This window comes from Ranitomeya imitator, chromosome 5 (assembly GCF_032444005.1).
Source record: "Ranitomeya imitator isolate aRanImi1 chromosome 5, aRanImi1.pri, whole genome shotgun sequence".
Taxonomy (NCBI): domain Eukaryota; kingdom Metazoa; phylum Chordata; class Amphibia; order Anura; family Dendrobatidae; genus Ranitomeya; species Ranitomeya imitator.
Window position 1 is genome coordinate 655,644,174 of NC_091286.1, and position 144,179 is coordinate 655,788,352.

At 45.6% G+C, this 144,179-nt stretch overlaps 2 protein-coding genes across 2 annotated transcripts; both read left to right on the forward strand.

Moving 5' to 3' along the window:
- Window positions 1-14,233: 14,233 nt before the first annotated feature.
- Window positions 14,234-67,301, forward strand: LOC138637921 (serine/threonine-protein kinase SBK1-like). The gene is made up of 9 exons (XM_069726842.1): window positions 14,234-14,330; window positions 18,223-18,425; window positions 21,286-21,774; window positions 21,844-21,958; window positions 22,964-23,068; window positions 28,179-28,336; window positions 64,680-64,829; window positions 65,219-65,345; window positions 67,279-67,301. The coding sequence occupies exons 1-9, from the start codon at window positions 14,234-14,236 to the stop codon at window positions 67,299-67,301; spliced, it is 1,467 nt and encodes a 488-aa protein (XP_069582943.1).
- A 77-nt stretch (window positions 67,302-67,378) lies between these two features.
- On the forward strand, window positions 67,379-81,457 carry LOC138637923 (serine/threonine-protein kinase SBK1-like). The gene is made up of 5 exons (XM_069726843.1): window positions 67,379-67,475; window positions 71,381-71,583; window positions 74,447-75,119; window positions 76,125-76,229; window positions 81,414-81,457. Exons 1-5 carry the CDS (start codon window positions 67,379-67,381, stop codon window positions 81,455-81,457), a joined length of 1,122 nt encoding a protein of 373 aa, XP_069582944.1.
- Window positions 81,458-144,179: the final 62,722 nt, after the last annotated feature.

Genomic DNA, 144,179 nt, shown 5'->3' on the forward strand with positions numbered 1-144,179 from the left:
CATAACGAGACGACAACCAAACCAAATCCCCAACACGAAGTCGGGGACCCACACAGCGCCGGCGGTTAGCGAAACGTTGAGCCTTCTCCTGGGACAATGTCAAATTGTCCACCACATGAGTCCAAATCTGCTGCAACCTATCCACCACAGTATCTACACCAGGACAGTCTGAAGACTCAACCTGCCACCAAATGTCTGGTACCAAAGATTCCAGGATGCCCAGCCAACACTGAACAATGAATCTCAGAGATAACTCTACTAGTCCATCTATCAGGGACAAACAGTTTCTCCGCTGGGCAACGGTCAGGTCTATCAGCCTGAAATTTTTGCAGCACCCGCCGCAAATCAGGGGAGATGGCAGACAAAATTACCCCCTCTTTGAGAATACCCGCCGGCTCAGGTACACCCGGAGAGTCAGGCACAAAACTCCTTGACAGGGCACCAGCCTTCACATTCTTAGAGCCCGGAAGGTACGAAACCACAAAATCAAAACGGGAGAAAAATAACGACCATCGAGCCTGTCTCGGATTCAACCGTTTGGCAGACTCAAGATAAGTCAAATTCTTGTGATCTGTCAAGACCACCACGCAATGCTTGGCTCCTTCCAGCCAATGACGCCACTCCTCGAATGCCCACTTCATGGCCAACAATTCACGATTACCAACATCATAGTTACGCTCAGCAGGCGAAAACTTTCTAGAAAAGAAAGCACATGGCTTCATCACCGAGCCATCAGAACTTTTTTGCGACAAAACAGCCCCTGCTCCAATCTCAGAAGCATCAACCTCAACCTGAAACGGAAGCGAAACATCTGGCTGGCACAACACAGGGGCAGAAGAAAAACGACGCTTCAACTCCTGGAAAGCCTCTACAGCCGCAGAAGACCAATTGACCACATCAGCACCCTTCTTGGTCAAATCAGTCAATGGTTTAGCAACAGTAGAAAAATTAGCGATGAAGCGCCGATAAAAATTAGCAAAGCCCAGGAACTTTTGCAGGCTCTTCACAGATGTCGGCTGAGTCCAATCGTAAATGGCCTGGACTTTAACAGGGTCCATCTCGATAGTAGAAGGGGAAAAAATGAACCCCAAAAATGAAACCTTCTGAACTCCAAAGAGACACTTTGACCCCTTCACAAACAAGGAATTCGCACGAAGGACCTGGAACACCATTCTGACCTGCTTCACATGAGACTCCCAATCATCCGAAAAGACCAAAATATCATCCAAATACACAATCAGGAATTTATCCAGGTAATCTCGGAAGATGTCATGCATAAAGGACTGAAATACTGATGGAGCATTGGAAAGCCCGAATGGCATAACCAGGTACTCAAAATGGCCCTCGGGCGTATTAAATGCTGTTTTCCATTCATCGCCTTGTTTAATACGCACAAGATTATACGCCCCTCGAAGATCTATCTTGGTGAACCAACTAGCCCCTTTAATACGAGCAAACAAATCAGACAGCAACGGCAAAGGATACTGAAATTTGACTGTAATTTTATTAAGAAGGCGGTAATCAATTCAAGGTCTCAAAGAACCATCCTTCTTGGCCACAAAAAAGAACCCTGCTCCTAACGGTGATGACGACGGGCGAATATGGCCTTTCTCCAAGGATTCCTTTATATAACTCCGCATAGCGGCGTGTTCTGGCACAGATAAATTGAACAATCGGCCCTTAGGAAACTTACTACCAGGAATCAAATTAATTGCACAATCGCAATCCCTATGAGGAGGTAGGGCACTGGCTTTGGGCTCATCAAATACATCCCGATAATCCGACAAAAACTCTGGAACTTCAGAAGGAGTGGAAGACGAAATAGACAAAAATGGAACATCACCATGTACCCCCTGGCAACCCCAGCTGGACACAGACATAGATTTCCAGTCCAATACTGGATTATGAACCTGTAGCCATGGCAACCCCAAAACGACCACATCATGCAGATTATGCAACACCAGAAAGCGGATATCCTCCTGATGTGCAGGAGCCATGCACATGGTCAATTGGGTCCAATACTGAGGCTTATTCTTGGCCAAAGGCGTAGCATCAATTCCTCTCAATGGAATAGGATACTGCAAGGGCTCCAAGATAAAACCACAGCGCCTAGCATACTCCAAGTCCATCAAATTCAGGGCAGCGCCAGAATCCACAAATGCCATAACAGAATAGGATGACAAAGAGCAAATCAGAGTAACAGACAATAGAAATTTAGACTGTACTGTACCAATGGTGGCAGACCTAGCGAACCGCTTAGTGCGCTTATGACAATTGGAGATAGCATGAGTGGAATCACCACAGTAAAAACATAGCCCATTCCGACGTCTGTGTTCTTGCCGTTCAGCTCTGGTCAAAGTCCTATCACATTGCATAGGCTCAGGCCCATGCTCAGATAGTACCGCCAAATGGTGCACAGCTTTACGCTCACGCAAGCGTCGATCGATCTGAATTGCCAAGGACATAGACTCATTCAGACCAGCAGGCATGGGAAACCCCACCATGACATCCTTAAGGGCTTCAGAGAGACACATCCTGAAGATTGCTGCCAGGGCACATTCATTCCACTGAGTGAGCACAGACCACTTTCTAAACTTCTGACAATATATCTCCGCTTCATCCTGACCCTGACACAGAGCCAGCAAGATTTTCTCTGCCTGATCCACTGAATTAGGTTCGTCATAAAGCAATCCAAGCGCCAGGAAAAACGCATCAACATCACGCAATGCCGGATCTCCTGGCGCAAGGGAAAATGCCCAGTCTTGAGGGTCACCACGTAACAAAGAAATAATGATCTTTACTTGTTGAACAGGGTCACCTGAGGAGCGAGGTTTCAAGGCAAGAAACAATTTACAATTATTTTTGAAATTCAAGAACTTAGATCTATCACCAAAAAACAAATCAGGAATTGGAATCCTAGGCTCTGACATCGGATTCTGAACCACAAAATCTTGAATGTTTTGTATCCTAGTAGTGAGATTATCCATCCAAGAGGACAGACCTTGAATGTCCATGTTTACACCAGTGTCCTGAACCACCCAGAGGTAAAGGGGAAAATTGAGACAAAACACACTGCAAAGAAAAAAAAATGGTCTCAGAACTTCTCTTATCCCTCTATTGAGATGCATTAGTACTTTGGGCCACCTGTACTGTTATGACCTGGTGGTCAGGACAATAATGGACCTGGTGATTAAGAGCACACGGAATGACCTGATAGTTACTGATAATAAAGGACGAGCTCTGGGACGTGGGAACTCTGCTGACCGCAATCACTAAACCTATCAACCACACTAGAAATAGCCGTGGATTGCGCCTAACGCTCCCTATGCAACTCGGCACAGCCTAAGAAACTAGCTAGCCCTGAAGATAGAAAAATAAAGCCTACCTTGCCTCAGAGAAATTCCCCAAAGGAAAAGGCAGCCCCCCACATATAATGACTGTGAGTAAAGATGAACATACAAACACAGATGAAATAGATTAAGCAAAGTGAGGCCCGACTTACTGAACAGACCGAGGATAGGAAAGGTTACTTTGCGGTCAGCACAAAAACCTACAAAAAGACCACGCAGAGGGCGCAAAAAGACCCTCCGCACCGACTCACGGTGCGGAGGCGCTCCCTCTGCGTCCCAGAGCTTCCAGCAAGCAAGAAAACAAATTAAATAGCAAGCTGGACAGAAAAATAGCAAACCAAAGAAATACAAGCTGGAACTTAGCTTCTGATGGGAAGACAGGTCACAAGAACGATCCAGGAGTGAACTAGACCAATACTGGAACATTGACAGGTGGCATGGAGCAAAGATCTAAGTGGAGTTAAATAGAGCAGCAGCTAACGAATTAACCTCGTCACCTGTGGAAGGAAACTCAGAAACACCCACCAGAGGAAGTCCATGGACAGAACCAGCCGAAGTACCATTCATGACCACAGGAGGGAGCCCGACAACAGAATTCATAACAGCGCAAGCAATGTCTGACAAGTGATCAGCGCCTCTAGAGAGCGAGAGATTTGGGGCGAGGTGCAGAGTTGGGGACAAGAGTAATATTTATGGGATAAGGAACCCAACAAGCCTGTCATGAATCGGAGGAGCTATGGTACGAGGCTCATCGTGCTCTAGCTCCAGACAGCTCTCCAGCGATCACACAGCGATGCTGCAGCGATCGGGATCGTTATCTAGATCGCTGCAGTGTCGCTAAGGCTACGTTCACATTGGCGTTCCGCCAATGTGCATCGCTGTTGCGCCGGCGACGCAGCGGCGACGCGCCCCTATGTTTAACATAGGGGACGCGTGCGTTTTTTGGGTGGCGTTTTTTGACACTTGCGTCGTTTACGACGCTAGTGTCGGACGCAAGAAAATGCAACAAGTTGCATTTTCTGTGCTTCCGATTCTCGTCAAAAAACGACGCGCGCGTTTTTGCGTGCGTTTGTGCGCGTTTTTTCATGCGTCGCAGGGCGGCGCAACGCTAGTGTGAATGTAGCCTAAATGTGATGGTACCTTTAGATCCTATCCCAATATGTAGTAGGTGTAATATTAGTAAATGCCTTCAATTAGAATTTAAGTATAGTTCTTCTGATTCACCATTGTTATTCCAGTATGTACTAGGTGTAATAGGATTTTGGAGAAAACACCCATTTAAGGCTTATCTACTGAACCATCTATATTGTTTTAACAGTGTAGCCAACCCCATGAGCAAGGCAAATATTGCAGACCCTAAACCAAATATTGCCCCCAAATTCCCCCTTAGAAAGTATTAACTTCTTTTGTGCCAACACCCCGGAAAAAATATAATTCTTACTGCACCCATAATGTGAGCGGTGCAATGTTGTGACATTATTGATCCACCTGCGCTGGGACTCAGACTTGAGCTGCCTACAAGATGTCAAAGGAAAGTAGTGAAACCCTTTACATGAGGAAGGTATTATCCACCCCTTCATCCCCAGGATGGAGCCTTGTGCTTAGCTGAGAACATCTCCTTAGTATCATGTCCTGATACAAACGAGCGTCCATGGGGCAAATACAGCTCATTACCTGGGTTTTGTGGACACTTGCATAACATTAATGATTTGTTGCTGTCAGATTATTCTTTTCTTACATCTTTTATACAAAACACTGTGCGCATGCTATTATGGAAAGTGAGGATGGGCTAACAGTATAAGCCCAAGGCAAATTCCAGGAGTCTACAGCTGGTGGATCCCACCACTCCTTAGGCCGGCGTCACACTTGCGAGTTTTACGGACGTAAGAGCGCAGAATCTACGTCCGTAAAACTCGCAAAAAATACGGCACAATTATTCTCTATGCCTCTGCTCCTATTTGCCGTATTTTACTGATCAGTATTATACGGCTTTCTACGGCCGTACAAAATCGCAGCATGCTGCGTTTGTCACCGTACTGCGCAAGAAATACGCCAATGAAAGTCTATGGAAGTGTGAAAAATACGGATTACACACGGACAAGCAGTGTGACTTGCGAGAAATACGCAGCGCTGTTAGAGAGAAAAGCCGGCAATTCAGTGCGGTGTACAGTAAAATCACACTGACAGCTTACAGTCCAATAGGTAGAATAAATGTGTACACATAGAATAGGTATATATATATATATATGTCAGTGAGACACATATATGTATATATATTAATATTTATTCCAGCGCTATACAGCTTGAAAGCCGGTAATTCCAATACCGGCTTTTTCTTTCTCCTTCCTAAAACCCGACATGATTTGAGACATGGTTTACATACAGTAAACCATGTCTTCTCTCCATTTTTTTTGCAGATTCCACACTACTAATGTCAGTAGTGTGTATCTGCAAAATTTGGCCGTTCTAGCTCTTAAAATAAAGGGTTAAATGGCGGAAAACATTGGCGTGGGCTCCCGCGCAATTTTCTCCGCCAGAGTAGTAAAGCCAGTGACTGAGGGCAGATATTAATAGCCTGGAGAGGGTCCACGGTTATTGGCCCCCCCCCTGGCTAAAAATATCTGCCCCCAGCCACCCCAGAAAAGGCACATCTGGAAGATGCGCCTATTCTGGCACTTGGCCACTCTCTTCCCATTCCCGTGTAGCGGTGGGATATGGGGTAATGAAGGGTTAATGCCACCTTGCTATTGTAAGGTGACATTAAGCCTAATTAATAATGGAGAGGCGTCAATTATGACACCTATCCATTATTAATCCAATTGTAGTGAAGGGTTAAATAAAACACAAACACATTATTTAAAATTATTTTAATGAAATAAAAACAATGGTTGTTGCAGTATTTTATTCAACGCCCAATCCAGTCACTGAAGACCCTCGTTCTGTGAGTAAAAAAACATAATAAACCAACAATATACTTACCCTCCGCAGATCTGTAACGTCCAACGATGTAAATCCTTCTGAAGGGGTTAAAACATTTTGCAGCAAGGAGCTGTGCTAATGCAGGCTGCTCCTCGCTGCAAAACCCCAGGGAATGAGGCTAAAATTAGATCAATGATCTATATTTAGCTTCATTTGCGGTGAGGCGCCCTCTGCTGGATGTTCATAGATCGTGGGAAATTACCTAGAAAGCCAGGGACCTTCATTACCCCATATCCCACCGCTACACGGGAATGGGAAGAGAGTGGCCAAGTGCCAGAATAGGCGCATCTTCCAGATGTGCCTTTTCTGGGGTGGCTGGGGGCAGATATTTTTAGCCAGGGGGGGGCCAATAACCGTGGACCCTCTCCAGGCTATTAATATCTGCCCTCAGTCACTGGCTTTACTACTCTGGCGGAGAAAATTGCGCGGGAGCCCACGCCAATTTTTTCCGCCATTTAACCCTTTATTTTAAGAGCTAGAACGGCCAAATTTTGCAGATACACACTACTGACATTAGTAGTGTGGAATCTGCAAAAAAAATGGAGAGAAGACATGGTTTACTGTATGTAAACCATGTCTCAAATCATGTCGGGTTTTAGGAAGGAGAAAGAAAAAGCCGGTAATTGAATTACCGGCTTTCAAGCTGTCTAGCGCTGGAAAAAATATTAATATATATACATATATGTGTCTCACTGACATATATATATATATATATACCTATTCTACGTGTACACATTTATTCTACCTATTCTACTGTAAGCTGTCAGTGTGATTTTACTGTACACCGCACTGAATTACCGGCTTTTCTCTCTAATATATGTGTCTACTGACATATATATATATATATATATATATATATATATATATATATATATACAGTATATATATATTTTCTTTTCTTTTTGGGACACATGGATCACTTCTATAGCGGTATGTTGGTTTTGCTAGCCTGCGAGAAAACCACGCAGTACGGATGCCATACGGATTACATACGGAGGATGCCATGCGCAAAAAACGCTGACACACCCTGCCTACGGAGGAGCTACGGACCACTTTTTTCGGGACTTTTCAGCGTATTACGGCCGTAATATACGGACCGTATTGTTTTACGCTGTGTGTGACGCCGGCCTTAGAGGACCCATTGTAGAAAGGGAGTCAGCTCAGCATGCAGTAAACAAGCCCTCATTCAGCAACAATGGAAAAATGGGTCTCAAACTGGAGACACTTTCTTACAGGATTTTTAGGCGTTATCCCCCCAAAGGGAAAAAAAAACCCACACCATTCTACAAGTCTATTATTGCCATAATTACACTGAAATGCAGAATCGTTACCACTTACGTAAAAATGTAAATCTGGGGCTAAAACTAAATTTATGGTTAAGGTTCAGTTTTCCTCACTGCCCAATGGTGTAAAATCCTGTGACACCCGTGGTGTCAATATGATCACTGCGTTCCTAGATGAATTCAGGAGTAGTTCGTAAAATGGAGTCACTTATGGGGGTTCTGCTGTTCCAAGACCTTATGGGCTCTCGCAGTGGGTCATGGCACCTGCAAACCATAACCGTAAAATCTAATGCTCCTTACCCTCTGAGCTTTGCACTGTGCCTGAAAAATATTTCCCAATTACATGTAGGGTATTGGCGCACTCAGGAACTTTTTTTTTTTTTACAACAAATGGAGATCCATTATTTCCTATTTGCCCTTAGAAAAACATTTTAGTGGTAAAATATAAATTTGTAGCCACAAGTTTTTAGTTTTTCTTTCACAACTCAATGGTATAAAATTCTGTGAGGCACATGGTGTCGTTATGATCATTACATTCCCCAATGATTTCATCTAGGGGGGCAGTTTGTAAAATGAGTTCACATATGGGGGGTTTCTGTTCTGTCACCTCAGGGGTGCTGCCAATGTAACATGGCACCCTCAAACCATTCCAGCAATATCTGAACTCTAATATGGCGCCTCTTCCCTTCTGAGGTTTGCACTGTGCCTCAAATCTGCGTACTCAGGAGAAATTGCCCAACAAATTGTATGGAGCAATTTCTCCTGTTACCCTTACAAAAATGCTAAGAAAAGATTAGGGAAAGATTGTTGTATTTTCATGGCTCAATGTTGTAAACTTCTGTTTAGCACCCGTGGGTTCAAGGTGCTCAATACACATCTAGATAAGATCTTTAAGGGGTCTAATTTCCCAAATGAGGTAAATTGTGGGGGGTTTCCACTGTTTAGTCACATCAAGACGTCCACTAACAATTCCAGGAAATTTTACTTTCAAAGAGTCAAATGGCGCTCCTTCCCTTCCGAGCCCTGCAGTGAGCCCAATCAGTTTTCCTCCAGATAGTCGGTATCCGTGTGCTCAGGAGACAACAGACTACAAAATTTGTAGTGAAATTTCTCGTGTTACCCTTATCAAAAAAAGTTTGCATCTGAAGTATATTTTGTTAAAAAAAAAAAAGTTAAAATGTTTTTTTTCCACATTCCAAAAATACCATTGAAGCACCTGAAGGGTTGATAAACTCCTTGAATGTGGTTTTGAGCACCTTGAGGGGTGAAGTTTAGAATGGTGTCACTTTTGCGTATCATATAGTTTTGTTAAACTTGGAAATATAAATTGACCAGTGATTTCTCATAACAGTTATAACTTCCTAACAAAAATTCTGGGTCCAAAATTGTGCTGATGTTAAGTAGACATGTGGAAACTGTTTAAACCATTTTGTGTGAAATCTCTGATTTAAGGCCATGAAAATTCAAAGTTGTAAAATTGCAAAATATTCCAAATTTTTACCAAATTTCATTTTTTCACAATTAATCGCAAGTCATATTAATGTAATTCATGATAGTGGTAAAATTTCTATTAGTCATGAAAAAAACTCAAAAATACCATTTAAGACTTCCAGAGTTATTACCAGAAAGCGACAGGTCAGAATTGTGAAATTGGCCTGGTCATTAGCGTGAAAACCATCTTCGAGGGTGAAGTAGTTAAAAGCCTATGTATGAAAGGTGGGTAGGTTTGGATATCAACTTGGCCGGTACAAAAACTGAATTGGACAGGGAAGTTTGAGATGAATTAGCAGCTTTGAGGATAAATTATAATCCCCATATGAAAACCTGTGTAGATCTCTCAGGGAGAAGCAAGAGTTCTTAACCCTTGAAGCAACATTTAACTTCTTGGATCAGAACTCAACCACCCTGAGGGAGTAGTCTTCTCAAGTTCACTAAAAACCTAAATTACATATCCATTTGTTGTACAATAGGTTCATTATGGCCATACAATGATTATGCCCATTTCCAGTAAAGCTGTACTGGACAGATTATTTTTTTTTATTCGTCTTGATATTTTTTATATACGTTTACTTTCATATTCTTGTATAACCAATTCGATGTATCCTACATTTTCCCATAGCGTGATATGGAGTCTCCCTCTGGTCCTAACAGAATCACCAGTTTCCAGGCGGCAATGGAAGCGACTTTCCAAGCCCTGGATAAAGAGGAAATCAGCTCAGCCATTAAAAAGATGGGCAAAAGGATATCTGATAAAGTTCTACTTGCGCAAGTTACATGAGTAGTTACGTGCACCCGTCAGAGAAAGCTCCATGGACATGCAGCCATCTCACTTGATAACACTATTATTGCCCTATAAAATTCTACCCAAAGTGAAAAAAGTTTTCAAACTCCTCAAGATTCATCTAGGTGGTGCTGGAGTGCTCAAGAGTCCAGGTGTGAGCTGCGAGCATGTGCATTCTGCCTTGGACGATGTCCTGCTTGGCACAGTTCGCATCAATGTCATTGAGCAGCAAGTCGATCAAAACAGAATGACCAACTTCAGTGCTGCCTTGGTGCCTGATGCAATGGTTTATATCCTCAGTTCATGATAACATTGACATTCTCATCTAGAATTGTGAGGACCTTTTCTAATCAAACCAATCTGTTTTTCTTTATTAGTTGGATCATGCAATGAACACTAAAGGTATAACAAACAAGAAGAGCGAGAGAGAGCGAGAGAGCGAGAGAGAGAGAGCGAGAGCGAGAGAGTGAGAGCGAGAGAGTGAGAGCGAGAGAGAGAGCGAGAGAGCGAGAGAGAGAGCGAGCGACCTGATTCTTCATTTCACATCTCCGTTTCATACGTTTTTGGCCGGCTCCGTCATTTTCCTTTTTTTCGCCAGACAAAAAAAAAAAAAAAAAAAACATTCCTCTGGAAACGGCTGTTTGGGCGGTCCGGAAAAAAAACGGATGAAACGTCTAGCCATCAGGCGCTAAAACCACCAAGAAAAAAAAACAGATCCGGCGTAAAAAAAACAAACAAAAAAAAAAAACAAACAATTTTTCAAAAGTTATTATTATTATTATTATTATTATTATTATTATTAATTTATTTATATAGCACCATTGATTCCATGGTGCTGTACATGAGAAGGGGTTACATACAAGTTACAAATATCACATACAGTAAACAAACTAACAATGACAGACTGATACAGAGGGGCGAGGACCCTGCCCTTGCGGGCTTACATTCTACAGGATTATGGGGAAGGAGACAGTAGGTTGAGGGTTGCAGGAGCTCCGGTGTTGGTGAGGCGGTAGCTCCGGTGTTGGTGAGGCGGTAGCTTCGTTGGTGATGAGGCAGCAGCGGTGTCAGTGCAGGCTGTAGGCTTTCCTGAAGAGATGAGTTTTCAGGTTCCGTCAGTTGCCAGATAGTGCCTGAAAAAAACCTGATGTTTGAAAGTAGCCTTACTTATTGTTTGGAACATACATACATACATACATACATACATACATACATACATATATATATCAGCACAGAATCAAATAGAAAAAAGTGGACTTTATTGCCTGAACGGTGTGGCATCGTTTCGGATACAAAATCCTTTTTCAAGGCTTGAAAAAGAATTTTTACTTGAATTTCCTGCTGGATTTATCTTATTTTTTGTGACAATGTTGATCGTGGCGGTCGAAGCAATCATGGTCATATGAGAAGTTGTATTACACTTAAGGTACCTTCACATTAAGCGACGCTGCAGCGATACCGACAACGATCCGGATCGCTGCAGCGTCGCTGTTTGGTCGCTGGAGAGCTGTCACACAGACCGCTCTCCAGCGACCAACGATGTCGGTAACCAGGGTAAACATCGGGTAACTAAGCGCAGGGCCGCGCTTAGTAACCCGATGTTTACCCTTGTTACCATGCTAAAAGTAAAAAAAAACAAACACTAGATACTTACCTACCGCTGTCTGTCCTCCAGCGCTGCGCTCTGCTTCTCTGCTCTCCTCCTGTACTGTCTGGGAGCCGGAAAGCAGAGCGGTGACGTCACCGCTCTGCTTTCCGGCTCACAGCCAGTACTGGAGGAGAGCAGAGCACAGCGCTGGAGCACAGACAGCGGTAGGTAAGTATGTACTGTTTGTTTTTTTTTACTTTTAGCATGGTAACCAGGGTAAACATCGGGTTACTAAGCGCGGCCCTGCGCTTAGTAACCCGATGTTTTCCCTGGTTACCAGTGAAGACATCGCTGGATCGGTGTCACACACGCCGATCCAGCGATGTCCACGGGAGATCCAGCGACGAAATAAAGTTCTGGACTTTCTTCAGCGACCAACGATCTCCCAGCAGGGGCCTGATCGTTGGTCGCTGTCACACATAACGATTTCATTAACGATATCGTTGCTACGTCACAAATAGCAACGATATCGTTAACGATATCGTTATGTGTGAAGGTACCTTTAATATGACTATCTTAGATAGTCGCAATTATATATTGAGTATGATAGCTCAGGTATTTAACAATTTTATTTAATCTCATTATCAAGTTGTAGGGATGTTCCAGATTCTAAATCCACGTTGCCTCATTTTATAATGGGAGTCAGCTAGTGTCACCCGCTCTTCTGTTTACCTGAAGTTGGCACTTTGCCACCAGGTGTTTTACTCTGTAGGCCTCATCTATGGAACCAGGCATGTGACAGACAGCTTCCAATACATGCAGTTACATGGGGCACGCTGCACAATACAGGCATACATTGAGCCATTGGGGGCCTAATAGATGGAAGTCAAGCTGGAAAGAAGATTGCATCTGAGGATCAGTAGTGGTGAAACAATTTTCAGATACTGCGAAGGACAGGCATAGTTTAATTAAAGAAAAATATATTTTTGTTTAACTCATTCCTCGACCTGTAGTCAATGTGTTCACATGGCATATTTGGTGAGGTTTCAATATGGGTATTTAAGTCAAATCAGGAGTGAGAAAAATGCACCACTTCAGCAGTTTTTAATTATACTTTTCCTCAAACTCATTAAACACTCAACGTGTGCACATAGCCTTAAAGAACAACATTGATGGCTGGCTGACCCAAGCAATTATGGGGAATCCAAATCTTTTATAAAATTGGAGGGGACCAAGATTTGCCTTTTCCCTACTCCATATATCACATCACACGGACAATTTATCATGACAAATGCTGAAAGGGAGAGATTCTTGGCTTTAAGAACTCCTTGATTTTAACATGCCTACAAGTCTTTCCACATTCATACATCCCTGTTGGACGGTAGGGAATTGTGCCAACCCGAGTAATAAAATATTCCCTGAATAATATCGCTTCACACCAGAAGGTGATTAATTGTGAAAAAGGCCCCAAATTTAAACTAGGGCTTTTATGAATTGTTTAATGTGGTCCAATTTCAGTACCTCTAAATATTTGCAAACTGTTGAACAATCCAATTAAGTCACCATAGATTTGTTGGGAAATAAACAAAAAGGCAAAGGCTGGCCACACACATTAGCTGACTCTCTGCCAGTAGCCATCTCATCTGATATACACAGGAGGACTTGCTTGGCCAGTGTGCTCTATGAGAAAGCCCTGGGTTCAGGGGGAATAAATGATCAGCACCCTCACACAGGAAGCTGAACTTGGCAACATGGTCTTGTTCAGTCATAAATCCAGAATGTGTGATATGTAAAGATGCATTAAATTTATCAGTCTGTAAAGTTGTATAGCAACTGCTCTAGACAAAGTCGCCATCAATAATTCTCACGTTAACATCTTTGGCTGTGATCGGGGGAACGGGTTGTTGAGCAATATTTTAAAAGCAGTAAAATAGACAAAATAGGAAAACATTTGCTCTTTAAAAAAAGTATATTAAATGAGAGCAGGAAAGAAATTTGTTACCATCTTTTCAGTTAGCCATTAAAAGGTATCAATCACTGAGGACTCTCAATTCTAAATATTTTTATTTAAGAAGGATTTTGCACCAAGTGCCCCTCATTATTACTTTATAAGTTCTTGTGTACAAGTGCAACCAATAATGTGTCCTGTTGACGCCATGGCTTCCCCCCCCCCCCCCAGAATTCATCAATACATTTTCAATGGTGCCATTTTGGGGTAAACAAAAGTTTTTGATCATTGTTTGTAAATGCAGGATGCAGATTTTTGGAATGATTAGGTGACATAAAAGAACATTGTTACATACAGCATGAAGATTTATTTCATCTATAGAGTATTGGAGGATTTAGGCCATTTTCACACATTTACTTCAGTGTCACTTGACATAAGAAAGCAACCCGTTAGATTATGTCAACAATTGGCAGATACTGGATAAACCAAGCATGGCCTCCACCCAGATGTCTTTTGTACCTGGGCTGATCTTTCTACTCAATAGACTTGTGTTTAAGGAGAGATCTTCATTTCCATATGACTAGACGGTCACTTACCCCATTGTCTATGGAAGGAGGAGGAACCTCAATCTCATGGCCATGGTGTCCATATAAGACTGATGGGACATTGCAGTCATTTCTGTGTCATTTGCACTCAACTCCTAGAGAAGCGACTTCACAAATTGTGAGATTGCAGCTCGTCCTACATTGGATCAAAACCTACTTGAGGAAAACCAACTGAATTTTCATTTCATCACAATCTACGATGGTCACCCACACCAAAGAGGAGGACTACCAGTATTTGAAGACACTGGGCAGCGGAACCTATGGCAAAGTGGTCATGGCTACTGAGAAGAAGACAGGTAAGGCCTAACATTACAAGGGTGAATTAGTCATATGGGATTTTTAATATCTGAAACTATTTAACATGAAAACCATAAGTCTTCCCTGAGCCATGTAGTCTAAAGGTCGGTTATTAGTTGTGATTCGCGCTCTTAGATGTGTCAGACGTCACCAATTCATGTCCTCACATCACCAGATCATTTTCATAAGGTTTACCACATGTTAAAAAGGTTTGCCTATGTTAAACAAAAAAAAAAAAAATCATGACAAAAGAGAGTTAAAAAAATAATTCTATGCAGTAGCACCGTAACACCTGAGACTCTTCAAACCCCTTAAGAATGGCGGCTTTAGGACAAAGCTATTTTTTTTGTTCATGGTAATTTCAGGAGCCATATTATTTTTGGGCAATATAGCTGTATGAAAGCTGGGTTATTTCTGGATGAGTTGTATCGGTCTTGGCTGCATTTCAGGGTTCATTTAACTACCAAAGTTTGTTTTGTGAAAAAGGAAATAAATTAAACATAGCAGGTGCACAAGGCTCCACAGCAAAGCATCCAATACTTAAAAACTGTGTAAACTGTTATGGGGTAGATTTAGTATTACGTTGTGTATTTCTTGGTTAACTTGTTTCTTTTGTACATTTCATCTTTAACTTTATTTTTGCGAGTAGCAAGACAAACTATATATAGGACAATTCTGAATCCACCTGTAGCATCTTTCCTTGGGTGGATTGTGGGGGAATCAATTTATAGGACAAAAGCTTAGTTTCTACTTTTGCCATTGAAAATCCAAGAATTTTATTTTGCTTCATCGCGTACAGTGCATGGGTTTAAGAGTTTTATAGTATGGATCATGTAATCAGTGATATAAAATGTTAAAAAATGGATCTTGTGTAAATTGCATAAATTCTCACATTTTACTACTTTAGCACAACAAAAAAGAAAGCCACTTATCACGTTCACACCGCAGCCTTTTGTTTCAGAGACCCTTCGCATCTTTTTTTCCATGATCTGGGGCTGGTTGAGGGCTTGAGGGATGAGTTGATGCTTATAGTGATTCCATTTTGGTGTGGATACGATCTTTTGATCGTCTGTTAAAGCATATTAATGCAATGTTGTGGTGACCAAAAAAAAAAAAAAAAAAAACCTCTGGCGCTTTGACTTTTCTTTTGCTACGCCGTTTATTTACTGGATTAATTTTTTAGTATATAGGTCGGGTGATTTTGAATGCAACAATACAAATTGTGTTTTTTTTTGTATTGGTTTTATTTTGAATGGGGCGAGTGTGGGGGTGATTTGAATTTTTATTTTTAAAAAATTCTTACTTTTCACTTGCTTTAACCTCTTAACCCCTGGAGATATTTTCATTTTTGCGTGTTTTTTTAATGCTCCCTTCATTCAAGAGCCATAACTTTTTTGTTTTTTGGTCAACATGGCCATGTGAGGGCTTGTTTTTTGTGCGACGAGTTGCACTTTTTTCAGTACAATATGTTAAAACCAACGGTGTCATTCAAAACAGGAAAAAAAATTCCAAGTGTGGTGAAATTGGTAAAAAAAAAAAAAAAAAAAAAAAAACATTTTTAAGTTCACAAAATGCCCTAACTGACCTGCTGTTATGTTTCTCCAGGTCATTACGAGTTCATAAAAAAAAAAAACTAGACATTTTGTGTAAACGAACTAGTGATGACCTGGAGAATTATAATGGCAGGTCTTTTAGCATTAAGTGAACATGGTAAAAAAAAAACAAAAAAAAAACAGAAAAACTAAACTCTGGGATTGCACTTTTTTTGCAATTCTACTGTACTTGAATTTTTTTGCATTTCCTTCAGCACACAATATGTTCATTGGTTTTAACATATTGTGTACTGAAGGAAATAAAAAAAAATCAAGTACAGTAGATTTGCAAAACAGTGCAATCCCAGAGTTTGTTTTTTGTGTTTTTTTTTACCATGTTCACTAAATGCTAAAACAGACCTGCCATTATAATTCTCCAGGTCATCACTAGTTCGTTGACACCAAACAGGTCTAGTTTTTTTTTTATGAACTCGTAATGACCTGGAGAATCATAACGACAGGTCAGTTAGGGCATTTTGTGAACATAATTAAAAAAAAAATTGTATTTTTATTTTACCAATTTCACCGCACTTGGAATTTTTTTTCTGTTTTGAATGACACCGTTGGTTTTAACATATTGTGTACTGGAAAAAGTGCAACTCGTCACACAAAAACAAGCCCTCACATGGCCATGTTGACCAAAAAATAAAAGTAATGGCTCTTGGAAGAAGTTGAGTAAAAAAAACGAAAATGCAAATAAAGAATACACCCCTGGGGATTAAGAGGTTAAAGCAATTGAAAGTAAAAAAATAAATAAAATAAATGTTCAAATCACCTGCCACATTCAAATGAAAAAAAAAAAAATGCACATTTGTCATGGCCACATTCAGAATCTCCCAGTCTATCAATATATAAATATTAATCCAATCGGTAAACGGCGTAGAGTTCGTATTTTAATCACCACAACTTAGCATTAATATGTAATAATGGGCGATCAAATGATCGAATCTGCACCAAAATTGTATCATTAAAATCATCAGCTTGGCACCCAGCCTGGAATCCCTTAAAATAGAGACACTACGGGTATCGGAAAATGGCACAACATGTTTATTTATTTATTTATTTTTTAAATGTGGAGGTTTGTTTTCACCACTTCGATACCAAACATGTTTATTTGCTTAACAAAAAAACCTACATTGTGCCGTTTTCTGATACCCGTTGTGTCTCCATTTTTCGTGTTTGCGGGCAGGGTGAGGGCTTATTTTTTCAGCGCCAAAACAACTGACATGGTGCAAGTTAAGTTGTGGGCACAGTGCGAGACACGAGACAGGGAGAGACACGACGTGTGCAGTACATGTACAGTCAATGTCATCAAGGGGTTAAAAGTGGTAGTCCGGTCTAGAATGGTAAGTCTACAGTCACAGACTGCGACATATGAAACCTTCCAGTCAGTCTCGGACTATGGTGCCAAGGGCCCACCAGTAATATTGACTATGAGGGGACCCACTTTTCACCTGTATACAAATATTACTTTACCCTCGTCCACAAATTTACCTCCATCTCTATATAATAAACTGGGCAGTGTGGTTAATGAATGATGAGATGCTGTTTTTTTTCTATCCAGAGTGAATCAAGTGAATTATGGCACATACTGCCCATACAGTGGGATTGGGGGCCCAGATCTGCACAGGGGCCCGCCGTGGGATTCCCCTGCTATCCTATGGGCCAGTCCGAGCCAGCTTCCAGTACACACACACTATAGGCTGCGAGGATTTGCCAGTGTCTCGACAGTCAAATATGCAGATTCCTGGCCAGAACCAGTCCAGTAGATGTGGTGTCGCACAAGGCCATGCCCACTACATTGATTCTGCCATGGAGTATGATTACCACATACTTGGCAGCCATTCCTGGTGGGGACAGTCCATTTCTTGCAGCGCACAGTCTACAGTCACACAGCAACTGTAGACTTATTATTGACTGCATAATCCCTTTTAGAAAAATATTTTTGTTCTGGCTCTCAGAACCGGATCCATATAGTCCATAGAGCGGTAAGAGGACTTCATTTAATTTTTGCATTATTTTTGGCAGCATTTGTGGTGTGGAATAAAATGGTTACACTTTTCTAGATTGCATATTTGATTATCTATAATAGCAACCCATCAGTAAGTGATCATACTGCAGGGATACCAATGAGCCAATAGGGAAAGAAATAAGTTGCAATCTCAAATCCGATCCATTCATCATGGAGCAATAAATTACCTGATCTCTTGAGGGGTTAAAGACTAAACTTTAGAGTAATATTCATTTTCCACAAAGAATTTGATTTGATATATTAATTAATTTTGCTCTTTTAATTAAGGAAACAATGTGGCCCTTAAGCTAATGAAGAAGACACACACAAAGTATGAATATTTCCTTCATGAGCTGTGTGTGTCCATCCAGCTATCAAGTCATGAAGGAATCATCTCCACCCACCCCATCTTTGTGGACTCTGATAACTTCTACGTCCTGACCCAGGATTTGGCCCCTGCAGGAACTCTTCACTCACTGATAGAACCCGGTGTAAGTATTTCAGAATAACTAATTGTTTAATATTGGTGATGAGCGAATATACTCTCTACTCGAGACTTCTCGAGCACGCTCGGGGGTCCTCAGAGTATTTTTTAGTGCTCGGAGATTTAGTTTTTCTTGCAGCAGCTGAATGATTTACATCTCTTAGCCAGCTTGATTACATGTGGGGATTCCGTAGCAACCAGGCAACCCCCACATGTACTTATGCTGGCTAACAGCTGTAAATCATTCAGCTGCGGCAAGAAAAACAAAATCTCCGAGCACTAAAAAAAAATACTCGGAGGACCCCCGAGCATGCTCGAGAAGACTCGAGCAATGAGAATATTCACTCATCACTATTTAATATTTAACTATTGTATTTTTCAGACTATAAAAATGCAAATAGGTGTTAGGAGGAGGAAATGAGTCAGAATTTACCATATTTTGCTTCAATGTTTTCTCATATCCCCTAACCTTGTATATTTATCTCCCCAATCCATGGTCCCCTCATCCCAATCCTGGTAGGAATGCCCCCCCATCAGAAAAACATTAAGAAAAAAAAAAACACACTTATTGTCCCTGCGCTTCATAGCAGTACGATACCAGCAGCTAATTTATGCTTTTAAGCAGCTCATGGCATGTGCTGCCAAGGAGCAGAGCACAGCTGCCAGAATATTCACTACTCCCCTCACCAGGACTATAGGCGTGTGGAGCAGTGAATATTAATCTTCTTTAATAGCAGGCAAAGTCACCTCAGCTGATGGGTGATCACATGTGCCCGCTACCAAAGGGAATATTCACTGGTCAACAGTCTCATGGGCAAGCAGAGCAGTGAATATTCATTCTCTATCATAGCGGGCACACATGGTCCTCCAGCAGCTGCAGGAAGCCAGTGGATGCGGAGTGTAAAGAATTTAATATTCACTGCTCTCCACTCCCATCTTTGTGGAAAGCAGTAAATATTCATTTCTGTTTAGCAGCGGGTACAGGAGTTAGTGCAGCAGCCAGCTCCTGCCTCCTGTGACTCGCCGATCCCTCATTCAGCCTAAGACATCGCTCCCCATTTTCCTCAACATATTTTGGAGTAAAAAAAAAGGTGCCTCTTCTAGCCCGAAAAAATACAGTAGATACAACTCTGGATTTTTTTTTTACCACAATTACATTTTTTTTAAACTGATGTATACTAGTAAAGTGTTTACCAACCTGTGGCTCACTTGTCTCTGCAAAAACTCCTTACTTGCCCCCTTTTGGCACAATAGTTTTAATGGTTTTATGTAGACTAGAAAGTCAGATTAGAAATTGGTATCCTAGATTTAAGTACCCATTAAGGTTTTTCTTTATATCACATGTTTGTTGAGCTCTCCATGCTTGTGTTGCGACAAGGACAGCCCTGACCTGCAGATGCGGCACTGCCGGCGTGCTCCATGTATCCGGGTTCCCTCTGCAGCTTATTGGGTAAGCGCTATAGCTTGCTGAATTAGCAGGGACCATAACAAATTCGCTTTAAGGTACCTTCACACATAACGATATCGTTAACGATATCGTTGCTTTTGGTGATGTTGCAACGATATCGTTAAGGAAATCGCTATGTGTGACAGCGACCAACGATCAGGCCCCTGCTGTGCCATCGTTGGTCGCTGAACAAAGTCCAGAACTTTATTTCGTCGCTGGATCTCCCGTGGACATCGCTGGATCGGCGTGTGTGACACCGAACCAGCGATGTCTTCACTGGTAACCAGGGTAAACATTGGGTAACTAAGCGCAGGGCCGCGCTTAGTAACCCGATGTTTACCCTGGTTACCATCCTAAAAGTAAAAAAAACAAACAGTACATACTTACCTACCGCTGTCTGTCCCCGGCGCTGTGCTCTGCACTCCTCCTGTACTGGCTGTGAGCGTCGGTCAGCCGGAAAGCAGAGCGGTGACGTCACTGCTCTGCTTTCCGGCCGCTGTGCTCACAGTCAGTACAGGAGGAGAGCAGAGTACAGCGCCGGGGACAGACAGCGGTAGGTAAGTATGTACTGTTTGTTTTTTTTACTTTTAGGATGGTAACCAGGGTAAACATCGGGTTACTAAGCGCGGCCCTGCGCTTAGTTACCCGATGTTTACCCTGGTTACCGGCATCGTTGGTCGCTGGAGAGCGGTCTGTGTGACAGCTCTCCAGCGACCAAACAGCGACGCTGCAGCGATCCGGATCGTTGTCGGTATCGCTGCAGCATCGCTTAATGTGAAGGGGCCTTAACTCTACTAATGATCACCAACTATATTGGAAAGATCTGTAGTCACAAGATGGAAAAGGTGAGGGACCAGTGGTGCCAGAAACTATATTACAGGGCCAATAATTAAATACAATAAAGGAAGTAAAGAAGTTTCTGGTACATCGAACAGGTAAAAATCAAAAGGTTTATTTGAACATGGCTAAAACAAAAACCAACATAACCTGGCGCATTAAATGGCACGGCAGTTCACCCTTTGACAGAGACGCGTCAGGTTGTTTTTATTTTAGCCATAGTTAAGTAGGTTGAATAAAGACCTAGGTCCATCAACTGCCACCTTTCTCCACCAATTGTACATTTCGTCATGCCATGTTCAAATAAAATTTTACCTGGTCTGTGTGCCAGACACATTTCCTTCCTCCATTTGCTGTGTGCTCCAGCAGGATCGGCACCCACCAGCTCTATGCCAGTTATCGAATGCTTGTGTTGAGACTACCTGTTCCTCTTCACTGCCCCTATAAGCATTTTACTACACACAGTGAACATTATTTATGGTGGCAAAATTAAAAGAAAACATGGGAGATAAAACATTCATGATCTTAAATTACCACTTATTTTAAGTGAACAGATATTGAATGGTTTCCTTTACTTTTCCAGGTTGGAATTCCAGAAGCGATGGTGAAGCGTTGTGCGCTACAGTTGACCAAAGCATTGGAATACATGCACGATCAAGCACTGGTGCATAGAGACATTAAACCAGACAATGTGCTACTCATGGACAAAGACTGCTTCCATGTCAAGCTAAGTGATTTCGGTTTGACAAGAGCCATTGGTACCCTCGTACCATCAATGTCACCCTTGATTCCCTTCATGTCCCCAGAGCTTTGTCAGTTGCGGCGCCATGAAACTCTAGACCTACGCCCCACCATTGACACCTGGGCCTTTGGCGTACTGCTTTTTGTCTCTTTTACTGGATGTTATCCATGGGAAAGAGCAATAGAAGATGATCCTCTCTTCAAAGACTTTATCCACTGGCAACGGTTTCAAAGCTACATTTCACCCCCAGGACGCTGGACCAAATTTTCTGCCAGTGCTCAACAATTATTTCACGCCCTGTTCACTGAAGACCCCACCACCAGGAGTCCAGTAAACGTAGTCCTCAACTACCTTCACTTTCCATGGGGAGAAGACTACGTGCCTTAACATTCTCATGAGATTGTTGTGGACAATGATGAAATCAATCATTTTGAGACTGAATTAATAGTCATTGAAGAAGAAGATCACTACATTGTGGTGGAGAACCGAGGGGACCTCGAGTGCATCATCATAGGTGATGCATCAGTGGAAGCAATATTTACGTCCAGTGATACACTGCTGATTTGGTCAGAAAACGCCAACCTTGACTTGGGATCTGAAGTGGAGATCGTTTAGCTCTTGCAAGGTAATAATGTGGTGAGTAGTGATGAGCGAGCGTGCTCAGATAATGTGTTAACAGAGTGCAGTTGTGTGCTGACATAGTATCCTCGGCGTCCTCTAATACTAACCTGCTTGTGTTGTGGCTGTCAAATAGCCGCAGACCTACAGATACGGTGACTCGAAGATAGTATTATAGAACACCAAGTGTAGAGCTCACAATCTTGCAGGTTGCTTACCATCAATTTGTGTTGTCTTCTGAATTGAAAGATTACAGCTTGTCCAAAGTGCAAATATCAGGGTATTTTACCAAGGGTATATATGCACTTTGCCTGGTTTTAAAATCCCATGGAGGAGATATGAGCAGATTTTAGTATCTTACAGCCCAGCACAGAAACTGAATTGTAGGGAGGAGTCTTTAGATGAACATGAACCAAGTAATGTGAATGGCCTCTGCCCTTCATTAACCCTCCATCAGGGGCAACTGAACTGACAGGCGCAGCTCACTTAGTTTCATTTCTATATTTTCAGTGGTTTGTCTGGGAAACACCATACTTTTCTGGTTACTAAACATTTTTTTTTTATTATGTGTATTCTCATTTATTAAATTCCTATTAAGGTAACAGATCTCTTTTAGAGAACTGAAATTTTAAAAAAAGCAAAATATAGCCAATTTTCTAGCCTGTGCCGGACAGGCGAAATGCCCCTAAACTCATTAAAACATATTGCCCCTGACAGAGGGTTAAATTAGCAGTTTTATAAGGAGAAATGTTTGTAACTATGATAGTCTGCAGATCTCAAACTGAACCAAAAGTTTGACAGATAAGCAAGCGCTGTTTAGTTTCTAGAATAAGAATCCAACATATCAGGGGTTGTGTTTTTTGGTGAGATTGGTAAAACTATGCCTCAATTACATTTACAGACTCACCGGGGGACAATGGAGGCCAGGAGATCGAGGACATTATCCAAGTCATGAGAAGATGGGCCAAGGGACGGCTTATCAAGTTTTACTTCATCAAATCAAGAGGTAGGTGAGCCCAGTCAGATAAAGCTTTTATGACAGAGGCATTTGCTTAAATATCTATGGCTTTCTTATCCTGCATAAAATGAATATAAAGGAGTTATGTTATTTTAAAAGGAATCTTGTAGCAAAGTTAAACCACCATCTTGCTGCCGTCTCATCTGAGGACACCATTATTGCCTCGCTACACTTAAACTAGTTAGATCCTCTTTCATAAATGACCTGACATCTCATCTGATGGATCTCAGAAATTCATAGAAGAAAAATTTACTAACATTTATGCACACTGTCCTCCCACACTACATAATGTATTGAATATTCACAATTATTGTGCTGTAATGCTGGATTTTAATAACCATGTTCCATCTAAATAGCTTGATTCCTGTATCAATGGTATGTAAAAGCCAAATGTTATTTTTCTACAGTAAACCGTCCTTAAACATGAGCCACGTATGATGGAGTCAGAGGTTTTTTCTTACCGATTATTTGATTGCAACTTCCTGCTCTTATCTCAGTAATGGGAAAGTGACGGTTGCGATCAGGGCTGTGGAGTTGGTAAGAAACCTCCGGCTCCCTCATACATGGCGATAAGTGGGGGAAAGAACAGTTTAATAAATGTTGTTCAGAACATTTTTGTTAGTCTATGAATTCCTGAGAAATTGTATCACCTCCATCAGATCCTCTTTCATAGATGACCTGAAATCTGATCTATTGTAAAGCTGCAGTACTTGCCTAAAGGTACCGTCACACTCAGCAACTTTGCAAAGAGAACGACAACAATCCGTGACGTTGCAGCGTCCTGGATAGCGATCTCGTTATGTTTGACATGCAGCAGCGATCTGGATCCCGCTGTGCCATCGCTGGTCGGAGCTAGAAGTCCAGAACTTTATTTTGTCGTCAGGTCGGCGTGTATCGTCATGTTTGACATCAAAAGCAACGACGCCAGCAACGAGCATAGGGCCCCTAGATGTGTGTCGGATCGGTACACTCCAGCTGTTTGACATGGAGCTAACAACCAGCGAGAACGATAAGGGAGTCGCCGTTACATCACTGGATCGCTCCTGCATCGTCTGGAGCTGCTGTGTTTGACGATTCTACAGCGACCTAAACAGCAACGCTGCAGGTATCTAGTTTAGGTCGGCTCGTTGTCTATATCGCTGCAGCGTCGCTGAGTGTGACGGTACCTTTAATCCTGTTCTCATTAGCAGTTCTTGAGACCAGTGCAGGGTTGCAGGCATTCCTTATCCGAGCAAGTACAGATTCATCTCAATTATAAGCACAGATCCATGGATCTTAAGAAAAGATGTTCAGCACATCCTACATTGAAATACTGAAACCAATTTAATGTTTTAAGTCAGACAATTTTATACCGACTCCACCAAAATGGACTCCGAATTGTATCCATAGCAACCAGGGCTGTGGAGTGACGTTAATGGGAGAGTGTCTTCACTCTAAACCCCGAATAGAGAATTTTGACTATCAATTCTGGTAATCTGTGTAGAGAAAGAAGCAGATTTTTCTGGCAAGATAGAGTAGCTTTATTTTTTATATTATAAATCAAAAGCCCACATGAAGATGATGGTTACACTTTACAGACGATTGTGTAGGATCAGGCTCATTTTCTGCCTTGTGTTTCCATTTGCATTAATTACTATTTTTCATTTGAATCCGGTTAAAACATCACCCTAAAATCAATGCATGACAAATCTTTATTTTTTCTGATCCATGAGTATCCATCTTCCTGTGAAGCTACAAAGCCATCATTACACCCCTCACCCATATTTAGGCCAATGACCATTAAGCTCTGACCTAGAATGTGGCTCTTGTATGTTCATTTTATTTCCTCAAATCCTGGTGTAAGCATTTCAGAATTTTTAAAAAGTTTGGAATATGTTGCTATATAATTTGTAAGAGAGAAGTCTGGTCAGGATTGGGGTTATTTACGTAGAGATTTTCTTCTAGCATAGAGGTTATGAACCTCCTTGCATGCCATTTTCATGTGCCAGGATTAGTGGTTTGGTGAGGACAATATACCTGTAGTTGGTGGAGCTGATCTAGGATACTGATCCCCCGAATACTAAGTCTAGAGTGAATATTCATCTTGGTTATAAAATGTATCTAACATTTTCTTCTACTTTTCCAGGTGGCAATTCCAGAAGTGGAATTTTACGTGATCCAGATGGCTGATACAGCCAATGCCTGACATGCTGCCCGTGGATGTATGATCCCAGCCATATATACGCTATTCAGAGTTTTAAAGCTGCCTTGGACCAGGCTGCATTTGCAACTCGGAAAGGCAGGTCCCTGATGGCTTCTTCCTACACACTGCTAGTGACTGCCTATGTATGCATAAAAGGAAAGACCTGTCAATCCAGGTGACTGGAAGCCATCAGGGACCTGCCTGTCTGACTATGCTAAAAGCCTCGGGAACAAGCTGGGCTGTAGGACTAATGTGAATGGTGGGTTCCCAGCATTTACTGCCAACACCTTGGTAGACAACTCGGCCTGGTCAACGGTGGCTTTTAAAGCAGGTCTGAAAAAAATGGTGCAGCATTTTAAAAAGACCAACACCTGTCAGATGATATTCATGGGCAGCACGTATCAGAAACTGGATGCATCAGCTGTCAAGTTCCTTTTACTACAATTTCCAACTCTGTTAACGCATCTGCAGGAATTAAGTACAGTCATTGATAGACCATTATTTTTAATCTTTAAAGACTCCATAATACCAGGGTATGTACCACAGGACTGGCATATAGCAAATGTGGTGCCAATATTCAAAAAGGGGATAAAAACTGAACTCGGAAATTATAGGCCAGTAAGCTTAACCTCTACTGTGGGTAAAATCCTGGAGGGCATTCTAAGGGATGCTATACTGGAGTATCTGAAGAGGAATAACCTCATGACCCAGTATCAGCACGGGTTTACTAGGGACCATTCATGTCAGACTAATCTGATCAGCTTCTACAAAGAGGTAAGTTCCGGACTGGACCAAGGGAACCCAGTGGATGTAGTGTATATGGACTTTTCAAAAGCTTTTGATATGGTGCCACACAAAAGGTTGATACATAAAATGAGAATAATGGGGATAGGGGAAAATATGTGTAAGTGGGTTGAGAGCTGGCTCAGGGATAGGAAACAAAGGGTGGTTATTAATGGAGCACACTCGGACTGGGTAGCGGTTAGCAGTGGGGTACCACAGGGGTCAGTATTGGGCACTTTTCTTTTTAACATATTTATAAATGACCTTGTAGGGGGCATTCAGAGTAGAATTTCAATATTTGCAGATGACACTAAACTCTGCAGGGTAATCAATACAGGGGAGGACAATTTTATATTACAGGATGATTTATGTAAACTAGAAGCTTGGGCTGATAAATGGCAAATGAGCTTTAATGGGGATAAATGTAAGGTCATGCACTTGGGTATAAGTAATAAAATGTATAACTATGCGCTTAATTCTAAAACACTGGGCAAAACCATCAATGAAAAAGACCTGGGAGTATGGGTGGATGACAAACTCCTGTTCAGTGGCCAGTGTCAGGCAGCTGCTACAAAGGCAAATAAAATAATGGGATGCATTAAAAGAGGCATAGATGCTCATGAGAACATAATTTTACCTCTATACAAGTCACTAGTTCGACCACACTTAGAATACTGTGCACAGTCCTGGTCTCCGGTGTATAAGAAATCCATAGCTGAACTGGAGCGGGTGCAGAGAAGAGCGACCAAGGTTATTACAGCACTGGGGGGTCTGCAATACCAAGATAGGTTATTACACTTGGGGCTATTTAGTTTGGGAAAAATTAAGACTAAGGGGTGATCTTATTTTATTGTAGAAATACATGAGGGGACAGTACAAAGACCTTTCTGATGATCTTTTTAATCATAGACCTGAGACAGGGACAAGGGGGCATCCTCTACGTTTGGAGGAAAGAAGGTTTAAGCATAATAACAGGCGCGGGTTCTTAACTGTAAGAGCAGTGAGACTATGGAACTCTCTGCCATATGATGTTGTAATGAGTGATTCATTACTTAAATTTAAGAGGGGATTGGATGCCTTTCTTGAAAAGTATAATGTTACAGGGTATATACACTAGATTCCTTGATAGGGCGTTGATCCAGGGAACTAGTCTGATTGCCGTATGTGGAGTCAGGAAGGAATTTTTTTCCCAAAAGTGGAGCTTACCATTTGCCACATGGGTTTTTTTTTGCCTTCCTCTGGATCAACATGTTAGGGCATGTTAGATTAGGCTATGGGTTGAACTAGATGGACTTATAGTCTTCCTTCAACCTTAATAACTATGTTACTTGTTATGTTTGCTAATGACAGGTGTTATGAAGGCAATCCAGAAACACAGTGTGCTTAGCGATCAGAGCGCACACAGTGATCTGACATATACCCAAAAATACAAGAACGAGCTCTGAGACGTGGAAACTCTGTAGACTGCACACCTGATCCTATCCTAAACACAACTAAAAGCGGCTGTGGATTGCGCCTAACAACTACCTAGGCAACTCGGCACAGCCTAAGAAACTAGCTAGCCTGAAGATAGAAAAATAGGCCTGACTTGCCCCAGAGAAATTCCCCAAAGGAAAAGGCAGCCCCCCACATATAATGACTGTGAGTAAGATGAAAAGACAAAACGTAGGGATGAAATAGATTCAGCAAAGTGGGGCCCGATATTCTAGGACAGAGCGAGGACAGTAAAGCGAACTTTGCAGTCTACAAAAAACCCTAAAGCAAAACCACGCAAAGGGGGCAAAAAAAACCCACCGTGCCGAACTAACGGCACGGCGGTACACCCTTTGCGTCTCAGAGCTTCCAGCAAAACAAAAGACAAGCTGGACAGAAAAAAAGCAACAAAAAAGCAAAAAGCACTTAGCTATACAGAGCAGCAGGTCACAGGAACAATCAGGAGAAGCTCAGATCCAACACTGAAACATTGACAAGGAGCAAGGATAGCAGCATCAGGCGGAGTTAAGTAATGAAGCAGTTAACGAGCTCACCAGAACACCTGAGGGAGGAAGCTCAGAAGCTGCAGTACCACTTGTGACCACAGGAGTGAATTCAGCCACAGAATTCACAACAGTTACTATGTTACTATCTGTGCAGATTTCCAGATGGCACAAACCTTAGGTTTGGAGAGTGAAGAACATTTTCATATCACCTCGTTATCAGTTTTGGAGCTGACAGAAAGGATTGTGAAATTTTACATTGACCTCAAATTTGAAAATTTAATGTCTGGTTTTAAGTGCGTTTATAGTGAGGAGGTAAATCTGCTCTTCACTTATTTTGTAAATCCCCACGGATGTGAGACGTGGGGGGCAGGTTTGGGAACCTTCGGACTGCACAGGAAGACTTCCCCCTGCCCAGTCCAGCTTGCTTGGTACATGTCTGTAATAACCATGTAACCAGTAAATTGGAAAGGACAGAGGAAGCCATCATCCTTCAACGTCAGTTCTTCTAGTGGATTTGATCATTTTACTTGGGCAGAACTAAGGACTAGATGATCCCATGTCTGCCCAGTGCCATGAAATCACAATAAAATGCTTCTTATATACAGTAACATTTGTCATGTTATTTATTGGCAGAAGTTAAAAGGTTAACTCATATATTTATTTATATTCAAATACATACACAACACAAAAAGAGACGACCTGTCAATATATCCATCCATCTCAGACGTGTCATCAGATAATGTCAGAACTCAAATAAGGAGGTAAAATGCAGGAGAGGTTTAATCACAAGTGACGTAATGTTTCAGCTTTCACATATTTCTCATCTCGGGCATGTGGGAGACGACACGTTGCACATCACACGGGTGACTAGACCACCGCTATAGACAATGTGCAACAAGACACTAAAAACTAGTACAAAACCGATCTGTTGGATAAAACCCAGAAACATGTGAAATATTGAGGTACAGGGTCTATTAATGTGCTGGATAGAACCAATAATCCAGTAGACGTACCCAACACTTGGATAGGATCATGGATGATCCCTACACCTCAATATTCTCCCATTTTAGTGAATAGCAAACTAAATGAGTAAAGGATCCCCAACCTTTTACCTTGGGTCTACTGTGCATCTTATGACCATCCCTCAGGGCTGAATACAAGTCTTTGGGGGAAATCCGTGAAATACTGCTGTTCTCAGATCCCCTATGTAAAGTATCATGTGTGTCTCCACAGTAACACTGCAGGTTCCTCTTTATAAGAAACAATTGGGGCATTAAGCATTTATAAAGTGATAATGCCCCGATAAAGTAGTAATACGAGTGTCCCTTTATAATCTAATATCCCTCACCCATAACATAGAAACATTAGCATTAAGGTAATTTTTTAAGTCCATGAAAAGCTCCTTTTCCTTGTTGGACAACATTTTCATTGGTGCTATATTGGGGAGGAAACAAGCTTTTGTTTTTCAGGATTAGTGAATTTTGGAAGCTTAAATCAAGACCATATTCTCGCTTTGCTCATTCCAGATACGGGTTTTTACGTTTGGCTGTCACACACTAATAGACGCTTCCTTTTGCAATAACTAGTTTTTGCATCACCATAATTTGTGAGCTATAATTTTTTTTATAATTTGGCCGACAGTCATGTTATGGCTCGACTATTATAGAAAAGAGTTTTGCATTGCTATATTCTGAGCTATAACTTATTCTGCTGATGGAGCTATATGGTGGCTTGTTTTTTGCAGGACAAGGTGACATTTCAGCGGTATCATTTTAATTTGCATCCGTCTTTCATCGCCGGTATGATAAAGCATTGTTTTTTGCCGGTTTTCTCTTTTTTTTTTTATACGGTGTTCATTTTAGGTGAAAAATAGTGGGACATTTTTATAGAGAGGGTTGTTACGAACGCAGAGATACCAAGTGTGTACTTGTTTATTTACATTAATGTATTTATTGGAAAAAGAATTTTCCCTTTATTCAGGGATTTTTAAAAAAAAACTTTACACAATTTTTTTTTTTTTACATTGTCCCAGTCCAGGATATCACTAATGTCAGATCACTGATCTGATAGGCAGGGAAATTAGCATGCCGGCGCCTTCTCCCAAAAGTCATCCTGAAGGACCCAGCAGCCATCTTGGAGCCAGGGATCTCCATGGAGACCATCAGGCCAACGCATTCGCATCACGTTGACCTGAGGGAGGTGCACAGGGAGCCCCCTCCTTGTGCGATGCTTCTCTATGCCGCTGTCACTACTAACAGCTGTATCAGAGGGATTAAATGCCTGCACCGAACGTGGGCACTGCTGCAGGTTGTCAGTTGTCACATGCAGCTGATACCCACATGCGATCGCCCACCGATGGCATAGCGAGTTGTCCATTTTATTGACAGACCCATTCATTTGAACTGGGAGTCTGATCCTTGTCCCTGTTCCAAAACGGACTGAATGTCTTTCTTTTTGATCACTGACTCAAATACGTCCATTCATCAAAATTAAATACATTACGGCCAGATGCTCCTGATTCAATAGGAGGCGCAAGCAATGTCTGACAAGCAGTGTCAGACTGGGGTGACAAGGGCCCACCAGTAACATTGACTTTGGGGGGGCATATTTTTCACCTGTATACAAATATTACACTACCATCATTCACAAAATTTACATATATATATATATATATATATATTATATAATATTTTACGATTTAATAAGATATATAATATATTATATGATTTTTATGATTTAAGTTGTGCTGCTGTGATACCATAATTTCCAACGGGATCAATAAAGTGTATCGTATCGTATTTTATCGTAATAAACTGGGCAGTTTGGTTAATGAATGAGGAGATACAGCTTTTTTCTGTACAGAGTGAATCAAGTGAATTATGCCAAGTACTGCCCATACAGTGGGGTTGGGGGCCCAGATCTACACATGGGCCCACTGGGGGATTCCTCTGATACCCTGTGGGCCAGTCAGCCTGTTTGAAGGCTGGTTTCACATTTGCAGATTGAGGTTTAGTGGAGGGCTGCGTACATCATTTGTGAAGCTCCGCCCACCATCTCACCACCTCCGGTCAGCTCCGCCTACGTCGGTATGCGTATCCCCTCTCAATTATTTTGTACGCAGGCCATGCCGATGTATGCGGATGCTTCCGCATGCATCATTTTGACGGTGCGGCAACCTGCGCCGAACACAAAGAATTGCATTTTGGTGCGGTCGCCACTCCATCTAAACGATGCATGCGGAGACATCTGCATACATCAGCATGGCCGGCATACCTAGTGGTAAAGATAGGGTATGCACGTTGCATGCTGATGTATGTGGAGCTGACCGGAGGAGGTGTGGCGGTGGGCGGAGCTTCATGGAGGACGTACGCAGCATCTCCATCTGCAAATGTGAAACAAGCCTTACACATGGAGGAAAGAATTATGGCAGCTAAATAGGAAAGTGTTTTATACAGTTAGAGCAATCAGACTGGAATGCTGCTGACCAGAGGAGCTAGTAATGGCAGTTACTATAACATTTAAAAAAACGTCTGGATTTTTTTTTTTTTTTTTTTTTTAACAAAACTTGACATTATTTATAACTCAATCTAGCAATATAAAATATATAACTTTGAAGATAGGACCATCAAGTTCAACCTAGGTCTTTTTTCAACCCATGTAATTTTGTGAATGTGAACTGTACATTAGGAAAATGCTTGAAATGTAATATTTTACAATTTCCCCTTTTTTTCTTCTGTGTAAAGTGCTAGCTATAAATCCAATATCTGTATTTAAAAAGTGTAAAAAACTCCTGAAACAATTGCACGTTTAATCTGCATTTCTTATGGTGCCTAAGGGAAGCCATAATGATAGGCACCTGCTGGATAAGTGCAGTTATTTACCTCTATAATGAAGTGAATTACCAAAGATGAAAGGGTTAATACTTGGGTCCTGCATCAGTAATAGCCCTGCACTAACTATCACACTTGCTTATGATCTCATAACATTTGTCATGAAGAAGATTCTGTAATAGAAGGCCGAGCTGCCACGATAAGCACCATTATCGATGCACCTGAGGACGTTGGAGTTTGACCACCCCACGTAATGTGCCGACCTTGGTGAAATTTGAAGTTTGTAGCAGGGAAATGGGGTTGTCTGCTTTAGACACCCCCAAAGCATGGGAAGGGTCCCCAGCACAGGATCCTGTCCTGTTACCCTCTACAAAGAGTTGCTCTCCTTTGGGAGTTCATGGAAGCATCAATGACTAATGGGTAATAAATTGGGATGGGAGAAGGGAGAGGGTATTTTCTCCTATTAGGGGTTATCCATCATGATCAATCCCTGTAACAAAAAGTCAAAATTTGAGTGGTGGACCTTGATCTGTAAGGAAGAAATGGTTCATTCATATGGGCAATCAGATCAACTAAACAACCAATGTGGTGACACATCGCTGCCAGATCTCTCCCACATCTGGTTTATCACTTTTACAGTTGTTATGTCGTTCTCTCTGTAAATCTGGTAAACTGTACAAATATTAAAACGTGTTACATCTGTTATATTGACATTAGCTCTCTAAGCTCAAGGGAAGGGTGACCCTCCAGCCTTGGTTTCCTAGAGGTTTCCACCACAGGGGTTTTTTCCTCTCCTGAGTGCTGGAGGGTGACTCTTCGTAAGTCAGGCGTTGTTCCATTGTTGGTGTCATGTGAATGTAAATAAAATTGAGACCATTTGATATCTAATAATGCTCAGTGTATTTATTTTGTGTGCGTCTGTGTGATTCATTTTGTTTGGGAGTCAGGGTCCATGGCTTGTCAGTTATAGGGTTGGACATTTTCACCCAGTTTTGCCCCAGGTGTTGCTCCTGCTCTGCTGAATATCATGGAGCAGAGAAGACAAGCAAGTGTGCACTCATCATTGGGATAAGGACTTCTATTACAGCAGGATTAGAAGCAGCTAAAAAAGTGTGAAGGAGGCGAGGAAGCTGATAAATACTGATGTAAAATACTGACCAAAATACTGACAGGAGCAAACAGGAAAATAACTGAATGACTTTCACCTCTTCTGCATTTTTGGTACCGTCACACTATATGATTTACCTAGGATCACGACCAGCGATACGACCTGGCCGTGATAGTAGGTAAATCGTAGTGTGGTCGCTGGGGAGCTGTCACACACCAACGATGCCGAGGTCCCCGGGTAACCAGGGTAAACATCGGGTTACTAAGCGCAGGACCGTGCTTAGTAACCCGATGTTTACCCTGGTTACCAGCGTAAAAAAAAAAAAACAGCACATACTTACATTCTGGTGTCCGTCAGGTCCCTTGACGTCTGCTTCCCGCACTCAGTGACTGCCGGCCGTAAAGTGAAAGTGAAAGCACAGCAGAGCGGTGACGTCACCGCTGTGCTCTGCTTTCACTTTACGGCCGGCAGTCACTGAGTGCGGGAAGCAGACGGCAAGGGACCTGACGGACACCAGAATGTAAGTATGTGCTGTTTGTTTTTTTTTAGTTTTACGCTTGTAACCAGGGTAAACATCGGGTTACTAAGCGCGGCCCTGCGCTTAGTAACCCGATGTTTACCCTGGTTACAAGCGAACGCATCGCTAGATCGCATCGCTAGATCGGTGTCACACACACCGATCTAGCGATGACAGCGGGAGATCCAGCGACGAAAGAAAGTTCCAAACGATCTGCTACGACGTACGATTCTCAGCAGGATCCCTGATCGCTGCTGCGTGTCAGACACAGCGATATCGTAACGATATCGCTGGAACGTCACGAATCGTACCGTCGTAGCGATCGAAATGGCAGTGTGTGACGGTACCCTTACTGAGCTCACTAATTGTCTGCAGAGTTGTCGATGTGAAGTCAGCGCTGCAGACAATAACAGATACTATGGGTGGCACCAGAGATTCAGTGTTGGAGCAGGGGAGTGTGTGTAAAGTACAGGGGAACATTTCACTTTCTAAATACCATTCATAAAAACCGACACATTTCGAACCAGGACTAGGAACGTTGTAACGTTTGAAACGCGTTGGTCTTATAGAAAGTGTTCACTTCAATTTTTGCAAAGTTTATAATTTTTAAATTTAATTCATTAATCAAGTGAAAAAATAATTTGAGGTGTGTTGAATTTTTGAAATCTTGCAAATTATTTGTGTTTTATTTCCAGGATTTCCCCATACACTTTAATGAGGTTGCCAAATGTTCGCATATAAAAAAAAATTCATACGGGTTTTATTACACTTCAGCAGCAAAAAAATGCATAGAATCCACACGCACACATATCAATAAAGCATTACCAAAGCTTGCAGCAAACAGGAAGTTTACAAAACAAAGTAATTTTAAATAAAAATTCTATCCAAAAAGAAGCAAGGGTGAAACTGAAAATAATGCAATAAAAACATGTAAAAAACACTCAAGGCAACTCAGAAACAAAACCCAATCTGGGAAGTTGAAGAAAGAAATTCTGCAGGAAATCTACAGCGTCAAAATCTCACCAAATACTCATCATAGAAACACAGCATTAGAGGGTAAAGGTACCTTCACACTAAACGATATTGCTAGCGATCCGTGACGTTGCAGCGTCCTCGCTAGCGATATCGTTTAGTTTGACACGCAGCAGCGATCAGAATCCTGCTGTGCTGTCGCTGGTCGGGGCTAGAGGGCCAGAACTTTCTTTGGTCGCTGGCTCTCCCGCTGACATCGCTGAATCGGCGTGTGTGACACCGATTCAGCGATGTCTTTGCTGGTAACCAGGGTAAACATCGGGTTACTAAGCGCAGGGCCGCGCTTAGTAACCCGATGTTTACCCTGGATACCATCCCAAAAGTAAAAAAAACAAACGCTTCATACTTTCCTTCCCCTGTCTGTCCTCCGGCGCTGTGCTTTCCTGCACTCACTGTGAGCACAGCGGCCGGAAAGCACAGCGGTGACGTCACCGCTCTGCTTTCCGGCCGCTGTGCTCACAGCCAGTACAGAGAAGCAGAGCGCCGGGGACAGACAGGGGAAGGTAAGTATGAAGCGTTTGTTTTTTTTACTTTTAGGATGGTATCCAGGGTAAACATCGGGTTACTAAGCGCGGCCCTGCGCTTAGTAACCCGATGTTTACCCTGGTTACCGATATCGTTGGTCGCTGGAGAGCTGTCTGTGTGACAGCTCTCCAGCGACCAAACAGCGACGCTGCAGCGATCCGGATCGTTGTCTGGATCGCTGTAGCGTCGTTTAGTGTGAAGGTACCTTAACTTCACCGATTGTGAGACGGGAGATGAGACAAGTCTGCTGCCAATGGGAGAGAATTTGTGGTTTAAATTATGAGATTGTCCAGCTAAGAACAAAGTGCACAAAAAACCCAATACAAAACATTTTGATATGGTATCTTGAAGAATAGTAAGGAATATAGGGGTGTCCATTATCAGTGATCCTCATGGTCAGTGTGGTTACAAAGAACATGTCTTGCTCTTGCCTCCGGACGACTGTTATACCCTGCAGCAACTGACAATCCACAGATATGAATAAGCGCTATATTGTGAGCAGCAGCCAGGGCCGTAGTCATAGCCCACATAGGTGTCTGCTTTATCATGCCCTGACCACCCGCATTGCATATATACAGTCCCTCTGTCTCAATTGCCTGGTTCTCAGAGGCCTACATTAGATGCAGGGACACTTCACATAGAGAATCCAAATTCAACTTAAAACGTATAACTAACTGATGTGGACGTGCTGCGATTGGAAACATGTAGAGAATCACAGTTCTGCACAATTGACATCCTTCGCTTTCCCTGTGCTCTTCCCTATGTCCTTTAGGTTCTACCCAGTTTGTCACATCTCAACCGGGACTGCAGCGTACACCCTGTTCAATTTCGCTACGTTCAGGGGATCCCTTGTCTGCTTCGCCCCAGATATAAGGGCGTCTGCCCAAGTGGAAAGCTGCCACATTTTGGAGCGACCTGCGCTTCTGTTTTGTGGCGACCGCTGCTCTCACTGCTGCTTTCCTGTATGACTGGGCTTCACACTTAATGTTTTGTGGCCCACTGCTTAGTTGGGGGCCCCCAGGCCCAGCTGACCTGCCTGGGCTCCCTAGCCTGACTTACCCAAAACCAGGAAATCCTCCTGTCTTACCCACAGTTGGCCCATTCTAAGTTAACTGTTACTGTTCCTGAGTTCCTATCTCTAATGTCCATATGCTATATTGTCCCGCTCTAGTGGCTAACCCAGAATCAGAGCTGCTTAAAATGTACACAAACTGGCCAACACCCCTCATTAGGGTTGAGCGACCTTTACTTTTATAGGATCGGGTCGGGTTTCACGAAACCCGACTTTTTCAAAAGTCGGGTCGAGTGAAATCGGCCGATCCTATAAAAAAGTCGGGGTCGGGGTCGGCCGAAACTCGAAACCCAATGCAGTGCATTGGGTTTCCAATGGTTTCCAGGGTCTGAAGGAGCGGAAACTCTCCTTCAGGCCCTGGGATCCATATTTAAGTGTAAAATAAAGAATAAAAATAAAAAATATCGCTATACTTACCCTCTGACGCACCCTGGTACTAACCGGGAACCTTCCTTCCTTCGAATCAGCGCTTTCAGGACCTTGTGGTGACGTCGCGGCTTGTGATTGGCCGCGCGACCGCCCATGTGACCGCCGCGCGACCAATCAGAAGCCGTGACGTCACCGCGATGTCACCGAAGGTCGTGGAAGCGCTGATTCTTAGGAAGGAAGGCTGCCGGAAAGAAGCAGGGCGCGTCCGAGGGTGAGTATATTCTTATTAGGTATATACTCACCCAAGCCGCGACATCACCGCAAGGTCCTGAAAGCGCTGATTCAAAGGAAGGAAGGTTCCCGGTTAGTACCAGGGCGCGTCAGAGGGTAAGTATAGCGATATTTTTTATTTTTATTCTTTATTTTACACTTAAATCTGAATTCCGATACCAATTCCCGATATCTTAAACATATCGGGAATCGGTATCGGAATTCCGATTGCAGATTCAGAAGAACACCGACTTCATGGCCGACCTCACACAGGGGTCGGGTCGGGTTTCATGAAACCCGACTTTGCCAAAAGTCGGCGACTTCTGAAAGTGGCCGACCCGTTTCGCTCAACCCTACCCCTCATCACAGATTTTATAAATTTTGGTCGAAAAAAAAAAAATTAAGGGAAGTGACAGTTTAATAAAGAGACAAGTCTCCTTTAGGAGCCTCTAAAAAGCCAGCAATGATCTTTGTCCAGCACCGGGCAATGTAAAGTGCTAGCGAATAAATATGCCCTAACTAACAATTTGTCAACAGACATATGCCAACACGGAACAACTGAATGCAGGACTGGACGTGGTTGCTGACTTGTGTGTGTGCGCAACTGCAGGTTGTGGGCAAGAGGCATCAGCGCCTTCTTCCTTGACAGCCAATTTGCAAGGGTGTAACAGGGGAATTGAATTGCTTCATGCATTTATTCCAGGTACATAAAGCACCCATCCTAGTTACTTCATTGATGCAAGAAAGGCAATTTGTAAAACAGTAACAAACCTACATAATGTCCCGATGGCACCAAAAAATGCTATGTTGACAGCATGGAATCTCATTAATTCAGGAAACTTTATTGAAAGTTTTTTTCCTCTTAATACAGTATATTGCAATCATATTGTATATCACTGTCCTTACAATTGCTCATTTTGCTTTTCTACCCAGCTAATTCTTCTCTTATCCATTAGTTCTATATAATGTGATGTAGAATTGTAGCTCTAATGACTTATGCAGGGAAGAGGCTTCCTGTTTCTACACAGAGCTAGGAAGGATTCAGCTAGTCTGTTTTACTGACGTGATGTCAAAGACCTAATAGAAAAGAAAATAATTAACTGGGAGGGAAAAAATAGCAAGTGTAATCACACAATGCCATATAATACGATGGCAATGTATTAAGAGTAGTGAGTTTTAAAATATAGTTTCCTTCAGTTGACATTTTGTGACGCCATCAGATATTATAGCTGTTCTTCTAGAGTTTATTTAGGTGTCTGGTTCATGTAGGAAACTGGGCTCATAAGATGTTTCTCTTCAAGAACTGCAATGAGAAATCACATCCGTCCCCTTTTATGGATACATTTTGGTCAATGATTTTTAAACGGTTTGTCATTTTTTGGTCACGATGTACATTTTTACCATAAGTGTGGTTTTTGTTTGAAAGGATTGAAAAAGATCAACATTTTCCAAATTTTACCTATTAGAGAGTGAAAAGTGGACAGCATTATGATGCCACACGGATAGCGTCAATTTATCTATAAAAAAAAAAGCTGGACATGTGAGCATGCCCATAGAATGTAGTGAGTACTTGTTTATAATGGACAGAACACGGAGAATATTGGATGATTGAAAATGATCTAATATTTCTTTATCTTCTACTCCTCATTGATTACAGGCTGTTAATAGCCAACAGCTGCATTCACAATTTTACTGAGGTGCCTCGAGGTTTAGATTATTGATCCTTAGAATAGGCCAGTATTATCAGATCAGTGGGACTCTCCACACCCCATAACGATCAGTACAAGTACTGTTGGAAAGTCACAGCACTTGTGCAAGCAATACAACTAGTGTCAGACTGGGATGACAAGGGCCCACCAGTAACATTGACCCCCCCATTTTTCACCTGCATGCAAATATTATACTACCTTCGTTCCCAAATTTATCTATATCTCTTTATAATAATAAACTGGGTAGCGTGGTTAATGAATCTAATATATAATTGCCTAGAATACTACTTCCTGCAATTTGTAGACACAAAAGAGAATAGTGAAACCAAAAACACTCAGTTTGAAAAAATGTTGCAGTAATCCGCAAGTGCTAGTAAAAGATGTAAAAAACAGGGTATTTGGTTGATACGTTTTTTGCAAAAAATGTATACTAAGCTGCTCTACCAATCTTATACCTGTTTTTTACATCTTTTACTAGCACTTGCGGATTACTGCAACATTTTTTCAAACTGAGTGTTTTTGGTTTCACTATTCTCTTTTGTGTCTTCAGGTTTCTTGGTGGTGTGTGAACATGATCATACAGACTTGTTCACTGTGCAAGTAGCCCATGTGTTCCTGTTTCCTGCAATTTGTGCCAACTTCCGTGGCTTTGTCCGGAGCTAATGTCCGGAGCTAATGTCCGGAGCTAATGTCCGGAGATTAATTGCCTAGAATACTACTTCCTGCAATTTGTGCCAACTTCCGTGGCTTTGTCCGGAGCTAATGTCCGGAGCTAATGTCCGGAGCTAATGTCCAGAGATAAGTGAAGTCAACAGTGTCCAGTGTCTGATTGGTTGCCGCCTGCTGCGAGCGACCAATCAGAAACGTGCCGTACTGTGACACACTCCGCCCGCCATTTTGGTGTGATTTTTGAATTTTTACCTCACAGCAAGTTTCTACTGCGTGGAGGCGGGCCCAGTGACGCTGCGCTTCAAGCTCCTGCCGAATTTCGTCAAAAAAAATGATAATACCATTTACCAAAACTATATATATTTAGTTGTGAAGTGGTTCAGTGACATTTTCACACCAATTTTGAACTTTTGTTTGGTGTTTTCTCCATATACTGCCTATTATTTTTGTTCTTTCTTACTATTATTTATTAATTGTATTATTCTTACATTTGAATAAATAAAGTATATATGGATTCTAGACTCCCGATTCTTTAGAATCGGGCTGCCATCTAGTAATGAATAATGCCAAGTACTGCCCATACAGTGGGGTTGGGGGCCCAGATGTACACAGGGGCCCCCCGGGGGATTTCAGTTACCCTGTGGGCCAGTCTGAGCCTTCTGACAAGTGATCAGCACCTCTTGAGAGCGAGAGATTTGGGGCGAGGTGGAGAGTTGGGGACTAGAGTAATATTTCTGGCATAAGGAACCCGACAGCTTATCATGAATTGGAGGAGCTATGGTACAAGGCTCATCCTGCTCCAGCTCCAGACATAGGCAGAGCTGGGAATAACTGGTGTGAAAATGCTAAAAGTTGCATTTTTTGCATTACTTCTGGAGTAAATTCTGGGCCCTTTACTAACAGGTACGCTTTAAAAATATTCCCATCTCCAAGATCCTATCCCAATATGTAGTAGGTGTAATTTTAGCAAATACCTTGAATTAGAATTTTAGTATAGCTCTTCTGATTTGCCAATGTTACACCTACTACATATTGGAATAGGATTTGGGATTTAACACCCATTTAAGGCTTATCTACTGTACCATCTATATTGTTTTAACAGTGTAGCCAGCCCCATGAGCAAGGCAAATATTGCAGACCCTAAACCAGTTATATTGCCCCCAAATGTCCTCTTAGAAAGTATTAACTTTTTTGTGCCAACACCCCTGAAATAATATAATTCTTACTTTACTCATAATGTGAGTAGTGCAATGCTGACATCTTGTAGGCAGCTCAAGTCTAAAGGTACCTTCACACATAACGATTTCGTTAACGATATCATTGCAACGTCATGCTTTTTGTGACGTAGCAACGATATCGTTAACTAAATCGTTATGTGTGACAACGAGCAACGATCAGGCCCCTGCTGGGAGATTGATGGTCGTTGGGGAATGATCAGGACCTTTTTTTGGTCGCTGATCACCCGCTGTCATCGCTGGATCGGCGTGTGTGATGCCGATCCAGCGATGTGTTCACTGGTAACCAGGGTAAACATCGGGTTACTAAGTGCAGGGCCGCGCTTAGTAACCCGATATTTACCATGGTTACCATTGTAAAAGAAGAAAAAAAACAGTACATACTCACATTCCGATGTCTGTCACGTCCCCCGGCGTCAGCTTCCCTGCACGGACTGTCAGCACCGGCCGTAATGCAGAGCACAGCGGTGACATCACCGCTGTGCTCTGCTTTACGGCCGACGCTGACACAGTGCAGGGAAGCTGACGCCGGGGGATGTGACAGACATCGGAATGTGAGTATGTACTGTTTTTTTTTTTTCTTCTTTTACAATGGTAACCATGGTAAATATCGGGTTACTAAGCGCGGCCCTGCACTTAGTAACCCGATGTTTACCCTGGTTACCCAGGGACTTCGGCATCGTTGAAGACAGTTTCATTGATGCCGAAGTCTTTCCCTGATCGTTGGTCGCTGGAGAGAGCTGTCTGTGTGACAGCTCCCCAGCGACCACATAACGACTTACCAACGATCACGGCCAGGTCGTATCGCTGGTCGTGATCGTTGGTAAATCATTAAATGTAACGGTACCTTAAGAAGTGAAGTAGTGAAACCCTTTTCATGAGGAAGGCATTAAGGTACCGTCACTCTTAGCGACGCTGCAGCGATACCGACAACGATCCGGATCGCTGCAGCGTCGCTGTTTGGTCGCTGGAGAGCTGTCACACAGACCGCTCTCCAGCGACCAACGATGCCTGTAACCAGGGTAAACATCGGGTAACTAAGCGCAGAGCCGCGCTTATTAACCCGATGTTTATCCTGGTTACCATCCTAAAAGTAAAAAAAACCAAACGCTTCATACTTACCTACAGCCGTCTGTCCTCCAGCGCTGTGCTCTGCACTCCTCCTGTACTGTCTGTGTGAGCACAGCGGCCGGAAAGCAGAGCGGTGACGTCACTGCTCTGCTTTCCGGCTGACCGACGCTCACAGCCAGTACAGGAGGAGTGCAGAGCACAGCGCCGGGGACAGACAGCGGTAGGTAAGTATGTAGTGTTTGTTTTTTTTACTTTTAGGATGGTAACCAGGGTAAAAATCGGGTTACTAAGCGTGGCCCTGCGCTTAGTTACCCGATGGTTACCCTGGTTACCAGCGAAGACATCGCTGAATCGGTGTCACACACGCCGATTCAGCGATGTCTGCGGGGAGTCCAGCGACCAAATAAAGTTCTGGACTTTCTTCCCCGACCAGCGACAGCACAGAAGGGGCCTGATCGCTGCTGCCTGTCACACTGGACGATATCGCTAGCGAGGACGCTGCAACGTCACGGATCGCTAGCGATATCGTCTAGTGTGACGGTACCTTTATCCACCCCCTTCATCCCCAGCATGGAGCCTTGTGCTCATCAGCAGAGAACATCTCCATATTATCAGAACAGGAATACAAAAGAGCGTCCATGAGGCCATTTCAGCCCATTACCTCGGTGTTGTGGATACTTGCGTAACATTTAATTTGTTGCTGTCAGTCTTTTCTTACATCTTTTATACCTGTGCGCAAGCCATTATGGTAAGTGAGGATGGGTAGACAGTATAGGCCTAGGGCAAATTCCAGGGGTCTACAGATGGTGGAGCCCAAGGCTCCTTTGAGGACCCATTGTAGAGAAGGAGTCAGCTCAGCATGCAGAAAACAAGCCCTAAGTCAGCATCAATGAAAAATGTGTGAAAATGTAAAATCTGGGGCTATAACTAAATCTGTGGTAAGAGTTTAATTTTTCTTCACTGCCCAATGGTATAAAATTCTGTGACACCCGTGGTGTCAATATGATCACTGCACCCCTAGATGAATTCATTTAGAGGTGTAGCTCAAAATATGGTCGCTTATGGGGGGTTCTGCTGTTCCTGCACCTCATGGGCTCTCCCAGTGGATCATGGCACCTGCAAACCATAACAGTAAAATCTGGCGCTCCTTGCCCTCAGCTTTGCACTGTGCCTGAAAAATATTTCCCCAATTACATGTGGGGTATTGACATACTCAGGACATTTTTTTACAACAAACTGAGGTCCATTTTTTTCCTATTTGCTTTTAGAAGAACAACATTTTAGTGGTAAAAAGCATTAAGCTACTTACTGGTAGCGGCATTTTTCGGAGGCCCATGACAGCACTACGAGAGAGGGGATCCGCCCTTCAGGAACAGGAAACCTACAGATACAAAAGGGCGGTACCTCTCCCCATGCATCAGTTGTATATTAGAGCCTGAGAGGACTACCGCGGTTAGTAGCACACAAATATACATTATATACAGTTTATGTCCAAAAATAATCAATCATAATGAACTATATACCACACGTGAGATCTATCTATCTCATTATATACATTATGGGAAGTGCAACCCCCACGTGAATAGGGAGGGAACTAAGGGTGCTGTCATGGGCCTCCGAAAAATGCCGCTACCAGTAAGTAGCTTAATGCTTTATTCGGACTCCCATGACAGCACTACGAGAGAATTACAGAGATGTAAACTACCTTAGGGAGGGACTATAGCCTGTAGCACCCTTAACCCGAAGGTGAGATCAGAAGAGAACCCCAAGTCCAACCTATAGTGCTTGAAAAAGGTGGAAGGGGATGACCACGTAGCTGCCTTACATATCTGGTCGATGGAAACTCCAGATCTCTCAGCCCAGGATGCAGCCATGGCCCGAGTGGAATGTGCCCTCAGATTCTGCGGAACAGGACCTCCACCTGCAGTATAAGCCAGAGAGATAGCCTCCCTAATCCACTTCGCTAACGTGCACTTTGACACTCTAAGCCCTTTCCTGGGACCTTGGAAAAATAGAAACAACGCCTCCTCTCTCTTCCAAGCATCAGTGACTGATATATATTCTAAGAGACATCTCCTAACATCTAACGTATGGAGTAACTCCTCTTTGGAATTAGAAGGATTAGGGAGAAATGATGGTAGAACTATCTCCTGAGATCTATGAAATTCTGAGGCCACTTTTGGTAAGTAAGCTGGATCTGGTCTGAGGACTACTCTGTCCTGTAGAAACTCTGTATAGGGGGACAGCCTAGAAAGAGCCTGTATGTCTCCTACCCTACGAGCAGATGTAATTGCCACCAAAAATGCTGTTTTGAGGGATAGTAATTTAAGTGAGGCTGAATGTAAAGGCTCAAACGGTTCTTTAGTCAAGGCTGAGAGGACTAGGTTAAGATCCCAAGGCATTGACCTATTCCTGTGTATAGGTCTGGATCTACTAGCTGCTTTGATGAACCTTGATACCCAATAATTACCAGCAATGTTGCAAGAAAATAAGGCCCCTAGGGCTGAGACTTGTACTTTTAGCGTACTCGTGGATAGATTTAGCTCTAGCCCTCTCTGCAGGAATTCTAGAATCTGGTTAATTGGTAAACCCTCTTCGATATTAAAATTTGAAGAGGCCAGAAACTTCCTCCAAGTTCTAGAGTAGATCTTAGTTGTTATGAGTTTTCTACTCTTCATAAGGGTATCAATGAGATTTGGAGAAAATCCTCTGTTTTTTAACAGTGACCTTTCAAAGACCATGCCGTCAAATGTAGACCCTTCACTTGTGGATGGTTGATCGGACCTTGATGAAGTAGGTCCGGGATGTCTGGCAGTACCCAGGGGTCTTCCACCGACATGGTCCTGAGCCAGGAGAACCAAGCCCTTCGGGGCCAGAACGGAGCGATCAGTATGATTCTCGCTTGATCCTCCCTTATCTTTCTGACCACCAGAGGCAACAGGTTTAGCGGGGGAAACGCATAAGCCAACCGGAAATCCCATCTGATCAGGAAGGCATCCACTACCAGCGGATATTCCCTGGGATTCAAGGAACAGAATTTTTTCGTTTTTCTGTTGTCCTTGTTGGCAAATAGGTCCACCTCTGGATGACCCCACCTGCGGACAATCTGGTTGAAGATTTTTGTGTTCAGAGACCACTCTCCTTGTCTTAAGGTGTTTCGACTTAGAAAGTCCGCCTTTATATTTTCCTTCCCTTTTATATGTACTGCTGCTAAAGATAGAAAATGATTTTCCGCTATCTGGAGCAGGCGGTCCGCTATTTCCATCAGGGACTCGGAGCGTGTTCCACCTTGGTGATTCACGTAGGCCACTGCCACCTGATTGTCGGAGAGGATTTTGACATGGTGACCCTGTAGATACACGAGGAGTTCCTTAATTGATAATTCAATCGCCATCAACTCCTTTTGATTAGAAGAGGCTGATGTTTGGGGGTCCCATAGACCCTGGACTACCACGTCACCCATGTGTGCCCCCCACCCTGTGGGGCTGGCGTCCGTCGTAACTACCCGAGTCACTTGAGTCACCCAGGGAACTCCTGCTGACAGATTGTCTTCCCTTAGCCACCATCTAAGAGATGTCAGAACCTCTGGACTCAATGTCATCTGACCCTGCAAGGAACCCTGTAAGACTCTGTCATAATTCAGTACGTCAAACTGTAAAGGTCTGGAGTGGAACTGGGCCCAACGGACGGCGGGAATACAGGAAGTTAGGGAACCTAACAAGGACATAGCCTGTCTAAGAGTCATGGTTGGTTCTTTAATTGCTTTTAATACCTGTTGTTGGATATGGCGCAGTTTATCAGTTGGAAGACAGCATTGTTGGGACTCGGAATCTAACAGCAGACCTAGGAATCTCTGGTTTTTTAGGGGTTGTAATCGGGATTTTTCATAATTCACGATCCAGCCCAGATTCTCTAGCTTAGATATAGCTGTTTTTACCTGAGCAAGGCAATGGTCTGCTGAGTTCCCAACTATCAGGAAATCATCCAGATAAGGGATTATGAGGATATCAGATTCACGTAAATGCGCCATGACCTCCGCAACTACTTTAGTGAATACTCGGGGAGACGTTGAGAGGCCGAAGGGAAGGGCTCTAAATTGAAAATGTCGAACAATACCCCCCATAGACACCGCCACACGTAGAAACCTCTGAAAGTTTTCATGGATAGGAACATGATAATACGCATCTTTTAAGTCCACAACTACCATGAAGCAGTGTTTGAACAACATTTTAATTGCAGAGCTGATTGACTCCATTTTAAATGTGGCTTTAACCAGGTATTCATTCAGGGATTTAAGGTTAATAATAGTCCTAAATGATCTGTCTGGTTTCTGGATCAGAAAAAGGGGAGAGTAGAATCCACTCCCTCTTTCTGACTCTGGAACTTCAATCAGCACGTTTTTGAGGCATAAACTTTTGAACTCCCCGCCTGGGACATAGACCGCAGGGATTCCCTTACTTCTGTACGGATCATCTCACGCAGATTAGCCGTAGAAGCAGATTCTTCCGCTACCTAGAGGAGGACAATAAGGGTGATACCATCTATCTAGCCTGATGTCACTCAACCCCTCCACTCCTGTAGACCTCACCGTCTGTTGTATACAGGAGGCGCATAATTTTTTAATATAAGAATCTGGTAACGGGACTTCACACAGGGCACACTCCTTATGTTTCGACTTTGCACTTTTCTTTCCCTAAAATGACAAAGTATAAGGGGCCCGCGTCACTGAGTGAGCATTCACGTAGATCTCTTACCAGTGTACGCCAAAAAAGGTACCGGAACACGAGGGGGTTCTTTGCCAGTCGATGCTCTGGATCCCTGCTTGGACGAGCTTTTACGGCTGGACTGGTCACTTCTGGCATGCTCCTTCTCCGTGGGCTTTTGTCGCACCTCCTCCGGCAACTGAAGCTGCCGCTCACCATCACTCTCCATGATGTGGATGTGACCAAAGGCAGAGCTCTATTCCCAGCTCCTGCTTAAATCCCCCTCAGATCCGGTCAGCAGGCTGCCTGGCGCCACTCCTATTGGTTCCGGCTGATGAGACTACATCTGGGGGGTCAGTGCAGTGTGTGAGGAGACCGGCGTTCAGGATCGATGGGCGCCGCCATCTTGGATGAACTGCGCATGCGCAGTCACCCAGAGACCGGAAGCGCCTGCTGACTCCGCCCCCTCGACGTCACTGCACCGGAAACGCTCCAGCTAACGCTGAGAGCGATGCAGGACGCCGAAGAGCACGCAGCAGCGTTCCGGATAGCGTTCCCCTCCTGGCACCGCTACATCACCACCGTGCTGCACCACCACATGGACCGAAGGAGCGATATACTTACCGGCGCCGGCGCTAACGGAGATCAGGAATCCTCTGGACTCTGCTCCCTGCTGTCTACATCACTGACGTGCAGTCCAGCCAGGACCACCGTGATGTCTTCCAGGAGCTTCCGCACCGGTCGAGGTGGGAGACCCCCCCGCTACCTGATTCGACCGGCCGGCCTGGGATCCATTCTACAAGATTCATCTGTAGGATCCTGCCCCTCCAGGAACAGGAAACCAACTGATGCATGGGGAGAGGTACCGCCCTTTTGTATCTGTAGGTTTCCTGTTCCTGAAGGGCGGATCCCCTCTCTCGTAGTGCTGTCATGGGAGTCCGAATAAATGTAATTTATTGCCCTAAGTTTTAATTTTTTCTTTCATCAGTCAATGTTATAAAATTCTGAGACATGTGGTGTTAATATAATCACTTCACCCCTAGATGAAATCATTGGGGAGTGTAGTTTGTAAAATGAGTTCACATATAAGGGGTTTGTTGTTCTGGCACCTCAGGGGCTCTGCCAATGTGACATGGCATCCACAAACCATTCCAGCAAAATGGCGCCTCTTCCCTCCTGAGCTTTGCACTGTGCCTCAAATGTAGTATTCCCCCACTTATGGGGGATCTGTGTACTCAGGAGAAATTGCACAACAAATTGTACTGCGCTATTTCTCCCGTTAATCTTGTGAAAATGCAAAATTTGAAGCTAAAAAAGATATGGGAAAAATGAGTGTTTTATTTTCATGGCTTTATGTTGTAAAGTTCTGTTTAGCACCTGTGGGTACAAGGTGCTCAATACACATCTAAATAAGTTCCCTAAGGGGTCTAGCCTCCAAAATGAGGTAAATAGTGGGGGGTTCCACTGTTTCATGACGTCCACTAACGATTACAGGAAATTTTACATTCATAAAGTCAAATGGCGCTCCTTCTCTTTCGAGCTCTGCCATGTAGTTTTCCTCCACATATGGGGTATCAGTGTACTCAGGAACAACAAGGACCCCACAATTTGTTGTGCAATTTCTCCTATTACCCTTATCAATATAAAGAGTTTATCTGAAGTATATTGTGTTAAAAAAAAAAAAAAGTTTAATGTGTTTTGTGTGACATCTGATTTACTGGCATGAAAATTCAAAGTTGGAAAACTGCGAAATATTCAACATTTTCAACAAATTTGTTTTTTTTTTCACAAATAAATGCAACTGATAAAGAAATTTTACCAAGTGGTTAGGTGATCAAGTGGTTAATTTTTTTTTTTCATACTTATCAAGCGAGATGCCAGCATGTCTGCGACTAACTGAAAACTTCAGATTTCTTTATAACACTACTTATTATTGCCCTGTTATATTCTACTAAAGTGAAAAAGAAAAGTTTTAAAACTCCTCATGAGTCATCTGGGCGGTGCTGGAGTGCTCGAGTGTCCAGGTGTGAGGGCTGCGAGCATGTGCATTCTGCCTTGGTCAATGTCCCGCTCGGCACAGCTCGCATCGATGTCACCGAGCAGCAGGTCGATCAAGGCAGAACGACAACTTCAGTGCTGCCCTGGTGCCGGATGCAATGGCTTATAGCCTTCATGTTAAAATTGACATTCTCCTCTAAAATTGTGAGGATCTGTTTTATCAAACCAATCTTTCTTTTTCTTTCTTTTCTTTTTCAGTTGGATCATGCATTGAACAATGTAAAAGTAAAAAAAAAAACAGTATTTGAATTTTATACTTTTTTCCAAAATTGTCATATTACTTGTTGTTTGGAGTAACTTCATTTTACCAGACAACTGAAGAAATATAAAATATATATAGCTCCTACAGTTAACATTAGACATAATATTAACAACGATAATAGTCATTTATATAGCGCCAACATACATACATGCGTCACTTAACTGAGCTATTATACCCAAACAATAGAAAACTGCTATTTAACAATTACATTTAAATCTCCTTCTCAAGTTGTAGGGATGTTCCAGAGTCTAAATCCACGTTGCCTCCTTTTATAATGGGAGTCTGCTAGTGTCACCCGCTCTTCTGTTTACCTGAAATTGGCACTTTACCTCTTAACCCCTTAGTGACAGAGCCAATTTGGTACTTAATGACCGAGCCAATTTTTACAATTCTGACCAGTGTCACTTTATGAGGTTATAACTCTGGAACGCTTCAACGGATCCCGCTGATTCTGAGACTGTTTTTTCGTGACATATTGTACTTCATGTTAGTGGTAACATTTCTTCGATATTACTTGCGATTATTTATGAAAAAAACGGAAATATGGCGAAAATTTTTAAAATTTTGCAATTTTCAAACTTTGTATTTTTATGCCCTTAAATCAGAGAGATATGTCACGAAAAATAGTTAATAAATAACATTTCCCACATGTCTACTTTACATCAGCACAATTTTGGAAACAAAATTTTTTTTTGTTAGGGAGTTATAAGGGTTAAAAGTTGACCAGCAATTTCTCATTTTTACAACACCATTTTTTTTTAGGGACCACATCACATTTGAAGTCATTTTGAGGGGTCTATATGATAGAAAATAATGAAGTGTGACACCATTCTAAAAACTACACCCCTCAAGGTGCTCAAAACCACATTCAAGAAGTTTATTAACCCTTTATGTGCTTCACAGGAACTGAAACAATGTGGAAGGAAAAAATGAACATTTAACTTTTTTTTGCAAACATCTTAATTCAGAACCATTTTTTTTATTTTCACAAGTGTAAAAACAGAAATGTAACCATAAATTTTGTTATGCAATTTCTCCTGAATACGCCAATACCCCATATGTGGGGGTAAACCACTTTTTGGGCGCACCGCAGAACTTAGAAGTGAAGGAGCGCCGTTTGACTTTTTCAATGCAGAATTGGCTGGAATTGAGATCGGACACCATGTCACGTTTAGAGAGCCCCTGATGTGCCTAAACAGTGGAAACTCCCCACAAGTGACCCCATTTTGGAAACTAGACCCCTTAAGGAACTTATCTAGATGTGTGGTGAGCACTTTGAACCCACAAGTGCTTCACAGAAGTTTATAACGTAGAGCCGTGAAAATAAAAAATCGCTTTTGTTTACACAAAAATGATCTTTTCGCCCACAAATTCTTATTTTCACAAGGGTAACAGGAGAAATTAGACCACAAAAGTTGTTGTGCGATTTCTCCTGAATACGTCGATACCACATATGTGAGGGTAAACCACTGTTTGGGCGCACCGCAGAGCTTGGAAGTGAAGGAGCGCCGTTTTACTTTTTCAATGTAGAATTGGCTGGAATTGAGATTGGACGCCATGTCGTGTTTGGAGAGCCCCTGATGTGCCTAAACAGTGGAAACCCCCCACAAGTGACACCATTTTGGAAACTAGACCCCTTAAGGAACTTATCTAGATGTGTGGCGAGCACTTTGAACCCCCATGTGCTTCACAGAAGTTTATAACGTAGAGCCGTGAAAAAAAAAATTGCATTTTTTCTACAAAAATGATCTTTTTGCCCACAAATTTTTTTTTTCACAAGGGTAACAGGAGAAATTAGACCACTAAAGTTGTTGTGCAATTTCTCCTGAGTACGTCGATACCCAATATGTGGGGGTAAACCACTGTTTGGGCTCACCGCAGAGCTTGGAAGAGAAAGAGTGCCGTTTTACTTTTTCAATGTAGAATTGGCTGGAATTGAGATCGGACGCCATGTCGCGTTTGGAGAGCCCCTGATGTGCCTAAACAGTAGAAATCCCCCACAAGTGACCCCATTTTGGAAACTAGACCCCCCATGGAACTTATCTAGATGTGTGGTGAGAACCTTGAATGCCCAAGTGCTTCACAGAAGTTTATAATGCAGAGCCGTGAAAATAAAAAATATTTTTTTTTCCACAAAAAAGATTTTTTAGCCCCCAAGTTTTTATTTTCATAAGGGTAACAAGAGAAATTGGACCCCAAAAGTTGTTGTCCAATTTGTCCTGAGTATGCTGGTACCCCATATGTGGGGGTAAACCACTGTTTGGGCGCACGGCAGAGCTCGGAAGGAAGGAGCGCCGTTTTGGAATGCAGACTTTGATAGAATGGTCTGTGGGCATTATGTTGCGATTGCAGAGCCCCTGATGTACCTAAACTGCAGTAACCCCCCACAAGTGACCCCATTTTGGAAACTAGACCCCCCAAGGAACTTATCTAGATGTGTGGTGAGAACTTTGAATGCCCAAGTGCTTCACAGAAGTTTAGCATGCAGAGTCGTGAAAATAAAAAATATTTTTTTTCCACAAAAAAGATATTGTAGCCCCCAAGTTTTTATTTTCACAAGGGTAACAGGAGAAATTGGACTGCAATAGTTGTTGTCCAATTTATCCCGAGTACGCTGATGCGCCATATGTGGGGGTAAACCACTGTTTGGGCGCACGGCAGAGCTCAGAAGGGAGGGAGCACCATTTGACTTTTTGAGCGCAAAATTGGCTGTCGTGTTTGGAGACCCCCTGATGTACCTAAACAGTGGAAACCCCCCAATTCTAGCTCCAACCCTAACCCCAACACACCCCTAACCCCAACCTGATCCATAATCCTAATCACTAACCCTAACCATAATCACAACCCTTACCCCAAAACAACCCTAATGTCAACCCTAACCATAACCCTAATCAAAACCCTAAATCCAACACACCCCTAATCCTAATCTCAACCCTAATCTTAAACCTTACCCTAATCCCAATATACCCCTAATCACAGCCCTAACCTTAACCCTAATCCCAAACCTAACCCTAATCCCAAGCGTAACCCTAATGCCAACCCTAACCCTAATACCAACCCTAATCCAAACCCTAACCCTAATCCCAGCTGTAACCCTAACTTTAGCCCCAACCCTAGCCCTAACTTTAGCCCCAACCCTAACCCTAGCCCTAAGGCTACTTTCACACTTGAGTCGTTTGGCATCCGTCGCAATCCGTCGTTTTGGACAAGAAATGGATCCTGCAAATGTGCCCGCAGGATGCGTTTTTTGCCCATAGACTTGTATTGCCGACGGATCGTGACGGATGGCCACACGTCGCGTCCGTCGTGCACTGGATCAGTTGTGTTTTGGCGGACCGTCAGCACAAAAAAATGTTCAATGAAACGTTTTTTTGTACGTCGCATCCGCCATTTCTGACCGCGCATGCGTGGCCGTAACTCCGCCCCCTCCTCCCCAGGACATAGATTGGGCAGCAGATGCGTTGAAAAACTACAGCTGCTGCCCACGTTGTGCACAATTTTCACAACGTGCGTCGGTATGTCGGGCCGACGCATTGCGACGGCCCCGTACCGACGTAAGTGTGAAAGAAGCCTAACCCTAAATTTAGCCCCAACCCTAACCCTAAATTTAGCCCCAACCCTAACCCTAAATTTAGCCCCAACCCTAGCCCTAACCCTAACCCTAGCCCTAACCCTACCCCTAACCCTACCCCTAACCCTACCCCTAATTTTAGCCCCAACTGCTGTTCCCCTGCCGGCCGACAGATGGAGACAGATGGCGGGCGCACTGCGCATGCGCCCGCCATTTTCTTCTGCCGGCGGCCAGGAGGAGCAGCAAGAGGATCCAGGGACACAGGTGAGTATTGTAGGGTCCCCGAATCCCCCTATTTCTCTGTCCTCTGATGTGCGATCACATCAGAGGACAGAGAATTACACTTTACTTTTTTTTTTTTTTTTTGCGGTCGCTGGTAAACAGTTAATTACCGGCGATCGCAAAACAGGGGTCGGTAAAACCAACCCCGATCATGCTCTTTGGGGTCTCGGCTACCCCCGGCAGCCGAGACCCCAAAGATTCTGGCGGGGCCGGCCGGCGGGCGCACTGCGCATGCGCCCGCCATTTTTAAGATGGCGGCGCCCACCGGGAGAGACGAGGAGCATCGGGGGAGCTAGGTGAGTATTGGGGGGCCACCTGGGACCCCTTTTCTCTGTCCTCCGATGTGCGATCACATCGGAGGACAGAGAAATTAAAAAGAGATCGCGGTTTTTGTTTTTTTTGTGATCGCCGGTAAACGGTTAATTACCGGCGATCGCAAATGCGGGGTGGGTTAAAGACCCCCCGAATCATGTTCTCTGGGGTCTCGGCTACCCCCGGCAGCCGAGACCCCGGAGAAAATCTGCCTCTGGGGGGCGCTATTCACTTTTTCCACAGCGCCGTTAATTAACGGCGCTGTGGTTTAAGTACCCTTAGCGGCCGCCGTTAGAAGGCGTATCGGCGGTCGCTAAGGGGTTAATTTTACTCTGTAGGCCTCATATCATGTGTAGAAACATGCATGTCACAGACATCGCTTCCAATACATGCAGTCACATGGGGCACGCTGCACATTACCGGCATACATTGCGGCATTGGGGGCCAAATGGATGGAGATCAAGCTGGAAAGAAGATTGAAAATTGCATCTGAGGATCAATAGTGGCAAAAAAATTAGAAAGACCGGCATAGTGTAATTAAAGAAAAATATATATTTGTTTAACTCATTCCTGGACCTGTAGTCAATGTGTTCACGTGGCCTATTGGTGAGGTTTCGATATCGGTATTTAAGACAAAACCAGAAGTGATTGAAGTGCCCCACTACTGCATTTTCATTTATATATTTTTCCTCTGAGTATTTAATGGTTTTTTGTAAATCCTGTTTAGTAAGCCAAAACCAGGAGCTGAACAACCAATGTGTGCACATAGCCTTAAAGAACAACATTTCTGGCTGACCCAAGCAACTCTGGGGAATAAAATTCTTTTGTACAATTGGAGATGGCCAACAGTCGCCTTTTCTCTACTATATACATCACAGGGACAATTTTTCACTACAAATGCTGACTTTCCTCCAAAGCTGAAGGAGAGCAATCATCGGCTTCAACAACTTTTTGATTGTAACATGCCTACAAGACTTCCCACATTATCATCCAGAAGGGATTTTAGAATTGTGCCAACCTGAGTAATATTATATTCCCTGAATAATAATGCTTCACACCAGAAGGTCATTAAATTTGATAAAATTGATAAAAATAAAAAAAAAAGTAAATGAACCCCCCCCTTTATCACCCCCATAGGTAGTAACAATAATAAAATAAAGAAAAAAATTTTTTTCCACTACAGTTAGAACTAGGGTTAGGGTTAGGGAATGTGCACACGTATTCTGGTCCTCTGCGGATTTTTCCACAGCGGTTTTTATAAATCCGCAGTGCAAAACCGCTGTGGATTTATCGCGGTTTTCTGCAGATTTCACTGCGGTTTTCTATTGGAGCAGTTGAAAAACCGCTGCGGAATCCGCAGAAAGAAGTGAAATGTGCGGAAAGTAAACCGCTGCGTTTCCACGCAGTTCTTTCCGCAGCATGTGCGCAGCGTTTTTTGTAAACTCATGGGAAACTGCTGCGGACCCGCAGCGGTGGAAACGCTGTGGATCCGCAGCATTTTCCGCATCGTGCGCACATACCCTTAGAATTAGTCCATGTGCACACGGTGCGGATTTGGCTGCGGATCCGCAGCGGATTGGCTGCTGCGGATTCGTAGCAGTTTTCCATCAGCTTTACAGTTCCATGTAAACCTATGGAAAACCAAATCCGCTGTGCCCATGGTGCGGAAAATACCGTGCGGGTACGCTGTGTTGTATTTTCCGCAGCATGTCAATTCTTTGTGCGGATTCCACAGCGTTTTACACCTGTTCCTCAATAGGAATCCGCAGGTGAAATCTGCACAAAAACACTGGAAATCCACGGTAAATCCGCAGGCAAAACGCAGTGCCTTTTACCCGTGGATTTTTCAAAAATGGTGCGGAAAAATCTCACACGAATCCGCAACATAGCCTTAGGGTTAGGGTTGGAATTAGAGTTAGGGTTGGAATTAGGGTTAGGGTTAGAAATAGGGTTAAAATTAGGCTTGTGGTTATGGTTATGGTTAGGGGTGTGTTGGGGTTAGGGTTGTGGTAATGGGTGTGTTGGGGTTAGGGTTTGAATTAGGATTATGGTTAGGGTTGGGATTAGGGTTAGGGGTGTGTTGGGGTTAGGGCAGGGGTTAGGATTGTGATTAGGGTTATGGCTAGAGTTGAGATTAGGGTTAGGGGTGTGTTGGGGTTAGTGTTGGTGGTAGAATTGAGGGATTTCCACTGTTTAGGCACATCAGGGGTCTCCAAACGCAACATGGCGCCACCATTGATTCCAGCTAATCTTGCGTTCAAAAAGTCAAATGGTGCTCCCTCCCTTCCGAGCCCCGACGTCCGCCAAAACAGTAGTTTACCCCCACATATGGGGTATTGTTGTGAATTCTGTGGTCAAGCTCCCTCCTGTGGTCATAAGTGGTACTTCGGCTGGTTCTGTCTATGAGCTTCCTCTGGTGGATGTGAGTGGGGCTGCGGCTTCTGAGTTTCCTTCCTCAGGTGACGAGGTTAAGTCGTTAGGTGCTGCTCTATTTAACTCCACCTAGTTCTTTGTTCTTGGCCTCCAGTCAATGTTCTAGTATTGGTCTTGCTTTCTCCTGGATCGTTATTGTGGCCTGTCTGCCCTGCATAAGCTAAGTTTTGCTTGTGTTACTTTTGTTTGTTATATTTTCTGTCCAGCTTGCTATATTGGTTTTTCTTGCTTGCTGGAAGCTCTGAGACGCAGAGGGAGCACCTCCGTACCATTAGTCGGTGCGGAGGGTCTTTTTGCCCCCTCTGCGTGGTTGTTTGTAGGTTTTTGTGCTGACCGCAAAGCTATCTTTCCTATCCTCGGTCTGTTCAGTAAGTCGGGCCTCACTTTGCTAAAATCTATTTCATCTCTGTGTTTGTATTTTCATCTTAACTCACAGTCATTATATGTGGGGGGCTGCCTTTTCCTTTGGGGAATTTCTCTGAGGCAAGGTAGGCTTATTTTTCTATCTTCAGGGCTAGCTAGTTTCTCAGGCTGTGCTGAGTTGCATAGGGAGCGTTAGGCACAATCCACGGCTACCTCTAGTGTGGTATTATAGGATTAGGGATTGCGGTCAGCAGAGTTCCCACGTCTCAGAGCTCGTCCTATGTTAGTAAATATCAGGTCACTTTGTGTGCTCTTAACCACTAGGTCCATTGTGGTTCTGAATCACCTGTTCATAACAGGGTACCAGCATACTTGGGACAAACTGGGCAACAACTATTGGGGTCTAATTTCTCCTGTTACCCTTGTGAAAATAAAAAAGTGCTTGCTAAAACATCATTTTTGAGGAAAGAAAAATTATTTTTTTATTTTCATGGCTCTGCGTTATAAACTTCTGTGAAGCACTTGGGAATTTAAAGTGGTCAACGCACATCTAGGTTAGTTCAATGGGAGGTCTAGTTTCCAAAATGGGGTCACATGTGGGGGAGCTCAAATGTTTAGGGACACAGGGGCTCTCCAAACGCGACATGTTGTCCGCTAACAATTGGAGCTAATTTTTCATTCAAAAAGTCAAATGGCGCTCCTTCCATTCCGAGCCCTGCCGTGTGCCCAAACAGTGGTTTACCCCCACATATAAGGTATCAGTGTACTTAGGAGAAATTGCCCAACACATTTTAGGATCCATTTTATCCTGTTGCCCATGTGGAAATGAACAAATTGAGGCTAAAATAAATTTTTTGTGAAAAAAAAGTACTTTTTCATTTTTACAGATCAATTTGTGAAGCACCTGGGGGTTCAAAGTGCTCACTATGCATCTAGATAAGTTCCTTGGGGGGGTCTAGTTTCCAAAATGGGGTCACTTGTGGAGGAGCTCCAGTGTTTAGGCACACAGGGGCTCTCCAAACGCGACATGGTGTCCGCTAAAGATTGGAGCCAATTTTTCATTGAAAAAGTCAAATGGCGCTCCTTCCCTTCCGAGCCCTGTCGTGCGCCCAAACAGTAGTCCCCCCCACATATGGGGTATCAGCGTACTCAGGAGAAATTGGACAACAACTTTCGTGGTTCAGTTTCTCCTTTTACCATTGGGAAAATAAAAAAATTGTTGCTAAAAGATCATTTTTTGTGACTAAAAAGTTAAATGTTCATTTTTTCCTTCCATGTTGCTTCTGCTGCTGTGAAGCACCTGAAGGGTTAAAAAACTTCTTGAATGTGGTTTTGAGCACCTTTAGGGGTGCAGTTTTTAGAATGGTGTCACTTTTGGGTATTTTCAGCCATATAGACCCCTCAAACTGACTTCAAATGTGAGGTGGTCACTAAAAAAATGGTTTTGTAAATTTTGCTGTAAAAATGAGAAATCGCTGGTCAACTTTTAACCCTTATAACATCCTAGCAAAAAAAAATTTTGTTTACAAAACTGATGTAAAGTATACATGTAGGTAATGTTATTTATTAACTATTTTGTGTCACATAACTCTCTTGTTTAACAGAATAAAAATTCAAAATTTGAAAATTGTGAAGTTTTCAAAATTTTAGCCAAATTTCCATTTTTTTCACAAATAAACACAAAAATTATCCACCTAAATTTACCACTAACATGAAGCCCTATATGTCACGAAAAAACAGTCTCAGAACCGCTAGGATCCGTTTAAGCGTTCCTGAGTTATTACCTCATAAAGGGACACTGGTCAGAATTGCAAACAAACGGCCAGGTCATTGAGGTCAAAACAAGCTGGGTCATGAAGGGGTTAAGATAGGACCAATTTCAGTAACTAAATATTTGCAAACTATGGTGGCATAATTGGATTGATCAACATACTTGTTGGGAAAAAAACAAAAAGGCAAAGGCTGGCCACACACATTAGCTGACTCTCTGCCAGTAGCCATCTCATCTGACATACACAGGAGGACTTGCTTGGCCAGTGTGCTCTATGAGAAAGCCCTGGGTTCAGGGGGAATAAATGATCAGTGCCCTCACACAGGCAGCTGAACTTGGTGACAGTCTGGTTCATTCATATATCCAGAATGTTCGATATGTTGAGATGCATTAAATTTATCAGTCTTCTGTCTAGAGCAGTTGCTACACAACTTTACACAGTCGCCATTAATATTTTTCTCACTTTAACGTCTTTGGCTGCAGCTGCAGGAAGCCAGTGGATGTGGATAGTAAAGAATTTAATATTCACTGCTCTCCACTCCCATCTGTGTGGAAAGCAGTAAATATTCATTTCTCTTTAGCAGCGGGTACAGGAGTTAGTGCAGCAGCCAGCTCCTGCCTCATGTGACCCGCTGATCCCTCATTCAGACTAAGACATTGCTCCCCATTTTCATCAACATATTTTGGGGAAAAAAAGGGGCCTTTTATAGTCCGAAAAAATACATTAGATACAACTCTGGATGTTTTTTTAACACATTTACATTTTTTAAAACTGATGTATACTAGTAAAGTGTTTACCAACCTGTGGCTCACTGGTCTCTGCAAAAAAACTCCTTACTTCCCTCCTTTTGGCACATTAGGTTTAGTGGTTTTATGTAGACTAGAAAGTCAGATTAGAAATTGGTATCCTAGATTTACCCATTAAGGTTTTTCTTTACATCACCTGTTTGTTGAGCTCTCCATGCATGTGTTGTGACAATGACAGCCCTGACATGCAGATTCGGCACTGCCGGTGTGCTCCATGTATCCAGGTTCCCTCTGCAGCTTATTGGGTAAGCGCTATAGCTTGCTGAATAAGCAGGGACCATAACAAATTTGCCTAACTCTACTAATGATCACCAACTCTATTGGACAGAATTTTGCCGAGGCTAGGTAGTGCTTGAATCTCGTGCCATGTCGTGTTTGAAAAGCCCCTGATGTGCCTTAACAGAGGAACCCCCCCCACAAGTGACACCATTTTGGAAACTAAACCCCTTAGGGAACTTATCTAGATGTGTATTCAGCACCTTAAACCCACAGGTGCTTCACAGAAAGTTATAACGTAGAGCCATGGAAATTAAAAACATTACATTTTTCCAAAATAAATCTATTTTTAGCTCCATGTTTTGCACTTTAATAAGGGTAACAGGAGAAATTGCACAACAAATTGGATGGAGCAATTTCACCTGGGTACAGATATCCAATATGTGGGGGGATACTACTGTTTGGGCACACGGCGGCGCTTGGAAGGGAAGGAGCGCCATTTGACTTTTTCAATGTAAAATTTACTGGAATATTTAGCGGATGCCATGTCGCGTTTGGAGAGCCCCCTTGTGTGGGGTTTCCTCTGGTAAAGCACATAAGTGACAACATTTTGGAAATTATACCCCTTTGGGAATTTATCTACAGGTGTAGTGACTATTTTGACTTCATGGATGTTTTCCAGAAACAGCAGCAGTGGATGTTGCAGAGTGAAAATTGCAAACTACCGTTGTAGCGACCAGTACATTATGCCCAGCTCATGCTTCTGAAGACACGCACCTGTAAATTATGCAGGCTCTCATCACTACAAAAATGCCAAACATGTGGGTGCTAAAAGTTATTTAGGCACACTGGGGCTCAGAAGGGAGGGGGGCATTTGGATTTGGAAGCAGAGAATTTGCTGAATTTCTTTTGGCGGGTGAGGAGCCATTTTGCTTTTCCAGAGCCTTTGTGCTACCAGTAACGTGGATGTCCCCTATATTTCCGTTAACAGATGACAGATCTGAGTGAGGACTTGCTTTTTTTGTGGATTGAGTTAAAGCTTTTATTGGGAACATTTTACATAATGTTTGGGATCACATTTATCCAGCGCTCAACGCCGACCACTTACTTTGGGGTTTCCATCTAAATCTGCGAGTGATGTGACAGATGAAACCCCTAAGATATCCATTCAGTATAATGAGGCGGCAGATTTACTCTGGACTCCATCTGGCCTCTGTTCAGCGGTGTCCTTTTCACAAATGCATAAAACTCTGCAATCCTGAAAAGACGGACACCGCCGGATCATGGGTCCTATGGCGTCCACAGTGACTCCATCTGCCTCATTACAGGGAATTTTCCATCGTGGTTTCTGTCTGTATCACGCATTTCAAAGATTTACATGGAAACCCCGGTGTAAGTGCTCAGCGCAGAGGGCAGGATAAATGTGTGCCAAGCCTTACTGCGAACTTTGTGAGGCACAATGAAATAAAAATCAACAGTAGTTAAAGAATTGGTTTTATTTTTTTACGCCATTCATAGTGCTGTGCAGGTTTAACAACCAGGCAAAAAAATATAGAATCTGGGCATATAGCTAATGACTAGGGTTGAGCGACCTTTACTTTTATAGGATCGGGTCGGGTTTCACAAAACCCGACTTTTTCAAAAGTCGGGTCGAGTGAAATCGGCCGATCCTATAAAAAAGTCGGGGTCGGGGTCGGCCGAAACTCGAAACCCAATGCAGTGCATTGGGTTTCCATGGTTCCCAGGGTCTGAAGGAGCGGAAACTCTCCTTCAGGCCCTGCGATGCATATTTTAGTGTAAAATAAAGAATTAAAATAAAAAATATCGCAATACTTACCCTCTGACGCGCCCTGGTACTAACCGGGAACCTTCCTTCCTTAGAATCAGCCTTCCAGGACCTTGCGGTGACGTCGCGGCTTGTGATTGGCCGCGCGGCCGCCCATGTGACCGCTCGCGCGACCAATCACAAGCCGCGACGTCACCGCAAGGTCCTGGAAGGCTGATTCTAAGGAAGGAAGGTTCCCGGTTAGTACCAGGGCGCGTCAGAGGGTAAGTGTTGCGATATTTTTTATTTTAATTCTTTATTTTACACTTTAATCTGAATTCCGATACCAATTCCCGATATCTTAAACATATCGGGAATCGGTATCGGAATTCCGATTCTAGATTCAAAAGATCGCCGACTTCATGGCCGACCCCACACAGGGGTCGGGTCGGGTTTCATGAAACCCGACCTTGCCAAAAGTCGGCGACTTTTGAAAAATTTCGACCCGTTTCGCTCAACCCTACTAATGACAACCAAAAAAGACAAAAAAAATGCCCCTAAAATATAACTTTTAATTAATAATAGGTAAAATGACCTAATAGAGTCAGGAGACAGTATTACTTAACCATATAACTTAATATTAAAAAAGGATTTTATAGAAAACTAATTTTTGCATCGCTTTATTCTGAGAGCTATAACTTATTTTTCTGCTGATAGAGCTGTATGGTGGATTGATTTTTGCGGGATAAGATGACTATTTCAGCAGTACAATTTTTATTTACTTCCGTCTTTATCGCGTTTTATTGCACTTTGTTCGTCGATATGATAAAGCATTGTTGGCCTTGTTTTTTTATTTTTATATTGTGTTTATAAATTTGTCCCACTAGTTAACCCCTTCAATAGAGTGGGTTGTTATGGACGCGGTGATACCAAATGTGTACTTTTTTTATTCACAATTTTATTTATAGGAAATTTTTTTTTTTTTTCTCTTTAAGGATTTTTTTAAACATTTTTTACACTTTTACATTGTCCCAGAACAGTATGATGTCTTACTATGTAATGTCATATCGAGGATCTGATACTCTGCATTGCAGAGTATCAGAAGAGGATCTGACAGGCAGGGAAGGAAGCATTCGGAAGGACCCCATGGCCATCTTGTTGCCAGGGGTCTCCATGGAGACTATCAGGCCAACACAATCGCATCACGTAGACCCGATGGAAGTGCGCAGGGAGCCTCCTTCCTGCGCGATGCTTCTCACGTAAAAAAAAACAAACACTACATACTTACATTCAGGTGTCTGTCCTCCGGAGCTCTGCTTCTGTGTAAGCGCCGGCTGGCCGTAAAGCAGAGCACAGCGGTGACATCACCGCTGTGCTTTCCTGCCGGCGCTTACCCAGTGCAGAGAAGCAGAGCGCCGGAGGACAGACACCTGAATGTAAGTATGTAGTGTTTGCTTTTTTTTACGTTTACACTGGTAACCAGGGTAAACATCGGGTTACTAAGCGCGGCCCTGCGCTTAGTAACCCGATGTTTACCCTGGTTACCAGAGGACTTCGCACAGTTGGTCGCTGGAGAGCTGTCTGTGTGACAGCTCTCCAGCGACCACACAGCGACGCTGCAGCGATCGGGATCGTTGTCTAGATCGCTGCAGTGTTGCTAAATGTGACGGTACCTTTAGATCCTATCCCAATATGTAGTAGGTGTAATATTAGCAAATGCCTTCAATTAGAATTTAAGTATAGTTCTTCTGATTCACCAATGTTATTACACCTACTACATACTGGAAAAGGATTTTGGAGATAACACCCATTTAAGGCTTATCTACTGAACCATCTATATTGTTTTAACAGTGTAGCCAACCCCATGAGCAAGGCAAATATTACAGACCCTAAACCAAATATTGCCCCCAAATGCCCTCTTAGAAAGTATTAACTTCTTTTGTGCCAACACCCCTGAAAATATATAATTCTTACTGCACCCATAATGTGAGCGGTGCAATATTGTTACATCATTGAGCCACCTGCACTGGGACTCAGCCTTGAGCTGCCTACAAGATGTCAAAGGAAAGGAGTGAAACCCTTTTCATGAGGAAGGTATTATCCACCCCCTTCCTCCCCAGGATGGAGCCTTGTGCTCATCAGCTGAGAACATCTCCTTAGTATCATGTCCTGATACAAAGGAGCGTCCATGGGGCAAATACAGCTCATTACCTGGGTTTTGTGGACACTTGCATAACATTAATGATTTGTTGCTGTCAGATTATTCTTTTCTTACATCTTTTATACAAAACACTGTGCGCATGCTATTATGGAAAGTGAGGATGGGCAGACAGTATAAGCCCAAGGCAAATTCCAGGAGTCTACAGCTGGTGGATCCCACCACTCCTTAGAGGACCCATTGTAGAAAGGGAGTCAGCTCAGCATGCAGTAAACAAGCCCTCACTCAGCAACAATGGAAAAATGGGTCTCAAACTGGAGACACTTTCTTACAGGATTTTTAGGCGTCATCTCTCCCCCCCCAAAAAAAAAACCACAGCACTCTACAAGTCTGTTATTGCCATAATTACACTGAAATGCAGAATCGTTACCACTTATGTAAAAATGTAAAATCTGGGGCTAAAACTAAATTTATGGTAAAGGTTCAGTTTTCCTCACTGCCCAATGGTGTAAAATCATGTGACACCCGTGGTGTCAACATGATCACTGCATTCCTAGATGAATTCAGGAGTTGTTCGTAAAATGGGATCACTTATGGGGGGGTTCTGCTGTTCTAATACTTTATGGGCTCTCGCAGTGGGTCATGGCACCTGCAAACCATAACAGTAAAATCTAATGCTCCTTGCCCTCTGAGCTTTGCACTGTGCCTGAAAAATATTTCCCAATTACATGTAGGGTATTGGCGCACTCAGGAACTTTTTTTCTACAACAAATGGAGGTCCATTATTTCCTATTTGCCCTTAGAAAAACAACATTTTAGTGGTAAAAATATAAATTTGTTGCCACAAGTTTTTAGTTTTTCTTTCACAACTCAATGGTATAAAATTCTGTGAGGCACATGGTGTCGTTATGATCATTACATTCCCCAATGATTTCATCTAGGGGTGTAGTTTGTAAAATGAGTTCACATATGGGGGGTTTCTGTTCTGTCACCTCAGGGGTGCTACCAATGTAACATGGCACCCTCAAACCATTCCAGCAATATCTGAACTCCAATATGGCGCCTCTTCCCTTCTGAGCTTTGCCCTGTGCCTCAAATGTAGTATTCCCCCATGTATGGGGTATCTGTACTCAGCAGAAATTGCCCAACAAATTGTATGGAGCAATTTCTCCTGTTACCCTTACAAAAATGCTAAATTTGGAGCTAAGAAAAGATTAGGGAAAGATTGTTGTATTTTCATGGCTCAATGTTGTAAACTTCTGTTTAGCACCCGTGGGTTCAAGGTGCTCAATACACATCTAGATAAGATCTTTAAGGGGTCTAATTTCCCAAATGAGGTAAATTGTGGGGGGTTTCCACTGTTTAGTCACATCAAGACGTCCACTAACAATTCCAGATAATTTTACTTTCAAAGAGTCAAATGGCGCTCCTTCCCTTCCGAGCCCTGCAGAGAGCCCAAATGGTTTTCCTCCAGATATTCAGTATCCGTGTGCTCAGGAGACAACAGACTACAAAATTTGTAGTGAAATTTCTCCTGTTACCCTTATCAAAAAAAGTTTGCATCTGAAGTATATTTTGTTAAAAAAAAAAAAGTTAAAATGTTTTTTTTCCACATTCCAAAAATACCATTGAAGCACCTGAAGGGTTGATAAACTCCTTGAATGTGGTTTTGAGCACCTTGAGGGGTGAAGTTTAGAATGGTGTCACTTTTGCGTATCATATAGTTTTGTTAAACTTGGAAATATAAATTGACCAGTGATTTCTCATAACAGTTATAACTTCCTAACAAAAATTCTGGGTCCAAAATTGTGCTGATGTTAAGTAGACATGTGGAAACTGTTTAAACCATTTTGTGTGAAATCTCTGATTTAAGGCCATGAAAATTCAAAGTTGTAAAATTGCAAAATATTCCAAATTTTTACCAAATTTCATTTTTTCACAATTAATCGCAAGTCATATTAATGTAATTCATGATAGTGGTAAAATTTCTATTAGTCATGAAAAAAACTCAAAAATACCATGATCCATTTAAGCCTTCCAGAGTTATTACCAGAAAGCGACAGGTCAGAATTGTGAAATTGGCCTGGTCATTAGCGTGAAAACCATCTTCGAGGGTGAAGTAGTTAAAAGCCTATGTATGAAAGGTGGGTAGGTTTGGATATCAACTTGGCCGGTACAAAAACTGAATTGGACAGGGAAGTTTGAGATGAATTAGCAGCTTTGAGGATAAATTATAATCCCCATATGAAAACCTGTGTAGATCTCTCAGGGAGAAGCAAGAGTTCTTAACCCTTGAAGCAACATTTAACTTCTTGGATCAGAACTCAACCACCCTGAGGGAGTAGTCTTCTCAAGTTCACTAAAAACCTAAATTACATATCCATTTGTTGTACAATAGGTTCATTATGGCCATACAATGATTATGCCCATTTCCAGTAAAGCTGTACTGGACAGATTATTTTTTTTTATTCGTCTTGACATTTTTTATATACGTTTACTTTCATATTCTTGTATAACCAATTCGATGTATCCTACATTTTCCCATAGCGTGATATGGAGTCTCCCTCTGGTCCTAACAGAATCACCAGTTTCCAGGCGGCAATGGAAGCGACTTTCCAAGCCTTGGATAAAGAGGAAATCAGCTCAGCCATTAAAAAGATGGGCAAAAGGATATCTGATAAAGTTCTACTTGCGCAAGTTACATGAGTAGTTACGTGCACCCGTCAGAGAAAGCTCCATGGACATGCAGCCATCTCACTTGATAACACTATTATTGCCCTGTAAAATTCTACCCAAAGTGAAAAAAGTTTTCAAACTCCTCAAGATTCATCTAGGTGGTGCTGGAGTGCTCAAGAGTCCAGGTGTGAGCTGCGAGCATGTGCATTCTGCCTTGGACGATGTCCTGCTTGGCACAGTTCGCATCAATGTCATTGAGCAGCAAGTCGATCAAAACAGAATGACCAACTTCAGTGCTGCCTTGGTGCCTGATGCAATGGTTTATATCCTCAGTTCATGATAACATTGACATTCTCATCTAGAATTATGAGGACCTTTTCTAATCAAACCAATCTGTTTTTCTTTATCAGTTGGATCATGCAATGAACACTAAAGGTATAACAAACAAGAAGAGCGAGAGAGAGAGCGAGAGCGAGAGAGCGAGAGAGCGAGAGAGCGAGATAGTGAGAGCGAGAGAGCGAGAGCGAGAGCGAGAGAGTGAGAGCGAGAGAGAGAGCGAGCGACCTGATTCTTCATTTCACATCTCCGTTTCATACGTTTTTGGCCGACTCCGTCATTTTCCTTTTTTTCGCCAGACAAAAAAAAAAAACATTCCTCTGGAAACGGCTGTTTGGGCGGTCCGGAAAAAAAACGGATGAAACGTCTAGCCATCAGGCGCTAAAACCACCAAGAAAAAAAAACAGATCCGGCGTAAAAAAAATAAAATAAAAAAAAAAAAACAATTTTTCAAAAGTTATTATTATTATTATTATTATTATTATTATTATTAATTTATTTATATAGCACCATTGATTCCATGGTGCTGTACATGAGAAGGGGTTACATACAAGTTACAAATATCACATACAGTAAACAAACTAACAATGACAGACTGATACAGAGGGGCGAGGACCCTGCCCTTGCGGGCTTACATTCTACAGGATTATGGGGAAGGAGACAGTAGGTTGAGGGTTGCAGGAGCTCCGGTGTTGGTGAGGCGGTAGCTCCGGTGTTGGTGAGGCGGTAGCTTCGTTGGTGATGAGGCAGCAGCGGTGTCAGTGCAGGCTGTAGGCTTTCCTGAAGAGATGAGTTTTCAGGTTCCGTCAGTTGCCAGATAGTGCCTGAAAAAAACCTGATGTTTGAAAGTAGCCTTACTTATTGTTTGGAACATACATACATACATACATACATACATACATACATATATATATCAGCACAGAATCAAATAGAAAAAAGTGGACTTTATTGCCTGAACGGTGTGGCATCGTTTCGGATACAAAATCCTTTTTCAAGGCTTGAAAAAGAATTTTTACTTGAATTTCCTCCTGGATTTATCTTATTTTTTGTGACAATGTTGATCGTGGCGGTCGAAGCAATCATGGTCATATGAGAAGTTGTATTACACTTAATATGACTATCTTAGATAGTCGCAATTATATATTGAGTATGATAGCTCAGGTATTTAACAATTTTATTTAATCTCATTATCAAGTTGTAGGGATGTTCCAGATTCTAAATCCACGTTGCCTCATTTTATAATGGGAGTCAGCTAGTGTCACCCGCTCTTCTGTTTACCTGAAGTTGGCACTTTGCCACCAGGTGTTTTACTCTGTAGGCCTCATCTATGGAACCAGGCATGTCACAGACAGCTTCCAATACATGCAGTTACATGGGGCACGCTGCACAATACAGGCATACATTGAGCCATTGGGGGCCTAATAGATGGAAGTCAAGCTGGAAAGAAGATTGCATCTGAGGATCAGTAGTGGTGAAACAATTTTCAGATACTGCGAAGGACAGGCATAGTTTAATTAAAGAAAAATATATTTTTGTTTAACTCATTCCTCGACCTGTAGTCAATGTGTTCACATGGCCTATTTGGTGAGGTTTCAATATGGGTATTTAAGTCAACCAATAATGTGTCCTGTTGACGCCATGGTTTCCCCCCCCCCCCCCAGAATTCATCAAAATATTTTCAATTATGCCATTTTGGGGTAAACAAAAGTTTTTGATCATTGTTTGTAAATGCAGGATGCAGATTTTTGGAATGATTAGGTGACATAAAAGAACATTGTTACATACAGCATGAAGATTTATTTCATCTATAGAGTATTGGAGGATTTAGGCCATTTTCACACATTTACTTCAGTGTCACTTGACATAAGAAAGCAACCTGTTAGATTATGTCAACAATTGGCAGATACTGGATAAACCAAGCATGGCCTCCACCCAGATGTCTTTTGTACCTGGGCTGATCTTTCTACTCAATAGACTTGTGTTTAAGGAGAGATCTTCATTTCCATATGACTAGACGGTCACTTACCCCATTGTCTATGGAAGGAGGAGGAACCTCAATCTCATGGCCATGGTGTCCATATAAGACTGATGGGACATTGCAGTCATTTCTGTGTCATTTGCACTCAACTCCTAGAGAAGCGACTTCACAAATTGTGAGATTGCAGCTCGTCCTACATTGGATCAAAACCTACTTGAGGAAAACCAACTGAATTTTCATTTCATCATAATCTACGATGGTCACCCACACCAAAGAGGAGGACTACCAGTATTTGAAGACACTGGGTAGCGGAACCTATGGCAAAGTGGTCATGGCTACCGAGAAGAAGACAGGTAAGGCCTAACATTACAAGGGTGAATTAGTCATATGGGATTTTTAATATCTGAAACTATTTAACATGAAAACCATAAGTCTTCCCTGAGCCATGTAGTCTAAAGGTCGGTTATTAGTTGTGATTCGCGCTCTTAGATGTGTCAGACGTCACCAATTCATGTCCTCACATCACCAGATCATTTTCATAAGGTTTACCACATGTTAAAAAGGTTTGCCTATGTTAAACAAAAAAAAAAAAAATCATGACAAAAGAGAGTTAAAAAAATAATTCTATGCAGTAGCACCGTAACACCTGAGACTCTTCAAACCCCTTAAGAATGGTGGCTTTAGGACAAAGCTATTTTTTTTGTTCATGGTAATTTCAGGAGCCATATTATTTTTGGGCAATATAGCTCTATGAAAGCTGGGTTATTTCTGGATGAGTTGTATCGGTCTTGGCTGCATTTCAGGGTTCATATAACTACCAAAGTTTGTTTTGTGAAAAAGGAAATAAATTAAACCTAGCAGGTGCACAAGCCTCCAGAGCAAAGCATCCAATACTTAAAAACTGTGTAAACTGCTATGGGGTAGATTTAGTATTACGTTGTGTATTTCTTGGTTAACTTGTTTCTTTTGTACATTTCATCTTCCACTTTATTTTTGCGAGTAGCAAGACAAACTATATATAGGACAATTCTGAATCCACCTGTAGCATCTTTCCTTGGGTGGATTGTGGGGGAATCAATTTATAGGACAAAAGCTTAGTTTCTACTTTTGCCATTGAAAATACAATAATTTTATTTTGCTTCATCGCGTACAGTGCATGGGTTTAAGAGTTTTATAGTATGGATCATGTAATCAGTGATATAAAATGTTAAAAAATGGATCTTGTGTAAATTGCATAAATTCTCACATTTTACTACTTTAGCACAACAAAAAAGAAAGCCACTTATCACGTTCACACCGCAGCCTTTTGTTTCAGAGACCCTTCGCATCTTTTTTTTCTATGATCTGGGGCTGGTTGAGGGCTTGAGGGACGAGTTGATGCTTATAGTGATTCCATTTTGGTGTGGATACGATCTTTTGATCGTCTGTTAAAGCATATTAATGCAATGTTGTGGTGACCAAAAAAAAAAAAAAAAAAAACCTCTGGCGCTTTGACTTTTCTTTTGCTACGCCGTTTATTTACTGGATTAATTTTTTAGTATATAGGTCGGGTGATTTTGAATGCAACAATACAAATTGTGTTTTTTTTTGTATTGGTTTTATTTTGAATGGGGCGAGTGTGGGGGTGATTTGAATTTTTATTTTAAAAAAATTCTTACTTTTCACTTGCTTTAACCTCTTAACCCCTGGAGATATTTTCATTTTTGCGTGTTTTTTTAATGCTCCCTTCATTCAAGAGCCATAACTTTTTTGTTTTTTGGTCAACATGGCCATGTGAGGGCTTGTTTTTTGTGCGACGAGTTGCACTTTTTTCAGTACAATATGTTAAAACCAACGGTGTCATTCAAAACAGGAAAAAAAATTCCAAGTGTGGTGAAATTGGTAAAAAAAAAAAAAAAAAAAAAAAAAAAAGCATTTTTAAGTTCACAAAATGCCCTAACTGACCTGCTGTTATGTTTCTCCAGGTCATTACGAGTTCATAAAAAAAAAAAACTAGACATTTTGTGTAAACGAACTAGTGATGACCTGGAGAATTATAATGGCAGGTCTTTTAGCATTAAGTGAACATGGTAAAAAACAAACAAAAAAAAAACAGAAAAACTAAACTCTGGGATTGCACTTTTTTTTGCAATTCTACTGTACTTGAATTTTTTTGCATTTCCTTCAGCACACAATATGTTCATTGGTTTTAACATATTGTGTACTGAAGGAAATAAAAAAAAATCAAGTACAGTAGATTTGCAAAACAGTGCAATCCCAGAGTTTGTTTTTTGTGTTTTTTTTTACCATGTTCACTAAATGCTAAAACAGACCTGCCATTATAATTCTCCAGGTCATCACTAGTTCGTTGACACCAAACATGTCTAGTTTTTTTTTATGAACTCGTAATGACCTGGAGAATCATAACGACAGGTCAGTTAGGGCATTTTGTGAACATAATTAAAAAAAAAATTGTATTTTTATTTTACCAATTTCACCGCACTTGGAATTTTTTTTCTGTTTTGAATGACACCGTTGGTTTTAACATATTGTGTACTGGAAAAAGTGCAACTCGTCACACAAAAACAAGCCCTCACATGGCCATGTTGACCAAAAAATAAAAGTAATGGCTCTTGGAATAAGTTGAGTAAAAAAAACGAAAATGCAAATAAAGAATACACCCCTGGGGATTAAGAGGTTAAAGCAATTGAAAGTAAAAAAAAAAATAAAATAAATGTTCAAATCACCTGCCACATTCAAATGAAAACAATGAAAAAAAAAAAATGCACATTTGTCATGGCCACATTCAGAATCTCCCGGTCTATCAATATATAAATATTAATCCAATCGGTAAACGGCGTAGAGTTCGTATTTTAATCACCACAACATTGCATTAATATGCAATAATGGGCGATCAAATGATCGAATCTGCACCAAAATTGTATCATTAAAATCATCAGCTTGGCACCCAGCCTGGAATCCCTTAAAATAGAGACACTACGGGTATCGGAAAATGGCACAACATGTTTATTTATTTATTTATTTTTTAAATGTGGAGGTTTGTTTTCACCACTTCGATACCAAACATGTTTATTTGCTTAACAAAAAAACCTACATTGTGCCGTTTTCTGATACCCGTTGTGTCTCCATTTTTCGTGTTTGCGGGCCGGGTGAGGGCTTATTTTTTCAGCGCCAAAACAACTGACATGGTGCAAGTTAAGTTGTGGGCACAGTGCGAGACACGAGACAGGGAGAGACACGACGTGTGCAGTACATGTACAGTCAATGTCATCAAGGGGTTAAAAGTGGTTGTCCGGTCTAGAATGGTAAGTCTACAGTCACAGACTGCGACATATGAAACCTTCCAGTCAGTCTCGGACTATGGTGCCAAGGGCCCACCAGTAATATTGACTATGAGGGGACCCACTTTTCACCTGTATACAAATATTACTTTACCCTCGTCCACAAATTTACCTCCATCTCTATATAATAAACTGGGCAGTGTGGTTAATGAATGATGAGATGCTGTTTTTTTTCTATCCAGAGTGAATCAAGTGAATTATGGCACATACTGCCCATACAGTGGGATTGGGGGCCCAGATCTGCACAGGGGCCCGCCGTGGGATTCCCCTGCTCTCCTATGGGCCAGTCCGAGCCAGCTTCCAGTACACACACACTATAGGCTGCGAGGATTTGCCAGTGTCTCGACAGTCAAATATGCAGATTCCTGGCCAGAACCAGTCCAGTAGATGTGGTGTCGCACAAGGCCATGCCCACTACATTGATTCTGCCATGGAGTATGATTACCACATACTTGGCAGCCATTCCTGGTGGGGACAGTCCATTTCTTGCAGCGCACAGTCTACAGTCACACGGCAACTGTAGACTTATTATTGACTACATAATCCCTTTTAGAAAAATATTTTTGTTCTGGCTCTCAGAACCGGATCCATATAGTCCATAGAGCGGTAAGAGGACTTCATTTAATTTTTGCATTATTTTTGGCAGCATTTGTGGTGTGGAATAAAATGGTTACACTTTTCTAGATTGCATATTTGATTATCTATAATAGCAACCCATCAGTAAGTGATCATACTGCAGGGATACCAATGAGCCAAAAGGGAAAGAAATAAGTTGCAATCTCAAATCCGATCCATTCATCATGGAGCAATAAATTACCTGATCTCTTGAGGGGTTAAAGACTAAACTTTAGAGTAATATTCATTTTCCACAAAGAATTTGATTTGATATATTAATTAATTTTGCTCTTTTAATTAAGGAAACAATGTGGCCCTTAAGCTAATGAAGAAGACACACACAAAGTATGAATATTTCCTTCATGAGCTGTGTGTGTCCATCCAGCTATCAAGTCATGAAGGAATCATCTCCACCCACCCCATCTTTGTGGACTCTGATAACTTCTACGTCCTGACCCAGGATTTGGCCCCTGCAGGAACACTTCACTCACTGATAGAACCCGGTGTAAGTATTTCAGAATAACTAAATGTTTAATATTGGTGATGAGCGAATATACTCTCTACTCGAGACTTCTCGAGCACGCTCGGGGGTCCTCAGAGTATTTTTTAGTGCTCGGAGATTTAGTTTTTCTTGCAGCAGCTGAATGATTTACATCTCTTAGCCAGCTTGATTACATGTGGGGATTCCGTAGCAACCAGGCAACCCCCACATGTACTTATGCTGGCTAACAGCTGTAAATCATTCAGCTGCGGCAAGAAAAACAAAATCTCCGAGCACTAAAAAAAAATACTCGGAGGACCCCCGAGCATGCTCGAGAAGACTCGAGCAATGAGAATATTCACTCATCACTATTTAATATTTAACTATTGTATTTTTCAGACTATAAAAATGCAAATAGGTGTTAGGAGGAGGAAATGAGTCAGAATTTACCATATTTTGCTTCAATGTTTTCTCATATCCCCTAACCTTGTATATTTATCTCCCCAATCCATGGTCCCCTCATCCCAATCCTGGTAGGAATGCCCCCCCATCAGAAAAACATTAAGAAAAAAAAAACACACTTATTGTCCCTGCGCTTCATAGCAGTACGATACCAGCAGCTAATTTATGCTTTTAAGCAGCTCATGGCATGTGCTGCCAAGGAGCAGAGCACAGCTGCCAGAATATTCACTACTCCCCTCACCAGGACTATAGGCGTGTGGAGCAGTGAATATTAATCTTCTTTAATAGCAGGCAAAGTCACCTCAGCTGATGGGTGATCACATGTGCCCGCTACCAAAGGGAATATTCACTGGTCAACAGTCTCATGGGCAAGCAGAGCAGTGAATATTCATTCTCTATCATAGCGGGCACACATGGTCCTCCAGCAGCTGCAGGAAGCCAGTGGATGCGGAGTGTAAAGAATTTAATATTCACTGCTCTCCACTCCCATCTTTGTGGAAAGCAGTAAATATTCATTTCTGTTTAGCAGCGGGTACAGGAGTTAGTGCAGCAGCCAGCTCCTGCCTCCTGTGACTCGCCGATCCCTCATTCAGCCTAAGACATCGCTCCCCATTTTCCTCAACATATTTTGGAGTAAAAAAAAAGGTGCCTCTTCTAGCCCGAAAAAATACAGTAGATACAACTCTGGATTTTTTTTTTACCACAATTACATTTTTTTTAAACTGATGTATACTAGTAAAGTGTTTACCAACCTGTGGCTCACTTGTCTCTGCAAAAACTCCTTACTTGCCCCCTTTTGGCACAATAGTTTTAATGGTTTTATGTAGACTAGAAAGTCAGATTAGAAATTGGTATCCTAGATTTAAGTACCCATTAAGGTTTTTCTTTATATCACATGTTTGTTGAGCTCTCCATGCTTGTGTTGCGACAAGGACAGCCCTGACCTGCAGATGCGGCACTGCCGGCATGCTCCATGTATCCGGGTTCCCTCTGCAGCTTATTGGGTAAGCGCTATAGCTTGCTGAATTAGCAGGGACCATAACAAATTCGCTTTAAGGTACCTTCACACATAACGATATCGTTAACGATATCGTTGCTTTTGGTGATGTTGCAACGATATCGTTAAGGAAATCGCTATGTGTGACAGCGACCAACGATAAGGCCCCTGCTGTGCCATCGTTGGTCGCTGAACAAAGTCCAGAACTTTATTTCGTCGCTGGATCTCCCGTGGACATCGCTGGATCGGCGTGTGTGACACCGAACCAGCGATGTCTTCACTGGTAACCAGGGTAAACATTGGGTAACTAAGCGCAGGGCCGCGCTTAGTAACCCGATGTTTACCCTGGTTACCATCCTAAAAGTAAAAAAAACAAACAGTACATACTTACCTACCGCTGTCTGTCCCCGGCGCTGTGCTCTGCACTCCTCCTGTACTGGCTGTGAGCGTCGGTCAGCCGGAAAGCAGAGCGGTGACGTCACTGCTCTGCTTTCCGGCCGCTGTGCTCACAGTCAGTACAGGAGGAGAGCAGAGTACAGCGCCGGGGACAGACAGCGGTAGGTAAGTATGTACTGTTTGTTTTTTTTACTTTTAGGATGGTAACCAGGGTAAACATCGGGTTACTAAGCGCGGCCCTGCGCTTAGTTACCCGATGTTTACCCTGGTTACCGGCATCGTTGGTCGCTGGAGAGCGGTCTGTGTGACAGCTCTCCAGCGACCAAACAGCGACGCTGCAGCGATCCGGATCGTTGTCGGTATCGCTGCAGCATCGCTTAATGTGAAGGGGCCTTAACTCTACTAATGATCACCAACTATATTGGAAAGATCTGTAGTCACAAGATGGAAAAGGTGAGGGACCAGTGGTGCCAGAAACTATATTACAGGGCCAATAATTAAATACAATAAAGGAAGTAAAGAAGTTTCTGGTACATCGAACAGGTAAAAATCAAAAGGTTTATTTGAACATGGCTAAAACAAAACCAACATAACCTGGCGCATTAAATGGCACGGCAGTTCACCCTTTGACAGAGACGCGTCAGGTTGTTTTTATTTTAGCCATAGTTAAGTAGGTTGAATAAAGACCTAGGTCCATCAACTGCCACCTTTCTCCACCAATTGTACATTTCGTCATGCCATGTTCAAATAAAATTTGATTTTACCTGGTCTGTGTGCCAGAAACATTTCCTTCCTCCATTTGCTGTGTGCTCCAGCAGGATCGGCACCCACCAGCTCTATGCCAGTTATCGAATGCTTGTGTTGAGACTACCTGTTCCTCTTCACTGCCCCTATAAGCATTTTACTACACACAGTGAACATTATTTATGGTGGCAAAATTAAAAGATAACATGGGAGATAAAACATTCATGATCTTAAATTACCACTTATTTTAAGTGAACAGATATTGAATGGTTTCCTTTACTTTTCCAGGTTGGAATTCCAGAAGCGATGGTGAAGCGTTGTGCGCTACAGTTGACCAAAGCATTGGAATACATGCACGATCAAGCACTGGTGCATAGAGACATTAAACCAGACAATGTGCTACTCATGGACAAAGACTGCTTCCATGTCAAGCTAAGTGATTTCGGTTTGACAAGAGCCATTGGTACCCTCGTACCATCAATGTCACCCTTGATTCCCTTCATGTCCCCAGAGCTTTGTCAGTTGCGGCGCCATGAAACTCTAGACCTACGCCCCACCATTGACACCTGGGCCTTTGGCGTACTGCTTTTTGTCTCTTTTACTGGATGTTATCCATGGGAAAGAGCAATAGAAGATGATCCTCTCTTCAAAGACTTTATCCACTGGCAACGGTTTCAAAGCTACATTTCACCTTCAGGACGCTGGACCAAATTTTCTGCCAGTGCTCAACAATTATTTCACGCCCTGTTCACTGAAGACCCCACCACCAGGAGTCCAGTAAACGTAGTCCTCAACTACCTTCACTTTCCATGGGGAGAAGACTACGTGCCTGAACATTCTCAAGAGATTGTTGTGGACAATGATGAAATCAATCATTTTGAGACTGAATTAATAGTCATTGAAGAAGAAGATCACTACATTGTGGTGGAGAACCGAGGGGACATCGAGTGCATCATCATAGGTGATGCATCAGTGGAAGCAATTTTTACGTCCAGTGATGCACTGCTGATTTGGTCAGAAAACGCCAACCTTGACTTGGGATCTGAAGTGGAGATCGTTTAGCTCTTGCAAGGTAATAATGTGGTGAGTAGTGATGAGCGAGCGTGCTCCGATAATGTGTTAACAGAGTGCAGTTGTGTGCTGACATAGTATCCTCGGCGTCCTCTAATACTAACCTGCTTGTGTTGTGGCTGTCAAATAGCCGCAGACCTACAGATACGGTGACTCGAAGATAGTATTATAGAACACCAAGTGTAGAGCTCACAATCTTGCAGGTTGCTTACCATCAATTTGTGTTGTCTTCTGAATTGAAAGATTACAGCTTGTCCAAAGTGCAAATATCAGGGTATTTTACCAAGGGTATATATGCACTTTGCCTGGTTTTAAAATCCCATGGAGGAGATATGAGCAGATTTTAGTATCTTACAGCCCAGCACAGAAACTGAATTGTAGGGAGGAGTCTTTAGATGAACATGAACCAAGTAATGTGAATGGCCTCTGCCCTTCATTAACCCTCCATCAGGGGCAACTGAACTGACAGGCGCAGCTCACTTAGTTTCATTTCTATATTTTCAGTGGTTTGTCTGGGAAACACCATACTTTTCTGGTTACTAAACATTTTTTTTTTATTATGTGTATTCTCATTTATTAAATTCCTATTAAGGTAACAGATCTCTTTTAGAGAACTGAAATTTAAAAAAAAGCAAAATATAGCCAATTTTCTAGCCTGTGCCGGACAGGCGAAATGCCCCTAAACTCATTAAAACATATTGCCCCTGACAGAGGGTTAAATTAGCAGTTTTATAAGGAGAAATGTTTGTAACTATGAAAGTCTGCAGATCTCAAACTGAACCAAAAGTTTGACAGATAAGCAAGCGCTGTTTAGTTTCTAGAATAAGAATCCAACATATCAGGGGTTGTGTTTTTTGGTGAGATTGGTAAAACTATGCCTCAATTACATTTACAGACTCACCGGGGGACAATGGAGGCCAGGAGATCGAGGACATTATCCAAGTCATGAGAAGATGGGCCAAGGGACGTCTGATCAAGTTTTACTTCATCAAATCAAGAGGTAGGTGAGCCCAGTCAGATAAAGCTTTTATGACAGAGGCATTTGCTTAAATATCTATGGCTTTCTTATCCTGCATAAAATGAATATAAAGGAGTTATGTTATTTTAACCCTCCGTCACATACAACTGATCTGACAGGCGCTTCTCTTTTACTTTCATTTCTCCTTCCTCACCAGATTGTGAGGAAACCCCCTCCCTCCAGGTAGTCTCCTGTCTCTTGAAGGTCTGTGAAACCTGATATCACAGTTGGATTTCAGAGCTTCAGGGGAGAGGATATAGCTGCACAGATCTCTCAGGCTCATTGTATGTGAATACGTCACATTCAGTAAGGTTGGTATTTTATGTTTTTATTCATCACAATAGTTTATTTAGCTTGTTTTATGAATGTATAGCACAAAATGTGAGGATATTTCATAGAAATAAGGGAGATTTTATAAAAGAAAGTGTGCTGCTCAGGCATATACAGTAGTTCCCTAACATATTCCTTCTCTTGCTTCAGATTATCTGCTGAAATGGAGAGGAAAATGTACAATTTATCCAAACAACTTGATGTTGAGGAAGTAACAAACATGCTGTTAGATGATAGAGACCTCACACTGAATGAGGATTTAGGAGAGGAAAGTGAGATTGATTCTCATGATGAGGTGGAAGAATGTGTCCTGGATTCTGAAACAGAGCAAGATGGTGACAGTGGTGAGGATGAAGAAGTTGGATCATATTATATTGGAAAAGATAAAAATACTAAATGGAACAAGAAGCCATTCCAGAAAAAACGTAGGGAACCTTTAAACATTATTACTCACCTTCCTGAAGTAATAGGAACTGCACGTAATGCAAAAACTGCAGTTGAATGCTGGAACAGTATATTTACAGATGACATTCTGGACTCTATTGTCACATATACCAACCAATATATAGACATTATAAAGGACAAGTACATCTGCAACAGAACCATCAAGCCCACAGATGAAATAGAACTGCGTGCTTTTTTTGGATTACTGTACCTTGCAGGAGCTTATAGGGCAAATAGACAAAGTTTGGAGGAACTTTGGGGTAAAGATGGGGATGGAGTTGAAAAATTTAGCCTTGTTATGTCCATAAACAGATTCAAGATTCTAATTCGTTGCCTTCGGTTTGACGACAGAACTACCCGAACCGAACGCAAAACACATGACCGACTTGCTCCAATTCGTGATATATTTCAAAGATTTGTTGTAAACTGTAAACAAAGTTATTACCCTGGAGAGAATCTCACTATTGACGAAATGCTCCCTGGTTTTTGTGGTAGATGTGCCTTTCGTCAATATATTCCATCAAAGCCAAACAAATATGGAATAAAAATGTATGCCCTTGTTGATGCCAGTAAGACCTACACTTACAACCTGGAAGTTTATGCAGGAAAACAACCAGAAGGTCCTTACTGTGTGAGCAACAAACCCATTGATGTTGTAAAAAGACTGGCTGAACCCTTATTTGGATCGGGTCGCAATATTACAGCTGACAATTGGTTTACAAGTTGTGATCTGATTGATTATCTGAAATTTCAGAAGCTGTCATATGTGGGAACTGTAAGAAAAAACAAAAGGGAATTGCCGCCACAGTTTGTAAGTGTGAAAGAGAGACAACAGTACAGCAGTATGTTTGCATTCCATAATGGAAAGGCTTTAGTTTCCTATGTACCACATGCCAAAAAAATCGTACTTCTTCTATCAACACTTCATGATGATGCTGCCATCGATCCTGGGACTGGGGCAGAAAAAAAACCGGAGATAATTACATTTTACAATGCCACCAAAGGGGTTGTGGATACAGCAGATCAGATGTGCTCCACTTTCAACGTCAGCAGAAATATCAAACGCTGGCCAATGGTCATATTTTTTGCTATGTTGAATTTGGGTGGTATAAATTCACAAGTAATTTATCTTGAAAACAAGCTTGAACCACTCCGTAGACAATTGTATCTGAAAAAATTGGCCCATGAACTAGTACTTGGAGAGCTACGCAGGAGAAGCGTGAAAACAATCGTTATCCCCTCTCACCTTCAAGTTCAGCTCAAAAGGTTCCGCCCAGAAGATGATGGTGAAAAGTCACCATCTGCACCACCTCACAAAAGAAGGAGATGCCCCACCTGCCAAACGGAAAGCGGAACCAGAAGGCTTTCAAATTATGAATGTCTCAAATGTCATAAAGCAATTTGCCTGACACATGCAAAAATGGTGTGTAATTCTTGCTATTTGCTCTGCAAGTGTGACTTTTCTGGGGAAACCTCAGCATCTACTTCTGATTGAATATGTTTTTAATAGTACTTAAGGTACCTTAAAATTAAGTTTGTGTTCAAAAATTTTCTTTGTACATTTTTTTGAGAGAGTCGAACTGGGGACTATTTGGCGGGAGTTTTGAAAAGTTTGTATTTCATAGTTATTAGTTTTATGTTAAGTAAATGTTTTTTTTTGCAACTGATTATGTGTAGTCTCTTTTATTACATCCCTATGAAGGTCACTGATCACTTTTAGAGCACTGAAATTGCAAACATTAGATATTATAGGTATTTTTCCAGCAGGCGCCTGACAGGCACATTGTATGTGAACTCGTTAGTCCGAATATTGTATGTGACGGAGGGTTAAAAGGAATCTTGTAGCAAAGTTAAACCACCATCTTGCTGCCATCTCATCTGAGAACACCGTTATTGCCTCACTACATCCTACTAGAAGGAAAACAGACTTATCCATTACTTAGGTAGTATTTTATTCATAGCAGCCAGGGCTGTGGAGTTTGACCTTTTATATACAGACTCCACCAAAATAAAGTCTGACTGCTAAAATATGTAATAAGTTGGGTACAGTAGTTCAATGCAGAATGTGCCGAATATCTGCATATGGATTTGGGAAAGTTCTGCAATGTCCAATAAATGTCTATTCCTGATCTAATGATCTCTGTTCTTAGTGGAGATGAACTTGCACGGCTCTTGATAGGAGGAGCTTTATTAGGCCGGGATCACACACAGCGAGATACGGCCGAGTCTCGCAGGTTAAAAACAAGCTCTGGCACCGGCATTTCGGAACAGAGCATGCAGCGGCATAGCAATACATGGAGCTGCACGCTCCGCTCCGGAGTGCCGGTGCCAGAGCTCGTTTTTAACCTGCGAGACTTGGCCGTATCTCGCTGTAGTGTGACTCCGGCCTTAGTGAGCAATGATGATGAGTGCAGGTCTGCTGGCATTGCTCTCAAGAACTGCTTAAACTAGTTAGATCCTCTTTCATAAATGACCTGACATCTCATCTGATGGATCTCAGAAATTCATGGAAGAAAAATTTACTAACATTTATGCACACTGTCCTCCCACACTACATAATGTATTGAATATTCACAATTATTTTGCTGTAATGTTGGATTTTAATAACCATGTTCCATCTAAATAGCTTGATTCCTGTATCAATGGTATGTAAAAGCCAAATGTTATTTTTCTACAGTAAACCTTCCTTATACATGAGCCACGTATGATGGAGTCAGAGGTTTTTTCTTACCGATTATTTGATTGCAACTTCCTGCTCTTATCTCAGTAATGGGAAAGTGACGGTTGCGATCAGGGCTGTGGAGTTGGTAAGAAACCTCCGGCTCCCTCATACATGGCGATAAGTGGGGGAAAGAACAGTTTAATAAATGTTGTTCAGAACATTTTTGTTAGTCTATGAATTCCTGAGAAATTGTATCACCTCCATCAGATCCTCCTTCATAGATGACCTGAAATCTGATCTATTGTAAAGCTGCAGTACTTGCCTAAAGGTACCGTCACACTCAGCAACTTTGCAAAGAGAACGACAACAATCCGTGACGTTGCAGCGTCCTGGATAGCGATCTCGTTATGTTTGACATGCAGCAGCGATCTGGATCCCGCTGTGCCATCGCTGGTCGGAGCTAGAAGTCCAGAACTTTATTTTGTCGTCAGGTCGGCGTGTATCGTCATGTTTGACATCAAAAGCAACGACGCCAGCAACGAGCATAGGGCCCCTAGATGTGTGTCGGATCGGTACACTCCAGCTGTTTGACATGGAGCCAACAACCAGCGAGAACGATAAGGGAGTCGCCGTTACATCACTGGATCGCTCCTGCATCGTCTGGAGCTGCTGTGTTTGACGATTCTACAGCGACCTAAACAGCAACGCTGCAGGTATCTAGTTTAGGTCGGCTCGTTGTCTATATCGCTGCAGCGTCGCTGAGTGTGACGGTACCTTTAATCCTGTTCTCATTAGCAGTTCTTGAGACCAGTGCAGGGTTGCAGGCATTCCTTATCCGAGCAAGTACAGATTCATCTCAATTATAAGCACAGATCCATGGATCTTAAGAAAAGATGTTCAGCACATCCTACATTGAAATACTGAAACCAATTTAATGTTTTAAGTCAGACAATTTTATACCGACTCCACCAAAATGGACTCCGAATTGTATCCATAGCAACCAGGGCTGTGGAGTGACGTTAATGGGAGAGTGTCTTCACTCTAAACCCCGAATAGAGAATTTTGACTATCAATTCTGGTAATCTGTGTAGAGAAAGAAGCAGATTTTTCTGGCAAGATAGAGTAGCTTTATTTTTTATATTATAAAGCAAAAGCCCACATGAAGATGGTTACACTTTACAGACGATTGTGTAGGATCAGGCTCATTTTCTGCCTTGTGTTTCCATTTGCATTAATTACTATTTTTCATTTGAATCCGGTTAAAACATCACCCTAAAATCAATGCATGACAAATCTTTATTTTTTCTGATCCATGAGTATCCATCTTCCTGTGAAGCTACAAAGCCATCATTACACCCCTCATCCATATTTAGGCCAATGACCATTAAGCTCTGACCTAGAATGTGGCTCTTGTATGTTCATTTTATTTCCTCAAATCCTGGTGTAAGCATTTCAGAATTTTTAAAAAGTTTGGAATATGTTGCTATATAATTTGTAAGAGAGAAGTCTGGTCAGGATTGGGGTTATTTACGTAGAGATTTTCTTCTAGCATAGAGGTTATGAACCTCCTTGCATGCCATTTTCATGTGCCAGGATTACTGGTTTGGTGAGGACAATATACCTGTAGTTTGTGGAGCTGATCTAGGATACTGATCCCCCGAATACTAAGTCTAGAGTGAATATTCATCTTGGTTATAAAATGTATCTAACATTTTCTTCTACTTTTCCAGGTGGCAATTCCAGAAGTGGAATTTTACGTGATCCAGATGGCTGATACAGCCAATGCCTGACACATGCTGCCCGTGGATGTATGATCCCAGCCATACATACGCTATTCAGAGTTTTAAAGCTGCCTTGGACCAGGCTGCATTTGCAACTCGGAAAGGCAGGTCCCTGATGGCTTCTTCCTACACACTGCTAGTGACTGCCTATGTATGCATAAAAGGAAAGACCTGTCAATCCAGGTGACTGGAAGCCATCAAGGACCTGCCTGTCTGACTACGCTAAAAGCCTCGGGAACAAGCTGGGCTGTAAAGTAGGACTAGTGTGAATGGTGGGTTCCCAGCATTTACTGCCAACTCCTTGGTAGACAGCTCGGCCTGGTCAACGGTGGCTTTTAAAGCAGGTCTGAAAAAAATGCTGCAGCGTTTTAAAAAGACCAACACCTGTCAGATGATATTCATGGGCAGCACGTATCAGAAACTGGATGCATCAGCTGTCAAGTTCTTTTTTCTACAATTTCCAACTCTGTTAACGCATCTGCAGGAATTAAGTACAGTCATTGATAGACCATTATTTTTAATCTTTAAAGACTCCATAATAACAGGGTCTGTACCACAGGACTGGCGTATAGCAAATGTGGTGCCAATATTCAAAAAGGGGACAAAAACTGAACTCGGTAATTATAGGCCAGTAATCTTAACCTCTACTGTGGGTAAAATCCTGGAGGGCATTCTAAGGGATGATATACTGGAGTATCTGAAGAGGAATAACCTCATGACCCAGTATCAGCACGGGTTTACTAGGGACCATTCATGTCAGACTAATCTGATCAGCTTCTATAAAGAGGTAAGTTCCGGACAGGACCAAGGGAACCCAGTGGATGTAGTGTATATGGACTTTTCAAAAGCTTTTCATACGGTGCCACACAAAAGGTTGATACATAAAATGAGAATAATGGGGATAGGGGAAAATATGTGTAAGTGGGTTAAGAGCTGGCTCAGGGATAGGAAACAAAGGGTGGTTATTAATGGAACACACTCGGACTGGGTCGCGGTTAGCAGTGGGGTACCACAGGGATCAGTATTGGGCCCTCTTCTTTTTAACATATTTATTAATGACCTTGTAGGGGGCATTCAGAGAAGAATTTCAATATTTGCAGATGACACTAAACTCTGCAGGGTAATCAATACAGGGGAGGACAATTTTATATTACAGGATGATTTATGTAAACTAGAAGCTTGGGCTGATAAATGGCAAATGAGCTTTAATGGGGATAAATGTAAGGTCATGCACTGGGGTAGAAGTAATAAAATTTATAACTAGGTGCTTAATTCTAAAACTCTGGGCAAAACAGTCAATGAAAATGACCTGGGTGTATGGGTGGATGACAAACTCATATTCAGTGGCCAGTGGCAGGCAGCTGCTACAAAGGCAAATAAAATAATGGGATGCTTTAAAGAGGCATAGATGCTCATGAGGAGAACATAATTTTACCTCTATACAAGTCACTTGTTCGACCACACTTAGAATACTGTGCACAGTTCTGGTCTCCGGTGTATAAGAAAGACATAGCTGAACTGGAGCGGGTGCAGAGAAGAGCGACCAAGGTTATTAGAGGACTGGGGGGTCTGCAATACCAAGATCGGTTATTACACTTGGGGCTATTTAGTTTGGGAAAAACAAAGACTAAGGGGTGATCTTATTTTATTGTAGAAATACACGAGGGGACAGTACAAAGACCTTTCTGATGATCTTTTTAATCATAGACCTGAGACAGGGATAAGGGGGCATCCTCTGCGTTTGGAGGAAAAACGGTTTAAGCATAATAACAGACGCGGATTCTTTACTGTAAGAGCAGTGAGACTATGGAACTCTCTGCCGTATGATGTTGTAATGAGTGATTCATTACTTAAATTTAAGAGGGGACTGGATACCTTTCTTGAAAAGTATAATGTTGCAGGGTATATATACTAGATTCCTTGATAGGGCGTTGATCAAGGGAACTAGTCTGATTGCCGTATGTGGAGTCAGGAAGGAATTTTTTTCCCCAAAGTGGAGTTTACCATTTGCCACATGGGTTTTTTTTTGCCTTCCTCTGGATCAACATGTTAGGGCATGTTAGGTTAGGCTATGGGTTGAACTAGATGGACTTAGTTATAGTTATTAAGGAAGGAAGACTACGTTACTGTCTGTGCAGATTTCCAGATGACACAAACCTTAGGTTTGGAGAGTGAAGAACATTTTCATATCACCTCGTCATCAGATTTAGAGCTGACAGAAAGGATTGTGAGATTTTACATTGACCTCAAATTTGAAAATGTAATTTCTGGTTTTAAGTGCGTTTATAGTGAGGAGGTAAATCTGCTCTTCACTTATTTTGTAAATCCCCACGGATGTGAGACGTGGGGGGCAGGTTTGGGAACCTTCGGACTGCACAGGAAGACTTCCCCCTGCCTAGTCCAGCTTGCTTGGTACATGTCAGTAATCACCATGTAACCAGTAAATTGGAAAGGACAGAGGAAGCCATCATCCTTCAACATCAGTTCCAGTGGATTTGATCATTTTACTTGGGCAGAACTAAGGACTAGATGATCCCATGTCAGCCCAGTACCATGAAATCACAATAAAATGCTTCTTATATACAGTAACATTTGTCATGTTATTTATTGGCAGAAGTTAAAAGGTTAACTCATATATTTATTTATATTCAAATACATACACAACACGAAAAGACGTCCTGTCAATATATCCATCCATCTCAGACGTGTCATCAGGTAATGACAGCACTCAAATAAGGAGGTAAAATGCAGGAGAGGTTTAATCACAAGTGACGCAATGTTTCAGCTTTCTAATATTTCTCATCTCGGGCATGTGGGAGACGACACGTTGCACATCACACGGGTGACTAGACCACCGCTGTAGACAATGTGCAACAGGACACAAAACTAGTACCCAACTGATCAGTTGGAAAAACCCCCCAAAACATGTGAAATATTAAGGTACAGGGTCTATTAATGTGGTGGATAGAACCAATAATCCAGTGGACGTACCCAACACTTGGATAGGATCATTGATAGATCCCTACACCTCAATATTTTCCCATTTTAGTGAATAGCAAATTAAATGAGTAAAGGATCCCCAACCTTTCTACCTTGGGTCTACTGTGCATCTTATGACCATCCCTCAGGGCTGAATACAAGTCTTGGTGAATCCGTGAAATACTGCTGTTCTCAGATCCCCTATGTAAAGTATCATGTGTGTCTCCACAGTAACACTGCAGGTTCCTCTTTGTAAGATACAATTGGGGCATTAAGCATTTATAAAGTGATAATGCCCCGATAAAGTAGTAATACGAGTGTCCCTTTACAATCTAATATCCCTCCCCCACCCTGAGTGCCCCCATAACAAAAAATTACCTTAAAACTAATGTTTCCAAGTACATGAAAAGCTCCTTTTTCTTGTTGGACAACATTTTCATTGGTGCTATATTGGGGAGGAAACAAGCTTTTGTTTTTCAGGATTAGTGAATTTTGGAAGCTTAAATCAAGACCATATTCTCGCTTTGCTCATTCCAGATACGGGTTTTTACGTTTGGCTGTCACACACTAATAGACGCTTCGTATTGCAATAACTAGTTTTTGCATCACCATAATTTGCAAGCTATAATTTTTTTTTATAATTTGGCCGACAGTCATGTTATGGCTCGACTATTATAGAAAAGAGTTTTGCATTGCTATATTCTGAGCTATAACTTATTCTGCTGATGGAGCTATATGGTGGCTTGTTTTTTGCGGGACAAGGTGACATTTCAGCGGTATCATTTTTATTTGCATCAGTCTTTCATTGCCGGTATGATAAAGCATTGTTTTTTGCCTGTTTTCTCTTTTTTTTTTTATATGGTGTTCATTTTAGGTGAAAAATAGTGGGACATTTTTATAGAGAGGGTTGTTACGAACGCAGAGATACCAAGTGTGTACTTGTTTATTCACATTAATGTATTTATTGGAAAAAAAATAAATTCCCTTTATTCAGGGATTTTTAAAAAAACTTTTTTTTACATTGTCCCAGTCCAGGATATCACTATATAATGTCAGATCACTGATCTGATAGGCAGGGAAATTAGCATGTCGGTGCCTGCTCCCAAAAGTCATCCCAAAGGACCCCGCAGCCATCCTGGAGCCAGGGATCTCCATGGAGACCATCAGGCCAACGCATTCGCATCGCGTTGACCTGAGGGAGGTGCACAGGGAGCCCCCTCCTTGTGCGATGCTTCTCTATGCCGCTGTCACTAACAGCTGTATCAGAGGGGTTAAATGCCTGCACCGAACATGGGCACTGCTGCAGGTTGTCAGCTGTCACATACAGCTGATACTCACATGCGATCGCCCACCGATGGCATAGCGGGTTGTCCATTTCATTTACAGACCCATTGATTTGAACTGGAGTGTGATCCTTGTCCCTGTTCCAAAATGGACTGAATGTCTTTCTTTTTGATCACTGACTCAAATACGTCCATTCATCAAAATTAAATACATTACGGCCAGACGCTCCTGATTCAATAGGAGGCGCAAGCAATGTCTGACAAGCAGTGTAGGACTGGGGTGACAAGGGCCCACCAATAACATTGACTATGGGGGGGCATATTTTTCACCTGTATGCAAATATTACACTACCATCATTCACAAAATTTACCTATATCTATATAATAATAAACTGGGCAGTTTGGTTATTGAATGAGGAGATACAGCTTTTTTCTCTACAGAGTGAATCAAGTGAATTATGCCAAATACTGCCCATACAGTGGGGTTGGGGGCCCAGATCTACACATGGGCCCACTGGGGGATTCCCCCGATACCCTGTGGGCCCGTCAGCCTGTTTGAAGGCTGGTATCACATCTGCAGATTGAGGTTTAGTGGAGGGCTGCGTACATCATTTGTGAAGCTCCGCCCACCATCTCACCTCCTCCGGTCAGCTCCGCCTACGTCGGTATGCGTATCCCCTCTCAATTATTTTGTACGCAGGCCATGCCGATGTATGCGGATGCTTCCGCATGCATCATTTTGACGGTGCGGCAACCTGCGCCCAACACAAAGAATTGCATTTTGGTGCGGTCGCCACACCATCAAAACGATGCATGCGGAGACATCCGCATACATCAGCATGGCCGGCATACCTAATGGTAAAGATAGGGTGTGCACGTTGCATGCTGACGTATGCAGAGCTGACCGGAGGAGGTGTGGCAGTGGGCGGAGCTTCATGGAGGACGTACGCAGCACCTCCACCTGCAAATGTGAAACAAGCCTTACACGTGGAGAAAAGAATTATGGCAGCTAAATAGGAAAGTGTTTTATACAGTTAGAGCAATCAGACTGGAATGCTGCTGACCAGAGGAGCTAGTAATGGCAGTTACTATAACATTTAAAAAAAAAAAATCCAGACCTTTTATTAACAAAACTTGACATTATTTATAACTCAATCTAGCAATATAAAATATATAACTTTGAAGATAGGACCATCAAGTTCAACCTAGGTCTTTTTTCAACCCATGTAATTTTGTGAATGTGAACTGTACATTAGGAAAATGCTTGAAATGTAATATTTTACAATTTCCCCTTTTTTTCTTCTGTGTAAAGTGCTAGCTATAAATCCAATCTCTGTATTTAAAAAGTGCAAAAAACTCCTGAAACAATTGCACGTTTAATCTGCATTTCTTATGGCGCCTAAGGAAAGCCATAATGATAGGCACCTGCTGGATAATAAGTGGAGTTATTTGCCTCTATAATGAAGTGAATTACCAATGATGAAAGGGTTAATACTTGGGTCCTGCATCAGTAATAGCCCTGCAGTAACTATCACACTTGCTAATGATCTCATAACATTTGTCATGAAGAAGATTCTGTAATCGAAGGCCGAGCTGCCACCATCAGCGCCATTATCGATGCACCTGAGGACGTCGAGTTTGACCACCCCATGTAATGTGCCGACCTTGTTGAAATTTGAAGGTTGTAGCAGGGAAATGGGGTTGTCTGCTTTAGACACCCCCAGGGCATGGGAAGGGTCCCCAGCACATGATCCCTGTTACTCTCTGCATAGAGCTGCTCTCCTTTGGGAGTTCATGGAAGCATCAATGACTAATGGGTAATAAATTGGGATGGGAGAAGGGGGAGTTTTTTTTTCTCCCATTAGGGGTTATCCATTATGATCAATCCCTGTAACCAAAGGTTTAAATTTATGAGAGGTGGACCTTAATCTGTAAGGATGAAATGGTTCATCCATATGGGCAATCAGATCAACTAAATTAGGTCTAAACAACCAATGTGGTGATACTTCGCTGCCAGATCTCTCCCACATCTGGTTTATCACTTTTACAGTTGTTATGTCGTTCTCTCTGTAAATCTGGTAAAATGTACAAATATTAAAACGTGTTACATCTGTTATATTGACATTAGCTCTCTAAGCTCAAGGGAAGGGTGACCCTCCAGCCATGGTTTCCTAGAGGTTTCCACCACAGGGGTTTTTTCCTCTCCTGAGTGCTGGAGGGGGACTCTTCGTGAGTCATGCGTTGTTCCATTGTTGGTGTCATGTGAATGTAAATAAAATTGAGACCATTTGACATCTAATAATGCTCAGTGTATTTATTTTGTGTGCGTCTTTGTGATTCATTTTGTTTGGGAGCCGGGGTCCATGGCATGTCAGTTATAGGGTTGGACATCTGCCACCCAGTTTTGCCCCAGGTGTTGCTCCTGCTCTGCTGAATATCATGGAGCAGAGAAGACAAGCAAGTGTGCCCTCATCATTGGAATAAGGACTTCTATTACAGCAGGATTATAAGCAGCTAAAAAAGTGTGAAGGAGGCGAGGAAGCTGACAAATACTGATGTAAAATACTGACCAAAATACTGACAGGAAAATAACTGAATGACTTTCACCTCTTCTGCGTTTTGGATCCACTCCTGGAGTCTGTTAATTACTTATGCAAGATATTGCCATGTAATAGTGCTGTAAATCCTTACCAACCTCCTCATTACTATGACAGAGCTGCAGCCAGTAACTTAGATCAGTGACTCTGCTTGAGTTGAAATCAGTTACTGAGCTCACTAATTGTCTGCAGAGTTGTCGATGCGAAGTCAGCGCTGCAGACAATAACAGATACCATGGGTGGCACCAGAGATTCAGTATTGGAGCAGGGGAGTGTGTGTAAAGTACAGGGGAACATTTCACTTTCTGAATACCATTCATAAAAACCAAAAGTGTTCACTTCAATTTTTGCAAAGTTTATAATTTTTTAATTTAATTCATTAATCAAGTGAAAAAATAATTTGAGGTGTGTTTGAATTTTTGAAATCTTGCGAATTATTTGTGTTTTATTTCCAGGATTTCCCCATACACTTTAATGAGGTTGCCAAATATTTGCATATAAAAAAAATTCATACGGGTTTTATTACACTTTAGCAGCAAAAAAATGCATATAATCCACACGCACACATCAATAAAGCATTACCAAAGCTTGCAGCAAACAGGAAGTTTACAAAACAAAGTAATTTTAAATAAAAAATTCTATCCAAAAAGAAGCAAGTGCGAAACTGAAAATAATGAAATAAAATGTAATGTAAAAAACACTCAAGGCAACTCAAACAAAACCTAATCTGGCAAGTTGAAGAAAGAAATTCTGCAGGAAATCTACAGCGTCAAAATCTCACCAAATACTCATCATAGAAACACAGCATTAGAGGGTAACTTCACCGATTGTGAGACGGGAGATGAGACAAGTCTGCTGCCAATGGGAGAGAATTTGTGGTCTAAATTATGAGATTGTCCAGCTAAGAACAAAGTGCAGAAAAAACCCAATACAAAACATTTTGATATGGTATCTTGAAGAATACTAAGGAATATAAGGGTGTCTTTTATCGGTGATCCTCATGGTCAGTGTGGTTACAAAGAACATGTCTTGCTCTTGCCTCCGGACGACTGTTATACCCTGCAGCAACTAACAATCCACAGATATTAATAAGCGCTATATTGTGAGCGGCAGCCAGGGCCGTAGTCATGACCCACATAGGTGTCTGCTTTATCATGCCCTGACCACCCGCATTGCATATATACAGTCCCTCTGTCTCAATTGCCTGGTTCTCAGAGGCCTACATTAGATGCAGGGACACTTCACATAGAGAATCCAAATTCAACTTAAAACGTATAACTAACTGATGTGGACGTGCTGCGATTGGAAACATGTAGAGAATCACAGTTCTGCACAGTTGACATCCTTCACTTTCCCTGGGCTCTTCCCTATGTCCTTTAGGTTCTACCCAGTTTGTCCCATCTCAACTGGGACTGCAGCGCACACCCTGTTCAATTTCGCTACGTTCAGGGGATCCCTTGTCTGCTTCGCCCCAGACATAAGGGCATCTGCCCAAGTGGAAAGCTGCCACATTTTGGAGCGACCTGCGCTTCTGTTTTGTGGTGACCGCTGCTCTCACTGCTGCTTTCCTTGTATGACTGGGCTTCACACTTAATGTTGTGGCCCACTGCTTAGTTGGGGGCCCCCAGGCCCAGCTGACCTGCCTGGGCTCCCTAGCCTGACTTACCCAAAAGCAGGAAATCCTCCTGTCTTACCCACAGTTGGCCCCTCCTATGTTAACTGTTAATGTTCCCGAGTTCCTATCTCTAATGTCCATATGCTATATTGTCCCCCTCTAGTGGCTAACCCAGACTCAGAACTGCTTAAAATGTACACAAACTGGCCAATACCATATACATCACTAATTTTCTAAATTTTGGTTGAAAAAAAAAATGAAGGGAAGCGACAGTTTAATAAAGAGACAAGTCTCCTTTAGGAGCCTCTAAAAAGCCAGCAACGATCTTTGTCCAGCACCGGGCAATGTAAAGTGCTAGCGAATATATATGCCCTAACAAACAATTTGTGAACAGACATATGCCGACACGGGACAACTGAATGCAGGACTGGACGTGGTTGTTGACTGTTCTGTGCGCAACTGCAGGTTGTGGGCAAGAGGCATCAGCGCCTTCTTCCTTGACAGCCAATTTGCAAGGGTGTAACAGGGGAATTGAATTGCTCCATGCATTTAAACCAGGCACATAGAGCACCTATCCTAGTTACTTCATTGATACAAGAAAGGCAATTTGTAAAACAGTAACAAACCTACATAATGTCCGGATGGCACCAAAAAATGCTATGTTGACAGCATGGAATCTCATTAATTCAGGAAACTTTATTGAAAGTTTTTTTCCTCTTAATACAGTATATTGCAATCATATTGCATATCACTGTCTTTACAATTGCTCATTTTGCTTTTCTACCCAACTAATTCTTCTCTTATCCATTAGCTCTATATAATGTGATGCAGAATTGTAGTTCTAATGACTTATGCAGGGAAGAGGCTTCCTGTTTCTACACAGAGCTTAGAAGGATTCAGCTAGTCTGTTTTACTGACGTAATGTCATAGACCTAATAGAAAAGAAAATAATTAACTGGGAGGGAAAAAATAGCAAGTGTAATCACACAATGCCATATAATATGATGGCAATATATTAAGAGTAGTGAGTTTTAAAATTTAGTTTCAGGTGACATTTTGTGACGCCATCAGATATTATAGCTTTTCTTCTAGAGTTTATTTAGGTGTCTGGTTCATGTAGGAAACTGGGCTCATAAGATGTTTCTCTTCAAGAACTGCAATGAGAAATCACATCCGTCCCCTTTTATGGATACATTTTGGTCAATGATTTTTAAACGGTTTGTCATTTTTTGGTCACGATGTACATTTTTACCATAAGTGTGGTTTTTGTTTGAAAGGATTGAAAAACATCAACATTTTCCAAATTTTACCTATTAGAGAGTGAAAAGTGGACAGCATTATGATGCCACATGGATAGCGTCAATTTATCTATAAAAAAAATAGCTGGACATGTGAGCATGCCCATAGAATGTAGTGAGTACTTGTTTATAATGGACAGAACACGGAGAATATTGGAAGAGTGAAAATGATCTAATATTTCTTTATCTTCTACTCCTCATTGATTACAGGCTGTTAATAGCAAACAGCTGCGTTCACAATTTTACTGAGGTGCCTCGAGGTTTGGATTATTGATCCTTAGAATAGGCCAGTATTATCAGATCAGTGGGACTCTCCACACCCCATAACGATCAGTACAAGTACTGCAACTAGTGTTGGACTGGGGTGACAAGGGCCCACCAGTAACATTGACCCCCCCCCCCCCCCCCATTTTTCACCTGCATGCAAATATTATACTACCTTCATTCCCAAATGTATCTATATCTCTTTATAATAATAAACTGGGTAGCGCGGTTAATGAATAATGAATAATGCCAAGTACTGCCCATACAGTGGGGTTGGGGGCCCAGATGTACACAGGGGCCCCCCGGGGGATTTCAGTTACCCTGTGGGCCAGTCTGAGCCTTCTGACAAGTGATCAGCGCCTCTTGAGAGTGAGAGATTTGGGACGAGGTGGAGAGTTGGGGACTAGAGTAATATTTATGGCATAAGAAACCCGAGAGCTTATCAATAATCAGAGGAGCTATGGTACGAGGCTCATCCTGCTCCAGCTCCAGACATAGGCAGAGCTGGGAATAACTGGGGTGAAAGTTGAATTTTTTGCATTACTTCTGGAGTAAAATCTGGGCCCTTTACTAACAGGTACGCTTTAAAAATATTCCCATCTCCAAGATCCTATCCCAATATCTAGTAGGTGTGATTTTAGCAAATACCTTGAATTAGAATTTTAGTATAGTTCTTCTGATTTGCCAATGTTACACCTACTACATATTGGAATTGGATTTTGGAGATAACACCCATTTGAGGCTTATCTACTGTACCATCTATATTTTATCAGTGTACCCAGCCCCATGAGCAAGGCAAATAATGCAGACCACCATAAACCAGTTATATTGCCCCCAAATGCCCTCTTAGAAAGTATTAACTTCTTTTGTGTCAACACCCCTGAAAAAATATAATTCTTACTGCACCCATAATGTGAGCGGTGCAATGCTGACATCTTGTAGGCAGCTCAAGTCTAAGAAGGGAAGTAGTGAAACCCTTTTCATGAGGAAGATATTATCCATCCCCTTCATCCCCAGCATGGAGCCTTGTGCTCATCAGCTGAGAACATCTCCTTAAGGTACCGTCACACTAAGCGACGCTGCAGCGATACCGACAACGATCCGGATCGCTGCAGCGTCGCTGTTTGGTCGCTGGAGAGCTGTCACACAGACAGCTCTCCAGCGACCAACGATGCCGGTAACCAGGGTAAACATCGGGTTACTAAGCGCAGGGCCGCGCTTAGTAACCCGATGTTTACGCTGGATACCATCCTAAAAGTAAAAAAAACAACCACTACATACTTACCTACCGCTGTCTGTCCCCGGCGCTCTGCTTCTCTGTTCTGGCTGTGAGCACAGCGGCCGGAAAGCAGAGCGGTGACGTCACCGCTCTGCTTTCCGGCCGCTGTGCTCACAGCCAGTGCAGGAGGAGTGCAGAGAAGCGGAGCGCCGGGGACAGACAGCGGTAGGTAAGTATGTAGTGGTTGTTTTTTTTACTTTAACGATGGTAACCAGGGTAAACATCGGGTTACTAAGCGCGGCCCTGCACTTAGTAACCCGATGTTTACCCTGGTTACCAGCGAAGACATCGCTGAATCGGTGTCACACACGCCGATTCAGCGATGTCAGCGGGAGATCCAGCGACGAAACAAAGTTCTAGACTTTCTTCCCTGACCAGCGACATCACAGCAGGGGCCTGATCGCTGCTGCCTGTCACACTGGACGATATCGCTAGCCAGGACGCTGCAACGTCACGGATCGCTATTGTGACGCCCAGGAGACCGGGATACCCAGCACCGGACCAATGGGGTCTGTCTCTTGAGGGGGATGTCACGGGTGGCTTGACCTGGTGCTGTGGCCTCAGGCAATGCACAGTGTAAGGGGTATCGTGAGGGGACAGGCACTTACTTGATCAACAGCAGGTTCTCCCAGCGGTGACGATCCCGATCCTGGATAGATGGCTATTGTCCAAATGAAAGACTGAGGCACTGAAACATTTAACCAGTTTACTTTAACATAAAGGGATTTACAACCAGTCCTGTCACCGGAGTCTGTATGGGAACTCTGAGTTACTTTGACCCTGCCGGGGTCTTCGCCTCTTATTGTACGCAATTTCTGTGTGGCCCTGCTGCTGTATGTGAACTGGCTGCCGGCCCAATCTGTCCCCTCCGGGTCCTGGTTCGACGGGCAACCCGAGTCCTTTTATCGGCTTACCCCCTCCGGGAGTACCGCTGAACTCTGTGTCTGTTGCTGCGTCCGACCCTAGTGAAGCTGACATCACCTCACGTTTTTCCGGTTGCTGTATTATATATAATGAATACAGCCACGGATCCGGTATCCGTCTTTGCGCCTGTTCTGGGTAGTGATTAATGCTACCCGGTTCTCACAATGTCCTTTGTCTCTATCCCTCTTCTCCTCAGGCCGGTGATTTTGGCCTGGAAACTGTCACAGGGCTGTTAGAAATTCAGCTGTATGACCTCTCACTATCAGCTCCTTAGCCCAACTGCCAGTAGTTCTTTCAGACCAGAATGGATCAAGGGGAGTCTCTGGAGCTCCCCCTTCTGGCCGGAGGAGGTAGTGCAGTCTTGCTATTTTAGTATTTGTATTTACTGTCAGTAACTATTTTTGTGGCAAATACCCCTAGGGGTGCCACACTAGCGATATCGTCTAGTGTGACGGTACCTTTAGTATCAGAACAGGAATACAATAGAGCGTCCATGAGGCCATTTCAGCCTATTGCCTGGATAACATTTAATTTGTTGCCGTCAGTCTTTTCTTACATCTTTTATACTTGTGCGCATGCCATTATGGAAGGTGAGGATGGGTAGACAGTATAGGCCTAGGGTAAATTCCAGGGGTCTATGGCTGGTGGAGCCCAAGGCTCCTTTGAGGACCCATTGTAGAGTCAGCTCAGCATGCAGAAAACAAGCCCTTAAGGTACCTTCACACTGAACGATATCGCTAGCGATCCGTGACGTTGCAGCGTCCTGGCTAGCGATATCGTTCAGTTTGACACGCAGCAGCGATCAGGATCCTGCTGTGACATCGCTGGTCGGAGCAGAAAGTCCAGCACTTTATTTCATCGCTGGACTCCCTGCAGACATCGCTGAATCGTCGTGTGTGACGCCGATTCAGCGATGTCTTCACTGGTAACCAGGGTAAACATCGGGTTACTAAGCACAGGGCCGCGCTTAGTAACCCGATGTTTACCCTGGTTACCAGCGTAAAAGTAAAAAAAAAAAAAAAAACACTACATACTTACCTTCCGCTGTCTGTCCTCCGGCGCTCTGCTTCTCTGCACTGTGAGCGCCCTGTGAGCGCCGGCCAGCCGGAAAGCAGAGCACAGCGGTGACGTCACCGCTCTGCTTTCCGGCTGCTGTGCTTACACAGTGCAGAGAAGCACAGCGCCGGAGGACAGACAGCGGAAGGCAAGTATGTAGTGTTTGTTTTTTTTTTACTTTTACGCTGGTAACCAGGGTAAACATCGGGTTACTAAGCGCGGCCCTGCGCTTAGTAACCCGATGTTTACCCTGGTTACCAGGGAAGCGGCATCGTTGGTCGCTGGAGAGTTGTCTGTGTGACAGCTCTCCAGCGACCAAACAGCGACGCTGCAGCGACCGGGATCGTTGTCTTGATCGCTGTAGCGTCGCTAAATGTGAAGGTACCATAAGTCAGCATCAATGAAAAATGTTTGAAAATGTCAAATCTGGGGCTCTAACTAAATTTGTGGTCATAATTTAATTTTTCTTCACTGCCCAATGGTATAAAATTCTGTGACACACCCGTGGTGTCAATATGATCACTGCACCCCTAGATGAATTCATTTAGAGGGGTAGCTCATAAAATATGGTCGCTTATGGGGTGTTCTGCTGTTCCGGCATCTCATGGGCTCTCCCAGTGGAGCAAGGGACCTGCAAACCATAACAGTAAAATCTGGCGCTCCTTGCCCTCAGCTTTGCACTGTGCCTGAAAAATATTTCCCATGCAGGGTATTGACATACTCAGGACATTTTTTTACAACAAACTGAGGTCCATTTTTTTCCTATTTGCCTTTAGAAGAACAATATTTTAGTGGTAAAAATGTAATTTATTGCCCTAAGTTTTTTTTTTTTTCACCACTCAAATGGTATAAAATTCTGAGACATGTGGTGTTAATATAATCACGCCACCCCTAGATGAAATCATTGGGGAGTGTAGTTTGTAAAATGAGTTCACATATAAGGGGTTTGTTGTTCTGGCACCTCAGGGGCTCTGCCAATGTGACATGGCATCCACAAACCATTCCAGCAAAATGGCGCCTCTTCCCTCCTGAGCTTTGCTCTGTGCCTCAAATGTAGTATTCCCCCACATATGGGGGATCTGTGTACTCAGGAGAAATTGCACAACAAATTGTACTGCGCTATTTCTCCCGATAACCTTGTGAAAATGCAAAATTTGGAGCTAAAAAAGATTTGGGAAAAAAGAGATTGTTTTATTTTCATGGCTTTATGTTGTAAAGTTCTGTTTAGCACCTGTGGGTACAAGGTTCTCAATACACATCTAGATAAGTTCCCTAAGGGGTCTAGCCTCCAAAATGAGGTAAATAGTGGGGGGTTCCACTGTTTCATGACGTCCACTAACGATTACAGGAAATTTTACATTCATAAAGTCAAATGGCGCTCCTTCCCTTTCGAGCTCTGCCATGTAGTTTTCCTCCACATATGGGGTATCAGTGTACTCAGGAACAACAAGGACCCCACAATTTGTTGTGCAATTTCTCCTATTACCCTTATCAAAATAAAGAGTTTTCATCTGAAGTATATTTTGTTAAAAAAAAGTTGTGTTTTGTGTGACATCTGATTTACAGGCATGAAAATTCAAAGTTGGAAAACTGCGACATATTCAACATTTTCAACAAATTTGTTTTTTTTCACAAATAAATGCAACTGATATCAAAGAAATTTTACCAATATCATAAACCAGGTAAGAGAAAGCTCCAATGACCGAGCCCGGTGCATAAATATATTCATTTTTTTATAAGAAATGGCTTAGGTGATCAAGGGGTTAATTTTTTTTTTCATACTTATCAAGCGAGATGCCAGCATGTCTGTGACTAACTGAAAACTTCAGATTTCTTTATAACACTACTTATTATTGCCCTGTTATATTCTACTAAAGTGAAAAAGAAAAGTTTTAAAACTCCTCATGAGTCATCTGGGCGGTGCTGGAGTGCTCGAGTGTCCAGGTGTGAGGGCTGCGAGGATGTGCATTCTGCCTTGGTCAATGTCCCGCTCGGCACAGCTCGCATCGATGTCACCGAGCAGCAGGTCGATCAAGGCAGAACGACAACTTCAGTGCTGCCCTGGTGCCGGATGCAATGGCTTATAGCCTTCATGTTAAAATTGACATTCTCCTCTAAAATTGTGAGGATCTGTTTTATCAAACCAATCTTTCTTTTTCAGTTGGATCATGCAATGAACAATGTAAAAGTAAAAAAAAAAAAAAAAAAAAACAGTATTGGAATTTTATACTTTTTTCCAAAATTTTCATATTACTTGTAGTTTGGATTAACTTCATTTTACCATACAACGGAAGAAATGTAAAATATATATAGCTCCTACAGGTAATATTAGACATAATAATAACAACGATAATAATCATTTATATAGCGCCAACATATATACATGCGTCACTTAACTGAGCTATTATACCCAAACAATAGAAAACTGCTATTTAACAATTACATTTAAATCTCGTTCTCAAGTTGTAGGGATGTTCCAGAGTCTAAATCCACGTATGGATATGTATGGTATGTAACCATGGTATGCACTAACTTTCCCCAGCTCTCCCTGGCTCCTGAATGTCTCTGCATATTGCATTGATTTTCCATGGTATGCACTAACTTTCCCCAGCTCTCTCTGGCTCCTGAATGTCTCTGTATATTGCATTGATTTTTCTATGCTTCCCCTGGATCTGAGTGTCTTGTTGCAGCACATAGAATCCTTTTTTCTTACCTATCAGCTTGTTTCCATGTCTCTCATTGTGCTGTCCTGGCATCCTTGAGTGGTCAGTCCAACCCCTCCCTCTCTTTATGACCTCTGCTTAAGTCTCTACATCTGGTCTCCCATACCCAGCCACCTCCTCATTCACACCTGATTGCCCTTAACTGGGGATATATTCACATGCAGGAGTCTGCTACAATTCATCTTTTAACTTCCATAGTTTTAATTATGATTTTGAATTAGACTGAATTGGACTGGAATTGACTGGAAGGTAACAGAATACACAACCACTACAATGTTTTGGTTTCTTTTCTCTTTCACCCCCATACTACTTTCCTTCTTACAATCTCCTGCAATCCCTCCACCTAGTAAAGAATGTCATTTCTTCCTCCATCCTCCCCAGCCATCTCACCTTCTCCTCAGAACTGTTCCTCCACATACAATCCTTTTTCTCCAGACACACACGGCCACATCATGACCTATCCTGCTCCCACCTTCTAACGCTCTGTCTGTTACTCCTCATTGCTGGTGACATATCCCCAAATCCCGGCCCTCCCCAACTCATCCCCACACTCATTTCTAACCCCCTGCCACGATCCTCCGCATGTTTTCCCAACCATGATAACCTCATACCCATTCATCCAGCCCCCACTCCCCCTACCTGGAGCTCTATGGAACGCACACTCCATCTGCAACAAACTGGCATTTATCCATGACCTCTTCATCACCAACAAACTCTCCTTCCTCGGCCTCACTGAAACCTGGCTCACCCCCTCTGACTCGGCCTCTCCTGCTGCGCTCTCCTATGGCAGATTCCACCTCTCACACCCCTCGCCCCAGCAACAAACGTGGTGGAGGAGTTGGCTTCCTCCTGTCAGACACCTGCTCCTTCACTCCAATCCTGCTACCACCCTCCATTACTCTTCTCTCATTTGAGGGGCACTCTGTCCGCATCTATTCCCCCTCCAACCTCCGGCTGACTGTCATCTACCACTCCCCAGAACTAGCCATCTCCACCTTTCTCGACCACTTCACCACCTGGCTACTTCATTTCCTCTCTGTCGACATCCCCACTATCATCATGGGTGATTTCAATATCCCCATTAACACTTCCACCTCAGCTGCCTCTAAACTTTTATCACTGACTGCCTCCTTTGGCCTCACTCAATGGTCCTCTGAGGCCACTCACAAAGATGGCCACACGCTGGACCTCATCTTCACCTGCCTCTGCTCCCTTACTAATCTCATTAACACACCCCTCCCCCTGTCTGACCATAACCTACTGACATTCTCTTCCCTCTCCTCTCCTAATGTGCAACCCCCACTCCACAAACTCCCTCGAAGAAATCTCAAACATCTCAACTTACAATCACTCTCGGAGTCCCTTCTCCCTCTCACAGACATAGCTTCCCTTCATGACACAGATGCTGCTGCCACTTTTTATAACACCACAATAACAGCAACACTCAATTCAGCTGCCCCGCTCATGCATAGTAAAACTCGTACAATCAACAGGCAGCCCTGGCTGACCAGCCTGACCAAAGAATTGAGATGGGCTTCCAGGATTGCCGAGCGGACCACTTCACTGCATACAAGCAGTCCCTCGCCAGCTTCAAGTCTGCGCTCACTGCCGCAAAACAAACTTACTTCTCATGTCTCATATCCTCCCTGTCTCACAACCCTAAACAGCTTTTTAAAACTTTCAATTCTCTACTCTGTCCCCCAGCACCTCCCCCATCCCCCCTCATTTCTGCTGAAGACTTTGCCTCTTTCTTTAAACAGAAGATCGATACGATCAGAGAAAGATTTGGCCCACAGCGCCCACTGCCCCTCTTAGCTGCTCAACCCTGCTCCTCCAAAACCAGCTTCTCCACCATGACAGAAGATCAGCTCTCCACCCTCCTGTCAAGATCACACCTCACCACCTGCATGCTTGATTCGCTCCCGTCCCACCTCATCCCTAACCTTTCCATGGTCTTCATCCCAACCCTAACACACCTCTTCAAGCTCTCTCACAACAGGTGTCTTCCCCTCATCCTTCAAGCATGCCAAGATTACACCCATCCTCAAAAAGCCCTCTCTCGACCCATCCTCTGTGTCTAGCTATCGCCCGATATCTCTTCTCCCTTATGCCTCCAAATTGCTGTAGCAACACGTCCATCCTGAACTGTCCTCCCACCTCTCCTCCTGCTCCCTCTTTGATCGGTTACAATCAGGCTTCCGTTCCCATCACTCATCTGAAACTGCCCTAACTAAAGTCACCAATGACCTACTAACTGCCAGGAGCAAGCGACACTACTCTGTCCTCCTTCTCCTGGACCTGTCTTCTGCCTTTGACACTGTAGACCACTCCCTTTTGCTACAAATCCTCTCATCTCTTGGCATCACAGACTTGGCCCTTTCCTGGATCTCGTCATATCTGACAGACCGAACATTCAGTGTCTCCCTCCCCCACACCACCTCCTCACTTCGCCCCTTGTCAGTCGGTGTTCCTCAAGGCTCTGTTCTAGGACCCCTACTCTTCTCCATCTACACTTTCGGCCTGGGACAGCTCATAGAATCCCACGGTATGCAATACCATCTCTACGCTGACAACCCGCAGATTTATCTATCCGGACCTGGCCTCACCTCCTTACTTACCAAAATCCCGCACTGTCAGTCTGCTATTTCAGCCTTCTTTTCTGCTCGCTTTCTACAACTGAACATGGACAAAACAGAATTCATCATCTTTCCCCATCTCACTCTACCCCTCCACCAGACCTATCCATCAATATCAATGGCTGCTCACTTTCCCCAGTCCCACACGCACGGTGCCTCGGGGTGATCCTCGACTCTGCCCTCTCTTTCAAGCCACATATCCAAGCCCTTGCCGCCTCCTGCCATCTCAAACTCAAAAATATTTCCCGGATCCGTGCTTCGACCGCAACACCACTAAAATGCTAGTGCATGCCCTTATCTCCCACCTCGACTACTGCAACCTCCTACTCTCTGGATTCCCCTCTAGCAATCTGGCACCACTCCAATCCATCCTACACTCTGCTGCCCCACTGATCTACCTGTCTCCCCACTATTCCCCAGCCTCTCCCCTATGTCAAGTCCTTCACTGACTTCCTATCGCCCAGAGACTCCAGTTCAAAACCCTCACAATGACATACAAAGCCATCCACAACCTGTCTCCTCCATACATCTGTGACATGGTCTCCCGGTACCTACCTACACGCAACCTCCGATCCTCTCAAGACCTCCTTCTATACTCCCCTCTCATCTCTTCTTCCCACAACCGCATCCAAGACTTCTCCCGTGCTTCCCCCATACTCTGGAACTCTCTACCCCAACACATCAGACTCTCACCTACCATAGAAACCTTCAAAAAGAACCTGAAGACTCACCTCTTCCGACAAGCCTACAGCCTGCAGTGATCCTGAAGTTACTGAACCGCCGCACAACCTGCCCTACCCTCTCCTAGTGTTTCATCACCCATCCCCTACAGACTGAGCCCTCGCGGGCAGGGTCCTCCCTCCTTATGTAACCGTGTGCCTTATTTGCTCATGTTTAATGTATCTATATATATAATTGTCTAAGGGTTTTTCCATCTGTCTGTCTGTCTGTCCTGGAAATCCCGCGTCTGATTGGTCGAGGCCGCCAGGCCTCGACCAATAAGCAATGGGCACAGCGACGATGATGCCATAAAGGACGTAGACATCCCGCGTCTGATTGGTCGAGGCCGCCAGGCCTCGACCAATCAGCGACGGGCACAGCGACGATAATGTCATAAAGGTTGCCATGGCGACGATGTCATAAAGGTTGCCTCGACCAATCAGCGACGGGCACAGTCTGCCGCGAATTCTGGAATCATCATTGTCCATATACTACGGGGACATGCATATTCTAGAATACCCGATGCGTTAGAATCGGGCCACAATCTAGTTTGTCTATATTTGCCCCGTATTCACATGTAAAGCGCCATGGAATAAATGGCGCTATAAAAATGTATAATAATAATAATAACTAAAGAAATATATATTTGTTTAACTCATTCCTGGACCTGTAGTCAATGTGTTCACGTGGCCTATTGGTGAGGTTTCGATATCAGTATTTAAGACAAAACCAGAAGTGATTAAAGTGCACCACTACTGCATTTTCATTTATATATTTTTCCTCTGAGTATTTAATGGGTTTTTGTAAATCCTGTTTAGTAAGCCAAAACCAGGAGCTGAACAACCAATGTGTGCACATAGCCTTAAAGGGAACCTGTCACCTGAATTTGGCGGGACTGGTTTTGGGTCATATGGGCGGAGTTTTCGGGTGTTTGATTCACCCTTTCCTTACCCGCTGGCTGCATGCTGGCTGCAATATTGGATTGAAGTTCATTCTCTGTCCTCCGTAGTACACGCCTGCGCAAGGCAATCTTGCCTTGCGCAGGCGTGTACTACGGAGGACAGAGAATGAACTTCAATCCAATATTTCGGCCAGCATGCAACCAGCGGGTAAGGAAAGGGTGACGCAAACACCCGAAAACTCCGCCCATATGACCCAAAACCAGTCCCGCCAAATTCAGGTGACAGGTTCCCTTTAAAGAACAACATTTCTGGCTGACCCAAGCAATTCTGGAGAATAAAAATCTTTTGTACAATTGGAGATGGCCAACAGTCGCCTTTTCTCTACTATATACATCACAGGGACAATTTCTCACTACAAATGCTGACTTTCCTCCAAAGCTGAAGGAGAGCAATCATCGGCTTCAACAACTGCCTACATGCCTACCTAGACTTCCCACATTATCATCCAGCAGGGATGTACAAGAGAATTGTTCCAACCTGAGTAATATTATATTCCCTGAATAATAATGCTTCACACCAGAAGGCCATTAAATTTGGGGCCTTTTTCACGATTAAACTAGGGCTTTTACCAATTGTTTAATGTGGTCATTAAGATAGTTACTGAAATTGGTCCTAAACATTTGCAAACTATGGTGGCATAATTGGATTGATCAAGATACTTGTTGAGAAAAAAACAAAAAGGCCACAGCTGGCCACACACATTAGCTGACTCTCTGCCAGTAGCCATCTCATCTGACATACAGGAGGACTTGCTTGGCCAATGTGCTCTATGAGAAAGCCCTGGGTTCAGGGGCAATAAATGATCAGTGCCCTCACACAGGCAGCTGAACTTGGCGACAGTCTGGTTCATTCATATATCCAGAATGTTCGATATGTTAAGATGCATTAACCCCTTAATGACCGCCAATACGCCTTTTAACTGACCTGACATATAAGAGAATAGCCTCCCCATACAGATGACAATCCAGCATCTGTTGGTTGTGCACTATAGCTGACAACTTGCTGTATCAGCCATGATCAGTATTTGCACCTTCTAAATCTGTTTAACCCCTTAGATGCTGCTGTCAATAGTGACTACATCATTATAAATGGTTAACAGAGTGTGGGGGCTTCTTCTTTATCCCAATTGGTGCCCTCACATCATGATTTTGTTGTCCTGATGTTTGCGATGGCAATTCATGACCAAATAGCGGCCTTAGAGTCTGATGGCTGTAGTAATCTGTTTAGAAGTTAGCAACATTTAGGTGGTAAAAATACACATTTTCATTTCTGTCATGTCACTTTGCATTAATTCCTGTAAAGCACCTGATGGGTTAATAAACTACCTGACAGCAGTTTTCAATATGTTTAGGGGTGCTGTTTTTAAAATGGTATCACGTTTGGGGGTTTCCCAATATATGGGACCCCTAAAGTCACTTCAAACATGGATAAGTCCCTAAAAAAATAAATGTGGTAAATTTCTTTGAAAAAATGAAAAATTGCTGCTACATTTTTAAACCTCCTAAAATGCTAACAAAATAAAATAACATTTTACAAATGGTGCTGATGTAAAGCCAACATGTGGGAAATGTTATTTATTAATGGTTTGCTGTTGTATGACTATCTGGATTAAAGGGATAATCATTCAAATTTAGAAAATTGCTAATTTTTTAACATTTTTCTCAAATTTTTTATATTTTTTATAAATAAACACAAAAAATGTTGAACTAAATTTACCATTATCATAAAGTATAATGTGTCACGAAAAAACAATCTCAAAATCACTGGGATTTGTTGAAGCGTTGCAGAGTTATTACCACATAAAGTGACACTGGTCAGATTTCAAAAATTTGGCTCGGTCACTAAGGGGTTAAATTTATCATTTATTAGTCTTCTGTCTAGAGCAGTTGCTACACAACTTTACACAGTCGCCATTAATAATTCTCACTTTAACGTCTTTGGCTGCAGCTGCAGGAAGCCAGTGGATGTGGATAGTAAAGAATTGAATATTCACTGCTCTCCACTCCCATCTATGTGGAAAGCAGTAAATATTCATCTCTCTTTAGCAGCGGGTACAGGAGTTGGTGTAGCAGCCAGCTCCTGTCTGTGACCCGCCGATCCCTCATTCAGACTAAGACATTGCTCCCCATTTTCATCAACATATTTTGGGGAAAAAAAGGGGCCTCTTATAGTCCGAAAAAATACAGTAGATACAACTCTGGATGTTTTTTTACCACATTTACATTTTTTAAAACTGATGTATACTAGTAAAGTGTTTACCAACCTGTGGCTCACTGGTCTCTGCAAAAACTCCTTACTTGCCCCCTTTTGGCACATTTGTTTTAGTGGTTTTATGTAGACTAGAAAGTCAGATTAGAAATTGGTATCCTAGAATTGAGTACCCATTAAGGTTTTTCTTTATATCACCTGCTTGTTCAGCTCTCCATTCTTGTGTTGCGACAATGACAGCCCTGACATGCAGATGCGGCACTGCCGGCGTGCTCCATCTATCCGGGTTCCCTCTGCAGCTTATTGGGTAAGCGCTATAGCTTGATGAATAAGCAGGGACCATAACAAATTTGCCTAACTCTACTAATGATCACCAACTCTATTGGACAGAATTTTGCCGAGGCTAGGTAGTGCTTGAATCTTGCGCAATGTCGTGTTTGGAAAGCCCCTGATGTGTCTTAATAGAGGAACATCCCTCATCACCACAAGTGACACCATTTTGGAAACTAAACCCCTTAGGGAACTTATCTAGATGTGTATTCAGCACCTTAAACCCACAGGTACTTCACAGAAAGTTGTAACGTAGAACCATGGAAATTAAAAACATTACATTTTTCCAAAATAAATCTATTTTTAGCTCCATGTTTTGCACTTTAATAAGGGTAACAGGAGAAATTGCACAACAAATTGGATGGAGCAATTTCACCTGGGTACAGATATCCAATATGTGGGGGATACTACTGTTTGGGCACACGGCGGCGCTTGGAAGGGAAGGAGCGCCATTTGACTTTTTCAATGTAAAATTTACTGGAATATTTAGCGGATGCCATGTCGCGTTTGGAGAGCCCCCTTGTGTGGGGTTTCCTCTGGTAAAGCACATAAGTGACATTTTGGAAATTATACCCCTTTGGAAATTTATCTACAGGTGTAGTGACTATTTTGACTTCATGGGTGTTTTCCAGAAACAGCAGCAGTGGATGTTGCAGAGTGAAAATTGCAAACTACCGTTGTAGCGACCAGTACATTATGCCCAGCTCATGCTTCTGAAGACACGCACCTGTAAATTATGCAGGCTCTCATCACTACAAGAATGCCAAACATGTGGGCGCTAAAAGTTGTTTAGGCACACTGGGGCTCAGAAGGGAGGGGGCCTTTGGATTTGGAAGCAGAAAATGTGCTCAATTTCTTTTGGCGGTTGAGGAGCCATTTTGTTTTTCCAGAGCCTTTGTGCTACCAGTAACGTGGATGTCCCCTATATTTTCGTTAACAGATGACAGATCAGAGTGAGGACTTGCTTTTTTTGTGGATTGAGTTGAAGCTTTTATTGGGAACATTTTACATAATGTTTGGGATCACATTTATCCAGCGCTCAACGCCGACCACTTACTTTGGGGTTTCCATCTAAATCTGCGAGTGATGTGACGGATGAAACCCCTAAGAGATCCATTCAGTATAATGAGGCAGCAGATTTACTCTGGACTCCATCTGGCCTCTGTTCAGCGGTGTCCTTTTCACAAATGCATAAAACTCTGCAATCCTGAATAGACAGACACCGCCGGATCATGGGTCCTATGGCATCCACAGTGACTCCATCTGCCTCATTACAGGGAATTTTCCATCGGGGTTTCTGTCTGTATCACGTATTTCAAAGATTTACATGGAAACCCCGGGGTAAGTGCTCAGCGCAGAGGGCAGGATAAATGTGTGCCAAGCCTTACTGCGAACTTTGGGAGGTGCAATGAAATAAAATCAACAGTAGTTAAAGAATTGGTTTTATTTTTTTATGCTGTTCACCGTGCGGTATAAGTTTAGGCGATTTTATTCTTCGGGTCAGTGCGATTACAGCGATACCAGATTGATATCGGTTTTTAGGTTTAGCTGCTGTCACACGAAGATGGTTTTTAATGCAAAAACTAGTTTTTGCACCACCATATTTTGAGAGCTCTAATATTTTTATATTTCGGCCGACAGTCATGTTATGGCTTGTTTTTTGTGGGACGAGCTGATGTTTTTATTGGTATCATTTTCAGGCCCATGACTATCGCTTTCTATTTTGCTTTTTGGGAGACCAAATTAACATAAACCAGCAATTCAGGAATTGCCTTTTTTATACCGTTTCGCATGTGGTAAAATTGGTAAGGCAGCTTTATTCTTTGGGTCAGTACGATTACAGTGAAACCTTATGTTTTGGCGCTTTTACACAAACTATTTTATAGAAAACTAATTTTTGCATCGCTTTATTCTGAGAGCTATAACTTATTTTTCTGCTGATATAGCTGTATGGTGGATTGATTTTTGCGGGATAAGATGACTTTCAGCGGTTCAATTTTTATTTACTTCCATCTTTATCACATTTTATTGCACTTTGTTCGGCGATATGATAAAGCATTGTTAGCCTTGTTTATTTTTATATTGTGTTTAAGATTGAAGGGGTTAACTAGTGGGACAAATTTATAAACACCTTGATCGTCACTCACTCTCGGAACCCCTCCTCCCTCTCGCAGACATAAGCTCCCTACACAATGCGGATGATGCTGCTGCTCTATATAACACCACAATAGCTGCAGCTTTGGAATCTCTTGCCCCTTTCACACATACCAAAGCTCGCAAAATCAACAGACAGCCCTGGCACACCAGCCTGACCAAAGAACTGAGGCGAGCATCCAGGGCTGCTGAGCGCAGATGGAAAAGATCCCACTCCAACGAGCACTTCATCGCATTCAAACAGTCCCTCACTACTTTCAAAACCACACTCGCCACAGCTAAACAAACCAACTTATCTCTCATATCCTCCCTGTCTCACAACCCCAAACAGTTATTCAACACCTTCAATTCTCTCCTCCGCCCCCCAGCACCTCCTCCCTCCCCACTCATCTCAGCTGAAGACTTTGCCTCATTATTCAAGCAGAAGATTGAGAACATCAGATACAGTTTTAGTAAACAACCCCCAGAACCTTTCCTCCCAACTTCCCAGCCCTCCACCTCCAAAACCAACTTCTCCACCATTACAGAAGACGAACTCTCCACTCTACTCTCAAGATCTCATCTCACCACCTGTGCACTTGACCCAATCCCATCCCACTTCATCCCAAACCTCACCACAGTCTTCACCCCAACCCTAACCCATCTCTTCAACCTATCACTAACAACTGGTGTTTTCCCCTCAAGCTTTAAACATGCCTCCATAACACCTATCCTCAAAAAGCCCTCCCTTGACCCATCATCTGTATCTAGCCATCGCCCTATATCACTTCTCCCCTTTGCCTCAAAACTACTGGAACAACATGTTCATCTCGAACTGTCCTCCCATCTATCTTCCTGCTCCTTTTTCGACCGCTTTCAATCAGGCTTCCGGTCACACCACTCCACTGAAACTGCCCTAACTAAGGTCACCAATGACCTATTAACTGCCAAGAGCAAGCGACACTACTCTATCCTCCTCCTCCTGGACCTGTCCTCTGCTTTTGACACAGTGGACCATTCCCTGCTGCTGCAGACCCTCTCATCCCTTGGCATCACAGACTTGGCCCTATCCTGGATCTTGTCATACCTAACGGACCGGACATTCAGCGTCTCCCACTCACACACCACCTCCTCACCTCGACCCCTATCTGTCGGAGTCCCTCAAGGTTCAGTTTTAGGACCCCTGCTCTTCTCCATTTACACCTTTGACCTGGGACAGCTCATAGAATCTCACGGCTTTCAGTATCATCTCTATGCTGACGACACACAGATCTACATCTCTGGACCAGATATCTCCTCCCTACTAACCAGAATCCCTCAATGTCTGTCTGCTATTTCATCCTTCTTCTCCACTAGATTTCTAAAACTTAACATGGACAAAACAGAATTCATCATCTTTCCCCCATCTCACACGACCTCCCCAACGAACCTATCCATTACAGTAAACGGCTGCCCACTCTTCCCAGTCCCACAAGCCCGCTGTCTTGGGGTAATCCTTGACACTGATCTCTCCTTCAAACCACATATCCAAACCCTTTCTACTTACTGCCACCTCCAACTCAAAAATATTTCACGGATCCATACATTCCTAAACCAAGAATCTGCAAAAACCCTAGTCCATGCCCTCATTATCTCCCGCCTCGACTACTGTAACCTCCTGCTCTGTGGCCTCCCCTCTAACACTCTTGCACCCCTCCAATCTATTCTAAACTCTGCTGCCAGACTAATCCACCTGTCCCCCCGCTATTCCCTGGCCTCTCCCCTCTGTCAATCCTTGCACTGGCTCCCCATTGCCCAGAGACTCCAGTACAAAACCCTAACCATGACATACAAAGCCATCCACAAACTGTCTCCTCCATACATCTGTGACCTCGTTTCCCGGTATTTTCCTGCACGCAACCTCCGATCCTCACAAGATCGCCTTCTCTACTCCCTTCTTATCTCCTCTTCACCCAATCACATACAAGATTTCTCTCGTGCATCCCCCCTACTCTGGAACTCTCTACCACAACATATCAGACTCTCGGCTACCATCGAAACCTTCAAAAAGAACCTGAAGACGCACCTCTTCCGACAAGCCTACAACCTGCAGTAACCACCGATCGACCAAACCGCTGCATGACCAGCGCTATCCTCACCTACTGTATCCTCACCCATCCCTTGTAAATTGTGAGCCCTCGCGGGCAGGGTCCTCTCTCCTCCTGTACCAGTTGTGACTTGTATTGTTCAAGATTATTGTACTTGTTTTATTATGTATACCCCTCCTCACATGTAAAGCGCCATGGAATAAATGGCGCTATAATAATAATAATAATAATAATAGAGTTCGTTGTTATGGATGCGGTGATACCAAATGTGTACTTTTTTATTCACATAAATTTATTTAAAGGAAAAATTTTTTTTTTTTTCTCTTTAAGGATTTTTTAAATATTTTTTACACTTACATTGTCTCAGTACAGTATGATGTCTCACAATGTAATGTCATATCGAGGATCAGAAGAGGATCTGACAGGCAGGGAAGGACCCCATGGCCATCTTGTTGCCAGGGGTCTCCATAGAGACCATCAGGCCAACACAATCGCATCACGTAGACCCGATGGAAGTGCGCAGGGAGCCTCCTCCCTGCGCGATGCTTCTCAATGCTGCTGTCATTACTGACAGCAGTATCAGAGGGGTTAAAAGATGGCAATCATGGGCACTGTTGCAGGGTGTTAGCTGTCATACAGCTGACACCAGCATACAATCGCCATAGAGCATAGCGGGTCATCCATTTTATTTACAGATCCATTGATTTGAACTGGGAGTGTGATCCATGTCCCGGTTCCAAAATGGACTGAATGTCTTTCTTTTTGAGCACTTCGGCCGTAATGTATGTAGTCTTGATGAAGGGACGTAATGGAGGCAAACGCTCCTGATTCAATAAAAGGAGCAAGCAATGTCTGACAAGTGATCAGCGCCTCTAGAGAGCGTATGAGATTTGGGGCGAGGTTCAGAGTTGGGGACAAGAGTAATATTTCTTTCATAAGTAACCCAACAGCTTGTCATGAATCGGAGGAGCTAGGGTACGAGGCTCATCCTGCTCCAGCTCCAGTCATTGGCAAAGATGGGAATAATTGGTGTGAAAATGCTAAAAGTTGCTAGCTATTTAAACAACTCAACATTGCACAAACAAAAAGGGGTTTTTAGATTAATTCTAAAGTAAAATCTGGACCTTATACTAACAGGAACGCTTTTAAAAAAATTATTCCCATCTCTAAGATCCTATCCCAATATGTAGTAGGTGTAATATTAGCAAATACTTTCAATTAGACTTTTAGTATAGTTCTTCTGATTCACCAATGTTATTACACCTACTACATACTGGAATAGGATTTTGGAGATAACACCCATTTAAGGCTTATCTACTGAACCATCTATATTATTATAGTGCTTTTGTAAAAAGCACTATATTGTTATTCCCCCGTAGACAACTTCTTATTATAGTGCTTTGTAAAAAGCACTATATTGTTATTCCCCCGTAGTAAACTTCTTATTCTTCTTCTTATTATAGTGCTTTGGGACAAAGCACTATATTGTTATTCCACCGTAGTCAACTTATTCTTCTTATTATTATTCAGTCCGCAATTAATGCGGCCCGAACCGCTGCACGCACAGACTCCAGTGAGGTGTCATTTCGAAGCCAGCGTTCCTGGCAGGTGTGCTAAGTATTTTTCGTGTCGATCGGATTTGTAGTTTTGGCGCAATTGGCGTTTGAAAATTTCGTCTCAATGCATTTCAATGGGAAATTGTTCCAACAATAAGGGATAATGGCTGATTTCTGAGGCAATTTCAAAATAACTGCCAACTGCCACCTGGCTGATTAGCTCATTGCGATGTGCAGTCAGACCCAGTTACTATGCCAACGCCTACGAACTCTACATGACCCCACCAGGACACAGTTTTGCCAGATAACATCAGCTCTTAAAGTGACCCGCGCACCAAATTGGCACCTGAGGTGCGCAGCCCACCAAATCGGACCCGAGTGGCCCCGCCCACCAAATCGGACCCCGAGTGGCCCCGCCCGCCAAATCGGACCCAGAGTGACCCCGCCCACCAAATCGGACCCAGAGTGACCCCGCCCACCAAATGTGACCCAGAGTGACCCCGCCCACCAAATGTGACCCAGAGTGACCCCGCCCACCAAATGTGACCCAGAGTGACCCCGCCCACCAAATGTGACCCAGAGTGACCCCGCCCACCAAATGTGACCCAGAGTGACCCCGCCCACCAAATGTGACCCAGAGTGACCCCGCCCACCAAATGTGACCCAGAGTGACCCCGCCCACCAAATGTGACCCAGAGTGACCCCGCCCACCAAATGTGACCCAGAGTGACCCCGCCCACCAAATGTGACCCCGCCCACCAAATGTGACCCCGCCCACCAAATGTGACCCAGAGTGACCCCGCCCACCAAATGTGACCCAGAGTGACCCCACCCACCAAATGTGACCCAGAGTGACCCCGCCCACCAAATGTGACCCAGAGTGATCCCGCCCACCAAATGTGACCCAGAGTGACCCCGCCCACCAAATGTGACCCAGAGTGACCCCGCCCACCAAATGTGACCCAGAGTGACCCCGCCCACCAAATCTGACCCAGAGCGACCCCGCCCACCAAATGTGACCCAGAGTGACCCCGCCCACCAAATGTGACCCAGAGTGACCCCGCCCACCAAATGTGACCCAGAGTGACCCCGCCCACCAAATGTGACCCAGAGTGACCCCGCCCACCAAATGTGACCCAGAGTGACCCCGCCCACCAAATGTGACCCAGAGTGACCCCGCCCACCAAATGTGACCCCGCCCACCAAATGTGACCCAGAGTGACCCCGCCCACCAAATGTGACCCAGAGTGAACCCGCCCACCAAATGTGACCCAGAGTGACCCCGCCCACCAAATGTGACCCAGAGTGACCCCGCCCACCAAATGTGACCCCGCCCACCAAATGTGACCCCGCCCACCAAATGTGACCCCGCCCACCAAATGTGACCCAGAGTGACCCCGCCCACCAAATGTGACCCAGAGTGACCCCACCCACCAAATGTGACCCAGAGTGACCCCGCCCACCAAATGTGACCCAGAGTGATCCCGCCCACCAAATGTGACCCAGAGTGACCCCGCCCACCAAATGTGACCCAGAGTGACCCCGCCCACCAAATGTAACCCAGAGTGACCCCGCCCACCAAATGTGACCCAGAGTGACCCCGCCCACCAAATGTGACCCAGAGTGACCCCGCCCACCAAATGTGACCCAGAGTGACCCCGCCCACCAAATGTGACCCAGAGTGACCCCGCCCACCAAATGTGACCCAGAGTGACCCCGCCCACCAAATGTGACCCAGAGTGACCCCGCCCACCAAATGTGACCCAGAGTGACCCCGCCCACCAAATGTAACCCAGAGTGAACCCGCCCACCAAATGTGACCCAGAGTTACCCCGCCCACCAAATGTGACCCAGAGTGACCCCGCCCACCAAATGTGACCCCGCCCACCAAATGTGACCCCGCCCACCAAATGTGACCCCGCCCACCAAATGTGACCCAGAGTGACCCCGCCCACCAAATGTGACCCAGAGTGACCCCACCCACCAAATGTGACCCAGAGTGACCCCGCCCACCAAATGTGACCCAGAGTGATCCCGCCCACCAAATGTGACCCAGAGTGACCCCGCCCACCAAATGTGACCCAGAGTGACCCCGCCCACCAAATGTGACCCAGAGTGACCCCGCCCACCAAATGTGACCCAGAGTGACCCCGCCCACCAAATGTGACCCAGAGTGACCCCGCCCACCAAATGTGACCCAGAGTGACCCCGCCCACCAAATGTGACCCAGAGTGACCCCGCCCACCAAATGTGACCCCGCCCACCAAATGTGACCCAGAGTGACCCCGCCCACCAAATGTGACCCAGAGTGAACCCGCCCACCAAATGTGACCCAGAGTGACCCCGCCCACCAAATGTGACCCAGAGTGAACCCGCCCACCAAATGTGACCCAGAGTGACCCCGCCCACCAAATGTGACCCAGAGTGACCCCGCCCACCAAATCGGACCTAGAGTGGCCCCGCCCACCAAATGTGACCCAGAGTGACCCCGCCCACCAAATGTGACCCAGAGTGACCCCGCCCACCAAATGTGACCCAGAGTGACCCCGCCCACCAAATGTGACCCAGAGTGACCCCGCCCACCAAATGTGACCCAGAGTGACCCCGCCCACCAAATGTGACCCAAAGTGACCCCGCCCACCAAATGTGACCCCGCCCACCAAATGTGACCCAGAGTGACCCCGCCCACCAAATGTGACCCAGAGTGACCCCGCCCACCAAATGTGACCCAGAGTGACCCCGCCCACCAAATGTGACCCAGAGTGACCCCGCCCACCAAATGTGACCCAGAGTGACCCCGCCCACCAAATGTGACCTAGAGTGACCCCGCCCACCAAATGTGACCCAGAGTAACCCCGCCCACAAAATGTGACCCAGAGTGACCCCGCCCACCAAATGTGACCCAGAGTGACCCCGCCCACCAAATGTGACCCAGAGTGACCCCGCCCACCAAATGTGACCCAGAGTGACCCCGCCCACCAAATGTGACCCAGAGTGACCCCGCTCACCAAATGTGACCCAGAGTGACCCCGCCCACCAAATGTGACCCAGAGTGACCCCGCCCACCAAATGTGACCCAAAATGACCCCGCCCACCAAATGTGACCCAGAGTGACCCCGCCCACCAAATGTGACCCAGAGTGACCCCGCCCACCAAATGTGACCCCGCCCACCAAATGTGACCCCGCCCACCAAATGTGACCCCGAGTGGCCCCGCCCACTAAATCGGACCGCGAGTGGCCCCGCCCACCAAATCAGACCCAGAGGTGCCCCGCCCACCAAATCGGACCCAGAGTGACCCCGCCCACCAAATCGGACCCAGAGTGACCCCGCCCACCAAATGTGACCCAGAGTGACCCCGCCCACCAAATGTGACTCAGAGTGACCCCGCCCACCAAATGTGACCCAGAGTGACCCCGCCCACCAAATGTGACCCAGAGTGACCCCGCCCACCAAATGTGACCCAGAGTGACCCCGCCCACCAAATGTGACCCAGAGTGACCCCGCCCACCAAATCGGACCCAGAGTGACTCCGCCCACCAAATGTGACTCAGAGTGACCCCGCCCACCAAATGTGACCCAGAGTGACCCCGCCCACCAAATGTGACCCAGAGTGACCCCGCCCACCAAATGTGACCCAGAGTGACCCCGCCCACCAAATGTGACCCAGAGTGACCCCGCTCACCAAATGTGACCCAGAGTGACCCCGCCCACCAAATGTGACCCAGAGTGACCCCGCCCACCAAATGTGACCCAGAGTGACCCCGCCCACCAAATGTGACCCAGAGTGACCCCGCCCACCAAAGGTGACCCAGAGTGACCCCGCCCACCAAATGTGACCCAAAATGACCCCGCCCACCAAATGTGACCCCGCCCACCAAATGTGACCCCACCCACCAAATGTGACCCCGCGTGGCCCCGCCCACTAAATCGGACCGCGAGTGGCCCCGCCCACCAAATCGGACCCAGAGGTGCCCCGCCCACCAAATCGGACCCAGAGTGACCCCGCCCACCAAATCGGACCCAGAGTGACCCCGCCCACCAAATCGGACCCAGAGTGACCCCGCCCACCAAATCGGACCCAGAGTGACCCCGCCCACCAAATGTGACCCAGAGTGACCCCGCCCACCAAATGTGACCCAGAGTGACCCCGCCCACCAAATGTGACCCAGAGTGACCCCGCCCACCAAAAGTGACCCAGAGTGACCCCGCCCACCAAATGTGACCCAGAGTGACCCCGCCCACCAAATGTGACCCAGAGTGACCCCGCCCACCAAATCGGACCCAGAGTGACTCCGCCCACCAAATGTGACTCAGAGTGACCCCGCCCACCAAATGTGACCCAGAGTGACCCCGCCCACCAAATGTGACCCAGAGTGACCCCGCCCACCAAATGTGACTCAGAGTGACCCCGCCCACCAAATGTGACCCAGAGTGACCCCGCCCACCAAATGTGACCCAGAGGTGCCCCGCCCACCAAATGTGACCCAGAGGTGCCGCGCCCACCAAATCTGACCCAGAGGTGCCCCGCCCACCAAATCTGACCGAGGTGCCCTGCCCACCAAATCTGACCCAGAGGTGCTCTGCCCACCAAATCTGACCCAGAGTGGCCCCGCCCATCAAATCTGACCCAGAGTGGCCCCGCCCACCAAATCGGACCCAGAGTGGTCCCGTCTACCAAATCGGACACAGAGTGGCCCCGCCCACCAAATCATCCCCTGAGGGGCCCCGCCCACCAAACCAGCGCCTGAAGGGCACCCAAGTGTGAAAGTCTTGCAGGGGCAGCCCGGGCACCATTACAAAGCACTATGTGTAGTTCCTTCAGGAAATACCCATCTAGTTCTTATTATTATTAGGCTTTTTTCCGCAATTAATGCGGCCCGAACCGCTACACGCACAGACTCCAGTGAGGTGTCATTTCGAAGCCAGCGTCCATGAGAGGTGTGCTAAGTATTATTCGTGTCGATCGGATTTGTAGTTTTGGCGCAATGTGCGTTTAAAAATTGATTCCCCCTCATTGGAAATCATTGCCGCTATGCATTTCAATAGAGAAATTTTGACATAAGCTATAATGGCTGATTTCTGAGGCAATTTAAAAATAACTGCCAACTGCCACCTGGCTGATTAGCTCATTGATATGCGAAGTCAGATCCAGTTACTATGCCAACGCGTACGAACTCTACATGACCCCACCAGGACACAGTTTTGCCAGATAATATCAGCTCTTAAAGTGACCCGCGCACCAAATTGGCACCTGAGGTGCGCAGCCCACCAAATCGGACCCGAGTGGCCCCGCCCACCAAATCGGACCCAGAGTGACCCCGCCCACCAAATCGGACCCAGAGTGACCCCGCCCACCAAATCGGACCCAGAGTGACCCCGCCTACCAAATCGGACCCAGAGTGACCCCGCCCACCAAATCGGACCCAGAGTGACCCCGCCCACCAAATCGGACCCAGAGTGACCCCGCCCACCAAATCGGACCCAGAGTTGCCCCGCCCACCAAATCGGACCCAGAGGTGCCCCGCCCACCAAATCGGACCCAGAGGTGCCCCGCCCACCAAATCGGACCCAGAGGTGCCCCGCCCACCAAATCGGACCCAGAGGTGCCCCGCCCACCAAATCGGACCCAGAGGTGCCCCGCCTACCAAATCGGACCCAGAGTGACCCCGCTCACCAAATCGGACCCAGAGTGACCCCGCCCACCAAATCGGACCCAGAGTGACCCCGCCCACCAAATCGGACCCAGAGTGACCCCGCCCACCAAATCGGACCCAGAGTGACCCCGCCCACCAAATCGGACCCAGAGTGACCCCGCCCACCAAATCGGACTCAGAGTGACCCCGCCCACCAAATCGGACCCAGAGTGACCCCGCCCACCAAATCGGACCCAGAGTTGCCCCGCCCACCAAATCGGACCCAGAGGTGCCCCGCCCACCAAATCGGACCCAGAGTGACCCCGCCCACCAAATCGGACCCAGAGGTGCCCCGCCCACCAAATCGGACCCAGAGGTGCCCCGCCCACAAAATCGGACCCAGAGTGACCCCGCCCACCAAATCGGACCCAGAGTGACCCCGCCCACCAAATCGGACCCAGAGTGACCCCGCCCACCAAATCGGACCCAGAGTGACCCCGCCCACCAAATCGGACCCAGAGTGACCCCGCCCACCAAATCGGACCCAGAGTGACCTCGCCCACCAAATCGGACCCAGAGTGACCCCGCCCACCAAATCAGACCCAGAGTGACCCCGCCCACCAAATCGGACCCAGAGTGACCCCGCCCACCAAATCGGACCCAGAGGTGCCCCGCCCACCAAATCGGACCCAGAGGTGCCCCGCCCACCAAATCGGACCCAGAGGTGCCCCGCCCACCAAATCGGACCCTGAGGTGCCCCGCCCACCAAATCGGACCCGGAGTGACCCCGCCCACCAAATCGGACCCGGAATGACCCCGCCCACCAAATCGGACCCGGAGTGACCCCGCCCACCAAATCGGACCCGGAGTGACCCCGCCCACCAAATCGGACCCAGAGTGACCCCGCCCACCAAATCGGACCCAGAGGTGCCTCGCCCACCAAATCGGACCCAGAGGTGCCCCGCCCACCAAATCGGACCCTGAGGTGCCCCGCCCACCAAATCGGACCCGGAGTGACCCCGCCCACCAAATCGGACCCGGAGTGACCCCGCCCACCAAATCGGACCCGGAGTGACCCCGCCCACCAAATCGACCCCGGAGTGACCCCGCCCACCAAATCGGACCCGGAGTGACCCCGCCCACCAAATCGGACCCAGAGTGACGCCGCCCACCAAATCGGACCCAGAGTGACCCCGCCCACCAAATCGGACCCAGAGTGACCCCGCCCACCAAATCGGACCCAGAGTGACCCCGCCCACCAAATCGGACCCAGAGTGACCCCGCCCACCAAATCGGACCCAGAGTGACCCCGCCCACCAAATCGGACCCAGAGTGACCCCGCCCACCAAATCGGACCCAGAGTGACCCCGCCCACCAAATCGGACCCTGTGGGGCCCCGTCCACCAAATCGGACCCTGAGGGACCCCGTCTACCAAATCAGACCCTGAGGGACCCCGTCCACCAAATCGGACCCTGAGGGACCCCGTCCACCAAATCGGACCCTGAGGGGCCCCGTCCACCAAATCGGACCCTGAGGGGCCCCGCCCACCAAATTGGACCCTGAGGGGCCCCGCCCACCAAATCAGCACCTGAAGGGCACCCAAGTGTGAAAGTCTTGCAGGGGCAGCCCGGGCACCATTCCAAAGCACTATCTGTAGTTCCTTCAGGAAATACACATCTAGTTATAGTGCTTTGTAAAAAGCACTGTATTGTTATTCCACCGTAGACAACTTCTTATTCTTATTCTTCTTATTATTATTAGGCTTTTTTCCGCAATTAATGCGGCCCGAACCGCTACACGCACAGACTCCAGTGAGGTGTCATTTCGAAGCCAGCGTCCCCAAGAGGTGTGCTAAGTATTTTTCGTGTCGATCGGATTTGTAGTTTTGGCGCAATTAACGTTTGAAAATTGTTTTTCTCTCATTGGAATGCATTGCCAATGCATTTCAATAGGGAAATTTAGCCATAAGGTATAATGGCTGATTACTGAGGCAATTTAAAAAATAACTGCCAACTGCCACCTGGCTGATCAGCTCATTGATATGTGCAGTCACACCCAGTTACTATGACAACGCCTACGAACTCTACATGACCCCACCAGGACACAGTTTTGCCAGATAATATCAGCTCTTAAAGTGACCAACCCACCAAATTGTTACCTGAGGTGTCCAGCCCACCAAATAGGAGGCCGAGGGGCCCCGACCACCACATCGGAGGCCGAGGGGCCCCGACCTCCAAATCGGAGGCCGAGGGGCCCCGACCTCCATATCGGAGGCCGAGGGGCCCCGACCTCCAAATCGGAGGCCGAGGGGCCCCGACCTCCATATCGGAGGCCGAGGGGCCCCGACTTCCAAATCGGAGGCCGAGGGGCCCCGGCCTCCATATCGGAGGCCGAGGGGCCCCGACCTCCAAATCGAAGGCCGAGGGGCCCCGACCTCCATATCGGAGGCCGAGGGGCCCCGGCCCCCATATCGGAGGCCGAGGGGCCCCGACCTCCATATCGGAGGCCGAGGGGCCCCGGTCTCCATATCGGAGGCCGAGGGGCCCCGGCCTCCATATCGGAGGCCGAGGGGTCCCGACCTCCATATCGGAGGCCTAGGGGCCCCGATCTCCATATCGGAGGCCGAGGGGCCCCGGCCTCCATGTCGGAGGCCGAGGGGCCCCGGCCTCCAAATCGGAGGCCGAGGGGCCCCGGCCTCCAAATCGGAGGCCGAGGCGCCCCGGCCTCCAAATCGGAGGCCGAGGGGCCCCGGCCTCCAAATCGGAGGCCGAGGGGCCCCGGCCTCCAAATCGGAGGCCGAGGGGCCCCGACCTCCAAATCGGAGGCCGAGGGGCCCCGGCCTCCAAATCGGAGGCCGAGGGGCCCCGACCTCCAAATCGGAGGCCGAGGGGCCCCGGCCTCCAAATCGGAGGCCGAGGGGCCCCGGCCTCCAAATCGGAGGCCGAGGCGCCCCGGCCTCCAAATCGGAGGCCGAGGGGCCCCGGCCTCCAATTCGGAGGCCGAGGCCCCCCGGCCTCCAAATCGGAGGCCGAGGGGCCCCGGCCTCCAAATCGGAGGCCGAGGGGCCCCGGCCTCCAAACCGGACCCTGAGGGGCCCCGACCACCAAATCGGACCCTGAGGGGCCCCGACCACCAAATCGGACCCTGAGGGGCCCCGACCACCAAATCGGACCCTGAGGGGCCCCGACCACCAAATCGGACCCTGAGGGGCCCCGACCACCAAATCGGACCCTGAGGGGCCCCGACCACCAAATCGGACCCTGAGGGGCCCCGACCTCCAAATCGGACCCTGAGCGGCCCCGACCTCCAAATCGGACCCTGAGGGGCCCCGACCTCCAAATCGGACCCTGAGGGGCCCCGACCTCCAAATCGGACCCTGAGGGGCCCCGACCACCAAATCGGACCCTGAGGTGCCCCGACCTCCAAATCGGACCCTGAGGGGCCCCGACCACCAAATCGGACCCTGAGGGGCCCCGACCTCCAAATCGGACCCTGAGGGGCCCCGACCACCAAATCGGACCCTGAGGGGCCCCGACCACCAAATCGGACCCTGAGGGGCCCCGACCACCAAATCGGACCCTGAGGGGCCCCGACCTCCAAATCGGACCCTGAGGGGCCCCGACCACCAAATCGGACCCTGAGGGGCCCCGACCACCAAATCGGACCCTGAGGGGCCCCGACCACCAAATCGGACCCTGAGGGGCCCCGACCACCAAATCGGACCCTGAGGGGCCCCGACCACCAAATCGGACCCTGAGGGGCCCCGACCACCAAATCGGACCCTGAGGGGCCCCGACCACCAAATCGGACCCTGAGGGGCCCCGACCACCAAATCGGACCCTGAGGGGCCCCGACCACCAAATCGGACCCTGAGGGGCCCCGACCTCCAAATCGGACCCTGAGGGGCCCCGACCACCAAATCGGACCCTGAGGGGCCCCGACCACCAAATCGGACCCTGAGGGGCCCCGACCACCAAATCGGACCCTGAGGGGCCCCGACCTCCAAATCGGACCCTGAGGGGCCCCGACCTCCAAATCGGACCCTGAGGGGCCCCGACCACCAAATCGGACCCTGAGGGGCCCCGACCACCAAATCGGACCCTGAGGGGCCCCGACCACCAAATCGGACCCTGAGGGGCCCCGACCTCCAAATCGGACCCTGAGGGGCCCCGCCCACCAAATGTGACCCCGAGTGGCCCCGCCCACCAAATGGGACCGCGAGTGGCCCCGCCCACCAAATCGGACCCAGAGGTGCCCCGCCCACCAAATCGGACCCAGAGTGACCCCGCCCACCAAATCGGACCCAGAGTGACCCCGCCCACCAAATCGGACCCAGAGTGACCCCGCCCACCAAATGTGACCCAGAGTGACCCCGCCCACCAAATGTGACCCAGAGTGACCCCGCCCACCAAATGTGACCCAGAGTGACCCCGCCCACCAAATGTGACCCAGAGTGACCCCGCCCACCAAATGTGACCCAGAGTGACCCCGCCCACCAAATGTGACCCAGAGTGACCCCGCCCACCAAATGTGACCCAGAGTGACCCCGCCCACCAAATGTGACCCAGAGTGACCCCGCCCACCAAATGTGACCCAGAGTGACCCCGCCCACCAAATGTGACCCAGAATGACCCCGCCCACCAAATGTGACCCAGAGTGACCCCGCCCACCAAATGTGACCCAGAGTGACCCCGCCGACCAAATGTGACCCAGAGTGACCCCGCCCACCAAATATGACCCAGAGTGACCCCGCCCACCAAATGTGACCCAGAGTGACCCCGCCCACCAAATGTGACCCAGAGTGACCCCGCCCACCAAATGTGACCCAGAGTGACCCCGCCCACCAAATGTGACCCAGAGTGACCCCGCCCACCAAATGTGACCCAGAGGTGCCCCGCCCACCAAATCTGACCGAGGTGCCCCGCCCACCAAATCTGACCCAGAGGTGCTCTGCCCACCAAATCTGACCCAGAGTGGCCCCGCCCACCAAATCTGACCCAGAGTGGCCCCGCCCACCAAATCGGACCCAGAGTGGTCCCGTCTACCAAATCGGACACAGAGTGGCCCCGCCCACCAAATCATCCCCTGAAGGGCCCCGCCCACCAAACCAGCGCCTGAAGGGCACCCAAGTGTGAAAGTCTTGCAGGGGCAGCCCGGGCACCATTACAAAGCACTATCTGTAGTTCCTTCAGGAAATACCCATCTAGTTCTTATTCTTATTATTATTAGACTTTTTTTCCGCAATTAATGCGGCCCGAACCGCTGCACGCACAGACTCCAGTGAGGTGTCATTTCGAAGCCAGCATCCACGAGAGGTGTGCTAAGTATTTTTCGTGTCGATCGGATTTGTAGTTTTGGCGCAATTAACGTTTGAAAATTGTTTTTCTCTCATTGGAATGCATTGCCAATGCATTTCAATAGGGAAATTTTGCCATAAGGTATAATGGCTGATTACTGAGGCAATTTAAAAAATAACTGCCAACTGCCACCTGGCTGATTAGCTCATTGATATGCGAAGCCAGACCCAGTTACTATGCCAACGCGTACGAACTCTACATGACCCCACCAGGACACAGTTTTGCCAGATAATATCAGCTCTTAAAGTGACCCGCACACCAAATCTGACCCTGAGGTGCCCAGTGCACCCCCGATCCCGTCTGTGAAAAGTAAGTGCACCCCCGGTCCCGTGTGTGAAAAGTAAGTGCACCCCTGTTCCTGGTGGGAAAAGTAAGTGCACCCCGGTCCCATGTGTGTGAAAAGTAAGTGCACCCCCGGTCCCTTGTGTGAAAAGTAAGTGCACCCCGGTCCCATGTGTGTGAAAAGTAAGTGCACCCCGATCCCGTTTGTGAAAAGTAAGTGCACCCCCAGTCCCGTGGGTGAAAATTAAGTGCACCCCAGTCCCGTGTGTGAAAAGTAAGTGCACCCCCGGTCCTGAGTGTGAAAAGTAAGTGCACCCCCGGTCCTGAGTGTGAAAAGTAAGCGCACCCCAGGTCCTGAGTGTGAAAAGTAAGTGCACCCCCGGTCCTGAGTGTGAAAAGTAAGCGCACCCCAGGTCCCGTAAGTGAAAAGTAAGTGCACCCTCGGTCCCGTGGGTGAAAAGTAAGTGCACCCCGGTCCCGTGTGTGAAAAGTAAGTGCATCCCTGGTCCCGGGTGTGAAAAGTAAGTGCACCCCCGGTCCCGTGGTTGAAAAGTAAGTGCACCCCAGGTCCCGTAAGTGAAAAGTAAGTGCACCCTCGGTCCCGTGGGTGAAAAGTAAGTGCACCCCGGTCCCGTGTGTGAAAAGTAAGTGCATCCCTGGTCCCGGGTGTGAAAAGTAAGTGCACCCCCGGTCCCGTGGTTGAAAAGTAAGTGCACCCCCGGTCCCGTGTGTGAAAAATAAGGGCACCCTCGGTCCCGTGGGTGAAAAGTAAGTGCACCCCGATCCCGTGTGTGAAAAGTAAGTGCATCCCTGGTCCCGGGTGTGAAAAGTAAGTGCACCCCCGGTCCCGTGGGTGAAAAGTAAGTGCACTCCCGGTCCGGTGTGTGAAAAATAAGTGCACCCCAGTCCCATGGGTGAAAAGTAAGTGCACCCCCTGTCCCGTGGGTGAAAAGTAAGTGCACCCCCAGTCCCGTGGGTGAAAAGTAAGTGCACCCCCGCTCCCGTGGGTGAAAAGTATTGCACCCCGATCCCGTGTGTGAAAAGTAAGTGCACCCCCGGACTCGTGGGTGAAAAGTAAGTGCACCCCCGGTCCCTTGGGTGAAAAGTAAGTGCACACCCGGTCCCGTGGGTGAAAAGTAAGTGCACCCCCGGTCCCGTGGGTGAAAAGTAAGTGCACCCCCGGTCCCTTGGGTGAAAAGTAAGTGCACACCCGGTCCCGTGGGTGAAAAGTAAGTGCACCCCCGATCCCGTGGGTGAAAAGTAAGTGCACCCCCGGTCCCGTGGGTGAAAAGTAAGTGCACCCCCGGCCGCGTGGGTGAAAAGTAAGTGCACCCCCGGTCCCGTGTGTGAAAAGTAAGTGCACCCCCGGTCCTATGGGTGAAAAGTAAGTGCACCCCCGATCCCGTGGGTGAAAAGTAAGTGCACCCCTGGTCCCGTGGGTGAAAAGTAAGTGCACCCCTGGTCCCGTGGGTGAAAAGTAAGTGCACCCAGGTCCCGTGTGTGAAAAAGTAAGTGCGCCCCCGCCCCCCAAATCGGACCCTGAGTGACCCCGCCCCCGAATCGGACCCACGAGTGACCCGGACCCCCGAATCGGACCCCGAGTGGCCCCGCCCCCCAAATTGGACCCAGAGTGACCCCGCCCACCAAATCTGACCCAGAGTAACCCCGCCCACCAAATCTGACCCAGAGTGGCCCCGCCCACCAAATCTGACCCAGAGTGGCCCCGCCCACCAAATCTGACCCAGAGTGGCCCCGCCCACCACATCGGACCCAGAGTGACCCCGCCCACCAAATCGGACCCAGAGTGACCCCGCCCACCAAATCGGACCCGGAGTGACCCCGCCCACCAAATCGGACCCGGAGTGACCCCGCCCACCAAATCGGACCCGGAGTGACCCCGCCCACCAAATCGGACCCGGAGGGGCCCCGCCCACCAAATCGGACCCGGAGTGGCCCCGCCCACCAAATCGGACCCGGAGTGACCCCGCCCACCAAATCGGACCCGGAGTGACCCCGCCCACCAAATCGGACCCAGAGTGACCCCGTCCACCAAATGTGACCTAGAGTGACACCGCCCACCAAATGTGACCCAGAGTGACCCCGCCCACCAAATGTGACCCAGAGTGACCCCGCCCACCAAATGTGACCCAGAGTGACCCCGCCCACCAAATGTGACCCAGAGTGACCCCGCCCACCAAATGTGACCCAGAGTGACCCCGCCCACCAAATGTGACCCAGAGTGACCCCGCCCACCAAATGTGACCCAGAGTGACCCCGCCCACCAAATGTGACCCAGAGTGACCCCGCCCACCAAATGTGACCCAGAGTGACCCCGCCCACCAAATGTGACCCAGAGTGACCCCGCCCACCAAATGTGACCCAGAGTGACCCCGCCCACCAAAGGTGACCCAGAGTGACCCCGCCCACCAAATGTGACCCAAAATGACCCCGCCCACCAAATGTGACCCAGAGTGACCCCGCCCACCAAATGTGACCCAGAGTGACCCCGCCCACCAAATGTGACCCCGCCCACCAAATGTGACCCCGAGTGGCCCCACCCACCAAATCGGACCGCGAGTGGCCCCGCCCACCAAATCGGACCCAGAGGTGCCCCGCCCACCAAATCGGACCCAGAGTGACCCCGCCCACCAAATCGGACCCAGAGTGACCCCGCCCACCAAATGTGACCCCGAGTGGCCCCGCCCACCAAATCGGACCGCGAGTGGCCCCGCCCACCAAATCGGACCCAGAGGTGCCCCGCCCACCAAATCGGACCCAGAGTGACCCCGCCCACCAAATCGGACCCAGAGTGACCCCGCCCACCAAATCGGACCCAGAGTGACCCCGCCCACCAAATCGGACCCAGAGTGACCCCGCCCACCAAATCGGACCCAGAGTGACCCCGCCCACCAAATGTGACCCAGAGTGACCCCGCCCACCAAATGTGACTCAGAGTGACCCCGCCCACCAAATGTGACCCAGAGTGACCCCGCCCACCAAATGTGACCCAGAGTGACCCCGCCCACCAAATGTGACCCAGAGTGACCCCGCCCACCAAATGTGACCCAGAGTGACCCCGCCCACCAAATGTGACTCAGAGTGACCCCGCCCACCAAATGTGACCCAGAGTGACCCCGCCCACCAAATGTGACCCAGAGTGACCCCGCCCACCAAATGTGACCCAGAGTGACCCCGCCCACCAAATGTGACCCAGAGGTGCCTCGCCCACCAAATCTGACCCAGAGGTGCCCCGCCCACCAAATCTGACCCAGAGGTGCCCCACCCACCAAATCTGACCGAGGTGCCCTGCCCACCAAATCTGACCCAGAGGTGCTCTGCCCACCAAATCTGACCCAGAGTGGCCCTGCCCACCAAATCTGACCCAGAGTGGCCCCGCCCACCAAATCGGACCCAGAGTGGTCCCGTCTACCAAATCGGACACAGAGTGGCCCCGCCCACCAAATCATCCCCTGAGGGGCCCCGCCCACCAAACCAGCGCCTGAAGGGCACCCAAGTGTGAAAGTCTTGCAGGGGCAGCCCGGGCACCATTACAAAGCACTATCTGTAGTTCCTTCAGGAAATACCCATCTAGTATTAATATTGTAATCCGAACGTGGTTAACTTCTTATTATTTTTAGGCTGCACGCACAGACTCCATTGAGGTGTCGTTTCGAAGCCAGCGTCCACGAGAGGTGTGCTAAGTATTTTTCATGTTGATCCGATTTGTAGTTTTTTTTAAAAATCGCATTTAAAAAAACCACCAAATCGGACCCTGAGGGGCCCCGACCTCCAAATCGGACCCTGAGGGGCCCCGACCACCAAATCGGACACTGAGGGGCCCCGACCACCAAATCGGACCCTGAGGGGCCCCGACCACCAAATCTGACCCTGAGGGGCCCCGACCACCAAATCTGACCCTGAGGGGCCCCGACCACCAAATCGGACCCTGAGGGGCCCCGACCACCAAATCGGACCCTGAGGGGCCCCGACCACCAAATCGGACCCTGAGGGGCCCCGACCACCAAATCTGACCCTGAGGGGCCCCGACCACCAAATCTGACCCTGAGGGGCCCCGACCACCAAATCGGACCCTGAGGAGCCCCGACCACCAAATCGGACCCTGAGGGGCCCCGACCACCAAATCGGACCCTGAGGGGCCCCGACCTCCAAATCGGACCCTGAGGGGCCCCGACCACCAAATCGGACCCTGAGGGGCCCCGACCACCAAATCGGACCCTGAGGGGCCCCGACCACCAAATCGGACCCTGAGGGGCCCCGACCACCAAATCGGACCCTGAGGGGCCCCGACCACCAAATCTGACCCTGAGGGGCCCCGACCACCAAATCGGACCCTGAGGGGCCCCGACCACCAAATCGGACCCTGAGGGGCCCCGACCACCAAATCGGACCCTGAGGGGCCCCGACCACCAAATCGGACCGAGGGGCCCCGACCACCAAATCGGACCCTGAGGGGCCCCGACCACCAAATCGGACCCTGAGGGGCCCCGACCTCCAAATCGGACCCTGAGGGGCCCCGACCTCCAAATCGGACCCTGAGGGGCCCCGACCACCAAATCGGACCCTGAGGGGCCCCGACCACCAAATCGGACCCTGAGGGGCCCCGACCACCAAATCGGACCCTGAGGGGCCCAGACCACCAAATCGGACCCTGAGGGGCCCCGACCACCAAATCGGACCCTGAGGGGCCCGACCACCAAATCGGACCCCGAGGGGCCCCACTTACCAAATCGGACCCTGAGGGGCCCCACTTACCAAATAGGACCCTGAGGGGCCCCACTTACCAAATCAGCGCCTGAAGGGCACCCAAGTGAAAGTCTTGCAGGGGCAGCACGGGCACCATTCCAAAGCACTATCTGTAGTTCCTTCAGGAAATACCCATCTAGTTATTATTATTATTATACATTTTTATAGCGCCATTTATTCCATGGCGCTTTACATGTGAATACGGGGCAAATATAGACAATTACATTAAACATGAGCAGATAACAAGGCACACGAGTACATAAGGAGGGAGGACCCTGCCCGCGAGGGCTCACAGTCTGCAGGGGGTGGGTGAGGATACACTAGGAGAGAGAAGAGCTGGCTGTGCGGCTGTTCAGTAGGTTGAGGATCACTGCAGGCTGTAGGCTTGTCGGAAGAGATGAGTCTTCAGGTTCTTTTTGAAGGTTTCTATGGTAGGCGCAAGTCTGATGTGTTGGGGTAGAGAGTTCCAGAGTATGGGGGAAGCACGGGAGAAGTCTTGGATGTGGTTATGGGAAGAAGAGATGAGAGGGGAGTAGAGAAGGAGGTCTTGGGAGGATCGGAGGTCGCGTGTAGGTAGGTACCGGGAGACCATGTCACAGATGTATGGAGGAGACAGGTTGTGGATGGCTTTGTATGTCAGTGTGAGGGTTTTGAACTGGAGTCTCTGGGCGACAGGAAGCCAGTGAAGGGCTTGACACAGGGGAGAGGCTGGGGAATAGCGGGGGGACAGGTGGATTAGTCAGGCAGCAGAGTGTAGGATGGATTGGAGTGGTGCCAGAGTGCTAGAGGGGAGTCCAGAGAGTAGGAGGTTGCAGTAGTCGAGGCGGGAGATGATAAGGGCATGCACTAGCGTTTTTGCAGTGTTGCGGTCAAGGAAAGCACGGATCCGGGAAATATTTTTGAGTTTGAGACGACAGGAGGAGGCAAGGGCTTGGATATGTGGCTTGAAAGAGAGGGCAGAGTCGAGGATCACCCCGAGGCACCGGGCGTGTGGGACTGGGGATAGTGAGCAGCCATTGACATTGATGGATAGATGTGGTGGAGGGGTAGAGTGAGATGGGGGAAAGATGATGAATTCTGTTTTGTCCATGTTCAGTTGTAGAAAGCGAGCAGAAAAGAAGGCTGAAATGGCAGACAGACAGTGCGGGATTTTGGTAAGCAAGGAGGAGAGGTCAGGTCCGGAGAGGTAGATCTGCGTGTCGTCGGCGTAGAGATGGTACTGCATACCGTGGGATTCTATGAGCTGTCCGAGGCCGAAAGTGTAGATGGAGAAGAGTAGGGGTCCTAGAACAGAGCCTTGAGGAACACCGACTGACAAGGGGCGAAGTGAGGAGGTGGTGTGGGGGAGGGAGACACTGAATGTTCGGTCTGTCAGATATGACGAGATCCAGGAAAGGGCCAAGTCTGTGATGCCAAGGGATGAGAGGATTTGTAGCAAAAGGGAGTGGTCAACAGTGTCAAAGGCAGAAGACAAGTCCAGGAGAAGGAGGACAGAGTAGTGTCGCTTGCTCCTGGCAGTTAGTAGGTCATTGGTGACTTTCGTTAGGGCAGTTTCAGTTGAGTGATGGGAACGGAAGCCTGATTGTAACCGATCAAAGAGGGAGCAGGAGGAGAAGTGGGAGGACAGTTCAAGATGGACGTGTTGCTCCAGCAATTTGGAGGCATAAGGGAGAAGAGATATTGGGCGATAGCTAGACACAGAGGATGGGTCGAGGGAGGGCTTTTTGAGGATGGGTGTGATCTTGGCATGCTTGAAGGATGAGGGAAAGACACCTGTTGTGAGTGAGAGGTTGAAGAGGTGTGTTAGGGTTGGGATGAAGACCGTGGAAAGGTTAGGGATGAGGTGGGATGGGAGCGGGTCAAGCGTGCAGGTGGTGAGGTGTGATCTTGACAGGAGGGTGGAGAGCTGATCTTCTGTCATGGTGGAGAAGCTGGTTTTGGAGGAGCAGGGTTGAGCAGCTAAGAGGGGCAGTGGGCGCTGTGGGCCAAAGCTTTCTCTGATCGTATCGATCTTCTGTTTAAAGAAAGAGGCGAAGTCATCAGCAGAAATGAGGGGGGAGGGAGGAGGTGCGGGGGGACGGAGTAGAGAATTGAAAGTGTTGAAAAGCTGTTTAGGGTTGTGGGACAGGGAGGATATGAGGGATGAGAAGTAAGTTTGTTTTGCGGCAGTGAGCGCAGACTTGAAGCTGGCGAGGGACTGCTTGTATGCAGTGAAGTGGTCGGCAGAGTGGGATCGCTTCCATCTCCGCTCAGCAATCCTGGAAGCCCGTATATTGTTTTAAACACTGTAGCCAACCCCATGAGCAAGGCAAATATTACAGACCCTAAACCAAATATTGCCCCCAAATGCCCTCTTAGAAAGTATAAACTTCTTTTGTGCCAACACCCCTGAAAAAAATATAATTCTTACTGCACCCATAATGTGAGTGGTGCAATGTCGTGACATCATTGATCTACCTGCACTGGGACTCTGACATCTTGTAGGCAGTTCAAGTCTAAAGGTACCGTCACACTGAGCGACGCTGCAGCGATACCGACAACGATCTGGATCGCTGCAGCGTCGCTGTTTGGTCGCTGGAGAGCTGTCACACAGACCGCTCTCCAGCGACCAACGATGCCGGTAACCAGGGTAAACATTGGGTTACTAAGCGCAGGGCCGCGCTTAGTAACCCGATGTTTACCCTGGTTACCAGCGTAAAAGTAAAAAAAAAAAAACACTTCATACTTACCTTCCGCTGTCTGTCTCTCGGCGTTCTGCTTCTCTGCCCTGTGTAAGCCCATCGGCCGGAAAGCAGAGCGGTGATGTCACCGCTCTGCTTTACGGCCAGCCAGCGCTCACAGTCAGTGCAGGAAGCAGAGCACCGGGGGACAGACGCCGGAATGTAAGTATATAGTGTTTTTTTTTTACATTAGCACTGGTAACCAGGGTAAACATCGGGTTACTAAGCGCGGTCCTGCGCTTAGTAACCCGATGTTTACCCTGGTTACCAGGGGACTTTGCATAGTTGGTCGCTGGACAGCTGTCTGTGTGACAGCTCTCCAGCGACCACACAGCGACGCTGCAGCGATCGGCATCATTGTCTAGATCGCTGAGCATCGCTAAATGTGACGGTACCTTAAGGAAAGTAGTGAAACCCTTTTCATGAGGAAGGTATTATCCACCCCCTTGGGCCCCAGGATGGAGCCTTGTGCTTATCAGCTGAGAACATCTCCCTAGTATTGTGGCACCCCTAGGGGTATTTGCCACAAAAACAGTTACTGACACTAAATACAAATACTAAAATAGCAAGACTGCACTACCACCTCCGGCCAGAAGGGGGAGCTCCAGAGACTCCCCTTGATCCATTCTGGTCTGAGAGAAGAACTGGCAGTTGGGCTAAGGAGCTGAAATTGAGAGGTCATACAGCTGAATTTCTAACAGCCCTATGACGGTTTCCAGGCCCAAATCACCGGCCTGAAGAGAAAAGGGACAGAGAAAAAGGACATTGTGAGAACCGGGTAGCATTAATCACTACCCAGAACAGTCGCAAAGACTGATACCGGATCCGTGGCTGTATTCATTATATATAATACAGCAACCGGAAAAACGTGAGGTGATATCAGCTTCACTAGGGCCGGACGCAGCAACAGACACAGAGTTCAGCGGTACTCCTGGAGGGGGTAAGCCGATAAAAGGACTCGGGTTGCCCGTCGAATCAGGACCCGGAGGGGACAGATTGGGCCGGCAGCCAGTTCACATACAGCAGCAGGGCCACACAGAAACTGCGTACAATAAGAGGCGAAGACCCCGGCAGGGTCAAAGTAACTCAGAGTTCCCATACAGACTCCGGTGACAGGACTGGTTGTAAATACCTTTATGTTGAAGTAAACTGGTTAAACGTTTCAGTGCCTCAGACTTTCATTTGGACAATAGCCATCTATCCAGGATCAGGATCATCACCGCTGGGAGAAACTGCTGCTGATCAAGTAAGTGCCTGTTCCCTCATGATACCCCTTACACTGTGCATTGCCTGAGGCCAAAGCACCAGGTCAAGCCACCCGTGACATCTCCCTCAAGAGACAGACCCCATTGGTCCGGTGCGGTGACTCACCGCTGTGGCTGTGCTCTGCTTTCACTTTACAGCCAGCAGTCAGTGCAGGAACCAGACGGCAAGGGACAGACAGCTGAATGTAAGTATGTACTGTTTGTTTTTTTACGCTGGTAACCAGGGTAAACATCGGGTTACTAAGCGCGGCCCTGCGCTTAGTTACCCGATGTTTTCCCTGGTTACCAGTGAAGACATCGCTGAATCGGTGTCACACACACCGATTCAGCGATGTCTGCGGGGAGTCCAGCGACGAAATAAAGTTCTGGACTTTCTTCCCCGACCAGCGACAGCACAGCAGGGGCCTGATCGCTGCTGCCTGTCACACTGGACGATATTGCTAGCGAGGACGCTGCAACGTCACGGATCGCTAGCGATATCGTCTAGTGTGACGGTACCTTAAGGCAACAGGTAGAAGTTGCAGGTGGAGAAATCTGCAGTTTGAGGGTAAGTGATCCAACGTCTATTGTAATCCCACCAAAAACAGAAATGCTGGTATGGTGTAGAGCAGCCATTGGTACTAAGGGACGAGATTATCAAGCCTTAATAGAACCAGTGTACACCGACAGCAGGCCCACTATACTCACAGCACGAGGGGTAGTCGAGGTACACCGGGGACGAGTGCCGGTACGACTTTTGAACTGTGGAGAGGAAGAGGTCACTTTGCCAAGGTATGCTACAGTGGCAAAGCTATATACTGTTGACAACAATGCCATCACAACCATTGAGCCCTTAGAACCAACCTGTCAGGTGGAAGTCAACGGCTCAGATGGAGAATTGGAGGATTGGTGCCAACAGCTACACGTGGGCATAAATTCAACACCTACCCATCAAAAACAAGGGGTGTATAGGCTAGTGACGGAATATGAACAAGTCTTCAGTAAACACCCATTGGACTTCGGACGGATAGAAGGGGTAGAACACACAATCCCCACCGGTGACCATCCCCCAATAAAAGAAAGATATAGACCCATACCGCCCGCTCACTATCAATGTGCAAAAGATATGCTGAGGGAGATGAAACAGGCCGGGGTAATAAGAGACAGCTGTAGCCCCTGGGCGGCCCCTCTAGTGATTGTCAAAAAAAAGGACGGAACCATGAGAATGTGCGTAGACTACCGGCGGATTTATAACATCACCCATAAAGACGCCTACCCCTTGCCTAGGATAAAAGAGTCCTTGACTGCTTTGAAATCTGCTAATTATTTTTCCACCTTAGACTTAACAAGCGGGTATTGGCAAGTCCCTGTGGCTGAGAGAGATAAGGAAAAGACGGCATTCACCACACCAATGGGTCTATGTGAATTTAATCGCATGCCATTCTGACTCTGCAACGCATCCGGTACCTTCCAGCGGCTGATGGAATGCTGCCTCGGACACAAGAACTTCGAGACCGTCCTCCTGTACCTAGATGATGTGATCGTCTACTCAAAGACTTACGAACAACACTTAAAAGACCTGGCAGAAGTGTTCGAAGCCTTATCCAGGTATGGCATGAAAATCAAGCCATCCAAATGTCACCTTCTCAAGCCAAAGGTACAGTACCTGGGACACATCGTGAGTTCGGAGGGAGTAGCACCGGATCCCGAGAAAATAAGCGCCATAAGGGATTGGCCAAGTCCTACCAACGCAAAAGAAGTGAGGCAATTCCTGGGATTGGTGGGTTACTATTGCAGATTTATAAAAGGATTTACCAAGTTGGCAGCACCCTTGCAAGACGCCTTGGTAGGGCAGACGAAGAAACCTTCAAACCGAAACCCTCCTTTTCAGTGGAACGACGAAAGGGAAGACTCCTTTGAACAACTAAAGAAGCCACTAACCGGAGAAGAGGTTCTAGCATACCCAGATTACCATCAACCTTTCATCCTCTACACCGATGCCAGTAATGATGGACTAGGAGCGGTGCTGTCACAAAAGCAAGAAGGTCGGGAGAAAGTCATCGCCTTTGCAAGTAGAAAGCTTCGGCCAACTGAAAGAAATTCAGAAAATTACAGCTCCTTCAAATTGGAACTACTGGCAGTAGTTTGGGCTGTGACTGAACGTTTCAAACACTATCTGGCCGCTGCAGAATTTATTGTCTATACTGACAACAATCCGTTGACCCATCTGGACACAGCCAAATTAGGTGCGTTAGAACAGCGATGGATAGCCCGGTTATCTAATGACAACTTCATAATCAAGTATCGAGCAGGTTGCAAGAATGGAAATGCCGATGCCCTATCCCGGATGCCACACTTGAGAGATGTAGAAGAAGAAACGGGGGAGCTTGAAGAAATTGAACTACCAGCCTTCCATCATCCCAAGGCAAAACATCATCAGTAAAGTACCTATCAGAAACAACAAGAGGTGAATTTTAATCCGTTAGCACACCATAGATGGGCTGACACCCAAGACAGCAATCCAGCTGTGAAGTTGGTGAAGGAACTGCTGACTGAGCAAAGTGCATATCCCGATGAGGATGCCCCAGAAGAGACGCATCAACTCTGGAAAGAGAGAGGCAAAATGTTCCTGTATCAAGGGAAGCTCTGTAGAAGGTACACCAATCCGAAAACACATGAATTGGTTTGGCAGATTATCGTGCCTAAACAAGATGTGAAGATGGTCCTCGAAGCTTACCATAATGGTGCTGGTCACTTCGGTTGGAAAAAGTTAGAAGTACTTCTAAGAGAAAGATTTTATTGGGTCGGGATGAGAAAATCAATCGAACAGTGGTGCAGAAACTGTGGCCCGTGCAACCTCAGAAGAAACGATCAAAAGAACCAAAGAGCACCACTGGAGCCCATTATCACCAAACAACCACTTGAACTTGTAGCCATAGACCACGTGAAGTTGACACCAAGCCGGTCCGGCTATGTCTATGCCTTGACCATCGTGGACCATTATTCACGCTTCTTGGTAGTAGTACCCGTAAAAGATCTGACAGCAAAAACAGCAGCCAAAGTGTTCCAAACGTACTTTTGTAGACCCCATGGATATCCGGAACAGGTTCTCACCGACCAAGGTACAGCCTTTGAATCAGAGATCTTTAGAGAATTCTGTAATATGTATGGTTGCAAAAAGATCCGGACGACGGCCTATCATCCACAAACAAACGGCTTATGCGAGAAGATGAACCATATTGTAATAGACCTACTAAAGACTTTACCTGAGACAGAAAGGAATCAATGGCCAGAGAAATTGCCTGACTTGGTGGATCTGTATAATCATGTCCCGGTGAGCTCCACCAACTGCACCCCAGCTTACCTTATGCGTGCAAGACCCGGCCAATTACCAATCGATCTAGAAATGGGAATTCTGAAACCAGACGCAGAAGTTCATGACTCCAATTGGGATATCATACGGCAAAAGCAGTATCGCCAAGTGCAAGAGAGTGTGGGAAGAAGCCTTCAGCAAACTAGAGAAAGACAAGAGCGAACTTTCAACCAGAATGCTCTAGCGACCCCATTAAGACCGGGTGACCAAGTGCTCAAGAGAAATCGTCAAACCAATAAACTAGACAATCAGTGGGAAGCCGTACCCTACACAGTTTTACCAACAAGAATGGATAATCCTAAAATGTGTCTCATTAGCAAAAACAGAGGCTTAACATCTGTACTAGTGTCAAGAGACAATCTTAAATTATGTCCGGAAGCATTGAAAGAGCCAGAAGTTGTCCAGCCAGAACCAGAAGTTATTCAACCCATGCAGGTCCAACCAGTAAAGGAAAAAGAAGAGGAAATGTATCACACCTGTATAGGAGACTTTCCCAAAACCCTACTAACATACCATGGCGCAGTAGTGGTTCCCATGGTGGCCTTTTACCCAACACCGAACCCAATACCAGAAGTCCCAAGACAGGAAGAGGCTGACCCCGTACTACGGGAGGTTCCAGGCCAGGAAGAACAGATTCCTGATCAGAGTAATCCCATTCACGGTGGAATTGCCAACTCCATTGTCGTGGAATTATCTTTAGCAGAGCGGGCAGATACTACATCCGCAGTAGACAGTAGTACACCACATGAAGAGACACCGCTATTATGTAGATCACAGCGTAGTACCCAGGGTCAATTACCGGCCAGGTATGCGGATTACCAACTATAAAACTATAGTCATTGTTATCATTCTGCAACGTTTAAGCCCAGTACCTACAGAGACTTGTCTGTATGAACTTATTGCATATTCTTGAACTTTTTATCAGCCTGGAGGCACTAAATCAAAGCTCCGGAAAGACTGCTTTTTGAACTTTGCTTTTTGCTCTTTTTGAACTTTCTTTAGACTTTATATTGGTAACTCCGTTGGAAAAATGGAACTAAATTCTTGGACACAAAGTGCAGTGCCTTTCCTAGTACCTTCAAGGATAGAACTGTATTAATAGACGCTATTTGAAGCGACTTTTTGTTTCCTTGAGTGGTTTTTGTAACTTTTCATTTTTAAGACTCTGTACATATTAATTGTTATTTCAAAATGTTATCGTCCCACAGTCCCGGAGTACTGTTATTAACTAAGGGGGAATGTGGCACCCCTAGGGGTATTTGCCACAAAAACAGTTACTGACACTAAATACAAATACTAAAACAGCAAGACTGCACTACCACCTCCAGCCAGAAGGGGGAGCTCCAGAGACTCCCCTTGATCCATTCTGGTCTGAGAGAAGAACTGGCAGTTGGGCTAAGGAGCTGAAAGTGAGAGGTCATACAGCTGAATTTCTAACAGCCCTATGACGGTTTCCAGGCCCAAATCACCGGCCTGAGGAGAAAAGGGACAGAGAAAAAGGACATTGTGAGAACCGGGTAGCATTAATCACTACCCAGAACAGGCGCAAAGACGGATACCGGATCCGTGGCTGTATTCATTATATATAATACAGCAACCGGAAAAACGTGAGGTGATATCAGCTTCGCTAGGGCCAGACGCAGCAACAGACACAGAGTTCAGCGGTACTCCTGGAGGGGGTAAGCCGATAAAAGGACTCGGGTTGCCCGTCGAACCAGGACCCGGAGGGGACAGATTGGGCCGGCAGCCAGTTCACATACAGCTGCAGGGCCACACAGAAACTGCGTACAATAAGAGGCGAAGACCCCGGCAGGGTCAAAGTAACTCAGAGTTCCCATACAGACTCCGGTGACAGGACTGGTTGTAAATCCCTTTATGTTAAAGTAAACTGGTTAAAAGTTTCAGTGCCTCAGACTTTCATTTGGACAATAGCTATCTATCCAGGATCATCACCACTGAGAGAACCTGCTGCTGATCAAGTAAGTGCCTGTTCCCTCATGATACCCCTTACACTGTGCATTGCCTGAGGCCACAGCACCGGGTCAAGCCACCCGTGACATCCCCCTCAAGAGACAGACCCCATTGGTCCGGTGCTGGGCACCCCGGTCTCCTGGGCGTCACAGTATCATGTCCTGATACAAACGAGCGTCCATGGGGCAAATACAGCTCATTACCTGGGTTTTGTGGACACTTGCATAACATTAGTGATTTGTTGCTGTCAGATTATTCTTTTCTTATATCTTCTATACAAAACACTGTGCGCATGCTATTATGGAAAGTGAGGATGGGGAGACAGTATAGGCCCAAGGCAAATTCCAGGAGTATACAGCTGGTGGATCCCACCACTCCTTAGTAGAGTTGAGCGACCTTGACCTTTTTAGAGTCGAGCCGGGTTTCGCGAAACCCGACTATCTCAAAAGTCGGGTCGAGTGAAATCGGCCGATTATGACGTAAAGTCGGGATCGACCGAAACACGAAACCCAATGCAAGTCAATGGGGCAGCATAGTCGGCAGTGAGTGGGGGCCAGGAAAACACCTAGAGTGCCCATTTTAATGTCAAAGCCATCCATTCTTCTTAATGAAGCTTGTCAAGCGTAATTTACCTTATAATAATTGGAAGGCATTTGAAATTGGGGGTCATTTGGCTAAAGTTGTGGTGGGTAGGGCTGGTTCAAGTAATTAGTGGGCCCAGGAAATCTGGACCACGTCACGGCAGTGGAGCAGGGAGAGGTAAGTATTTCAACTTTGCAAGTGCTGTGAACCTGAGCAAGCAGGGGGGGCCCACTCGTTGGCATTGGCACTGGCACAGGGCCCCTCAAAGTACAGCGGTGTGTTTGCACGGCGGGGGCGCCTCCCACCGGCAGCAACACTTTTGCGTACCATGAGAGGCCCTGTGCCAGTGACGTCGCCAACTAGTATTCCTCCCCCCACCTGATGAAGGAACCTGCACTTTCATCTGCACCTTCCTGTTTGTCCCCGTGTAAGGTGGTATGGTATGCGGGAAGGGGGACCTGACTTTCAGCAGGGTCACAATCTTGCAGTGTAGCGTGCACGGGAAATGTTGCGTTATGGGTCAATGTACCAGCAGACTCATCTATCACTGGCTGGGCAATGGGCAGGATGAGGAGGAAACACAGATATAGGCCCAAAGAATAAAGTGGGCTAAATGCAGTTCAAAATTGGTAACACAGGACTAATCAGGGGGCATTGCAGTGGAGGACAACTGGAATGAGAGGCTGACACAGAGAGTAGGCCCAAATCAGTAAGTAGTCGAAATGCAGTTCAAAATTGGCAACAGTAGTAAACAGGCGGCACAGCTTTGTTCAGTGGAGGAGAACAGCAAGGAGTGGCAGACACCGATAGTAGGCCCCAACCCAACTAGTAGGCCAAATGCAGTCTAACATTAACAACTACTTAACGAGCGCCTGAAAACGGAATTTCAGGACCGGAAACCAGGAGAACAGCAAGGAGCGGCAGACACCGATAGTAGGCCCCAAACCAACTAGTACGCCAAATGCAGTTGTTCCGTTTCACCACAATTTAATGAGAGCCTGAAGATAGAAGTTCAGGAAAGGCAACCTGGAGAACACCTTGGAGTGGAACACACCATCTCTCTACACCCCATACCCAATTTGTAGGTCTAATGCAGCGTAGTTTCCAACAACTACTAAACGAGAGCATGATGATCGAAGCATTGGCGAGGAAACCTGGGGAACACCTTGGAGTGGAACACACCATCTCTCTACACCCCATACCCAATTTGTAGGCCTAATGCAGCGTAGTTTCCAACAACTACTAAACGAGAGCATGATGATCGAAGCATTGGCGAGGAAACCTGGGGAACACCTTGGAGTGGAACACACCATCTCTCTACAGTGGAACACACCATCTCTCTACACCCCATACCCAATTTGTAGGCCTAATGCAGCGTAGTTTCCAACAACTACTAAACGAGAGCCGGAAGATCGAAGCAATGGAGAGGAAACTGGGGAACACCTCGGAGTGTAACACACCATCTCTCTACACCCCATACCCAATTTGTAGGCCTAATGCAGCGTAGTTTCCAACAACTACTAAACGAGAGCCGGAAGATCGAAGCTCAGGAAAGGCAACCTGGAGAACACCTTGGAGTGGAACACACCATCTCTCTACACCCCATACCCAATTTGTAGGCCCAATGCAGCGTAGTTTCCAACAACTACTAAACGAGAGCCGGAAGATCGAAGCTCAGGAAAGGCAACCTGGGGAACACCTTGGAGTGTAACACACCATCTCTCTACACCCCATACCCAATTTGTAGGCCTAATGCAGCGTAGTTTCCAACAACTACTAAACGAGAGTCGGAAGATCGAAGCAATGGAGAGGAAACCTGGGGAACACCTTGGAGTGTAACACACCATCTCTCTACACCCCATACCCAATTTGTAGGCCTAATGCAGCGTAGTTTCCAACAACTACTAAACGAGAGCCGGAAGATCGAAGCAATGGAGAGGAAACCTGGGGAACACCTTGGAGTGGAACACACCATCTCTCTACACCCCATACCCAATTTGTAGGCCCAATGCAGCGTAGTTTCCAACAACTACTAAACGAGAGCCGGAAGATCGAAGCTCAGGAAAGGCAACCTGGGGAACACCTTGGAGTGTAACAAACCCTCTCTCTACACCACGGAAGGGCTGATTCTTAGGAAGGAAGGCTGTCGGAAAGAAGCAGGGCGCGTCCGAGGGTGATTATATTCTTATTAGGTATATACTCACCCTCGGACGCGCCCTGCTTCTTTATTTGTAATGAATGTTTATTTGCAATGTGGTTTTGACTTACTCTATTTTTTTGGTAAATAATGATTTTATTATTTTCATTGTTTTGCATCTTCTTGGCAATAATATAAAGAAGACGCGACAGGACAACACTCGGTGGATGCCATATCTGTGTTTAAAATTGAAAAAACCTTTCAGTTAACTACTTGCAGGAGAAAGTTATTGTAGCTGGTGGCCATTTTTAGCACTGTACCAGATTTTTGTTGTATGTGTTTGTTTTTAATGTTAAAATGTCTGCATTTGATATCTCTCCAGTATTTTCTTTTTTATAAGCAAAATACTTATTTTTATATTTTCTGATGTTGGTTCCAGGGGTACACGGGCAGCAGTGGTGTGGTCAGTGGAGGCCTAGTGGAAGGAGTGACCGCAGACAGGCATCGAAGGCCTAAAATAATAACACATGGCTGTAGGCAATTTTAAATTGGTTCCAGGGGTACACGGGCAGCAGTGGTGTGGTCATTGGAGGCCTAGTGGAAGGAGTGACCGCAGACAGGCATCGAAGGCCTAAAATAATAACACATGGCTGTAGGCAATTTTAAATTGGTTCCAGGGGTACACGGGCAGCAGTGCCCTGGTCAGTGTAGTAGTAGTTGAAAGAATGGACCGCAGACAGGCATCGAAGGCCTAAAATAAAAAAATTGGGCTGGCTGTAGGCAATTTTAAATTGGTTCCAGGGGTACACGGGCAGCAGTGGTGTGGTCAGTGGAGGCCTAGTGGAAGGAGTGACCGCAGACAGGCATCGAAGGCCTAAAATAATAACACATGGCTGTAGGCAATTTTAAATTGGTTCCAGGGGTACACGGGCAGCAGTGGTGTGGTCAGTGGAGGCCTAGTGGAAGGAGTGACCGCAGACAGGCATCGAAGGCCTAAAATAATAACACATGGCTGTAGGCAATTTTAAATTGGTTCCAGGGGTACACGGGCAGCAGTGGTGTGGTCAGTGGAGGCCTAGTGGAAGGAGTGACCGCAGACAGGCATCGAAGGCCTAAAATAATAACACATGGCTGTAGGCAATTTTAAATTGGTTCCGGGGTTACACGGGCAGCAGTGCCCTGGTCAGTGTAGTAGTAGTTGCAAGAATGGACCGCAGACAGGCATCGAAGGCCTAAAATAATAAAATTGGGCTGGCTGTAGGCAATTTTAAATTGGTTCCAGGGGTACACGGGCAGCAGTGGTGTGGTCAGTGGAGGCCTAGTGGAAGGAGTGACCGCAGACAGGCATCGAAGGCCTAAAATAATAACACATGGCTGTAGGCAATTCTAAATTGGTTCCAGGGGTACACGGGCAGCAGTGGTGTGGTCAGTGGAGACCTAGTGGAAGGAGTGACCGCAGACAGGCATCGAAGGCCTAAAATAATAACACATGGCTGTAGGCAATTTTAAATTGGTTCCAGGGGTACACGGGCAGCAGTGGTGTGGTCATTGGAGGTCTAGTGGAAGGAGTGACCGCAGACAGGCATCGAAGGCCTAAAATAATAACACATGGCTGTAGGCAATTTTAAATTGGTTCCAGGGGTACACGGGCAGCAGTGGTGTGGTCAGTGGAGGCCTAGAGGAAGGAGTGACCGCAGACAGGCATCGAAGGCCTAAAATAATAACACATGGCTGTAGGCAATTTTAAATTGGTTTCAGGGGTACACGGGCAGCAGTGGTGTGGTCAGTGGAGGCCTAGTGGAAGGAGTGACCACAGACAGGCATCGAAGGCCTAAAATAATAACACATGGCTGTAGGCAATTTTAAATTTGTTCCAGGGGTACACGGGCAGCAGTGCCCTGGTCAGTGTAGTAGTAGTTGAAAGAATGGACCGCAGACAGGCATCGAAGGCCTAAAATAAAAAAATTGGGCTGGCTGTAGGCAATTTTAAATTGGTTCCAGGGGTACACGGGCAGCAGTGGTGTGGTCAGTGGAGGCCTAGTGGAAGGAGTGACCGCAGACAGGCATCGAAGGCCTAAAATAATAACACATGGCTGTAGGCAATTTTAAATTGGTTCCAGGGGTACACGGGCAGCAGTGGTGTGGTCAGTGGAGGCCTAGAGGAAGGAGTGACCGCAGACAGGCATCGAAGGCCTAAAATAATAACACATGGCTGTAGGCAATTTTAAATTGGTTTCAGGGGTACACGGGCAGCAGTGGTGTGGTCAGTGGAGGCCTAGCGGAAGGAGTGAACACAGACAGGCATCGAAGGCCTAAAATAATAACACATGGCTGTAGGCAATTTTAAATTGGTTCCAGGGGTACACGGGCAGCAGTGCCCTGGTCAGTGTAGTAGTAGTTGAAAGAATGGACCGCAGACAGGCATCGAAGGCCTAAAATAAAAAAATTGGGCTGGCTGTAGGCAATTTTAAATTGGTTCCAGGGGTACACGGGCAGCAGTGGTGTGGTCAGTGGAGGCCTAGAGGAAGGAGTGACCGCAGACAGGCATCGAAGGCCTAAAATAATAACACATGGCTGTAGGCAATTTTAAATTGGTTCCAGGGGTACACGGGCAGCAGTGGTGTGGTCATTGGAGGCCTAGTGGAAGGAGTGACCGCAGACAGGCATCGAAGGCCTAAAATAATAACACATGGCTGTAGGCAATTTTAAATTGGTTCCAGGGGTACACGGGCAGCAGTGCCCTGGTCAGTGTAGTAGTAGTTGAAAGAATGGACCGCAGACAGGCATCGAAGGCCTAAAATAAAAAAACTGGGCTGGCTGTAGGCAATTTTAAATTGGTTCCAGGGGTACACGGGCAGCAGTGGTGTGGTCAGTGGAGGCCTAGTGGAAGGAGTGACCACAGACAGGCATCAAAGGCCTAAAATAATAACACATGGCTGTAGGCAATTTTAAATTGGTTCCAGGGGTACACGGGCAGCAGTGCCCTGGTCAGTGTAGTAGTAGTTGAAAGAATGGACCGCAGACAGGCATCGAAGGCCTAAAATAAAAAAATTGGGCTGGCTGTAGGCAATTTTAAATTGGTTCCAGGGGTACACGGGCAGCAGTGGTGTGGTCAGTGGAGGCCTAGTGGAAGGAGTGACCGCAGACAGGCATCGAAGGCCTAAAATAATAACACATGGCTGTAGGCAATTTTAAATTGGTTCCAGGGGTACACGGGCAGCAGTGGTGTGGTCAGTGGAGGCCTAGTGGAAGGAGTGACCGCAGACAGGCATCGAAGGCCTAAAATAATAACACATGGCTGTAGGCAATTTTAAATTGGTTCCAGGGGTACACGGGCAGCAGTGGTGTGGTCAGTGGAGGCCTAGTGGAAGGAGTGACCGCAGACAGGCATCGAAGGCCTAAAATAATAACACATGGCTGTAGGCAATTCTAAATTGGTTACAGGGGTACACGGGCAGCAGTGGTGTGGTCAGTGGAGGCCTAGTGGAAGGAGTGACCGCAGACAGGCATCGAAGGCCTAAAATAATAACACATGGCTGTAGGCAATTTTAAATTGGTTCCAGGGGTACACGGGCAGCAGTGGTGTGGTCAGTGGAGGCCTAGTGGAAGGAGTGACCACAGACAGGCATCGAAGGCCTAACATAACAAAAATGTCAATACAATGGTATTGTCAGTGGCAGGCATTGAAGGATGTCAGCGCATAGACTAAACATTGGTGGAGCTGTGAGATAATTTTGCAAGTGGTAGAGCACTGTTTGAGCTGGGGTGGGGGGAAACTGTCTTGTGGCCGGCGGTACAGGCCCAGGGCCCCTCATATTACAACGGTGTGTCTGACGTTGGGTGCGCACCACCACCGCCAGAGACACTTTATTGTACTAGGAGGGACCCAGTGGCAGTGCCGTCGACCAAAAGCGGGCTCACCCACCTCTTCAGACAAACTGCACTCTCACGGGTGCTGTCGCCAAGTGTCGATACCACGGCCCCGTGTGGGGAGTTTGGCCATTTAGTGAGGTGTAAACATGTCGTATGCTGGACAATCAGGTGCAGAAAATTACGAGATTGGAAAAGGCATTCAGAATAGTCCACAGGCAAGACCTTTTCATAGGAAAGCTAGGTGTCAGCCGGGCAAGGTGGGGCAAAAGTTTTCGAAATCCAGTTGTGGTTCATTTTAATGAAGGTTAGATCATCTACATTTTGGGTAGCCAGACGAGTCCTTTTTTCTGTTAGTATTGAACCTGCAGCACTGAATACTCTTTCTGATAGGACACTAGCTGCCGGGCAAGCAAGCTCCTGCAATGCATATTCAGCCAATTCTGGCCAGGTGTCTAATTTGGATGCCCAGTAATCAAATGGGAATGACGGTTGAGGGAGAACGTCGATAAGGGATGAAAAATAGTTAGTAACCATACTGGACAAATGTTGTCTCCTGTCACTTTGAATTGATGCTGCAGTACCTGTCCTGTCTGCGGTCATAGCAAAATCACTCCACAACCTGGTCAGAAAACCCCTCTGGCCAACACCACTTCTGATTTCTGCCCCTCTAACTCCTCTGGTCTGCTGGCCCCTGCAGCTCGTGTGAGAACGATCACGGGCGCTGTGTGCAGGGAATGCCAGAAGCAAACGGTCAACAAGAGTTGATTGTTTGGTTGCTAATATTAGTTCCAAGTTCTCATGTGGCATTATATTTTGCAATTTGCCTTTATAGCGAGGATCAAGTAGGCAGGCCAACCAGTAATCGTCATCATTCATCATTTTAGTTATGCGTGTGTCCCTTTTGAGGATACGTAAGGCATAATCTGCCATGTGGGCCAAAGTTCCAGTTCTCAAATCTGCGGTTGTGCTTGGTTGAGGGGCAGTTTCAGGCAAATCAACGTCACTTGTGTCCCTCAAAAAACCAGAACCCGGCCTTGCCGCGCCACCAATTTCCAGTGGCCCCGGAAAAGCTTCCTCATTAAAAATATAATCATCCCCATCATCCTCCTCGTCCTCCTCCTCCTCTTCGCCCGCTACTTCGTGCTGTACACTGCCCTGGCCAGACAATGGCTGACTGTCATCAAGGCTTTCCTCTTCCTCAGCTGCAGACGCCTGATCCTTTATGTGCGTCAAACTTTGCATCAGCAGACGCATTAGGGGGATGCTCATGCTTATTATGGCGTTGTCTGCACTAACCAGCCGTGTGCATTCCTCAAAACACTGAAGGACTTGACACATGTCTTGAATCTTCGACCACTGCACACCTGACAACTCCATGTCTGCCATCCTACTGCCTGCCCGTGTATGTGTATCCTCCCACAAAAACATAACAGCCCGCCTCTGTTCACACAGTCTCTGAAGCATGTGCAGTGTTGAGTTCCACCTTGTTGCAACGTCTATGATTAGGCGATGCTGGGGAAGGTTCAAAGAACGCTGATAGGTCTGCATACGGCTGGAGTGTACGGGCGAACGGCGGATATGTGAGCAAAGTCCACGCACTTTGAGGAGCAGGTCGGATAACCCCGGAAAACTTTTCAGGAAGCACTGCACCACCAGGTTTAAGGTGTGAGCCAGGCAAGGAATGTGTTTCAGTTGGGAAAGGTTGGGAAAGGGAGATGGCAGCCATGAAATTCCTTCCGTTATCACTCACTACCTTGCCTGCCTCAAGATCTACAGTGCCCAGCCACGACTGCGTTTCTTTCTGCAAGAACTCGGACAGAACTTCCGCGGTGTGTCTGTTGTCGCCCAAACACTTCATAGCCAATACAGCCTGCTGACGTTTGCCAGTAGCTGCCCCATAATGGGAGACCTGGTGTGCAACAGTGGCAGCTGCGGATGGAGTGGTTGTGCGACTGCGGTCTGTGGACGAGCTCTCGCTTCTGCAGGAGGACGAAGAGGAGGAGGAGGGGGTGCGAACGGCTACAGCCAATTGTTTCCTAGACCGTGGGCTAGGCAGAACTGTCCCAAACTTGCTGTCCCCTGTGGACCCTGCATCCACCACATTTACCCAGTGTGCCGTGATGGAC

Excerpts from the sequence above, each read along its gene's own strand:
- LOC138637921 (XM_069726842.1), top strand. The coding sequence starts at position 14,234 with ATGGTCACCCACACCAAAGAGGAGGACTACCAGTATTTGAAGACACTG. Across the intron at positions 21,775-21,843 it reads ACCCCACCACCAGGAGTCCA|ATTGTTGTGGACAATGATGA; the intron begins GTAAACGTAGTC and ends CATTCTCATGAG. Across the intron at positions 23,069-28,178 it reads TTACTTCATCAAATCAAGAG|ATTTCCAGATGGCACAAACC; the intron begins GTAGGTGAGCCC and ends CTATCTGTGCAG.
- LOC138637923 (XM_069726843.1), top strand. The coding sequence starts at position 67,379 with ATGGTCACCCACACCAAAGAGGAGGACTACCAGTATTTGAAGACACTG. Across the intron at positions 75,120-76,124 it reads CATCGAGTGCATCATCATAG|ACTCACCGGGGGACAATGGA; the intron begins GTGATGCATCAG and ends TTACATTTACAG. Across the intron at positions 76,230-81,413 it reads TTACTTCATCAAATCAAGAG|GTGGCAATTCCAGAAGTGGA; the intron begins GTAGGTGAGCCC and ends CTACTTTTCCAG.